The sequence below is a fragment of the Zingiber officinale genome, chromosome 2B (assembly GCF_018446385.1).
Source record: "Zingiber officinale cultivar Zhangliang chromosome 2B, Zo_v1.1, whole genome shotgun sequence".
NCBI classification, from domain to species: Eukaryota; Viridiplantae; Streptophyta; class Magnoliopsida; order Zingiberales; family Zingiberaceae; genus Zingiber; species Zingiber officinale.
The window spans coordinates 99,868,186-100,012,364 of record NC_055989.1 but is presented as its reverse complement, the minus strand read 5'-3'; the positions used below and the strand labels follow the sequence as shown (position 1 = coordinate 100,012,364).

The window sequence follows — 144,179 nt, the reverse complement described above, 5'->3', positions numbered from 1 at the left end:
CAATATTTCAGTTTTTTACTATTTTTTCATTTTTGTTTGTCTTTACTGCTTTTTGTTTTGCTTTGAAATGAACATTTCTATTTTTTTCATTTTTGTTTGTCTTTACTGCTTTTTGTCTTTACTGTTGTGAGTTGTCCAATATTGGTACTGGCGTGCTGGTAGGTTTTTGTTTTTTCAAGATGTAGGTACAATGCCTGAATTGGTCAAGTTTTACTTTTAAATTGTTGGTACAGATTGTACAGTGCTTTTTTATTGCTTAATTTTTATTTTTAATTTTTTAGACTATTTTCTTGTTCAATTATCATGGAATGTAGTAGTAATACTCCAACATATATATCAAAAGATCCGGGATGGAATTATTTTCAAAGAGTTAATCCGGATAATAAAAATGATTTAATTTGTAACTTTTGTCAAAAAGTTACAAAAGGGGATATCTATCGTGCAAAACAACATCTTGTTGGGGGGTTTCGAAATACTACGACTTGCAAAAAATATCCACCTCATGTATGTGAAGAAATTAAAAATTTCATGGAGAAAAAGACAAAGAAAAGTAATCTTTCTAAACTTGTGACATTGGACTTTGAGGATGTAGACCCTCTTGGTGATGATATTGATATGGATGGTATTGGAGCTAAAGTTGTGCCGCCGCCTACAAGTACAAGTTCTAGATCAGTGAATATACAAAAAAAGGCCCAGACAAATAGGTCCAATGGATACATATTTTGCTCCTAATGTACAAAAAAATGTTGAAAGTGGAAAGGGTAAAGAAAGATAAACTACGATAAATGAGGCATATAAGAAAGAATTGAGGGAAAAAGCTTGTATGGCCATAACTGAGTGGATGTATGATGCGGCAATTCATTTTAATGTCGTTAACTATTCAAGCTTCAAAAGAATGTTGGACTTGGTTGGCCAATATGGTATAGGTCTAAAAGGACCTAGTTATCATGAGGTGTGGGTTCCTTTTCTAAAAAAGGTTGTTGATAGTGTGACAAATGATTACATTAAGTCATGTGAAACAGAATGAGCCAAGTATGGTTGTAGTTTGATGGCAGATGGGTGGACAGACAAAAGGTAGAGAACATTGATTAATTTTTTAGTGAATTCTCCTAAAGGTTCGGTTTTCATCGAATCAATTGATGCTTCTGATTATGCAAAGACTGGAGAGAAAATATTTCAATTGCTTGATCGATTTATGGAGCCTGTAGGAGAAGTAAATATTGTTCAAGTTGTTACGGATAGTGCAAGTAACAATGTGCTTGCTGGTAAAAATCTATTTAATTCTTTCTTATCAATATGTTTTTTCTTATATATGTTAAACTTATCTACTTTTCTAACTTCTTTTGTAGGAAAATTATTAGAAGCAAAAAGGTCACACTTGTATTAGACTCCTTGTACTGCTCACTGCGTCGACTTGATCTTAGAAGATATTGGGAAATTGCCTGATTTAAAGCAACATTGAAGAAGACAATGAGTGTGAATGCTTACATTTATGTTCGCCCCGACATGGTAAATATGTTGAGGCAATTCACAAGACAAAAAGAGCTTTGTTAGGCGGGTGTCACAAGATTTGATACTGCTTTTCTCACTCTTGAAAGGATGCGCCTACAGAAGCAAAATTTTAAAAAAAAATGTTCATTTCAAAGGATTGGACAGAGAGTAAATGGGCAAAAGAAGCGGCGGGGAAGAAGGTAGCTAAAATCATCATGACACTTAGATTTTGGAGCAGTATTGTGCATATTTTAAAGATATATGGCCCTTTAGTCCGTGTTTTGAGACTGGTTGATGGCGAAAGAAAACCTGCAATGGGCTATATTTATGAGGCTATGGATAGGGCAAAAGAAACAATTATGAAGGCCTTTAAGGAGAAAGAAGAGAAATACAAAGAAGTGTTTGAGATCATTGATGCGAGATGGGAATGTCAACTTCATCGGCCTCTGCATGCTGCAGGACATTATTTGAATCCAGAATATTTTTATTCATACACAGATTCAAATATCTGTGGAGAAGTGGTGAATGGTTTGTTTGAAACTATGGAGAGATTGGTTTCAAGCGCTGCCGAGCAAGATAAAATCACTACCCAGCTCTCTATATATCGAAAGGCAGAAGGGCTATTTGGGAGGAATGTGACAATTAGACATAGAAGAATATTATCTCCAGCAGAATGGTGGGAATGCTATGGAGCAAATACCTCAGAATTGTAAAAGTTTGCTATTAAAGTGCTTAGCCTCACTTGTAGTGCTTCTGGTTGTGAGCGCAATTGGAGTGTATTTGAGCATGTATGTAATAAATATAAATGTTTAATACTATTAGTATGTTACTTTTATAAGTAGAAAATATTCTTTGCTATTTTATTATACTTATTATGATTTTTAACATTTTGTAGATTCATAGCAAAAAAAAGGAATAGGCTAGCTCAGCAGCGCTTAAATGATTTGGTATTTGTGAAATATAATCGTGCCTTAAAACTTCGGTATGATGCACGTGATAAGATTGATCCCATCTCTCTGACAGATATTGATGATAGTAATAAATGGTTGATGGGTAGAATAGATGGAGAAAGTGATAATGAAGAAGATGAGTTGGTTTTTGAAGGTGATGACTTAACATGAGATGTCGTTGCTAGGGCTAGTGGAGCTGAAGAGCCTGAATATTGTACTAGAGGAAAAAATATTGCATCCATGACCTCCAGTTCACAAGCTAAGCCTAAACAAGTTGAGAAGGGAAATACATCTTCCTCTATGAGACACTCATCTCTAAGACTTAGAGATGAAGAAGAAGAAGAAGAAGAAGAAGAAATTGAATTTGAAGAAGATAAAGAAGAAGAAGAATACAATGAGGATGATCTTGAGCTTGATGATTAATTTGACTTATTACGCTTGTTTTAATGAACTTTGTTAGTTTAAAGTAGAAAGTTGAAACTTGAAAGTTTGAAACTTTTATTAATTTTATTATGGTGTTGCTTTGCTTGTTATATTTGATATTGATGTGTATGGAATATTAATAGTTATCATATTTGACATATTATATGAGTGTGCCAATAGTTTAGTAGTCATCAACCTCATGTTCAAGAGGCGCGCACCTCGGGCGCGCCTCACGCCTCGGGCTCTAGTAGCCCCTTTGCGCCTCGATGCACCTCACGCCTCTAACAACACTGGTTAGAGAGGATTCGATCGGACCTGAGTCCTTTAAAAGTCAAGTTGATCCCCTTTAGGTCACATATGGCATGCCTTAGCTTTGACTGATAGCTCAGCATGACTCTTGACCTCATATGACATGTGGAAGCTGCAGACTTCTAGCGTATGACAAGTCTCCCTACTTAGTCTAATCAAAAGAGACATAGTCCAACTGACTACACTGTGCTCAGTTATCATCTACCTACCAAGCTTACTATATAGAATGATGAGCTGAGGTGTCAGCATCTTGTTGGGATAACTGATCGAATCATTGTCATAGGGTAAATTAAATAAAGCATCACATTTAATGAACGTGATTCGTGAGATCATGTATCACTATTATGATTGGTGCACCATACCGTCGCATTAATAATCGACATGCGATATCCACCTCGAGCCACGAGAACACCTTACCACATTTATTGTGAAGGTGGGCAGTAATGTCACTGTTGACACGATCCTAGATCCAGCGGTGGTACCACATTGCCATTATTTGACCTTTACATCCGATGGATGTGTTTAAATGATCATGAAGACCAATGCATTGCCTCATAATTCACCACTGTTGTGCTTTAATAGGGGAGATTGTGTCGTAATTACCACAGTTTGGTTGAGCAATCTGACGGTTGTGATGAGATCTCATCGATCTTTTTTTTGTTATCCAATAGCTCGACAAACCAATGCAACAACCCTACTATGTGACTGCCAACATATATTAGGTTATTGAAAAGTGACGTTTCCTCCATTCACTTCTACCTACACCATTATCTTCAGCTCTGTCTTCTTTCTACTTCCAATGAGACAGTAAGTTTGTCGTCATTTCCCCTTCTATGTCTTGTCCTTTTGTTCTCTCTTTTCTTTTCTTTCCTTTCCACACTTATGGTCGCCGATGACCCATCGAACATTTGGTAAGAGGCTCAACAGACCATATATATAAGAGAGGCAAAAGCATCTCTCCAAATAGAGTTTGGCATCCCGTATGACACAAAATCATGAGTTTGGCACTGGAGCATCAGCCACACCAGCCGTCGCTAGGTTACATCACTTGCTTTTTTGGCCAGCTAGCAGGTAGACTTAGGTTTTCCATTCCCTCCTTTCTTCAAGACCTCGTCACCTATTTCTAGATTTCATTGACCCAAATTGCCCCCAATTCATATCTCATGATCTGTGGTGCAGTTATTATTTTTTTATTGTACCAAGTTTCACTTGACCCTATCATCTTCCACTATTTCTTTTATCTTAAATGAGGAGAGCCCAGGGTCATCTACTTTGTGGCAATGCTGGGGTGTAATTGTTGGTACAGGAAGTACCAGAATCAAATCTATATTTTGATATTGTCAAAGGTTTAAGTTAAGTCTTATTGTTATCTAATAGATTGATCAAGTATGCAGGATGCTCAACTTAGAAAGTCCTAGTAGGTCAGCTGGACCAAATACTAGGAAATAAAAGTCTCGATGGATTATGGAAATCAAGCAGGAAGCTCAAATGGGTCAAGTGGACCAAACATTTGGCAAGATGGATTCAATATGTCAGAGAGGACCAAATATCGAATCAGGAGAAAGCCTTGGCAACTTGATCAAATGTTGAGCAAAGAAAGTCTAAATATGTCTGGAGAACCAAATGTTTAATTAGCAGGTGGTAAGATTGTGTCCCAGTCAGGACAAACCTTAGGTGATGATACAACTGAAGAAACCAACAAAGATTTTTAAGTCGAGATCAAACAATTCTTACTATCTAACTCCATCATGCATAAATATCATCTATTATATAACTCTATCTAACTTTGTTTTACAAAAAAACAAAGGTCTGAGATGACTGAGAGTTCGGTCGACTGAACATGGAGGTTCAATCAACCGATCCACATAGTTGGGTAGGATAAGATCAAGGTCTAACAAATATGAAGAACAAGGTTCTGTCAACTGATTAAGAGGATTAATCGATCAATCAAATATGGAAAGGACAGATGATCAGATCAAATTGTGAAGGAAACGTTGAGGTTTCGTCTATTGATAGTGAGGATCAGTCAACAGATTAAAGATGGAAAGTGAATATTAGATCAAACCACGTAGGGAAGGAAAGTCTCTAGGTTCCATCAATGGATAAGGATTTTCAATTGACCGAACAAAGTGATTTATGAGATTGACTAGATCAAATTAGAGCAAACAAGGAAGGCACGAAGTTTAACCGATGGATAGGTTACGTCTACCGAATGTTTTTCAGTCAACCGAACGATTTTTTCTAAACCTATAAAGAAGCCTCAAGGTTCGAGGTTCAATATTCCATTCCTTCATCACTCCATCTCGCTACTACTATTGTTTGTACAAGTCTTGCTCCTGCTACGCCAAGAAGCTCTCCAACAACCTGCACTTACCTTCAATCTTAAGTTGTTGGTATATTTTCTTTACTTGCATTTACATTTAAGAAAATTCTAATATTGTTACTATCTTCTTATTTCATTGTATGAGTTTACTTCTTCTCTGAAAAGTTTCCGAGAGAAGAACGGTTCTTGTTGATTGCCCACTCGGAAGTGACCAAAGATCGCGAACCTTGGAGTATTAGTCACTAGACTATGAACCAAGTAAAATTGATTGTGACTTTATGATTATTTTTATTCTGCTACTATTCTACTTTGATTCGGTTTTATGAAACAAAAAGAATAGATAAGTTTATAAATGAACAAGATTCACCCTCCCCCCTTCTCTAGACTCTTTCGATCCTACAATTAGTATCAAAGCAAGGCTGCTATGAAAATACTTAACAGTCTTTCTAGTTTTTCTTTTAAATATTTTGTTTATTTTTCCTTTTCATTTTTCTTTATCTCGCACTATGTTACAAAGTCGCAAGTGCACGGTCACGTTGTTAGTAATAAAAAGATATTGAACCACAAGAACTGTTGATTAAGCACTAGTTGATTTCGCATGGTGAATTATCTAGAAAATCTTAAGGTGGTTTGGTCACGAAGACTTGAGAATAGAGAAGAAAAGAGAGAGTAAGAGTGTGAGCACAAGTGAATACAGAGGGAGGTGAAGTTGGATTAGCGGATGATAGATTTTAGGATTTCAATTTCACTATGATGCTAGTTAATGTCCCTATAAATTGTTCATCTCCTAAACTCCTTACTTACACTCTTGTAGGGATTCTAACCAAAGTCTGGTATAATCCCATGAAGATCACACTAGAGAGTTTATCTAAGTTCTAACGTCATTAAGTAAAAAAGTAACTCTAGAAAGTCTGGTTAAAGAGATACCCTGTGTCATAGGGCCGTCGATCATACAATCGATAGAGTTATCCGATTTACTTCCTAACAGTATATTAATGCAATTAAGTAAAAGAGGTAACCTAGAAAGTTCGGTTAAAGAGACACTCTCTTTCACAAGATCATATAATCGCTAGATTACGCAAATCACTTCCTAACATTAATTTGGGGAAAACTCCTCAAACTCTAATTAGTTTTCCTTGTAGAGAATTGATTCCCATTTTGAGAAAATGTCTTAGAAAGTAGAGATACCCTCTGTCACAGGGCTCCCAGTCATAGAATCCAAAGTACCTCCTCTACTCGGTGACCAAAGTTCTACATGTTGGTGCAACATCCCTCAGGTCAAGGTTGACCTGGTTGACCAAGCTGAGTCTTGGTTTGAGTTTAGATGTTTGACAATAAGATATTGATTGAAGAAGAGTCAAGTAGGTCAAGGGAGTGACCGGATACTTGACTGGGAAGTCCTAGTGAGTGAAGCTAGGCAGATGGAAAGTCCTAGTGAGTGAAGCTAGGCAGATGGGAAGTCCTAGTGAGTGAAGCTAGGCAGATGGGAAGTCCTAGTGAGTGAAGCTAGGCAGATGGAAAGTCCTAGTGAGTGAAGCTAGGTGAAAGTCCTGGTGAGTGAAGCCAGGCAAGGGAAAATTCAGATGGATCAAGGATGATCGGACATCTGGAGTTGGGAAGTCCAAGTAGGTCAAAGGATTGACTGGATACTTGGCATGAGGAAATCCAGATGGGTCAAGGTTGACCAGACATCTGGTGGAAGTCCAAGTAGGTCAAGGGAGTGACCAGATACTTGGCACGACTAGAAAAGTCCAAGTGGGTCAAAGGGATTGACCAGACACTTGGTGGGAAGTCCTAGCAGGTCAAAGGAGTGACCAGATGCTAGGCATGATGTACCAATGGGTCAAGGTTGACCGGGTGTTGGTTTGGTAGGCTTGGGACTTGGTTTTGGGCAAAAACCAAGTACTGGATCGATCAGTGGATCGATCCAAGCCTTTCCTAGCGAACAGAGAGTCTCTGGATCGATCCGTGGATCGATCCAGATGTCCCAATCGATCAGTGGATCGATTGGGACGCGGCTGCTTCGCGCGATAAGCGCTGGATCGATCCGTGGATCGATCCAGGCGTTTTTCCAGAGCACAGAGGCGCTCTGGATCGATCCAAAGCCTCCCCGATCGATTGGGAACATTCGGATCGATCGGGATCCGACCGTTGCGTCGGGTTTATAGCCGTAGGCGGACGTTGTCTTCGGCATCTCTTCTCCGATTCACTCCAGATCTTTCGCCAACTTCTCCACAGTGCTCTCAAAGATCAGATCGCCAGTTCTTGAAGGATCTTGGAAGCTTTCCAAGTCAAGAGGCGGATCAAAGGCAAGAAGAGAAGCTAGGGTTAGGGTTTTCTGTACTCATTGTAAGCTTTGCGCTTGTATTTTGTTTCCCTTTCCTTTCTTCTTGTACTGAGAGTCTTGTAGGGCTTCTCCGCCCTCGGTAGTTACCGAAAAGGAGTGTTTTCATAGTGGAGGGTGCGTGCGTGGTGTGGATCCTTGGATTAGTCACCTCTTGTGAGGTGGATACCAAGTAAACCAACCTTGTTAGCGTTGTGTGTTTGTTTCTGTTATTTTCCGCTGCATATCCTTGAAGAAACAAGCCACGCCGAGCGACGAGCACGCGACGAGCTATTCACCCCCCCTCTAGCTACTTTTGGTCATAACAAGTGGTATCAGAGCGAGGCCGCTCTTCACCGGAATCATCGCCGGAAGGGTCAAGCATATCAAGAAAAGCTAGAGGGTGAAGAAGTTGAAGCAAATTCTTCAAGTTCAAGACTTCATCAAGCTCAACTTCAAGATGCAATTCCAAGATGGACTTGGATTTGACACAAGGGTGGCTCCACCATACACTTCTACGAGTTTCGATTCTTGGAAATCAAGAATCGAAAATTTTCTTATGATGGAGATAGAGCAATGGTTTGCTCTAATGGAAGGCTTCAAGGCTCCAAGAAATTCAAAGGGCAAAGTTCTAAAGAAAAGCAAATGGAGCCCGGAGCAAGTCCAAAGGTGCGAGGCTAATGACAAAGTGACCAAGCTTTTGGTTAATTTATTGCCAAGCACCATCCTTTGCAAAATTGGAGAATTTGAAGATGCAAAGGAATTATGGAGCAAATTGGACAAGCTTCATGAAGAGATCCCCTCCACTGTACAAGATCATGAAGAATCCAGAGAGGGTGACTCTTTGGAGCAAGACCAAGAGGAGGACTCCGAGGTTGAGAGATGCTCAACCTCCGAAGAAGAGGAAATCCAAGAAGCTTCATCCTCAAGGGAATGCAACGAAGGGAACAAGGAGGGAGCATACTCCTTGTTTCATATTCAAGATGATGAAGCCTCCACCTCTAGGATTGAGGGGGAGCAATCCTCGGTGACACCGGATCAAGAAGAAGGAGAAGCTTCTACATCCGGGTCAAGAGAAGAAGAGGAGGAAGAAGTTTCTACCTCCACAAGTCAAGAAAAATCGAATGGAGGAGGATCAAGGGTTGATCAAGAGGAAGCTTCTACCTCCGGATCCAAAGAAAAAGATGCCACCCCTACAAGCAAAGGTATAAATATTTCAATTAATAATAAAAATCATATCATATGCTTTGAATGTAGGGAACATGGGCACTACAAGAGCAAGTGCCCTAAATTGGCCAAGAAGAAGGGCCAAGTGGCACAAAAGGACAAGGTGAAGCCCAAGGAGACCATCCCCAATACAAAGAAGAGCAAGGAGCATATTATATGCTTCTCTTGCAATCAAAAGGGGCATTACCGGAGTCAATGCCCCAAGGGGAAGAAGGTGGTCAAGGCTCAAGGAGGCACTAGTCAAGGGGGAGCCTCCAAGGTAAAAAGGAAGGTAACATTTATTGAGCCTACCCCTTTACATTATGGTAAAAAGCATGATAGTTCTAACTTTTATCATTTTAATGCAATTTACCATAAGAATAGGAAGCATGAGGGCTTTAAGGAAAAGCATGTGGCCCTACATGCCAAAACTACTACACCTAAGGCTAAGAATGTAGGTAAAAGTCTAGGCAAGAACTCTAAAGATTGTAGCTACAAGCCTAGAAACAAAAATGCTCATGAACTTAACGGAAAAACAAAAACTAAGGACTTAGTGATGGAAAATCAAGTCTTGAGGTCAAGACTTGATAAAATGGAAAAGACCCTAAAAAGTATGGAAAATATCCTATTAGGGCAAAAAGAGCATAACCTAGGTTTAGGGGTACAAAAGCCATACAATGGCCATAGAGGGTTGGGATACAAACCGAAGGCTAAGAAGGATGTGCCCTCTTACCATAGAGTTCCATATACTTATGGAACAAACCCTAGGTCTAGTGGTCAAGCCAAAAATACTAGGGAAGTCATCCCTAAGAGTATTTTTGCAATAAATGTGACTAAGGCTTCTAAGAAGTCTAAGAAAGTCACAAACAAGGTCACAAGGGAAGCTATCCCTAGAGTTGACCTAGAAAGTGTGACCAAGGCTTCCAAGAAGCCAAACAAGGTCACTAGGAAGGTATCTAGGGAAGTTATCCCTAGTGAATACCTAGAGCATCCAAGGAGCACCAATAGGTGTTGGGTTCCTAGGAGCATCTTCTCTACCCCATAGATGGGTTAGAGAGTGTCAACTCCGATTAGAAGGGTAGTTAACCCAACTTTGAGGAAATTGACACTCAAGGAGCATTTTCAAGGTTTTTGTTAACCTTTGAAAATGAAATGAAATTATTATTTACTCCTTGAAAGAGTAAAATGTGCCTAGTGGTGAAAAATTGATTTTATCTTAAAATGGCACATATTGGGAAATTCATAAGAACTACCAAGTTGGGAGTTTGGTATGTTCTTAGGAAATTTAAGGCAATCCGGGCCTTAATTTAAAAGTGCTACTCTTGTGAAAAATGAAATATGCCAACATTTGAGGATATGCTTAATTTCGACTGGCATAAATTAATCAAGGGAAGTAGAAATGCCAATTTAGGCTTTGGAATTTTCATGAAGCACTTTAGGGCAATCTAGGTTTAAGTTGTAAGTTCAGCTAAGATTTTAAGGATACTTAGATAGTAATCTAGGTATATTTTATTTATGCTAAACCTTGCCATGATTGTTTGCTCATAATATGCCATGACATCATATTTTATCTTATTTGTATTTTGCATTCATGACTTATCATGAAAAATATAAAAATACCATGTCATGCCATACATACATCATGTAGTTATAAGAATCCTTCTTTTGAAAGCTATTTTATTTTGATGTATGTCATGACATTATCATGCATTATGTTTATTTCCTTAAAAACTAAGGACATATGGCATTAGTTAAACAAGTGGCATTTGTTTACAACAAGTGGAATAAATAAGTGACATTTGTTTAACAAGTAAATCAACAAGTAACATCCTTTGTGGATGTCTACCTCTCAAAATGCCTAGATAGATATGCATGATCCCTAGAATAGGGCAAAACCAAAATCTTACATCTCACAAAGACCTATAAGATGACTTGTATGTGTTTCAGTGCACATTAGATACAAGTGAGATGTTAGGATGATGAACAAAACTCAAGATGTTGATTTAGTGCATTCTTTTGAGTTTTCAGTTCATCAAAACACATAGTTATGTGTTTTCCCATCATTGGGAAAGCTAATGTACAAGTCATGTGCATTAAGCCCAAGGAACATGATGGGATATTGGTTTTGAAAATGTTTTTAAAATGTTTTTGGAAAACTTTGGTGAAGGCTATCTTTTGATAGTAATCACCATTGAATAGTTAGACATAAACTTGAAGAAAACGCTAAAGTTTTTGCAAGTTTTCAAGTTTGTGTCAATCTTTGAAAATATGATGTATTTTCATAGAAAATTATTTTTCCTTGATTGTATATACCCTAAATAATGTCTACACGAAATTTCATAATTTTTGGATTTTTGTAGAATTTTCTAGGGGTTTCTGAAGTTGACTGAAATGGAATTTCAGCAACTATCAGAGCTCTGATCGATCCATGGATCGATTGGAGTTCCTGAATCGATCCGTGGATCGATTCAGAAGGCATTTCCCGCGAGCAGAAGCTCGCTGGATCGATCAGCCGATCGATCCAGGGTGTCTGAATCGATCAGTGGATCGATTCAGAGAGGTTAAATCGATTGGAACCCAACTCCAATCGATCCAAGTTGCTGATTTTGGCTGGGAAGGCCTGACTTCAGCATCTTTGAACCATGGTTAGTCTATGTAACCATTCCAAACCCTTAAAATACATTTGTATACATAAAAAGGGTGTTTTCATGTGAAAACAAGGATGGATTGGTTAAGGAAGGCTAAGTTGAAGTTTAGATTGAGGTTTGTTTCAAATTTTGAATATTTGAACCTCAAAACTTCTAAAATTGGTTTTCCTAATGGTTTAGGGATTCCAAGTCATTGTTGGTGCAATGACAGAAGTTACCACCATGTCTTTAGGGGGAGGGACTCTTTAAAGGCATGAAAATTATTTTTCATGAACCTTGGAAGGTGGTTAACCTTCTTTAAAGAAAATGCTCATGGACGAGCTTTTGAACTTGAAATGGGGGGTGGATATCCTCATTATTTCAAGTGAAAACTCAAGTGATTAGAAAATGCTCAAGGTTGGGTATTTGTCTACATTGAGGGAGAAGTTAAGGATAAATGAAGGGTATGGGACCTTCATTGTCGTGTTGATCACAACGAGTGATGTTGTGAACAACGATGAGCAACTCTTCAGGGGGAGAGTTGTCAACAAATGGATTTGTTGATGTATACCCAAAATTGGGGCATGGGTTGATGTGTGCCCAAAGATGGGTTGATGTGTTTTATCAATAGGGGGTTTGATGTGTGCCAATAGGGGGAGAATGAAAGGACTTGTGAATAGGAGTAAGTTAGGCTTTCATTACCTAGAGGGAGTTTGCCCTCTTAGGGGGAGAATGAAGAGTCTAACTTATGTGTTCATTACCTAGTGGCATGAAGAATGAGGCTATGGGATTAGCTTAACTTACATGTGGTATTGTAAGTGTTATTGTGGTATTGTCAAACATCAAAAAGGGGGAGATTGTTGGTGCAACATCCCTCAGGTCAAGGTTGACCTGGTTGACCAAGCTGAGTCTTGGTTTGAGTTTAGATGTTTGACAATAAGATATTGATTGAAGAAGAGTCAAGTAGGTCAAGGGAGTGACCGGATACTTGACTGGGAAGTCCTAGTGAGTGAAGCTAGGCAGATGGAAAGTCCTAGTGAGTGAAGCTAGGCAGATGGAAAACCCTAGTGAGTGAAACTAGGTGAAAGTCCTGGTGAGTGAAGCCAGGCAAGGGAAAATTCAGATGGATCAAGGATGATCGGACATCTGGTGTTGGGAAGTCCAAGTAGGTCAAAGGATTGACTGGATACTTGGCATGAGGAAATCCAGATGGGTCAAGGTTGACCAGACATCTGGTGGAAGTCCAAGTAGGTCAAGGGAGTGACCGGATACTTGGCACGACTAGAAAAGTCCAAGTGGGTCAAAGGGATTGACCAGACACTTGGTGGGAAGTCCTAGCAGGTCAAAGGAGTGACCAGATGCTAGGCATGATGTACCAACGGGTCAAGGTTGACCGGGTGTTGGTTTGGTAGGCTTGGGACTTGGTTTTGGGCAAAAACCAAGTACTGGATCGATCAGTGGATCGATCCAAGCCTTTCCTAGCGAACAGAGAGTCTCTGGATCGATCCGTGGATCGATCCAGATGTCCCAATCGATCAGTGGATCGATTGGGACGCGGCTGCTTCGCGCGATAAGCGCTGGATCGATCCGTGGATCGATCCAGGTGTTTTTCCAGAGCACAGAGGCGCTCTGGATCGATCCATGGATCGATCCAAAGCCTCCCCGATCGATTGGGAACATTCGGATCGATCGGGATCCGACCGTTGCGTCGGGTTTATAGCCGCAGGCGGACGTTGTCTTCGGCATCTCTTCTCCGATTTACTCCAGATCTTTCGCCAACTTCTCCACAGCGCTCTCAAAGATCAGATCGCCAGTTCTTGAAGGATCTTGGAAGCTTTCCAAGTCAAGAGGCGGATCAAAGGCAAGAAGAGAAGCTAGGGTTAGGGTTTTCTGTACTCATTGTAAGCTTTGCGCTTGTATTTTGTTTCCCTTTCCTTTCTTCTTGTACTGAGAGTCTTGTAGGGCTTCTCCGCCCTCGGTAGTTACCGAAAAGGAGTGTTTTCATAGTGGAGGGTGCGTGCGTGGTGTGGATCCTTGGATTAGTCACCTCTTGTGAGGTGGATACCAAGTAAACCAACCTTGTTAGCGTTGTGTGTTTGTTTCTGTTATTTTCCGCTGCATATCCTTGAAGAAACAAGCCACGCCGAGCGACGAGCACGCGACGAGCTATTCACCCCCCCCCCCCCTCTAGCTACTTTTGGTCATAACACTACATCTAAATGCATTGACCTCACACACATTTTGTCAAACACATACAAGGCACAACATATAAGAACAAAGTTATAAAGCATATCATTGAACAAAGAAATAACCAAATATATATTTCATATATCCACACCACTTCATAACTACTTCCTACTCTTAGAATCCAGAGAATCTACTTAATTGCATAGAAAATACAACCAGAAAGAAGAAATAAAGCATCCTACAATCAAAATGCAAGATAAAGAAGGAAGGAATGTTTATCAATGTGTTGTCGATCTCCTCAGATGAAGTCCTAGCTCTGGAGGTGGATGGATCATGTGGATCGATGAAGATTGAAACCCTAGGGTTCCTCCAAGGGGGAGAACTCTTCCCCAAGGAGATGGATAAAATCCCAAACTCTAGATGAGTGAAAAGGAGAGAAAATCTCCTTTTATAGCAAGGGGAACGACCCCCTCATTTTCTCCACCACATGGTCGTGTCTCAAGGCATGCCCATGGCATATGTGTCGCGGCCTAGGCCAGGTTGTGGCTTGTTTTGATAAAATGGGGTACGATCATGCCTCTGGGCACAGCCGTGCAATGTGTCTGGCTGGAAAGAGAGGCATGGTCGGGCAGTGGGTCTTGACTGGAGCGAGGCTCGCTCATTCCTTAAGGCATGGCCTGCCCGTGTGGACCTCTAGGGGTGGCTCTAGAGGAGGCACATGGTCGTGCCTCTAGGGCATGGTCAGGTTGCTGATTTTCTCTATGTTTTTCTCCAATGTGCGTCTTTACTCTATTTTCACTCCAATTTACGTCCTGTTAATAAAAATAAGTAAAGAGTAGATCTCCGAGTAAATATAATGGAAGTATGGCATAACAATAGAATAGAATGTGATAAACATAGATTATACTTATAAAATGTAAGAAGATATACGTAAAACAATGGCTAAAAATATATATAATATACACACATCACACTCTCAAACTTAAACTTTTACTTGTCATCAAGCAAAAACCTACAATCTAAACTCCTGTGGCTAAATAATGCATCATAATCCCTAGTGAATCAGTCTAGTTCTATCAAATGATTTCATTGGTGAGCAAGATATAAAAATTATTTGAGTTTGGCCTAAGAAATAGTTTTCTGTGCTCAGTGCAATAGTAGTCTATGTTTGTCAAGTTTTAATCCCTAAGCTTAGTCAAGTCGTCATAAGATCATGTTCATTATGCTCCTAGCGATAGGCACTTACCTGCCACACACATGGTTCATCCCTCTCATCTATACAAGGTCTCAAACAACTAATCAGAATCAAAAGAAACATAACATTTATTTCTCTAGTGACCTAACTCGATCTGAAAAGGGTAAATTGTTAGTTTTCACTCATGACAATTATTTTATATCCCTTATTCTAGTTTTTTTTAAAGAATATTGCTTGTATGATGTAGCACTAAAACAAAATCAACTATAGGGATTTTGATTTTTCTAAATGAGTTGCCATGATCCGAGATTCTCCAATAACCACAATGTATTTGAGAGGTCACCTTAGAAATACGAGTACTAGACCAGTTCTATGAATCATGACTATTTTTAGAGTTATCTACCATTAAAATTAGCCAAAGTGTATAGAGATCTTAAAGCAAGGTTAATACTTAAACTCTTATAGTAAAAATATTGCTCACTTCATGCTATCATGGATAGAAAAAGATAGATCATTAAACATATTAACACCATAAGTCATAAAAAGGACTACACGAGATCTAGAATAAGCATACTAGTATTTTTATATTAAGGAACAAACAATCATGATGTGATGTCTGATACAACCAAAAAAATTTTATTATGCAAAAAGAAATATGGAAATATGGAAAAAACTAATCCAAACCCAACACATCCCCAGACATAAATCTTTAATTATCCCAATGAAAGCTAGAAATATACTATGGAGGGGGTTTAATTATCCCAATGAAAGCTAGAAATATACTATGGAGGAGGTTTTAAAATTAGAGAAGTTACCAAGTGATGAGCTTCAAATGGTTGATACATATCTGTGCTGAAAATACTTCTTTATCTGACATTCTCATTCCTCCACAACTTTAAATCCTACAAAAAAAAAGATAGATAAGCAACATTAAGTAGAGGATTTGGGTTATTATGAAGAAAGAAAAGAAATTAGAAAGAAACTAAAAATTTAAATGAAAATAAGAAAAAAAAAACTTAGGTTGCCTCCCAAAAAATGCTTATTTAAGGTTATTAGCTCGACCTCTTATTATGTGCACTTAAATCATGATCTTGTCGGCATAAGATACCTCTGAACTTTCATACAGATGGCCCAAAATACGAATGGATCTTTCATCATGGAAATAATATCATAAAGAACTACTCCCTCCTTCTTCTCATTAAAGTTCTTCCTAGAGATTGGGGAAGGTTCACTTGAAGTATGTAGGCCAAGAGCATGATTAATATTGTGGATGTTGAGGCCTTGTTCAGAAGAAATTGGTGCATCGACAAAAGTTGGAATGCTCAACTTGGGGATCTCTAGCTATCCACCACTTCCTACTCAGAGGTTGCACACTAATATCATCATCTATCCTATCTATAATTCCATCATCAATCAAGCATGTATTATTTGGATTTGCAATAGGAACGACAACAAGGTTAGTTGAATAAGAATCAAAAGTCCTATCATTGTATAGAGTGTCGCCAAATATATTATCGCCATATAAAACAACAGAAGAGTCCTGTAGAGCTACAGAATCATAAGCAAAATCGCCATCAACTTTACACTCTATCCCTCCAAAAGACCAAAACATCCTTTAACTGAAACCCCAAATTTAGATTTGACACATCAACTTACTATAGGGATTGGAGGAACAAGATCCCTTGTTTTACCATGAGCTCTTCTAATTCTTGAAATGTAGCCTTTGTCTGACTAGGATCTAGAGTTTCCATATCATGGGAGTCCTCCCTGTAAGTCAGCTCATCAAGTTGCAATTGATGTGGCTTGTCTAACAATGAATCATCTTGAAATTCTAATTGGCTTTGAGTTGCTTGAGAAAATAACTCAACACTTTATATACCGTTATAATTAAAATTTTGATAATCTATCCAATCTTGATTATAGTGTTGAGGTGGGTCAGGGATCTACTGTTGTGGTTGTAACTACTCATTATGCTCAAAAGTGTGTTGGGGTTGAAAGTTTAAATTTGATGATCTCCCGAGTCATAGCTATGAGTACTAGAAACTAAATTGTATATGTCTTGATATTGAGGTTGAAATAAGTACTAAAGTTCTGTTGTAGAGGTAGAAACTTTTTGAAAAAAGTGGCATATAGCAGCCGGATGGGATGAGCTAGCACATACTCTACCGATGTTCTCAATTAATTCAGTGTTTGAATTATAGGTTGAGTTAAAGCCTTAAAATTTCTGGTCTCAGCTGAAACAATAAAACAAAATCACCAGACACAAAGAGTAATCATGACATAACACATGGATATAGAAGATATAAAGTAACCCATATGATAATCATGACATAACACATGGATATAGAAGATACAAAGAGTAATCATGACATAACACATGGTACCCAATAAATTTTGTATTAATTAAAAAAATAAATGAAGAATTTAAAAAAAAATATCTAGAGTAACTCATATGATAATCAACTAATATTAATTGAAAATAGTCTCCGATAACGGTGTCAAAAACTTATTACGAAGTCGCAAGTGTACGACTTTGTTGTCAGTAATTAAAGATATCGAACCACAGGAACTGTTAATTAAACACTAGTTAATTTCGTATAGTGAATTATCTAGACAATCGAAAGGTGGTTTGGTCATGAACACTTGAGGAGAGAGAAGAAAAGAGAAAGAAGAGAGAGTGAAAGATTGTGAACGCAAGTGAACACAAAGGGAGGTGAAGTTGAATTGACGGATGATAAATTCTAGGATTTTGATTTCACTATGATACTAGTTAATGTCCCTATGAATTGTTTATCTCCTAAACTCTTTGCTTACACTCTTGTAGGGATTCTAACCAAAGTATAGCACAACCCCGCGAAGATCGCATCGAAGAGTTTACCTAAGTTCTAAAGTCATCAATTAAAGAAATAATGTTAAAAAGTCTAGTTAAAGGGATACCCTATGCCACAAAGCCCCCTGTCATACAATTGCTAGAGTTATCCAATTTACTTCTTAATAGTAGATTAATACAATTAAGTATAAGAGGTATTCTAAAAAGTCTGATTAAAGGAATACTTTCTGTCATAGAATCCTCAGTTATATAATCGCTAGATTACGTAAGTCACTTCCTAACATTAATTTGAAGAAAATTCCTCAAACTCTAATTACCTTCCCTTGTTGAGAATTGATTCCTGTTTCAAGAAAATATCATAGAAAGTAGGGATATCCTCTGTTACAAGGCTCCTAGTTATACAATGCAAAGCACCTCCTATACACGATGACCAAAGCTGTACATCTAAATATATTGACCTCACACATATTTCATCAAACATATACAAAATATAGCACATAAGAACAAGGCTACAAAATATATCATTGAACAAAGAAATGATCAAATACATAGTTTATACATCAACACCACATCATAACTATTCCCTACTCCTAGAATCCGGAGAATATACTACATTTCTTAGGAAATACAACCAAGAGATGAGAAATAAAGCATACTACAATCAAAATATAAGATAAAGGAAGGAATGTTTATCAATACATTGTCGATCTCCTTGGATGAAGTCCTAGCTCCGGAGGTGGACGGATCATACAGATTGGCGAAGATGGAAACCATAGGATTCCCCAAGGGGGAGAACCCTTCCCAAGGAGAGGGGTGAAATCTCCAAACCCCAAATGAGTGAAAAGGGAAGAAAATCCCCGTTTATAGAAAGGGGCACAACTCCCTCATTTTCTTTGCCACACGGTCGTGCCTCAAGGCATGACCGTAGCATGTGTGTCGTGGCCCAGGGCAGGAACGATCGTGCCTCAGGACATGGCTAGGTCATGACTTGTTTGATAAAATGGGGCAAGGTCATGCCATGTGTCTGGTTGAGAAAAGAGGCACGACAGTGCCTCTGGGCGCAGCCGAGCCGTGGGTCTTGATTGGAGTAAGGCACAGTCGTGCCTCAAGGCATGGCCTACCCTTGTGGACCTTTGAGGTTTGCTCTGGGGGAGGCACACGGTCATGCCTTTAAGGCACGACCAGGTTGTTGATTTTCTCTATGTTTTGCTCCAATGTGCGTCTTTGCTCTATTTTCACTCCAATTTGCATTCTATTAATAAAAATAAGAAAATAGTAGATCTCCAAGTAAATGTAATGGAAGTATGATATAATAATATAATAGAGTGTAATTAACATAGATTATACTCATGAAATGGAAGTAGATGTGCATAAAATAATACCTAAAATATATATAATCTACGCACATCACACTACTAATCTCAAGACAAAGTATTAGAAATTACTTTTAGTCAATATTATTTTGCAAGTATGACAAGTTCTCATCAAGAATGATATAACACCATCTGGCCACTGCTATTCAATGGAGAAGACTTTAGCTATTGGAAATAGAGGATGGAGTGATTTCTTAAATTAGACATTGACATATGGTTCAGTATCAAGAAAGGGTACACATCACCAAGTGAATATGGAGAACCACTAGATCCAAAAAAAAAAAATGAAATTTAGAAATAAAGAAGAAGGCCTAAATTGACTACAAAGCCATGAACACACTTCAATGTTGACTTACAAAGGAAGAATTCAACCGGGTTGGTCCCTTTGAAAACTCCAAAGAACTATGAGATAAATTAGTCAAGCTTCACGAAGGAAAGGACGACTTTAAGATAACAAAGCACAATTTACTTTTGAATCAATTGTAAAATGTTAGATGGAGAGACCGCTAATCTACTACTCCCAAGGATAAAAGGCATCCTAAATGAGCTCCTCATGATTGGTACAAACTTGAAAACCGCAACCTTGTAAGGTATGCTCTAAAAGCTTTTCCTCGAAGCTATCCCTGGGCATCTATGGCAGATGTATACAAAGTTTTAAAGGATCTTTATTTAATTAAATTAGATGAAATATTTTGTGAACTAGAATTACACGAGCAGGCTGACTCGAGTCAATCGAAGAAAGGTATTTTACCTTATTTATTGGTCAAAATAGAAGCAAAGATTCCAAGCCTAAGTCTTGACCAAAATAAGAGTCTGAAAGTGGGTCAAATTTAGACTCCAACAACAAAGAAGAAATAATAAACATTGTCCGAAAAATATTTACAAAGAAGAAGTCTTCCAAAAGAGATTTGAAAAGGTGGTACAAAATAATTTGGGCAAACCTAAATAGGAGGTAACGTGCTACAGGTACAACACTAAAGAATACTACAAGTATGAATGACCTAACCTAAAGGTGGAAAAATCCAATAAATCAAGAAGGAGGAAAGCACTCAAGGCTACTTGGGACGAGTTATCTTTAGAGGAATCGAATGCAGAAGAACCGAAGTAATCAAGCTTCATGGCACTTATGGCAAGAAATAACTCATCCGAGTTTGAGTTCAAGTCAAGCCACAAATCTGTATCTAGTTCAGAAGAACTAGATGAGGTAACCTCACTTTTAGAAAATAAAATGCTTAAAATAATTCTATAATTATCTAGAAAATTAGCTAAATCTAAGTATCAAATTAACCTTCTCATTAAGGAAGTCAAACACCTTAAGGAATAAGTCAACTTGAACCCCTCAACTAACCATGTTCAAGATGGAAACTCAACTCAAGTTGCAAGACTTGAGAAAGAAAATTCTATCTTGAAAGGTCATGTTGAGGGACTCAAAGAAACATTGGAAATGTTCAATTTAGGCTCTAAGTATTTGAATATGATCCTTGGGTCCCAATGACCAGTGTATAATAAATCTGGACTCGGACATAAAGCTAACACAACGAACAAGTCTTGCTTGTCTTTACTAAGTCAAAATGTTAGAAACCAAGTCCACGTAAGAGTCCCTAAAACATGTTTAATTAATCAATTTGGACCAAATCAATATTGGATCTCCAAGAATTAAATCCATTACCTAGATTCAAGGGGAGCTAATAGAAAAATCATTCTTTCTTATTTTAAATATGCATACTTAGTTTCAATTGATAATTTAGAAGGATTAGAAATGAAAAAGGTTTAGCCAACCTTGACAACATGGTATCTAAATGGATTAGGATGATAATAGGCTAAGGAAACTTTGTCGTAGGTATATCTGGGTTAAATCATATGTGTTTTACCTGATGCACTGTTGGGGACCGTTGGTGGGCAGCTGTCAAAGGGGTTGGATAGCCCTACACAAATATAAAAACAATACCCTTCTCGGAATTTTAAAATAACACTTGCATAAATAACTAAAGACTGAACTTAAAAGTAAAGAAACACAGAGTTCACTTGGTTATAACCGGGGAGGTTATTAATTCAAGGAAGATGATCGCACTAAATTCTCCTTTAGGCGGAGAAGCCTCTTTTACAGCAGTGTAAGCACAGAAAGAAGGAAGCTAAACAAAACAATAGAAGCGCGCAAGTATTGTTACAATTTCTTGTTGAATTGAAAAGCTTTTGGACCAAGGTTGTATTTATAGCCTTGATCAGGGCGTCTGAAAGGGTTCCAGGCGCTTGGAGCGAGATAAAAAATTATCCCCGACGCAACGGTCAAAATCCACATCATTGTGGATAAAAATAGGGTTCCGAGCGCCCGGAATTGCTCCAGGCGCCCCGAATGAAAAAGTCAATATTTTGTTGACTTTTTCTTCGGGCCTTTATCTTCAGCTCCGCTCGCTTCGGTCCGAGTCTTTCTCTCCGGCTCTGCTCGCTTGGGTGATCTAGGCCATCCGGAATAAGGCTCACTCGAACCCAACTTTCGACCTTCTCGAGCAACCTTCCGCTCCGGCTTCTCGTCCCTCGGAAATGCTGCGCGCTTCGTTCTCGTCCACCCGCGTACTCTTCCATGGCACCTCGTCCCTCGGATGCACCGAGCCCGTCGACTATCTCCCGTGATGTCCTTTTCGCTAGTTGTGTCTTTTGCTCAACTTCTTGTGTTCCTAAGCTCCTGCACACTTAGACACAAAGTTAAAACACCACAGGACCTAACTTAACTTGGTTAATCAAGTCAAAATAACCTTGGAGTTCCAACAATCTCCCCCTTTTTGATGTGAGCAACCCAAGTTAAGATAGGGTAAAGAGACATAAAATTAAAATAATTAATAAATTCTGCAATAAAGTCTAAAAATAAAAAATTGTAATCTACCTCCCCCTAGACTTAATCTTTTCTTTCTCCCCCTTTGATCATATAAAAATGGGGTGCCAAGAAAAATCTAAGGGTAAAAAATTTGAAATACCTTTATCAAATTTTGAAAACTTTGAAAATTTTTTATAATACTAAAAAAAACTCTAAGGAAAAAATTTGAAAATTATTTTGTTATCACAAAAAATTTGCAATAATTCTAGGAACCTTTAAAAAAAATTTAAGTAAAAGAAATTTCAATCAAAGAAAAAGACTTTCTAAGTTAAACAAAAATTTCTAAGTTAGACAACTTTGCATAAAAGAATTTGAGAAATTTTTCTAAGTTTTCACAAAGAATATTTTTGGTAAATTAAAAGGATAGAGTAACCCTTTTAAAGTATTATTTAATTTCAATTTAATGTTTTATCAGTTAGTCAATTAAACACTTTATTTCAATATTTGGCTTCCAGGCTGTGGCGAGGCACTAGGCCTTCTTGGTTATTGGATCATCAACCACTTCTAGACAAAGCCTCATAAGGAAATTAAGTTTTAATTTTCTCGCTGAAAGTGCTAAGTCTAAGTTAAGGTTCAAGTAAGACAGGACTTAGGAATCCAATATAGGTTCCAGCCAACTGGATTAATTAGATATTTCTTAGGGACATATTTCTTTGAAATATTTCTAATTTGTCCAATATGGTATCTAAAGTACCAGTTTAGATTATTGAATTTTCTAAAACTTGTATTAGATGAGCATGCAAGATTTTTTAAGTTATTTATTTCTTTTTGCAAATTATCATTTTCTAATTTTACTTTGTCAAACTCTTCTAACGGCAAGATTTAGCTAGAATTAATTTTAAATTTTTAATCTCTTTTTCTAATTTGCAGCAATCTTTAGTTAATATTTTAACAAACTTAAATAATTTTTCAGGAGGAAGAGATCGTACCCGACTTACCTTGTCGATCTCGTTATCCGAGGCTCCCCCTGAACTGTTGCTTTCTTCCGACATAGCTCCCCCTTCATCGATGCTCTCAATGTTCATGTCGGATGATCTTGAATCGTAGTCCTCGTCTTGATGACTTCCCATTAATCCAAGTCCGGAGAAGGCCTCGACTTCCAATTCGGACGACGTATTGTCCCACGACGCTTTTAGTGTCTTAAACTTCTTTATTTGGACAGACTTCTTTCCTTTGTCCTTGTCCTTGTCCTTGTTCCTTAACTTGGGGTAGTTATCTTTGACATGCCCTTTTTCATTACAGTGGTAGCATTTGATCGTCCTTTTCTTTCTACCCTATGGATGGTTAGTTTTACTTGAATTAAACAACTTTTTAAAGTGCCTTACCATCATTACCATTTCCTCGCCGTTGAGAGAAGATTCCGACTCATGTTCGTCTCTTGCTGCCTTGAGGGCAATGTTGTGCTTCGGCTCCTTCGTACTTGCGCATCTCGGTTCATGCACTTCAAACATAGAAAATAATTCTTCTAAGGTAATATTTTCTAAGTCCTTAGAGACATAAAAAGCATCTACTAGTGAAGTCCATTTCGTATTCCTAGGGAATGCATTTAACGCGTACCTTAACGAATCTCGAGTACTTACCTTTTCTCCGAGATTCGATAGTCCGGTGATCAACTCCTTAATTCTCGAGTGAAGATGTGCAATTTTCTCATCCTCTTCAAGTCGTAGGTTAGTCAGCTGGTTGCGAAGTAAGTCTCATCTCGCGAGCTTGGCTTCGGACGTCCCTTCGTGTAGCTCAAGGAATTTCTCCCAAAGCTCCTTTGCTGATTCGTAGTTACCAATCCGGTTGACTTCTTGCAGCGGAAGGACACTCATTAGATGGAACTTTGCTTTGTCGTTTGACACGTCGTCAGCCTGCTCCTTTTTCATCCACTGTATTTTTCCTTACCTTCCAGTGCTATAAAACCGAATTCCATTATTAGAAGTAAATCGAAATCAGTTTTAAAAAATACCAGCATTCGCTTTTTCAAACTAGCGAACTCCCCCTCGAACTTCGGCGGGTATATGCTTGGTTCGACCATCGTCTTTGCTTTGATCGGCGATTAGTCCTCCTGAAGCGTCCTGGCTCTGATACCACATGTTGGGGGCCATTGGTGCCCGACTGTCGGAGGGGATGGATAGCCCTACACAAATATAAAAACAATACCCTTCTCGGACTTTTAAAATAACACTTGCATAAATAACTAAAGACTGAACTTAAAAGTAAAGAGACACGGAGTTTACTTGGTTACAACCGGGGAGGTTATTAATCCAAGGAAGATGATTGCACTAAATTCTCCTTCAGGCGGATAAACCTCTTTTACAGCAGTATAAGCACAAAAAGAAGGAAGATAAACAAAATAATAGAAGCGCACAAGTATTGTTACAATTTCTTGTTGAATTGAAAAGTGTCTGGACCAAGGCTGTATTTATAGCCTTGGTCGGGGCACCTGGAAGGGTTCCAAGTACCTGGAGTAGGATAAAAAATTATCCCCGACACAACGATCAAAATCCACGTCATTGTTGATAAAAATAGGGTTCCGGGCGCCCCGAACTATTCCGGGTGCCCCGGACTGGTCCGGGCGCCCCGAATGAAAAAGTCAACATTTTGTTAACTTTTTCTCTAGGCCTTTATCTTCGGCTCCGCTCGCTTAGGTCCGAATCTTTCGCTCAGGCTCTGCTCGCTTGGGTGATCTTGGCCATCTGGAATAGGGCTCACTCGAACCCAACTTCCGACCTTCTCGAGCAACCTTCCGCTCCGGCTTCTCGTCCCTCGGAAACGTCGTGCACTTCCTTCTTGTCCGCCCGCGTACTCTTCTGCAGCATCTCATCCCTTGGACACATCGACCCCATCGGCTCTCTCCCATGTCGTCCTTCTTGCTAGTTGCGTCTTTTGCTCGACTTCTTGTGTTCCTAAGCTCTTGCACACTTAGACACAAAGTTAAAACACCACAGGACCTAACCTAACTTAGTTGATCACATCAAAACAACCTTGGGGTTCCAACATGCACTAGACCTAGTGGATCTAGCTGAAGCTATCCTAGTGAAACATTAGCTAGTTAAGCCAAAACCTAATATTAAGTTCTATGGGTTGATTGCTTTTGGGAAGCTTTGTCTTAGGTACATGTCTACTTTAATGATATCCTTTGTTACTCACCATAGTCTGAAAACTTACCCTATAAACTCCTTCTTAAGCTAAGTTTGAATCTAACAACGATCAAAAATCTTAATTATTCAAATCAATTTAATTAATTAATTTTAATCAAAGTAATAATTATTTCAATTAATTCAAAAATAATCAATAATTAATGTGAAATTAATTTTCACTTAATAAATTTAATGCAAAATTAATTAAACATGAAATAATTAGATTTAACTTAATCCCAACTTAATAAATTTTAATCCGAACGTATTCAAATACAAAATTAATTAAATAAAAAATTATAATTCAAAAATAATTAACTAAATGAAAAATTATTTTTAACTAAAATTTAAAATTAATTTCAACTTTAAAAAAATCAACATTAAATTTATATTTAATTAATTAAATAATCTGAAAATTTTAATCAATAAATCAAATCAAATTAATCAATCTTAATGACTTAATTAATTAATAATTATTACAAACAGTTTTATTCAACTAATTTAATTAATAAATTTCAAGTAATATTTAATTTGAAAGCAATCATTAATTAATTATAACTTAATTAATTTTTAACTGAAATATATTTTAAATCAACTAATCAAGCTAATCATTAATTATTTTAAAATTAGTTAATAACTTAATCAAACTTTTTAATTCGAAATTAATTATCAACCTTAACTTAATTAATCATAAATTAATAAAAAAAATTCTAATCAACAAATCTAATAAATCTAAAAATTCCATTTAATCCAAATTTAACTTAATCAACTTAATTCAAAAATTAATTAAATTAATTCAAAACTAATCAATCAATCAATCCAAATTTAATTAACTTAATTAGAATAAATAATTAATTCAACTAATTATTTCAAAATTATTAATTAACATGAGTTCATAAATCTAATTAAGAATCCAGTACATCACTCTAGGACAAAACATAAAGAAGTTGAACATCATTTTGTTAGAGATCATGTTACAAAAGGAAATATTGAACTCAACTATATTAAATCTAAATTAAACATAGCTGATATATTTACTAAACCTTGATCTGAATCTAAATTTAGTAATTTAAGACGGAAATTAGGAATGCGTTTTGTAAAATAGGTTTTATTAGAATGCAACAATTACTTATATTTTTTTTAAAACTTATGTTTTTCCAAAACTTATATTTTTTTTTAAAAAAATAACTTATGTTTTATCAAAAATTAGCATTTATTTGAATGGAATTATCCTAGATCATACAGCATGAACCTATAGTTATAGGCAGCCAATATCTCATAACTACATTAGGGTTCCTTGCTTGTATATTATGATACTTAGAATGGAGTGAGATGCTTAAGTTCAAGCCTGAATTTCAATTACTTCTATCAGTGCATCGATATAAATCTAGGCTAAAAATAAAATATTGATCAACTTGAGTGGCCCTTCTTAGTTAAAAACTAGCTGGAACCTAATGCTCAACTTGATTAACTTAGTCAAAAGTCGTTATCTTATGATAATCGGCTAAAAACTAAAGTTAAACATTTCAAAATAAGGACAATTTCCTAGATGTTTTTATGTTTTAAATATTTTAAAAATCTATGCATATCATAGATACATGCTTGGACCTTAGGATTCTATCTATTTTTCTAAGAAGAAAATGCTAAGTTAAGGGAAGCAATTTCTTCTTTTAAAAAATTTATTTTTGAAAATATTTTCATTTTAAAAAATATATTTCTTTAAAATTTCTTTTTCAAAAGTTTTTTTTTAATTTGTTTTTGAAAAATATTTCCTCCTTGAAAAATTATTTTCCTAAAAATTTCATTTCTTTTACATTTTCACTTTGAAAATTCTTTCTTTTTGAAAATATTTTGACCATTTTGAAAAATGTATTACTTAGAAAATAATTTTGAAAATTATCTATACCTTAGAAAATGAAAAAATAGTCTTACCTTAAAAAATATTTTGAAAATTACTTTAAAAAATATTTTTGAATATTGTTCTTCAATTTTGAAAAATATGTTTTTCAAAATGCATTTGTATCTTAAGAATTCTTTTTTTTTTGGAAATACATTTGTATCTTAAAATTATTCTTGAAAATGCATTATTACCTTAGAAAATATTTTTCAAAAATGCATTATGATCTGTAAAATATTCTTGAAAAAAATGCATTTTTGTCTTAAAAATATTTTTAATGCATTAATGACTTGAAAATTTATAATGACCCTTTTTTATGTAAGGGAGAGAAGTGGGGTTAAAAGTTAAGTGTTAAAAAAAATTATGATACCCTTAAAAAACCTCAGAATTGTTAAACTCAAAGGGAGTTGTTTCAAATATATTATTTTAATTTAACTTTGAACTAGATTATTAAATATAAAAAAAGTAGAGATTGTTGGTACATGGAACGAACCTATATTTTAATATTGTCAAAAGTTCAAGTTAAATCTTATTGTAATTTAATAGATTGATCAAGTTTGCAGGATGCTCAGCTTAAAAAGTCTTAATCGGTCAACTAAACGAGATACTAAGCAATAGAAGTCTCGGTAGATAATGGAAACTAGACAAGAACCTCAGATGGGTTAAGTAGACCAGACATCTAGCAAGATGGATTCGATAGGTCAGAGAGGACCATATACCAAATCAAAAGGAAGCCATGACAGTCCCATCAAATGTTGAGCAAATGAAGTCCAAATAAGTCTAAAGAACCAGATATTTGGTGGGTGAGTTGAGGTAAACTCTTAGAGTGGAGTGGTAGGATCAAGTTCCAGTCAGAACTAACCTTAGGTGATGATCCGACTGAAGAAACCAATGGAGATTTCTAGGTCAAGATTAGATAGTTCTTACGGTCTAACTCATTCATGCATAATATCATCTATTATATAACTCTATTTTGCAAGATAATTTTTAATACTCTATGCTAACTTTGTTTTACAAAAAAATAAAGGTTTGGGATGACTGAGGGTTCGGTTGACTGAACACAAAGGTTCAGTAGACGGATCCACATAGTTTGGCAAGATAAGATCGAGGTCCAACAAATATGAAAAAAAGGTTCTATCAATTGATCAAATATGGAAAGGGTAGATGATCAAATCGAATCGCAAAGGAAATACTAAGGTTCTGTCGACCGATAGGAAGGATCAATCGATGAATCAAAGATGGAAAGTGAAGATCAGATTGAATCACATAGGGAAGGAAAATCTCTAGGTTCCGTCAATGGGTAAGTCTTTTCAATTGATCGAACAACGTGATTTATGAATTCGACTAGATCAAATTAGAGCAAATAAAGAAGGCTCGGAGTTCAATTGACAGATAGGTTACATCGACCGAATGATTTCGTCTAAACCTATAAAAGAAGCCTCAGGGTCCGAGGCTCAGCATTCCATTCCTTTATCACTCCATCTTGCTACTACTATTGTCATGCAAGTCTTGTTCTTACTAAGCCAAGAGGCTCTCCAACAACCTGCACTTACATTCAATCTTAAGTTGTTGGTATATTTTCTTTACTTGCATTTACATTTAAGAAGATTGTAGTATTGTTACTATCTTCTTATTTCATTATATGAGTTTTCTTCTTCTATGAAAGGTTTCTGAGAGAAGAACTATAATTGATTGCCCACTCGATTGGCTTTGTTATTGTTTTTCAAAATCATGGGCCTTGGAATAGTAGTTGCTGGACTACGAACCAAGTAAAATTGATTGCCTTTGTTATTGTTTTTATTTTGATGCTATTCTACTTTGATTCGGTTTTACAAAATGAAAAGAAAAGATAAGTTTTTAAATGAACAAAATTCACCCCCCCCCCTCTCTACTCTTTCAATCCTACAGTAACTTCATCGATGAGTACCTGACCTCACACAAGGGGTGGAAGGATCACTTTTTCTTTGTTAAGCCACCCCAGTCATAAAACTAGCCAATCTCCTAGCAAGTCAACCTACCGACTCAACTTCTGCTTGGACATTATAGAATGGAGCAAGAGCACTTGGGGGTAACCAAGATCTTGGACGGCCTGAAGTTTGATGTTAACATGCTAGTGGAGAATGGGGCATTACTCTACTAGGCTAGGCTAAGCCTGTATGAAGTCACACTATACGACCGACTGAGTAAGGTATTGCTTTTATTAGATTTTCTCTAACACTGACTAACTTTTCTTGTCCTTGTAGATCAAATAATGTTAAATACCTTAGTTAACAAGAACTTGAAGTGTGTCCTGACAATGGTAGAAGGCCTATGGGCCTTATAAGATGCGGTTGAGGGATCATTAGAAATGTTGCTATCTTGCCCCTCTATGGTGGCTAAGTCCTCTACGACTATAAGCCCTCTAAAGTCCCCGTTATCAATGTGGGGGAGTCTCCCGAGATGGCAGAGCTCAAGGTGGTTGAGCCCGAGGCCGAGGGTAGAGTTGAGAACCAACCTCAGAAAAGGGATTGAACATTCAGTGAGTAGCCTTCTTCCTATCCAATCTAACCAACCTCGAGTCTGAGTCATAAATCAACGACTAAGGCTGGGCTTTTGAAGCGGCAAAAGTTGATCCGACCTCCAATGGAGGGCATTTTGGTGCCACAACCAATAAGGAGTTGCCCTCTTGAGGCAAGCGTTAGGGAAGGAGCCAAGGCGTCCAGGGCCTTGGCGATTGCTACTATTCCCGTCCAAGCTGCTACCCCCGACACCCAGGTAGGCGCAGTTGAATTCTAGTAGTGTGACTCAACACCATGCCTCTTCATCTTCTAAGTCATCGCGAACGTGCTCCAACTTTGCCTCGCCGCCCAAGGCTCCTTGGGGCGAGGAATGATTGAGGATGCCTAGCCCTTCCTGACTCCGAGCTTATAAGGCGGACATCATGCCATGCTTGGCCACCTCGGAGTTGAGCAAGAATCTATTCATATCACTTTTGAAGGTATGACTCGTTGTTCATACTAAACTCGTAGGGTGACTGCTAGTGGTGGTGTTGGCTATGCAGTTCAAGGTTGAGCAGAAATGATTGCACAATCACCTTCTCCATTTGGTTAAATAACACCACTGGATGGAACATAGATAGCCAATCTAGAAGGCCATCAAATGCAATCAGCCCCATCAGGGCGTGAGGTTGAAGAGACTAAGCAAGTGATCAATAAAGCTAAGGTTGAGAAGGCAGTTGCTCAAATGGCGAAGGAGAAAGTTGAAGTTGGAATGGAGAAGTATCATAAAAGAGCTAAGCCACACTCTAAGAGGGCCCATGAGATGGTGCATGAGCTAACACAGGCCCAAGTCACAGCACAAGATTCAAATAAGTCAGCCAAATAGGCCTGAGAGGAGCTAATTCAAGCCTAGTATGAACTAGCTGTGTAGATATCATAGAGAAGAACAATGTCTGGTCTAATTCTTGATGGCTCTTAGTGATGGCTTTGAAGGATTGCGTGGAACAATTTTACATCGTAGCCCTATCCCTTCCGCTGATTCAATAGTACATGAATTGCTAACTAAGGAGATTCGTCTTAAGTCTCAGGTTAATAAGAGGACTATTGCACCATCTACGCCATCTATTTTTGCAACACCACAGCGGTCTATGCCGCATAATCAAAGTAGTTCGACTTCGAAGGTTTCTAGTGATGAGCGTGCTTATTTTAAAGAAAAAGGACATTGAAAGTCTCAGTATCCATTATTATTGAATAAAGGTAAACTATTGTAGCGGCAAAAACGATCATCACAACAGCAATATCAGCAGCAACGACCTCAACAACCACCATTACTACATCAGAATGCTTCATGAAAATTTGATAATCAACTACAACAGTTGTCAAATAGACTATCTCAGTCTAGTAATGCAATGACCACCCCCTCTTTAGATCCGCATATGCTTGAGTTATTTCAACAGGTCATTGCCTCATAGCCCTCTATCATGTCGGCTACTTCTTATATAAGTTTGTCATCCTCTAATACTTTAGGTATATTTTCCTCTTTATGGATTTTAAATTCTGGAGCCTCTCATCGTGTCACCTAGCTTGTCATCTTTTATCTCCTTATCTTCCAATTCATCTTTATCAGTTATGACTACTAATGGTACTCCGATGTCGTTATTAGGTGTTGGTTTTATTATTACAACTTACTTGTCTCTTCCTGATGTTTATTATGTACCTAATCTTACACTTAATATTATGTCTATTAGTTAATTGTTTGAGTCTAAATATTCAATCTCTTTTTCTTCATCCAATTATTATGTGCAGGACCCGCGATCTCAGAAGGTGATTGGGATAAGCTATAGGCAAGGGGACTCTATGTCTTGAATAAGCTTCAAGTACCATATGTTGCAGCTTCTAGTGTCGATTTGTCATCTTTTTGATTGAGTTGTTCTTCTTCTGATTTTTATTTGTGGCATACTCATCTAGGTCATGTTTCAGCATCTTATTTATAATTCTTAGTTTCGTCTGGAGTATTAGGAACTTTAAAATGTCATGATATTTCTGATTGTAGTGGTTATAAATTGATAAAATTTTCTACTTTACCTTTCAATAAAAGCCTATCTTTTTCTCCTCATCCTTTTGATCTTATTTATTCTGCTGTGTGGGAGACTTCTCCTATTACTACAAAAGGGGATCAAGATATTATGCTTATTTTATTGATGATTGAACTCATTATACTTGGGTTTATCTTATAAAATATAAATCTGATTATCTTACCATCTTTAATAACTTTAAATTTCTTATCAAAACTCAACATTCAACGGTTATCAAGTGTTTTTATTATGATTTGGAGGTGAGTACACTTTTAATATTTTTTCTCATTTACTTGCATCAAAAGGTACTATACATCAAATCGCAGGTCGAGAAACACCTGAATAAAATGGGGTTGCAGAAAGAAAGGATAGACATCTTGTTAAGACAACCCGTTCATTCTTATTATCTACAGATGTTCCTAGTATTTTTTGGGAGAAGCAATTCTTACTGCTACTCATATGATTAATAAGATTCCAACTTCTCACAATTCAGGTTTGTCTCCTTTCCAAAAACTGTATGGTCGTGTTCTAGATTATTCCTCTTTACGTATTTTTGGTTGTACATATTTTGTTCTCTGACCACACGTTGAATGTGATAAGTTGTTTTCTAAGTCTGCTATGTGTATCTTCCTTGGTCATGGTGTTGGTCAAAAGGGATATCATTATTTTAATCCAATTAGTAAAAAAAAATATATGTCTCTCGTCATGTTGTGTTTCTTGAGCATATTCCTTTCCTCTCCATACCTCTTCTACCACAAGACATGACTCATACAGATCTTATTCGCATTGATCCCTTTAGTACCGACACTGATGAAACCTCCCCTATGGCTACTCTTCCATGTGACAACTTCACTGAATCTGATATTCTCGAGACATCTCCTCCACCTCCCCCTCCTGCGATTGTTCCATCGCCTCGTGAGATTGCAGACAATCCTATTCATCGATCTACACATCCTCGTAAATCTGCTAAACTATCTAATTTTTCTTATTCTTGTTATTCTACTTCCTTTGCTTCTTTTGTTGGCTCTGTTCATCATCTTTTTGAGTCTTTGTCCTATAGAGAAGCTGCTGGTAACCCTCTTTGGCAGAATGCTATGGACGAAGAATTAACTACTCTGCACCACAATCATATTTGGGATTTGGTACCTCTGCCACCAGGGAAATACGCCATTGGTTCTCATTGGATCTATAAGATCAAAACTAAATTTGATGGTTCTGTCAAATGGTACAAAGTTTATCTTGTTACTAAAAATTACTCTCAGGAGTATGGCATGGATTATGAGAAAACTTTTGCCCCTGTTGCTAAAATGACCACTGTTTGTATGTTATTTGTTGTTGCCTCTGTTCGTCAATGAAAAATATCTCATATGGATGTCAAGAATGCTTTATTGAATGGTGATCTTCAAGAAGAAGTGTATATGATGCCTCCTCCTAGAGTTGCTCACTAATTTGGTGAAGTTTGCAGGCTTCGCAAAGCTCTTTATGGACTCAAACAAGCACCATGTGCTTGGTTTGGAAAGTTCTCCATGGTGATTACCTCACTTAATTTTCATCCCAGTAATCATGATTCAGCTTTATTTATCAAGTGTGCGTATACAGGTCATATACTTTTATCTTTATATGTGGATGACATGATAATTACTGGTGATGATTTTGATGGAATTGAGTCTTTAAAGTTTGAATTAGCTCATTGTTTCACTATAAAAGACTTGGGTTTACTACTCTATTTTCTGGGAATCGAGATCGTCTCTTCACCTAAAGACTATCTCTTGTCTCTATCAAAGTACATAGCTAATCTATTTGAACATACACGTCTCAACAACAGGATAGTTGATATTTCCCTTGAGACTAATGCTTGGTATTCTCCATCAAATGGTTCTCCTTTGCCAAATCCTAACCTCTACCGTACAATTGTGGGAATCTTGGTTTATCTCACTGTGACTCGTCTTGATACTGCATATATTGTACATGTGGTTAGTCAGTTTGTCACTACACCGACTATAGTTTATTGGGTTGTTGTTCTTAGCATTCTTCGGTATCTTTGGGGAACTCAGTTTCAAAGTCTCTTATTCCCTTCTACTTTCTCGTTAGAGCTCTGTACATACGGCGGGCGACCTTACGGATCGTAAGTCGACCATCAACTTCTGTATTTTTCTTGGAGATTCTCTTATCTCTTGGAAGAGTAAAAAGTAAGATGTTATTTCTAGATTCTCCACAGAAGATGAGTATCGTGTCATCGCTATCACCACTTGTGAGATTGTTTGGCTATATTGGTTTCTTACATATATGGGAATTTTTCTTCAAAAATCTAGTACTCTTCATTGTGATAATAAGAGTGGCATTCAAATTATGCGTAATATAATTTTTCATGAGAGAATGAAATATATTGAGATAGATTGTCATTTCACTTGTCATCATCTACAGCTTGGCATTATCACACTACCTTTTGTTCCTTCCTCACTGTAGATAGCTGATATGTTTACCAAGGCTCATTTCGCTTCGCGCTCCAGCTTTTGTTTGACAAACTCTCAATACTTCTGGCTGTAGTATAGTGAGTTTAAGCGAGATGTTAGATTATATAAATTTATTAGAATTATTTGTTTATAGCCTTTAAGATAATTTAGTCTTTTACCTTTTTAATTTAGGATTTAGGTTTTTTTTTGTAACTAACTATATAAGATTTTACACTCTTTATTTCTAAATTACTTTTTGGATTCATCAAATCAAGATAGCTACTTTTTCCTTGGCGTCAATTTCTACACCAAAGACTATAAAAAACCCAAAAAGACCCCTAAACAAGGGAGGTGACAGGGAACCCTAGGAGCCCCGTCCAAGGAGCCGTTGAAGTCATCCATCCACCTTGGGAGCATGGAGACCCTTTCGAAGACATTGGCAACCTTCCCTTCCCTTCCTAGAGATCTTTTTCTTTTCTCTTCCCCTTCCTTTGCCTTTCCCCCGGGATTTTTTTCCCTTTAAATTCTTTTCCCTCTCCTTTCGATCGTTGAGAGTAAACAGAACTTAATCTTAGTATCATCAATAAAGTCTTATCAAATAAATAAAAAACAGAAAAATTAATTTTAGGAACAAATTTCTTAATCTTGTTTAGTAAAGAGGGTTAGATATACAACAAAAAATCATAATAATTTTAAGGTCAAACAATATTAATATTTTATAAAATTCGATGTAATCCCTTTTTTTTATCACATTTAATATAATATTCATAAATCATGTTAAAATTTAAGGGGCAAAAGTTAAAAGAGAACCTCATTACTGAATTCTCAAAGGAATGACTTATTTTTTATCAAAAGAGTATTATATTCCCTTGTAAAATGATACACTGTCCTCTTCTCATTATTATCAAGTCACTCTTTTTCTTTCTCTTATCCTTTTTTCGATGTAAATCCTAAAATGGCCAGGTGTGTTATAATAGTTATGAAACTATAACTGCTACAAATATGTAACAATTACGATTTCATAGTTGTTTCAACATAAGAAAAAAAACATAAAATTATTTGAAGCCTCTAAAAAAACTCTAAACAATATTTTTTTTTGCCTGAAACTGAGTTATTATGGGTTTTACCCCATAATTAGTTGTAAAACTCTGAATAAATTTCGATTTGATATATTGTGCATCTTATGATTCAATCCAAGTCAAAAGTTATGTTTTCTCAAAGTTTTAGATTTAATATTCACGTTGTAGTAGTTACGGTTTCGTAGCCGCTACAACTGTATAGCAGCTCCGAAATCATAACTGATACAACTGCATGGCAACTCATTTATAATAGTTACGAAACCATAGCTGCTAAAATTGTGTAGCGGCTATGATTTTATATCTGCTAAATATGAATATTAAACTCTAAACTTTGAGAAATCATAACTTTTGACTCGGGTTGAATCACGGGACGTAAGATATATCAAATCAAAGATCGTTCAAAGATCTGCAATTAGTTATGACATGAAATCCAAAATGGCTCAATTTCAAACTTAAAAATATCGTTTAAAATCTTTTGGAGACTCTGAATAATTTTAATCTTAAAAAAAAATCATTTTGTAGTTGTAATAACTGTGAAACAACTATGATTTCGTAATTGCTATAAATATATAGCAAGTACAATTTCATAACTGCTATAATACGCTCAACTAATTTAAAATTTAGATGAAAAAAAAAAGAAGAGATAAAAGATATGACATGATAATAATGAGAATAATACTGGAGGATAAAAGGATAATTATATAATTTTACAAGTGAGCGTGTCGTTAGAGAGCTACCTGCATTTGCATAAAACTACCAATTCAGCATAATACATACCGGGATGCCAATTGTTAGATTTTATAGAGTTGATGAGTTTGAGTATGAAAAACTTCTAATCCACATAAACATCAAAATATACACTACTAATATGGCATAATATCATTATTTTTTTAACAGCTGTTGATACAAACTATAGATATTAAATTTTGATATAATTTATAAATATTAAAATAAATTAAAAATAAAAATATGTTAGATATTAAAAAATATCTAAATTTATTTTAAACCAATAAAACCTTTTGCAAAATATGTAAATGTTTTATGATTTCCAATTAGCGTATCAGAGTTAAATAATAAAATAAAATAATAAAAAAAAACTCCTATTTGCTACTCGTCGATGTTTTTATTGGATATTAGAAGACATTATGCAACTAAAATAAACTCCATGAACATTTACTTTAGAAGTCAATTTTATAATAGAACTATGAAATCCTAAATTCATGCCAATTATAAATTAGAGTTAGAGTAACAACTCTAAGGAACATTTTGCACATCAAAATGAATTTCTAGTTTTGCAATAGTTTCGTTTAAAGCTTATTTTGCAAATAGAATAAACTATGAATAAACAATATATGAAACTTTCAAGTAAAAAAAAAACAGAAATCCATTGAACTTGAATGTAATTCATCAGAAATACAAGAAGCATGAGTTCACAACGTCAAATGTGAAGACGACATAGTGATGCCTTTCCGACCATGCAAATCTGGACTAAGAACTAGTGTAAGTCGGCGTGGAAATCTACAAATTACAGGGAACAAGATTGGCAACGAGCTGTTTCTATTATAGATCTTTACCAAATTAAAGAAAGGAAAAGACACTCTTAAATCCAAGGAAAGATTCATCGCTCTGGTTACCGAGCACACTAGATAAGGAATGTTGTGAAAATTCTGTCCTATCTGAAGCTGAGTTCAATTCATCGAAGAGTGATATTTTGCAGCCAATACTCTGGACTTGTTTCAGGGAATCACTCCAGGAAGGCTTCTTGCGGCCAGATTGAAGATAATTCGTAGGAAATTCCTCATATACCTCTGACTTTAGTACACTGCTGGAAATACGAGTGCTCTTGATTGGAATTTTTTCCCTCTCTGTTAGGAAACTGCTTGGGCTGCTCATTTTCTTGAAGTCTTCAATAGGCTCAGAATCTATGAGGATTACATCTGAATGGGTTTCAATCTCAAAACCTCCCATTTCAGATGAGTTTCCTCTTTTCAGAAGTGAGGGATAGCAAGCTATACTTGCCTTCATTGGCTCTGTTGGCTCTGTTGAAGAGCTTACTTTCAGGAAGGCGTCTGTAGGTTCAGAATCTATGACGATTATGTTGCCTAAATAATCTCCATCCCTCTGATAAGCTAGGTTCTTGGGTGTTTCTGCTATTCTCAGAAGCAAAGGTTGATGAGAATAGTCCATCATAGTCGATGTCAAGCTAGTTGGAAAGGTTTTCGATTTCTTGCGGATGTGATCAAATATCATTTTTTCTGAGTTTGTTTTGCACTCAGTTTGTTGAGGTTCAGGAGTTGAGATATCTAAAAATGCAATTGTTCAGTTAAATGTCAACAAAAGAAATTATGCAGTTGACCAATTCCTGGAAGCTAAAAAGGAAAAGACAGCAGATAAGTTTTGGAAGCCATGTTGCTGCCACCATATGCATACCTGTAACAGTTTCATCCTCCAAAAGATCAAAGCTGGGCCTGCAGAGTTAGACAAGCGGAAGACCTGTGCTCAGTTAAAAACAATGGTAGCAAAAGGGAAAAACAATGATCTATAGATGGCTACATATTATATTTATAAATACTACTAACTGACGTTGAATGATTCTAAAATGTAAGATGGAAAAGCCACGTACATAGATGATTGAATCTTATTTGCATTGTCAGTTTCTTTACAGATGATTCTTGATCTTCTTTCTGGATCAGGATTTACAACATAAATTTCCTTTGGGAGTGAGGAAGAAGATGTAGCATCTTCACTATCTTTAGACTTAGTATTATCAACTCCATTGGTAACTATCAGCTTCTTGTGAACATCGAGACCAACTACAATGCAGTGTATAGGACTTAACAGAAAGTAGACAGTCTTGTATCACAGACTAATGAACTTAATGGCAGTGATGGACATTACCATAGTCTTCAAAAATAAGATCAGCTTTAATAGTCGCACTTGCATACTTGGGGCATGAGAAAATAATTGTGATAACATGAGGGCTGCACAAAAGCATCTCATCAGCCTAAAAATTGAAATACAGTAAAGAAGGGTGATTGTATTTAAGAATGTCTAACAAAGGATACACCTAATTTGGGAAGAAAAAAAAGAAATACAGGTAAACATTGTACTAAACCTAATCAAATATTTAAAGGATTGTCTGTATCTACTCGAGACATTTAATATTCCAAATTCAATTATTCGATACATTATATGCATATAAAGAACTTGCATCAAGAAATGGGGAAGTAATTACACTTAAACAAACTATCGGCACATACTACAATAGTTATAGTAGTGTCTAATCGTTGAATTTATTTTTCTTAATAACCTAATTTTTCAGCTTAAATAAACAAATAACTAGAATATTTATTATATCTTATCTTTTCATATTTAAATACTATTATGTGGAAAATTTGTTGTCTACATTATACATCAATATTAAATTATATTTTATTCCATGGTTTAAAACTATGTGTGGTGCCAAGCGGCAGAGTAAAGCATATCAATTTTGGTAGATTACCCAAAATTAAGTCATTTATATCTAGAATCGTTGTCTGAATCTTGCCAATGAGTATTAAATCATGCTAATAGTCGACACTTCAATATGCACAAGTTGAATTAAGATATTCTTTGTTATTTCTTAGTTTTTTTTTAAATTCTAATTCAATTTAATATCTAATTGCCCATCTTATTTTTTAAAAATAAACTAGTAGCATGGAAGAAGATTATAGAAACAAACTTAAATAAATTTTTTTCCATCAAAGGACCAAGTTATGATAACTCAGAATAGCTCTCTACACAACTCGTGAATAAGTGAAGGAGCTTATTTAAACTCCACATGACTTGGTCAGGGAATGTTTTCTTCAAACTTGTGAATATCTTCAAAAGCTAAACTCTTGAACATGTTTCATCAAGGAAGAAGCCACCAAATAACTCCTCCAAGTGTATAACTACCTCGTCCTATTTTTCTTCAACGAGGGTTTTCTTCAACTCATAAACAACTCTGTTAGGACTAGATGACTTCAATGAACGTTTTCTTCAACTTGTGAATAGTTTTAGAAGCTAAACTCTTGAACATATTTTGTCAACCAAGGAAGAGGCCACCAAATAACTCCTCAAAGTGTATAGCCACTGCATCCTATTCTTCTTCATCTCCTTTCTTCGCCCCATTCACTATCGAAACCATTGATCGGTACTTCCACAACATCAACACTATCTCATTCCAGCCAACTACTAAAACTCAAGCTCAAAACAATATTTTAATCCTTTTTTTAAACTTGTATTACATGATATTTACAATTTGATTCTTTACACTTTCCTTCAAACTATCTCAGAAAACCAAACATGTTATAGACATATTCAATGTTACGACCCAATTAACAAATCCACTATGTTTTAAGAGCTGACAAACAATGTTACAATTTTCTTTGATTGTACCTTTTCTCTAGTAAACTACTAATCATATTTTATATTTTGTCCTTGTTATCTATATATATTAGTTATCATATTATCCTATAAATTAGTTACCATATTATCCTATATATTAGTTACCATGTATATATTAGTTAATATATATGTCAATTAGGCTAATTAACAATTAGTCTAATTATAGTTTCATAAGATAAATTCCTAGTTTATATATAAATATGTCTCACTTTTCAATAAAGAGTATGAATTATTTTTTTCTCAAATAACATGGTATCAGAGCAACTTTGAAATTAAGGATTCAAAATTAGGGTTCCATCTCCGCCTCTTCTACCACTCACGTACTTTCATCTCCGCAGCGCGTCACTGCCTCACCATCATCCACGCACCTCCACTAGCTAGCCACGACCTCCTCGCCGGCACTTTCCTTCGTCGTTGCACCAATCGTTGTTGCTCTCCCAATACGAGTCATCAGAAGCATCGTTGGCACCGCCCAATCTAGGTCGCCAACGATCCTTACCACTAGCCCCTACTTTCCTCAACGCGAGTAGCACCTAAGTGCGTGTGGGTTTGTCTGTACTTGTTGGTTTGGAGCTTCCTTCGGATTCTTCTCTTATTTGACTTTCTTTAGGATAAAGTCTTATGGCTGAAAATAAGTCTTCTATTGTGACGGATTCAGTGTCTGTGATGTCTAAAATCACAGACTATAAGCTAAATGATTTGAACTGTTTGGATTGGAGTAAGACTATTCGTCTTTATGTACGAAGTATTGACAAAGATAGTCATTTGACTAATAACCCTCCTCAAGATGATTTGAAGTAGACATGACTTAGAGAGGATTCTCAATTGTTCTTTCATATTCGAAACTGTATTGATAGTGAGGTAATTGGTTTGATCAATCACTATGAATTTGTTAAAGAACTAACGATTACTTGGAATTTCTGTACTCTGGAAAAGAGAATATCTCCCGCATGTATGAGGTTTGCAAAGTATTTTAACATGTGGAAAAATAAGATCAACCTCTGATTAATTATTTTATAGCATTCAAGAACACATATAAGGAGCTTAATATGTTGTTGCCCTTTAGTCCTGATGTGAAGGTTCAACAACGCCAACAAGAGCAAATGGCTATCATGAGCTTCCTTGCTGGCCTATCTCCTAACTTTAAGTCTACTAAGTCACAAGTTCTCTCTAGCTCTGCAGTCTCCTCTTTACAAGATGTATTTAGTTATGTTCTCTGTACTGCATGCATCCATTCTGCTTAGTGGTGCTTTGGTGAGTCACAATACTAATTATATGTCTGGAAGATCAACTAGTCACAATGGAAACAAAGGAGGTGGCTCATAGGACTTTGAAACTCAAACGCCAAATTCGGATGGTATTATGACCATCATAAGCTAGGTCATACAAAATTTGAGTATAGAAAGCTTCAATATAAAAATCAGCAAAAACATTTGGCCCATATTGCACCCATTAATGATGCCTCTGATAAATCGGTCCTTATCTCTGCAAATGAATTTGTTAAGTTCTCAAAATATCAGGAATCACTCAAGTCTTCATCTCCCTACTATTGATGACTTAGGTAAATAAAACGCATGTCTTCTTTCCTCGTCCTCCAAATGGGTTATGGTGTCACGGATCATATGACAAGTAATTCTAGTCTCTTTTTTACTTTTCAGTCCAAAGCTAACACTCTTATCGTTACTTTAGCTTATGGGTCTCTATCTTATGTTCGTGGGTCTGACACTATCAATCCTACCCCTTTGTTTCCTTTGTCCTCTATTATACATTTACCTAATTTATCCTTTAATTTATTCTCTGTTAGTCAACTAATTTATAATCTTAATGGTTACTTCTCATTTTTTTCTAATCATTGCTTATTTTGAGATCTTTTGACGAAAAAGATTATTGGTAAAGGACATAAGTCTGGAGGTCTCTACATTCTTGGCACACCACTCCCAAATTCTTTTGCTTGCTCGATTGTCACTTCTCCTTTAGAGGCTCATTGTAGGTTGGAACATCCGCCTCTCCCTTTGCTAAAAAGCTTTGTCTATAATATGGTAAGATGTCTTTCTTAAATTGTGAGTCGTGTCAGCAAAACATCATTGTCTTAGTTTGTGTCCTAGAGTAAATAAACGTGCTATTATTCCTTTTAAATTAGTTCATCCTTATATTTGGGTCCATGTCCCATTTTGTCTAAACTTGATTTTAGGTATTTTATTACTTTTGTAGATGATTATTTTCGTGTAACTTGATTATATCTAATGAAAAATTGTTCTAAATTATTTTCTCTATTTTTGTGTCTTTTGTGTTGAGATTCAAACTCAATTCAATGCATCCATCCGTACTTTGCGAAGTGGTAATGCCAAGGAATAGACGTCTGATTTATTCCAATCATATATGGGTCAGAATGGCATGCTTCATGAAGTAATATTGTTATTCTGTATGTGGATGATATTGTTATCACTGAAGTATTACTATAGTAATCTCATCTCTTAAATCTTTCATTCATACTCAATTTCACATGAAAGACTTGGGGTGCGTATTTCTTGGGTGTTGAAGTTTCGAGTAAAAAAAGATATATTTCAATCTTAGAAAAAAAGATATCCTCGACCTATGAATTGAGTCAGGAAAATTGGGAGCAAAGCCTTGTAGTGTGCTCCAATGACTCAAAACATACACCTCACAAGAGATGAGAACATCTTGAGAGATATCAAAAGTTGGTTGGGAAGTTTTTTTTTTTTATAAAAGAGTAAATATATATCATCAAACTGTGCACAACTATACAGAAATAACAATGAAGCCCCTTATGTCATGTCTGACGGACTATTAGATCTGGAAGGGAAACCATGGTAGTGTACATGTACTCACTCGAATACCATCTCTCTTTGCGTATCGCGTGTCGGTTGTCTACTTACCCTCCATATGAGACATTAAAGATAAGGTGTCCATCATCATGTGACACAAACCATCCGTCATGTAGCCCATCTCTATCCATACCACGTATAGCTCAGCATCATCAATGTCCATCTCCACCCGTGTCCATGAGACACCTATGGCTCTGCATCATCTCTGTCGAACCTCCTCCTGTGTCTGTGAGCCTAGGATCTTCCGATGCCTCATCCCTAAGCCTCCCGGAGTCACTTTTAGCAAGTGACCAACTATCAACGGGTTTGGCATGTCTTTACCGCGAGGCATTTGTTGCGGACTAGATAGACCTGTCTGGTGGGTCTACCCACCCTCTTGGGCTTTTCAGCAAAGCCCCATCTATAAATGAATTTAGAGTGTCTTTAATGTGAGCCGTTTGCTACGAACTAGATAGGCCTTTCTAGTGAATCTATTCATCCTCATAGGCTTTTTGGCAAAGCCCCAGGCATAAACAGATTTACAATGTTTTTGTTGCGAGCCATTTGCTGCGAACCAGATACATCATTCCAAGGTGGATCTATTCACCTATACATCACTATCATCTCACACAGTCTCTCCCACATACAATCCTCACCCCTCCACATCATACCTCCCTCTGTTGTATCCTCCCCTCTTAGCTCTCCTCCTCACTCACACTACACTCTCCCTACATGTGGTAGTCTCTAGTAAAGCTCCATCCACGTCATCTTGATGCTCCTTGAGGTGTCCTACATCCCATCCACGTCCTGCTCTAGTAGTCCATCTGCCTATCCACTCTAGCTGGCTCTGAAGAGGTGTCACTGTATCCAAAGCATCTGCATCCAGGTGTATCGAACCACCGTGGTAGTGTAGTCGCATCCTGGCCCCTCCATATGTCATCTTATGCCGCTACCAACTTTGAATCAAATACTAGTAAAGGTTTTTTTTACCGAGACCATACTTTAGCTTGATGAGGTGCCAACTAAAGTAGTGCTCCAGTTCAGTATACTCTGTAACAGAAAGAATGTGTATGACAGCTAGACCCTATGTGGCGTACCAAAATGTCTGGTGTGGATAGTGGGTAGAGACCTCATAAAACTCCATGCAAATGTTGGATGTCATCTCTCTAATCCTCAGTGGGCTTGTCAGCACCCTATCTACATGTATGATGACTATGAGCTCAAAATGCATATTCTCACTAAGTGTGATCCCTACACTCTCACTAAGTATTCAACAGATCTCTACACTCAAGCTATAACAAAATGCATGCCCTCATTGTACTACCTTACCCTGCATATTCGATTTAGTCAGTTTATATCATCTCCAACCGTTCATCATTGGACAACGTTAGAGCAAATTTTGTTTACTTGAAGAGAGCACCCGAACGGGGTATCGTATATGCATATCATGGGCACACTCATATTAAATATTTTTCATATGCAGATTGGGCAAGTTCCAATTGTATCTTTGTTGGAGGAAGTTTAGTCTCATAGAAGAGTAAGAACCAGAACGTTGTGTCACAATCCAGTGCAAAGTCAAAAAATAGGGCTATGGCATAGTATGTGTGAGATAATGTGGATATATCAACTCTTAACTGAAGGATTTAAAATTTCAATATAACCAAGCTGCTCTTCATATAGCATCGAATCCTGTGTTTCATAAGCGAACTAAACACATTAAAATTGATTGACATTTTATTCGTGAGAAAATTCAACAAAGCTTGATTTCTACGAGATATGTGAAGACTGGAGAATGTTACGCTCCGCAAGTGTACGGAAATGTCGCAAGTAATATAAAAGATTATCGTATCCACAGGGACTGGAATAAGCACTAGAAATGTCTCAATGCGAATTAGCTAAACAACTATCCAATTGTTTCAAATGCAAAGTGAAGGTAAACAAATCTAATATTAAAGATCAACAAACAAGAGTTTAGTGTTTTGGGTTATGATAAGGGGAGATTCTAGGAGTTTCAGTTTCTTTGTAAGATTTCTTGAATGTAAATGGTTCACCAATTCTTATCCCTCAATTGCCAAACACTTGTAGAAAGTTGTCGGTTCTCTCTTGCAATAGATAACCGGCTAAGGACTGAGAAATGTGTCTAAATATGATCAATTAGACGTGAACCTACGTTGTCCTTACACAGAAGCGCACCTATTACTATGCCTTCCTCGGATATCAACATAGAATCCCACAACTTATTAATCTATCAAGATACAAGAAACTAATCACAAGATCCATCCTACTCTCTTGAATATTCCTATTTCCTCTTCAAGATTATCTCTCAAACGTCCTTACACGGGCTTGCACCTGTCACGTGGATCCCTCGGATGATCGAGTGAGAGTTTATCTTTACTAAGTCCACAAGAAATCCAAACAATCAATCAAGAATGAGAATTAAGCACAAATCACCATTAATCATTCAAGATCTAATTGATACAAGCAAGACAATGTCATTGAAACAAGAAATTGGCAAATCCATAAGAGATTACATCAATCCATCATACAAATACTCCCTTAATCCTAGAATACAAGATCTACTCCATGAATCGAGGAAGAATACCAAGAAATAAAGATTACAAGCATTTCTTAAATCCCCAATCCAAGAAACCAGGAAAAAGGGGGAAAGAGAAAACTTATCTACGAAGAAGCCTCGTCTTCGGATCCAATCCTCGCTCCCGAGTCGAAATCGTCAAGAACTCCCCTCGAATCGCCCATAAATTCTCCCAAGAATGGGAGGATACCACCAAATCTTGCCTTTCTCCCAAAGGGGAAGAGATCCTTCAATTCACGAAGGAGGGTTTAAATAGAGGAGGAAATCGGGCGCCACACGCCTCACGACACGGCCTGCAGTGAGATTCACACGCCACGCCCAGCTCCTTCTCCGCCAAAGTCGCACTGGCCAGCGACTCACACGGCCAGACCCTTCGCTCGAAATGCTACACGGCCGGTGCACACGACCACCACCGCTTAGCTCGAAATTCACACACTGCAGATCTACACGGCCACGTAAGGCATCCGCCTAATTCAAATCAGACACACGCAGGAGATTCACACGCCATGTCCCTCTTCCCTTCCTCGTTAGAACTACACACCGTGCTGTACACTACCGATGCTCTCTCCTTCAATTCCTTCCAAGCTTGTCCGAGGACGCATAATCTTCACCAATTTCACTCTGTACAGAAAATGCACAAAAGCGGATCTCCGAACCAAAAGAGTAAATACGCTAAAAGGAAAGTTAAGTATAAAATGCATAGATCAAGCATGCTCAAAGTATGTAAATGTCGTAAAAACATGCATAAAAGAGTATATAATCTACGCACATCACACCCTGACTTAAACCTCATTGTCTCAAGCAAAATGTCATAACTTTAAATTCATACGTTCTATAACACATTCATAAAACCTAGTGCACTTTCCTAACTCTATCAAAAGTTTCATTAACAAGCGTGATCATGGAAACAAGTAAAGTATGGTTTAAGCATAAGAATCTTGTGCACAGTGTAAAAGTAACTCAACACCCTTCAAGTTTCAATCCATGTCCTAGTCAAGTCGTCATCAAATTTGAATTCCTAATGTTTCCAGTGAAAGACAAGTAACCAGTGATAGGCACTTACTCACCATTCACTTGGTTCATATTTCTCAACTAACCCAAGGTCTCAAAGGTGTGCTCAATCTCAAGGGAAGCTAGGCAGTCATTTCCCAGAACCTAACTCGGTCTCAAAGGGGTGACTTGCTAGATTCCACTCACGATAACTGTTTTTTATATCCCTTATTTTTTTTTTTTATAAGTATTTGCATTGTGCAAAACTTATTCACAAATGTACTTTTAGCACACATGTTGGGATATTTTGATTTTTCCAAATGAGCTTTAATGATTTGAGCCTCATCCAGTAACCAAAATGAAAGTTGAGAAATCACCATGGAAACCAAGTACTAAGCAAACAAGATGAATCATGACTATTTCAATGACATCAACTATTCAAGCATCAAGCACAAGTGTAGTGAAGATAAAATCCTTAAGGTTGAACCAAAACTAAAACTCATCACCATAAGATTCTTAGCTTATTAATGCTTCCCAAGATAGAAAAAAGAACTACACAAAGTTTACTACTAGCATCATTCGAACATCATGAATCAAGACAATAATCGTGCTAACATTTCACTTGAATCCAAGAAAGCATATAAGTGAAGATTTGATGTTCTCAAAATTTTTTTTTTTTTGCCATGATTATTTCAAAAACAAGCAAAATAAAGCAACAAGCAATGAAAATAAGAACCAACATGAAAAACTAACAAAAACTAAAAACTGAAAACCAAACTAAACCGTATATGACACCCCCCCAGACTTAAACTTTTCATCGTCCCGATGAAATCAATATGGTGGAGGAGGTGGACGAGGGAAAGGAGGTCTACGACGTGGTTGGCCAATAGGAAAACTAGGAAAACCCGAAATCTCACCCAAGGATCTATGATACTCATATAAAGAATCTACTTGTTGGCTAGTAAGCATCACGCTCTGCATAAAATCTCTCATCCTAGCCTGACCAAGATCATAATCCCGCACAAACTCACCACTGACCTTGAAAATTCCTCAGAATCGAAAATGATTTTCAGACTCCCTAAACCGATCATCGATAAAGAGAAGCGCCTCCAACATTTTTCGTGGCCATCTTGCTTCTCATGAAGTGATTCTAGACACGCAAATCTGAAAAATCAAACCTAGAAGATCCCGTGCCATATGCAAAAGAATGCCTAGCAGACTCCATAAAGTTGAGGGTGTCCGGATGACGAGGGCTCATGATGTGGCTCCAGTATATAAGGGTTATCCTCAAAATCTAACTCGGAAATTACCCAATTAGCCGGGTTACGAATAGTAGTTCGTTCAGGAAAAGGAAGGGTAAAGGAGAACCACTCCTAGGAAACGCGAAACCATTCTTATCCCGAACGATCATTTTCATAGCAAGACATGCATCAATGTCAATCATGTCATTACCATGAATTATTTCCAACCCATCAACATCAAGATTTAAATTATAAGCAAACCACCAAAACAATCGATCCCGATGATGCCCTAGCAGATCTTAATAAGGTTTGAACAAAATGAAAACCAGAATCAAATTCAACCTTATAAAGCATAGCCCATAAAGCATAAAGCTCATCTTTTAACCACCCCATCACTCTCTCCCTACCAAAAATAGTTTTACCCATGACTCTATGTAGATACCTAAAGATGTTTTGCATATGGGAGGCCTTAGCTCTTAAGGCTCATAAGGTTGATCTAACCCAGTTATCGCATTCCAAAAATAATTCCAATTAAACTGGATCAAACCTACGAGGGCTACCGTGGTTAATCCAAAACAAGAATTAAAATCACTAAATGCCCATAAAAATTTTTGATTCATTAGTCTAAATGAGATTTTTCCAAAATAATCATCTTCATTAGTAAAATGGACATCCAATGAACTTAAAATTCCAAAACAAGACGAGGATATGTAGGCAAATGTGTGTACATAATATCACTCCAATCCAAAAACCCAATCATCAAATCTACATCTTCCCTAATTCCAAGCATATCAAGAACAGTTTGGTCCATATATCTAGTACACACTATCTTTCTATTGACAAGAATTGCAAATCTAGTTACTTGATCATCATTTCTAAACACAATATTGAATTCATTGTCATTACCTTCGTTGCGGGAAGTCCTTTGCCCTTCACTGGTTGTTTTCTTTGTCCCTTGATGGCTCCTTCTCTTTGTCTCCACTGGATCCACCACCTCCTTTGCGAAGTTTCTTCAAAATGTTGGACATCTTGATGAGTTTAGATAGGGGAAGAATTATCTAGGGTTGGAAAAATGGAACTCAAAGAACAAAACTACAAAGAGCAAAGATCTTAGGTTAGGAGAATAAAAAGTCCAAGTCTTAGAGAGGAGGAGAATCGGATCTAAGAGATCTTGAGAGATTAGAGAGGAGTTTTTAAGAGATTGGGAGAGAAAGAGATGTTTTGGAGAGTTGGGGTGTGCGGAACACGGCCAAGATCCGGCCGTGTAAGGTAGAAAGAAGACTTAAATAACTCTCCTACACGGGCCGTGCAGATCCACACGGCCTCCCCTCTTCCTTCTCTGGATTCTTCGCACGGCCGTGTCTGGGACACGGCCTCTCCATCTTTCTTCTCGGATTCTTTGCACGGCCGTGTTTGGAACACGACCTAGTCCTTTCTCCTCGGGAGATCCTACACGGCCATGTCTGGATGACTATAGCACACGACCGGGCTCTGTTTTGCACCTAACCCGAAAACAAAATCAAAAGAATGCATCAAACTAAAAGAAATTAAAATACAAATCAAAACTAACTAAAAGAACCTCCCAAGAAGCGCTTGTTTAAGGTCTTTAGCTCGACCAAACCTGATCATTCACTTCTTTTCCTCGCCCTTGGAGGACAGATATACTTTTCGTTTTTGTTGGGAGATCTTCTCCCAACATCTTCCACCACATTGTCTCCTTCATTTGGTGGCCTTCCATGAGGATGGAAATTCCATTCCTCAAGTTTATAAATGCTTGTCCTGCTACAAGCATTTAAAAGAGACGAGACATGGTTAGAGATATTAGATAAATCATATTCCAACCTTTCCTTACCAATTACCAAAGAAAGCTTATGATTTTTGACATCAATTATAGCTCCAGCTGTAGCAAGGAAAGGTCTTCCTAATATGATAGGAATCCTAGGGTCCTCTTCCATGTCCAACACGACAAAATCTGTGGGAATAACATTCTCATCCACCTCTACTGGCACATCTTCTATAATACCCAAAGGGTACCTGCAGGAATGATCGGCAAGTTGAAGTGCCATAGTAGTAAGTTTAATATTTTTGAGACCTATTACAAATTGAATAGGGAATGAGGCTAACACTTGCCTCCAAATCACAAAAAGCTTTTTCAAAAAAATCTTTTCCTATGTTGCAAGGAATATAAAAGCTCCCTGGGTCCTTTAGTTTTGGGGAAGTGTTCTTCTCCAAAATAGCACTACATTCCTCACTAAGCGCAATTGTCTCAACCTCTCCTCTTCTTCTCTTGTTCGACATGAATTTGGCAAATCTAGGCATTTAAGAATAGCATCAATAAGAGGTACCTCTACACAAATTTTCTTAACTTTTTCTAAAAACTTGCCAAATTCTTCATCTTTCTTGAGCATTGTAAGTCTCTGAGGAAAAGGGACAGCTTTGCTCTGACGGTTCAGTGGAAGAGTCTCTTCAACCTCAATGGTACTCTCCTCATTAGCTTGAATATGATTTGGTATAAGAGGAGAGAGCTCTTCTTCATTTTGTATTAGCAGCCACTGGGAGTCTCCCAAGGTCCGTCCGCTCCTAAGCTCAATTCTATTGCAATGCTCCATAGGATTCACATCAGGTTTTTCGAAGTCATTCCCGGTGCTCGGATGACGAGGAAGCTAGTCGCGCATTGACTATCCCGATCTTTCGATGCTTTTCGAATTATCCATTCTCCGAACGAGCCTAAATCTTGCTTCATTTCATTCGACTGAGATAATTTCTTCAAGCATCTTTTCAATATTCGACTTTGGTAAGCCTTGAGAAGATGTTGAAAATTTTGTTGCCCACTTGAAAATTTGGTCTTGCCCCCAGATGGTCCTCGATCTTGATTATTTCAGAAGAAAAATTGGGATGGCTCTTCCATCCAGGTTATAAGTATTCGAGTATGGGTTGTTCGCTTGATCAGAACTCATGATCGATCACATTGTTCCAGTTGATTGATTTGTTGATAGCTCCCAATGGACACGAGTCATTTGAGCTCTCAACTCCCACATACTTCACAAGACGTACTAATAGCATTGACCATATTAGCACTAGTCCCCATATTCTCAAATTTCTTTGTAAGAGCGTCCAATTTTGCAGACAAAAGAGTGACTGCATCTACATCAAACTTCCCCGATGCTTTAATTGTTGGGTTTATAGAAGAATAGCCACCACTTCTTTCATTTGCCCATCGATGATGATTTTGTGCTACACTGTCAATAATTTCTTCACTTCATCTAAACTTTTATTCATAAGTGCCCTCCAGAGATGAATCAAGAGACACTTTGGTACGATAGTTGATACCATTATAAAAGTGTACAACACTAACCATCTTTCCAACCCACGATGTGGGCATTTTTGAGCATACTATTATATCTATCCCATGCTCAAAAAGAGTCAGTTTGCTTGAAGCTTGCAATTAAATTCCTCATACGAGCTGTTTTGCTTGGTGGATAGAATTTATCAAGAAACTGTTGCTCACACCGCTCCCAAGTGGTGATGCTATTAGGGCCAAAGAATTCAGCCATTGCTTTCTATCTCTTAAAGAAAACCCAAATAATAATAATCTAACTGCTCAAGGAACTCCATTCATTTTCATGGTACCACATATTTCATAAAAGACCTCTGTTGATTGGGTCTTCATGAGGTCCTCCACCAAATTGGTTCTCTTGCATAAGATATAATTGCGGGTTCGATCTCAAAGTTATTAGCTTCCACCAAGGTCTTGAAATACTAGATCGAAAACCTCTTGCATAAGGTGCTGCATAATCCTTGAGTGGTCTATTCACATGTTCAAATGTTCCTGTTCTTCATTAGAATTCTTCTTTTATGAAAAGTTCTGTCAATCTCGTGGTCAAAAGGAAAGAATTCCCCCAAAGTTAGATCTTCGCATACACAAGAACAAGATAGCAAATGACAATTCAACGAAAAAGAAAAAATAAAAGAATCAAAAATGCAGAATTGAATTTGTACAAAAAGAATTAACAAGAAGTAAAAGTTATACAAGAAAGTAAAAACAGAAATCTAATGATTAGTTACAACTATGCAATATGAAAGGAAAACAAATGTTATGTTTAGTCTAACTCAATTGATAATTCCTAATGTTACAGCGCATTCCCCGACAACGCGCCAAAAACTTGTTACGCTCCGCAAGTAATATAAAAGATTATCGTATCCACAGGGACTGGAATAAGCACTAGAAATGCCTCAATGCGAATTAGCTAAACAACTATCCAATTGTTTCAAATGCAAAGTGAAGGTAAACAAATCTAATATTAAAGATCAACAAACAAGAGTTTAGTGTTTTGGGTTATGATAAGGGAGATTCTAGGAGTTTCGGTTTCTTTGTAAGATTTCGTTCACCAATTCTTATCCCTCAATTGCCAAACACTTGTAGAAAGTTGTCGGTTCTCTCTTGCAATAGATAACCGGCTAAGGACTGAGAAATGTATCTAAATATGATCAATTAGACGTGAACCTACGTTGTCCATACACAGAAGCGCACCTATTACTATGCCTTCCTCGGATATCAACATAGAAGCCCACAACTTATTAATCTATCAAGATACAAGAAACTAATCACAAGATCCATCCTACTCTCTTGAATATTCCTATTTCCTCTTCAAGATTATCTCTCAAACGTCCTTACACGGGCTTGCACCTGTCACGTGGATCCCTCGGATGATCGAGTGAGAGTTTATCTTTACTAAGTCCATAAGAAATTCAAACAATCAATTAAGAATGAGAATTAAGCACAAATCACCATTAATCATTCAAGATCTAATTGATACAAGCAAGACAATGTCATTGAAACAAGAAATTGGAAAATCCATAAGAGATTACATCAATCCATCATACAAATACTCCCTTAATCCTAGAATACAAGATCTACTCCATGAATCGAGGAAGAATACCCGAAGAAATAAAGATTACAAGCATTTCTTAAATCCCCAATCCAAGAAACCAAGAAAAGGGGGAAAGAGAAAACTTATCTACGAAGAAGCCTCGTCTTCGGATCCAATCCTCGCTCCGGAGTCGAAATCGTCAAGAACTCCCCTCGAATAGCCCATAAATCCTCCCAAGAATGGGAGGATACAACCAAATCTTGCCTTCTCCCAAAGGGGAAGAGATCCCCTTTCAATTCATGAAGGAGGGTTTAAATAGAGGAGGAAATCGGGCGCCACACGGCCCACGACACGTGTGAGATTCACACGCCAGCCCTTCTCTCGCCAGCAGACCGCCGCGACTCACACGGCCGGACCCTTCGCTCTCTCGAATGCTACACGGCCGCAGTGCACACCGCCACCACCGCTGCTCGAAATTCACACTACTGCAGATCTACACGCCACGTAAGGCATCCGCCTAATTTTCAAATCAAGACACGCTGCAGTGAGATTCACACGCCACGTCCTCTTCCCTTCCTCAAGAACTACACTACCGTGTGGTACACGGCCTGATGCTCTCTCCCTTCAATTCCTTCCAAGCTTGTCCGAGGACGCATAATCTTCACCAATTTCGACTCCTGTGTACAGAAAATGCACAAAAAGCAGATCTCCGAACCAAAAGAGTAAATATGCCAAAAGGAAAACTGGAAGTATAAAAATGCATAGATCAAGCATGCTCAAAGTATGTAAATGTGCGTAAAAACATGCATAAAAGAGTATATAATCTACGCACATCAGAGAACAACTAGGGGACATTTTGACAAAAGCTTTAAATGAGGTTAGGGTTGATTATCTTTGTAACAAGTTAAGTATGAGTAATATCTATGCTCCAACTTGAGGGAGAGTATTATTTGTATATATTAGTTATCATATTATCCTATATATTAGTTATTATATTATCCTATATATTAGTTAATATATTTGTCAATTAAACTAATTGTCAATTAGCCTAATTATAGTTTCCTAAGATAGATTTCTAGTTTGTATATAAATTTGTTTCACTCTTCAATAAAGAGTATGAATTCTTTTTATCTCAAATAACAATCCTCTAATATAACACTAGATTGTTATGTGCATGTATCTTGGTTATCATAATACAAGATCAACAAAGTTTAGGAGCACATTCCAACTAGGCCATTAGTTCTTTAACCTATATAAGTTCATATATAGATAGGGCAAGGTACAAAATCTTAAACTGTGCTGAATTTGACTGGAACAATATCATGTCAATGTTTTAACATATGGTGTTAGGAGAATTGGAGGGGAAGTTGAAAGGAGATGAAAAAGAATATGAAAAGAACATATCTATGTACTAATCATTCTTTTATCTAGTGAATTACAATCAATCTTTTTATTTTTTCTCCTAGTAGAACACTAGATTAGAGTTTACGCATGTAGCTCGGTTATCATAATACAATGGCAACAAAGTTAGGAGCATATTCCAACTAGGCCATCAGTTGTTTAACATATAAGTTCACATATAGCTAGGGCAAGGTTCAAAATCTTGAAATGTGCCAGCCTTTGACTGAAACAATAATCTTACTATATCGTGCCAACATTTTGACATATGGTCTCGGGAGAATTGGAGGGGAAGGATACAAAGATGAAAAAGCATAAGCAAAGAACACATCTATATACCTAACTAGGGGCTTTATGTCTCAGCTCAAATGATATACTCTTAAAATTGTATTGTATGAACATAAGGTATAAAAAACAACAAAAATTATTTTGGTTCATCTCGATACATTTTATAGTGTATCAAGGAGTGTCAAATGTTAATATGACATGATATTGATTGACACAACAACACATGATAGATTAGTTGTATTGTGTTGAATAGTATCAAGTTTTGATAATTTATTTAGAATGATACATTTTAATTGTGCTGTCGGACACACTGAGATTTTAAATCATGAGTTGGGGGTTATAATCATATACTACATCTTTGCATTTGATCTTATCATAATCGACTAGTTTCTCTTCTAGAAATTCAAATTGCTACCTAAAAGGATGCAATATTAGTGTACCCAACAATTTAAAAGGTAAAAATTAACCATTCGACAATTGATAGCATTAGTTAAATTAATGTCAAAATAACACCAGGGAAATAAATAATCATCATTTTCTTAAATTCTCTTAGGGAAATTCAATTTACTGAACACCCGGATATGCATACTTTCCCCAGGGCATTTTCCCTAAGAGAAATAGTGTATAGTGAAAGTCCTTTCCCTAAAGCAATCTTTGGTACCCTAAAATTGTCAATATACCTCTAAATGATCATGACGCTACCTTAAGAAACTGATTGATTATGCTTATTGTGAACAACTTATCTTGTAACTATGAAGTAATTTAGTTCCTCTCCTAATCTTCTGTACCATTCTAGATTAGTTAAAGGTTCTCCTGATATTAAATTGGAACCAGGGGAGTATTGATTGTCTTAACTCTAGACATACAAGTCTACTCTAGTATATCAACCGTATATTTCTATTGGGAGATATAAAACTCTCCTTGTAAGAGGGTTACATCTATAACAAGAAAATATCTTAGTCCCTAAAATAAGTAAATCTGACAATGTTATAAAGATAAGCTTTGAGCCTTATGATCCTTCAAAGTTATCTCATGTTCTGATGTTGACCACATATGTTAAGGAGCTGTCGGCCACTGCTAGGCCCTGGGCAGTGTCGCCGCTGCTGATTTGAGCTGCTTGTTGGAAGGCCGGAGCTCCGTTGGATCACCAGAGATCTGATGTACATACACGGACAGTGAGGTAGGCTGGGGATGAGGGCTCTATTGGAGGGAAATTTGAATCTCATTCGGATTTCTCCCTCCAAAATCAGGCTGCACACGGAGGCATATTCATCCGGCTTTCACGAAATGGAGTAGGCTGCTTGTTCCGGGTATGAGTACTCTGTTCTACCCGGATCTTGGGCTGATGCTAGACTCCCAGTCATCTTCATTGCTGGATTTGCTTGGGCCGGGCTGTGGACATAGCCCAGAGAAGCTGGGCTACCAAGGAGCGGGCTGTTCCCCCCTTGCGGGGCTGTTGACGGTCTTGCTTTACAAGCTGGGTTAATTGACCTTGGAGGCTTTTGGGCCTTCTCTGACAAATCACATACTGGTTGAGGGGAGGGTCCACTAGTTACGTGGGATGGTTGATGTTGTTGCATGATGGCTTGCCATCAATTATGTGGGATGGTGGATGTTGGTGTATGAACTTGATTGGGATTGCTCAACCTGGTTGTACCTTTTTCTTGGATATAATACATTTTTACTTATCAAAAAAAAAAATGTAATACACTTCCCAAATAAAAAAAAGAGATCAAATACTAATTTATCTAAAACACTTCTTATCATCTTGAACTATAGGAGAGTAAAACTAAATTTACTAAATCATGCCCTAGGGAATTACTTTAGAGCATATATGAATTTTTTTAATTTACATAAAAGGTCACACTTCCTTTGAGGGATAAAACCTGAAGGGGATGGGAAGTAGCATAATGGAATCTCATGCCATGTTGTACCAAGAAACATAGTCAAAATGGGATACTAATTGCATGAGTAATCTCTCATATGTTGATGGTATCAATGAGTATTATATTGTGCGAACAAATTAGCACATTTTGGCACATGTTAAAATGGAGTTTATCAATTTAAATTAGCATAATCTATATAAAAAGTTGATTTAAGTTAGTCATTCAAACTAAATGATAATATATAAATCTAAAGTAGAATAATTATAGCATAAAGATTTAAAATAAAATAATAATGATTTCAAATAAAGAAAGAAAAATTAAGAAGGGAAAACTATAAGCATTGTTTTATACCAGAATAGCTAAGTGCTAACCACTCACATGAGCTTGGTAACTTGTGCTTGCCTACAGCTATGATTTATTAGCGTGCGAAAGATATAATATTATATGACATCGGTGAGGGCTTTGGCCTGTAGCATAAAAGGGCAGTCCGATGCGCTCCCGCCATGCGGGGTCCCGGGGAAGGATCCATTGTACGCAGTCTTACCCTGTTTTTTGCAAGAGGTTGTTTCCAGGATTCGAACCCGTGACCTTTTGATCACATGGCAACAACTTTACCGTTGCGCCAAGGCTCCCCTTGGCCTGTAGCATACAAAAAAAATAAAAATAATAATAATAATAAAATACATAAATAAATAAAATGCGGGTCGTGTAATTTATATAATTAATGTTTTAACTAATGCATTAACGGGTTGGTCCCAATTTGCATCAAATAGATAATTACTTAGCATGTATTTAAGGAGGGCGAGAGAAGGAATTCTAGGGTTTTTTTTTTCAACCTTTGTGTCACCACCTTTATCCGTAGGAAACCCCCGAGAAAACATCCCAAAAGTTTGAGAAATTGAAGGAGAACGATGTTGTATCGTCTCCTGTCGCTCCCTACGCCTCGCTCAATTTTTCACAAGTTAAAATGCTAAGGAAAGATTTCTAACATTTATTTCTGCACTATATGGATCATAATATGGATGTTTTAATGTTTGATGCATGATTTATTGATAACGAGTACGTTTTTCAATCGTTGCAACATTTTGGTGAAGTTCTACACCTTTTTATTTGGAAATTTTGATACTGGAATTTCGTGAACTTGCTGCTTCCTTAGGGTTGTTGGAACGATAATTTGAATTGAAAATTTGATGCTGGAAATAATCGGGAGTTGTTGCTGCCCTAGGGACATTGTAGGGGTGTTTAAGTGGCTGAGGAAGTGTGGTTGTGGCGAGGAATAAGGGCTGGAGTAGGGGAGGAGGGCTGCATCGGATGGAGGGCCAGGCGAGACGATTGGGTCGTTGTTGGGGCTATGCAGGCGGTTCATTGGAGGGGGAGGTTCGGTCCAGTGTTGTGACCGCCAGTTGATGGTCGAGTCGATGATTGAGCGGATGGTTGAGTCGAGGGCTGGGAAGAGATTCGGGTGAAGAAGTTGCAGTTGGAGATGGGAGGAGTTGGATCAATTCGGAGTCAACAGCTTGAGGCGCCAGTAAGTGGGTCTCGAGTCAAGGTTTAAGTCCTAGATTGAGGGGGAGAAGGTTCGGACTTATATGGGTACGTCTAGAGGTGGATGGAAGAGAGTTGTGTTTTATTTTAAACAATTGAGGAAGGCGAGCAGCATCTCTGAATTTTTTCTATGTCTAAGCACCTTTAATTCATTTAATACGAGTTGCTAGTATTTCGTTTTAAAACATTGAGAAAAGGAAGGAAATTATAATTTTTCTTGTCGTAATGATTTCAATACATGAAAAGTAAAACTATTTTTTAAGTAATGTGAATTGTTTGTGGCTACTTGACGGGTAAGGAGTCTAACTTAGAGGATACCAGAATTCTTACCAAATCAGAAGAAAAAGGGGTTGTGGAATCCAGCTTAAAGGATACCTGCGAACGCTACCAAACTTAGTACTAAGGTAAACGTTTGGCCAAACGAACAGAGTTTAAGGTAAATGGGTAATATTCAATGATATGAACTCACTTAAATATTTTGATATTTAAAGTTGATGTTGAATGTTAATGTTTGATGTTATTTTATTAAAGTTTGAAGGTCAATGGGACTAAGTGTTGGCAAGGTTAAATATAAATATTCAAGGTATTTTTCTTAAAAATATATATTGAAAAGCAAGTGAATGTATGTTATTTCTTGCTATAAAATGTTTGAACTTGTTGAGTCCTTAGACTTACTAGATTCATATGGTGTTGGTAATGAGGAGATGGAGGGTCTTAATGGATGAGTTCGCTCGTACCAAGCAGTGCACACCCGATGGCCTTGTTCTTTCTTTTACCGTTTATGTTATTCTCCGTGTTAGAATGTGCAGTTTTCTTTTTAGAGTCGATGATGTAATTGTTGGTTAGATGTCTTAGATTCCTAAATTTGGTTTGTTGCACATTCGAATCTTTAGATATTTATTTACACTATTGATTCTAATGTTCAGGCAGGATTTTGTTTTACTGATTTCTAGTTGAACAAGTTTTGAGATGCATGACATTGGAGTTAAGTTATTTAACTTTTTTTTTCTTGTTATTTTGGAAGGGAGGATTTGTACGACTTGTTTTGAAAATTATAACGGGATAAAGTTTTAGGTCGTTTCATGGCCCATACATCAAATGACTTATTATACTCAAGGATATTGGCGATTTACTTTTTAGTGAATTTATTAAAGATACATTATTGATGGAGACTTAAAAGTAAATGATAACTAAAAATTATCTTAATTTGTGATAAAAGATGATAATAATAATTATGATTCTAAATGCTAACAAATAATTAGAAAGAAAATAAAAGATGACTTATATATATATATATATATATATATATATATATATATATATATATATATATATTAAAAAACTCAAATGATAATTTAAAATTATAATATAAAATGAAATTTAACCGAGTTTTTTTTATCTCCTAATCAAGATTATATTCGTGCACATCTTTCTTACTAATCTACTTAGCAAATTTGTGCTCATTTTCTGTTTGTAGCTCTAGTGATTCACTTTTTAATAAATTTATTATTGATGAATTCATTAAAGATATATTATTGGTAATAGATTTATTGATGGTGACTTAAAAAAAACAGTAATTAAAAATTATTTTAATTTATGATACTAAATAGTGATAATAGTTGTGAGTCTAAATATTGACAAATAATTAGAAAGAAAATAATAGTTAACTATAGTATATATAACTTAATGTTGAAATACAAATTTAGTTGATATGTGTCTCTTAATTAAGATAAATTCATGTGCATCTTTCTTATTAGCCTACTTAATAAATTTGTTTTAATTTTTGTTGGAAATTAAAAATTATATTATTTAAAAAATTTATCAAATATATCAAACTCTACCTCTTTGTAGACTTTTATGCAATTACTCCCCTCGAGATGGTGAATAGATGTTTATGATCCTCAACTTGATACAATACTAAACACTAAAATATTTAACACTTTAGTATGTATGTTTGCAAGTTGTCCATATATTTACCTAAGGGATGCAAATCCACCCACTCTCTAGTTTTTCCATGATGAAGTATGTGTCAATTTTAATATGTATCTTTTGACCATACTATACTTGACTATGAATTAAGCTAATTATAAATTTATTATCACAATGAAGTCTTATTGGACCGTCCCATTTGATCTGGAAGTTAACCAAAGTAGTTCACACACACTTTGAACCATTACTTGGATTCTATCTCTATACTAAATTGTGCCCCCATATCATGTTTCTTGCGCTTCCATGCCATAAGGTTATGATTAAAAAAATGCAATACCTGATAAAGCTCAACCATTGACCCAACATAATCAACATTTGTATATGCCTCTACCACCTAACCTCCATTTCTTTTAAAGAGAATGCAGTTCTCATTTCTTAGTGTTCCTTTAAGATATTATAATACTCAATAAGCTATTTGCAGATGAGCTTCTTTGGGGTTATGCACTTATTAAGTATTCACACTTACTGCATATACTATGTTTGGCCGTGTATAAGATAAATAATAAGTTTTTCTACCATATATTGATACATTCCTTTATCTACTGCAGCATCTTCCTTTATTATTCCAAGTTTAAATTTTAGATCTATTTGAGTACTTGCAAGATTACATGTTGTCTTGCCTTTTCTTTATGGAGATTGCGATATTTTTCTGTTAAAAGATGAAAATGTCTTGTTTAGACTGAGCTACTTCAACCCAAAGAAAGAATTTCAACCTTCCTAGTGCATTGATCTCAAACTTTTACCAAGCACTAACTGGGAAGTTGTCTTTCGCTATTGTCATCGTAACTATTATATCATCAATATACACTAAGAGCATGCGACTTCCACTAAAAAAGTGTTTAATAAAAAAAATATGATCGCCTTGGTTTTGTTGGTACCTGATAGCAATCATAACTCTGACAAATCTATCAAATCATGCTCGCGAAGATTGCTTAAGTCCATATTGTTGGTCCCGGTAGCGGTCGGCTAGAGGGGGGAGAATAGCCCTACAATCAAAAACGAACCTTCCTCGAACTTTTATAGCGTAATTAAATCTAACACTTGCAGAAATAGAATTAAGAAATTAAATAAAGAAAAAAAGGCACAATCGATTTACTTGATTACAACCAGGGAGGTTGTTAATTCAAGGAAATTAAAAGCGTACTAAAATTCTCCTTCAGACGAAGAAGTCTCTTTATAGCGATTTGCACACTCAATTATAGAACAGAACTCAAGAAGATTCAATTACAAGTGTTGTGTTCTATTTCCTAAGTCCAAGGGTCATTTTATAACCCTGGAAAATCTTATCCTGGGCTGGAAGGCGCCTTCCATAGGGCTGGAAGACGCCTCCAGCATGGCGCCAGTGGATAAAAGTTTATCCACTGCCAACGACAAAATCTGTCTGGTTGAAGGCGCATTCCATAGGCTGGAAGCCGCTTACGTACTGTTCATAGAAGGCGCCTTCCATCGCCTTCCATCAATGGAAGGCGCCTTCCACAGAAAACGCGGAGGCGCCTTCAACTTCATTTGAAGGCGCTGCCAGTAGCACTTACAATCACGTTATGCTCTTTTGCCGCTCCGATCGCCTTGGTGATTTCGGCCAACTGGAATAGGACTCATCCGAACCCTTTTTTCGGCCTTCTCCTCGAGCAAGCTTCCGCTCTGGCTCCTCGTCCCTCGGACCGCCGCGCGCGTCCTTCTTGTCCGCCGATGTACTCTTCCGCAGCACCTCGCCCCTCAGATGCACCGAGCCCATCGGTTCTCTCTCGTGTCGTCCTTCTCGCTAGCCGCGTCTTCCGCTCGACTTCTTGTGCTCCTAAGCTCCTACACACTTAGACATAGGGTTAAACACCAACAGAACCTAACCTGACTTGGTTGATCACATCAAAACTACCACGGGGTACCAACAATCTCTCCATTTTTAATGTGATCAAACCCAAGTTAAGTTAGGGTAATTAACAAAATTTCTAATTTTTGCAAGTAAAAAAAATTGCAAGTAAGAAAAATTTTCTAAGTAAAATTTGCTAGAAAAAAAATTGTACTAAAAAATTTTTAACCAGAAAAAAATTTGCAAGTACCCTCTAGACTTGGTCTTCCCTACTCCCCCTTTTGATCACTTTAAAAATGAGATTCATTTAAAAGTCTAAGAGGAAAAATAATAAAACCAGTGAAAAAAAATTCTAACTGTTTTAAAAAGATAAGAATTAATTAAAAAATATATTTAATTAATTTTTAACAGAAAATCAAGGTATTTTTATAACTTCTAAATGTTGAACAGTAGGTCAATTAAATATTTATTTCAATAATTGACTTTCAGACTGTGGCGAGGCACTAGACCTTCTTGGATATTAGAATAACAACCACTTTATAGAGAAAGCCTCTTAAAGAAATTTAATATTTAATTTGCTCTGAAAGCCATAATTTAAAAACATTCAATCCAAATATGATTTTGGAATCCAATATAGGTTCCTTCCTATTAGGTTAATTAAAAATTTCTTAGATATGTTTTCTGTGAAAATTTCCTAATCTGACCCTTATGGTATTTAAGGTACCACTATATTTTCTAATATATTGAATATTTAAGCATGCACGATTTTTCAAATTTTCCATTTCATTTTTCAAGCTTTCATTTTTATTTTTTATTTTATCAAATTCTTCTAATCGACAAGATTTAGCTAGAATTGATTTCAATTCTTTAATTTCTTTTTCTAATTTACAACAATTTTTTGTAAATAGTTTTATAAACTGAAATAACTTGTCAGGAGGAAGAGACCGCCTGACTTACCTTGTCGATCCTGTGATCCGAAGCTCCCCTGAAGTACTGCTTTCTTCCGATGTCGCTCCCCTTCATTGATACTTTCAAAGCTCATTTCGGACGAGCTTGCTTCGTCTCCTTCTTCTTGGTAACTTGCCACTAGCGTAAGTCCGGCAATGGCTTCAATTTCCGATTCGGACGACGTTTCGTCCCAGGTCGCCTTTATATTTTTGTACTTGTTTGCTTGGGTCAGCTTCTTGTCTTACTCTTGTCCTTGTCTTTCAATTCATTGCAATGGTAGCATCTTATCCTTCTTTTTCTACCCTGTACTTGATTAAATCTTTTAGTTTTAAATAACTTTTTAAATTTACGTACCATCAATGCTGTTTCATTATCATCGAGACAAGATTTTGAATCTTGTTTGTCCGCCTTTGCCTTTAAGGCAATGTTATGCTCCTTCGGACCTGCACATCTCGTTTCATGGACTTCAAAAGTTAAAAATAATTCTACTAAAGTAGTTGAATCTAGATCCTTAGATATATAATAAGCATCTACTAATGATGCTCATTCAGTATTTCTAGGGAATGCGTTAAGAGCGTACCTTAGCGAATCTCGATTACTTACCTTTTCTCTGAGATTCGTGAGTCCAGTGATGAACTCCTTGATCCTTGAGTGAAAGTGTACAACGATTTTGTCTTCTTCCAGTTTGATGTTGCTGATCTGGTTTCTGAGCAAATCTCGTCTCGTGAGTTTTACCTCCAATTTTCCTTCGTGTAGTTCCAGGAATTTCTCCCAGAGCTCCTTCGTAAACTCGTAGGCTCCGATCCAATTGACTTCTTGTGGCGGTAAGACGCTTAGCAAATGGAACTCTGCTTTGTCGTTTGCCACGAAATCGGCCTGCTCCTTTTTGATCCAGTGGTATTTTTCTTTGCCTTCGAGTGCTACAAAACCAAATTCTATTATTAAAAGCAAATCGAAATCAGTTTTGAAAAATACCTCCATCTTCTTCTTCGAGTTGGCGAAATCCCCCCTCAAACTTCGGTGGGTGGATGCTTGATCCGGTCATCTCGTGTGCTTCGTTCAATGGTTAATCCTCCTGAAGCGAACTTTTCTCTGCAACCACTTATTGGTCCAGGTAGCGACCAGCTAGAGGGGGGAGAATAGCCCTACAATCAAAAACGAACCTTCCTCGAACTTTTATAGCGTAATTAAATCTAACACTTGCATAAACGGAATTAAGAAATTAAATAAAGAAAAAAAGGCACAATCGATTTACTTGGTTACAACCAGGGAGGATGTTAATCCAAGGAAGTTAAAAGCATACTAAAACTCTCCTTCTGGCGGAGAAGCCTCTTTATAGCAATTTGCACACTCAATTATAGAACAAAACTCAAGAAGATTCAATTACAAGTGTTGTGTTCTATTTCCTAAGTCTAGGGGTCATTTTATAACCCCTGGAAAATCTTATCCTGGGCTGGAAGGCGCCTCCAGCATGGCGCCAATGGATAAAAGTTTATCTACTGCCAACGATAAAATCTGCCTGGTTGAAGGCGCCTTCCATAGAGCTAGAAGGTGTCTTCGTACTGTTCATAGAAGGCGCCTTCCATCAATGGAAGGTGTCTTCCACAGAAGGCGCGGAGGCGCCTTCGACAAAAGGCACGGAGGCGCCTTCGACAAAAGGCACGGAAGCGCCTTCAACTTCCTTTGAAGGCGCCTCCAGCAGTGCTTACAGTCACGTTATGCTCTTTTGCCGCTCCGATCACCTGGATAATTTCGGCCAACCGGAATAGGGCTCACCTGAACACTTTTTTTGGCCTTCTCCTCGAGCAAGCTTCCACTCCGGCTTCTCGTCCCACAGACCGCCGCATGCATCCTTCTCGTCCGCCGGTGTACTCTTCCGCAGCACCTCGTCCCTCAGACGCACCAAACCCGTCGACTCTCTCCCCTGCCGTCCTTCTCGCTAGCCACGTCTTTCGCTTGACTTCCTGTGCTCCTAAGCTCCTGCACACTTAGACACAGGGTTAAACACCAACAGGACCTTACCTAGTTTGGTTGATCACATCAAAACTACCACGGGGTACCAACACATATGAGCCTTTTAAAGTATGGCCATTCAAATTATTTTTATATCCTAGTAGGACCTACATGTAAATTTCTTCCTTTTGTACACTGAGCAAAAATGCATTCCTAATATCAAATTGAATGGTTTAATCCCACAGGTTTAAATATATCACTTAGCTACCAACCTTCCTTTATATCTCTCTATTAATCCATCTGCTCTATATTTTACTATATAAACCCATTTACACCCCATAACTTTATTTCCTTCTGCAACTTCACCAATCTCCATTTTTTTATTCTCTAATGCCTTCATTTCTTCATTCATGACTTGTTGCCATTTCTCATTAGATAATGCCTCGGATAAGGTAGTAGGAATGGCAATAGTATTAATCAAGAAAGTTTTATGTGATGGTGAAAGTAGATAGAAAGCGTGCAACAAGATACAAAAAGCCATTTTGTGCACTCTCTAGTTTTGTTTAAGAGCAATGGAAGATTTAGGTCCTCCTCACCTACATGAAATTTAGTTTCCACTTACTAAAAAATTAAAAATTGTTACCTCATTCTCAAGTTTTGGGTTGAATTCCTAGATATGCATTACTTCGGGGGTAAATTCAAGATCTTCTGCCTTGAGTACGCCTTGTCAAGTCTCACATTCTTAATGATAGAGTTGGAATTTTCATACACAAAATGGCATGGGATTTGACACTGTTTCAAACATATGATTTGACATAGATAAGGCACAGGTTTAGAAATAGGATTTAATATGGGTTTAGATATAGGCTGTGGCATAGATTTTAATACATAATTTTACAAGGACTCAGATACTAAGACATTGGAGATAATGATAGGTCGAATAAGAAATTCTCATCCTTATCTTCTAGTATATAGAATTCTCCTCATGAAGATGAGGTAGGGTGAAGTGAGACATTTATTCATTGAAAGTAACATCCATTGCAAGATTTAAAATTTTGAGATGTGTAAGAGCTTCAATTTATAATCTGAACAATACGATTTTGGTATCGTATTATGCTGTGCCAATATGATTATGATACTTTTTTAAATATAAAATATACTAATTAAAAAATAATTTTATTTATATTTGATTGTTATAAATGCTTATTATCAAACTATATTTGAAATGTTGAATGAAGACCTCAAGTTTTGATATTATCTCATCAAATATTTGATGCTTACTAATCTTTTGCAACAACTGTTAAATATATAAATTTAAAATATATATTTTTATTACTCATTTAAAATAGTTATAAATATTGATCTTAAATTTCACAATTTATTACAACCTTACATTTATAATGGTCATGATCTTCGGTTTCAACATCTTTAAATTTATTTTGATGATTTTATAGATTGATTATGTTACATTTATTTGAAAATTTCAAAATCTTTTAAAAATATTTTTTTTAGAATATGTAAAAGTATTATATTAATTTTCTATTGTATAGTAAAAGGATAAAGGGATGATAATTGATAATACATTGTGTGTGTGTGTTTGTGTGTGTATTATAATTCTTAAATTATAATTTTATTTCTTAATCTATATTGACATCACAAAAGTTTAACATACAAAATCATCTTTTAAAATACCAAATTTTATCTTATTTAAAAAAATTATATTTTAAATCATTTTTAAACTAATATTTTAAAAATTAAGATTGAGTAAAAGTCAATTTAGGGTTAACTATGGTCCACCAAGTAGACATGATAATTAGGATCAAATAAGTTTTAGATTAGATTTAATTTAATTTATTTTGATCTATTCAAAATTAAACTAACTTTACATATAGAATAATTTAGTTTAATCATAGTAGTATTTAGGAATTATATTATATTTAGGGGGCGTTTGGTTTAGGGGAATAGGAGTGGAGAATGGGAATGGGAATGGAAATCATTGATTGCCATTGTTAATGTTTGGATTATAGGAATAGGAATACAAATAAGGGAATGAATCCTTGAAATTGGGTAATGACTCATTCCCATGTACCTCCCCTTCAATGAGTCATTACCCTATTTTTATCAATCAAAATATTTCCTTATTCCAAAAATACCCTTGACCTAAAACTAAAATTCTTTTCCTTAATATCAAATATCAAAATATATTTATTTATTTTTTCTTTCATATCACTTCTCTCTCCTTGTTCTCTCTCATCATATTTTCTCTCTCATCATTTTATCACACTTTCCCTCTCCTTAATCTCTCCTATCACACTCTCCTTCCTCTTTTTTTCTCATTACACTTTCTCTCTCATCATACTTTCTCTCTCATTATACTTTCTCTCTCCTCAATCTCTCCCATCACACTCTCTTTTTTCTTTCGCTCTCATCACACTTTCGCTCTCATCACACTTTCTCTCTCCTCAATCTCTCTTGTCACACTCCCTCTTTTTTTTCCTCAACACACTTTCTCTTTCATCATACTTTCTCTCTCCTCAATCTCTCTTGTCACACTCCCTCTTTTTTTTCCTCAACACACTTTCGCTCTCATCACACTCTCTTGTCACACTCCCTCTTTTTTTTCCTCAACACACTTTCGCTTTCATCATACTTTCTCTCTCCTCAATCTCTCCCATCACACTCACTGTCCTCTTTTTTTCTTATCACACTTTCTCTCTCATCATACTTTCTCTCTCACCATACTTTCTCTCTCCTCAATCTCTCTCATCACACACTCTCTCCTCTTTTTTTCTCATTATATTTTCTTTCTCTCCATCCTCTCCTATCATACTTTCTCTCACATCGTATTTTCTCTCTCATCTTCTCTCATCATACTCTCTCCTATCACACTCTTTTCTCATTTTCTCTCATCACACTTTCTCTCTCTTCATTCTTTCTCATCACACTTTCTCTCTCATCATACTTTCTCTCTCATCATTCTCTTTCATCGTATTTTTCTCTCACATTTATCTTTCTCTCACATCTAATTTTTTCTCTTATTTTCCTTTAAGGGTAAAAAAGGAAATTTTGATTTATTCCGATAGAAAATATGCAACTAACCAAACATTGCTTTTAAGAGTGATATCCATACTCATACTCATTCTCATTCCACAATACAATGATTCTCATTCCGATTCTTATTCCTAGGAAAGAACCAAACGCCCCCTTAATTTTCTTTTCTATCTTTATTACTCCTCTATTTTTAAAGAGGGATTTTTTTTCTCCCTTAGTTTTATATTTATCCATGTGTATGGGTGGAGAATAAGAAATTAACAAAGAAAAATGTACTCCATGCTTAAAAAGATTTTTCTAGTCTTTGGATCTAAAAAGGAAACAAAATTATGATGAAAAAAATTAAATAAAAAGGAATTAATAATTTTAAAAAATAGATAAAAAATTAAGAAAAAATTAAAATTAAAAAGTGTTGCGGCTTTCCACCATGAGGTCGAGGCAATGAGGCCTCGCATCCAAGCAAGGCCACCGCAACGTTGCAAAGGCCTCACATGGCCACGAAGCCTTTCACGACCACTTCCGTGAGGCCACCGGGAGGAGCCGTGACGCAAGTAGCTTCACTCAGTGTCTATCGGCAAGTAGAACGCTAAATTTCACCCATGTCATTCGGCACGGATCGAAATTTTGCGTCGTTGTCTGTTGTCATATATTCACATTTTTAATTGAGGATGATAACATTTGTACTTTTCCTGAGTTAAGAATATCCTATAAATATACATTTTAATGTCGCGTCTACTTTCTCTCTATTTTGACTATGCACATGAACAAATGAGATGCCCAAATATCTTAAGACAATTATTTATAGTATGTACATTTGGATAGAATGTAGGCAATATTTCTAATGGACTTTTTTTATAAGGCAAGCAATTTATAAGATAAACGGTTGTAAGAGTTGCTTCCCCAAAAAAGATCTAGGCATACTTTTCTAGAATAAAAGGGCTCTGGTAGACCATAGGAGAGGACTATTTTTTTCTTTCTACAACTCTTTTTTTTTTTGAGTAAATTGACACAAAGTGACCCATGTAATATCCCCTCTTTTAAAAAATAAAGAGTTAGGACTTGATTAAAATAATTCTTATCCATCTAAACCTTTTAATATTGACCCTAAATTGGTTTTTAATCATGGAAACAAAAATTGGGAGGCATTACTAATATCATAAAGTAAAAAAATCCAAGTAACACGAATACAATCATCAATGAATAGCACAAATCATTTGGCCCTACAAACATCAATAGTAGTATAAGGACTTAAAGATTGAATGAGATAGAAGGAAAAAAGAGTTGCTTGTATTATTTAATTGAAACATACATGTGTCTTTAACAAGTCCACACACTTCACAATGGAAACTCTCAGCATCTATACTTAGGAAAAAATAGAAACAAAATTTTAATATTCTAAATGGTGGATGTTAAAGTCAATGATGATGAAGCCAAATCTTAACATTATTAGACAATAAAGTTATCCTTAGCAATGTTTGACTGACCCAAGGTTTTAAGATAGTAGAGCTCATTCTCGGTTTAGCATGTTCAATTATCTTTTCCAAATCTTTGTCCTAAAATACATAATATTTGTGATAAAAAAATATTTGCAACATAAATCTCAAGTAAGTTTTTTCATAGAGATAGTGTTTGAAAATTATATGAGACTTGACAAACATTTCCTTAAGGTTAATATTGGACTTACTTTAACATCTCCTACGCCTATTATAGTAGTTAAAGAACCATCAACTATGAATATTTTTTTATTGCAGAGAGAGTACATGGAAAAGGCACTTGGTTAGTTGGTCATATGATAGGTAGCTCTTCAATTCATGATCCAAGAAGCAAATTATATCTAAGAAATTTAATCCGATAAAGGATGGAAATATTCCTCAGTACACCAATGAATAAGTACCCAAAGAGTTGTCAAGATTGCAGAAAAGTTCGGTGAGAGACAGGAAAGATCGACAATGAAGGTCGGGTGATAGGAAAAAATCCAACTATGAAGGTTAATAATAAGGAAAATTCAACACAATAGCTAAAAATTTGGATATGATGGGTAGAAAACAGAAAGAATTCGATCTAGCTGTGAAAGCTAATATGAAAAATATTCTATTTTGTCTTTAGAAAACAAAAAAAATGGAGAAAAAGAGAGAACAGAGGGTTCAGATGCTTGCTCACACTGAGATAGCAAGGTTGATCAATAAGAAAAGTGAAGGAGGCTAGGGTTAGTAGTTCTTCAATGGTCATGACAGGAGAGACAAGTAGAATTTAGGGTGACAGCTAGCATTTGAAGAGATGCTAGGGTTTGCTCAGGGTACCATGTTGGAAATTAAAACTTGTACTACTTAAAAATATTTGTCAAACACATGGGATCCTAACCTCTTACATATTAAAAACTAATAAAGAAACTCTGACAAACTTTTTAAAACTAATAGACTTTTATGAAATTATATTTTTCCCATAATTTTGTTTTTTCTTCCTTCAATTTTGCTGGCAAATGTGACCTTTTAAAGTTATAGTTAGCTTTGACTAATACATATAGTTGCTCAAAGATCCTTACTCCAGGCTTGGTTTTATTTTGTTGTATTATTTTGTCTTGTTCATATTCCTTTTGGTACTTTTGTATTTTTGTAATAAAAGAATGATAAAAATATATACCTAGTTTTTAAACTTCCTAATTATCTTCGGTTAGTGTAATTGATTACATCACTCTAGGTTTTCTATTATCCCACTGTCACGTGTAATGTGAAAATTATAACCCGGGGCATGACATACAGAGTTTATTTCTTTACTTTCAATGATGAATTAATTAGTGATTTGTTTATATTCATTTTTATACTCTTTTGCTCAACTAGATATGTATATATTTGACAATTCAAATTCATAAACTCTACAATGACGACAACAACAACTAAACCTTATCTCACTGGGTGGGTTTGATAAATCTAGTATTTACTTTGATTAAAATTAATAAATCATATATATTGATCAACTATTCTAATTTTACTTACATGTGATAAGTTTAGACAATAAATTTTATAATTAGAATTATTTTATGATATTGATAATTCGATTAGCAATACAATTTGGTTGATTAGATACCTAAATATTTAGAATTTAAATATTTGTGATATATAATTTAATTTTCTTTAAATTAAATTTTTGGCAAAATTTTAATTGTTTGATATTATAGTTTTTATACATGTTTGATTCAATATATAAATTGTTTAATATTAATTTTATTTAGTGTCAATTAATTCCAAGTGATAGAAAAATAATTTTAATTTATTTATTTATTTATTAACCAATTACGGGTAGACAGATTTGAATTTTAATTATAGCATTTTGTCCAATTAATAACTACTTTACTTTACTCTTTGAATTTTTTATTTATAAAACTAAAGGTTTTGGTTAATTCAACCTTAAGTTTTCTGATTTAAAAAAAAATCTGGTTAAAATCAAAATTCTTGTGTAATGAAATACAGATTCTCTTTATTTAAAACTAACTTTTCTTCTTTAATAAAATCAATTTTTCTAGTTAATTTAAACTTAAATTTCTAGTTTAATCAAATGAATATTTCTGCTTAATTTTTACTGGTTTAATAAAACTAAATTTTCTGATCAATTTAAACATAAGTTTAATGATTTATAAAAAAAGGTTTATAACTAATTCAAATATAAGTTTACTTGTTTAATCAAACTAAGTTTTGGATTAATTTGAATATCAGTTTACTAGTGTAATCAAACTAATATTTTTGAATAAGTCATTAAATTAAACATAAATTTACTGGATTCATCAAACTAGGTTTCTGATTAATTTAAACCTAAGTTTACTGGATTAATAAAATGGAGGTTTTAATTAATTTAAAACCAAGCATGTTTGGTCAACTTAAATCAAAGATTTTTAGTTTAATAATCCTAAAAAAAAATATTTATTTTGGTTAATTAAATAGTAAAAGAATATGCTAGAAATATAAAGTGACAAACACTTAAACTAAAAATTATCAAATTGATCATTTTATTTAAATGATTTTATTAATTTATCTGTCATGATGATTCCTTGCCATCTTTAAATCTATATTATAAGTTGCCCCCGGACTACAATACAACGGTTAGGCCCTTTAAGCAATTAACTAGGCATCTAAGGTTTGAATCTCAGCTACGACACGATTTTCCTCCCGTGTGACGACAAATCTAAAAATGTTGGCCGCTTGGATGGGCCTCCGTCCTATGGCCGGTGTGAAATTTCAATGTAACCGGACCGGTCACTTCTAGAATTAGTCGGTTTGAAGAGCTAAATACCTAGATTATCAAAAAAAAAAAAAATCTATATTAAAAGCTATATTATATTTTCATTTTGCATACCCAGACACTCATTGCCTTTTGATTGCAATGAAACATGACTCTGTTTATAATGTAATGCATAATTATTAATTGATAATTTGTCTTCCATGCAAATTTTTAGTTATCTATAGTTATTTTTAATATCTATATGTATTTATTGACAACTGTTTCACCTTGACTTGGAGAAATTTTACCCAATGTTTACGCTACCAGTGTTTATGTTGACCCTACTACTACAATATTTACTAGATTCTAGAAAACCAGCCTAAAACATGGAACTATGGAATAGCTATAGGTGCAATTATTATTTTTATTCATTTAGTTTTTGTAGTTGTAATAAACGTTTTATTTTTTAAATTGTAAACCATTATTTGATTTTTTCTATGTATGCTCATGTTAATATTTTTAATGTGGATGGCAATTCTTGTAATGTTCTAACGCATGTATTACTGGGTGCGTTGGGGTATGACTGTTATACTCAGCCAATCACTTTCAACTCTTTCCCATGCAGACTTTTACTTATCACATTAGATAGTCTTCCAGAGAGTAATACCTCCAGCACTATGCTATGTTAGAGCAATTAAATGATGAATTAAGTTAAGCAAAGAGACATGAAGATAGGAAGCATAGATGGAAGGTTGCAACCTTCATTACTTCCAGCAAATCATCCTCAACATGCAAAAGTATGTTTTAGTGAACAGCTGTGTTATTTTGTATTAAAAAAAGGCATCAAATCTTTTATGATTTGATATATCATTTGACAGCATAAGATCCACTTGCATTAAATGCATGAAGTATGGTTGCTTTTGTATGACTCCAAATGAATGACAATCATGAATCATGGACCCAGAAATGAAGATTGGCCAAGAATGCAGTAGAAGATGTTGCTTTGTTTGAAAATTTCACAGGTAGTCACACAAAGTTTCACTGCTACAAAACACAATCTACTAATATATCAAAACCTGCTTGTGCAAGTAACTTGTAGAGAGAAATTGAAAAAATTCATACGCCATACCTGGGGAACTCTTCAGCTCTGTGGTAAAAATCCAGAGAAGGTCAAGACATGAAAAAAGGCATAAACAATTTTAAAGCGCTGTGGATGAAAGTCAAAACACTACTGTAGACTAGAAAAAGTATTTATGAGATACAATACCTTAACTTTTCGTGAAAAAGTATCATATTGTCTTCTTCTGAGCCTATTAACTGTACAAAAATAGTCCTTTCACTTGTAGGAAAATACGAACAACATAGAGAACATATAAATATTTGATTGGGAAATGTTTGAATTGCATGCATAGCAATAAAACATAGCATTGGAACATACTATATCTGCATAATGATGTCTGTTAGATGTAGCTGATTGACATGTGCGGTAGAGTGTAATTATCAACTTCAACCTCCCTGCCTTCATGCATTCAGACTCCTCTATCTTTATCTCAACTTTTGGAGGAAGTAATAGTAGAGATTCTTTAATGTGGTTTCCAAATGGATATTTGCGACCTGTAAGTATTTCTATTTTCCTAGGATCAGCTGCAGCCAAGCTTTCAAATGAATTAACTCCTGCTGATTGCAGTGCCTACCAATAGAAAGGAAAGTCCAGTAGTAAAGCAAGATATAGAAACTCCTTGCAAGGTATGGCAACTAAGAAAAGAGGATGTCACTCAACCTTTGCAGTCACCATCCCAATGCCAGGAAGTTGTTTCAACAAGTAAGGGCTATTCTCCCAGAGCTTGTGGTGCAAACATTTTGCTAGAAGTATGGAACTTATGGCTCCCTTGTAACTTTTTCTATAGATGTAACATTCTTTCATGCATTTAGCAATCCTAGATCCTCTCGTGCATATAGAGGTCACATCCTGCGGGAACACAGAGCTTTCACATTATAAATATTTAAAAAAATAGGGTTAAATATATCATCAGCTACAATAAAAATAAAAATAAATTTAAAAGACCTGGTTAAAAGACAAATCATGAACCAAAGGATCACCAGTCAAGCAGTCATTTGCGAGTACAAATATCTTCTCCTCTCTTGTCTGGATACGCTTTTTTCTCTTTCCATTTTCAGTTAGTACATGAAATCGAAGTCGACCTTCTTTGTCAGAGTTTATGTCATTCAAGAGTTTCTTCTCATTGCGCCTCAGTTGGATCCCTTGTGAGAGTTGTTAGGAGAATTGAATGTCAGCAAAATATCAAATGTGCAATTCAAACACAAAATGATCTAGCATATATTTTAATCCACATACAAGATAACTCTTCAGAACGAGAGATTATATGAAGCACGTCTTCTACACTGGAACTTCCAGGAGCATTCACAATAAGCTTCATAGTATTGAATTTCAAGTAAAATTTTGTCATCAGTCTTCCTGGTTCTGCAAGCTCAACGGTGAATCTCAGTTCATAAGACTTAACAATCTCAAAGTTAAATAGGTAGCATAATCTTATGTAGAGCTTATTCTGCATTATTACCCCTGATTAACAATACTATAGAGAATACTGCTCTCTCTAGATTACTCTAGAGGTTCAGATACTCAAACAGAGTCAAAATCTAATCTCAACTTAGAAAGAGTGTTTCCAGTGACTTAGGTTACTGCAGTGCACATTAGAGGTTAATAAAAAAATTCAGATTTTGAGACAGAGCCTAGCCTAACTCAAGGTATTCCCAAACATCATATAAGGTGAATTCTCAAGGGAGGAGAATAATAGAATTTCCATCATCATTCCTTTTTGAATTGTTTGGGAAAAGTGGTTCTGCAAAAGCTATGGGATAAAGCTAAACAGTGAAAGTTATTGTTTTTGTTTTCAAAATGATCTCTAAGTAGTTACAAGCATGGATTAAAATATCGACCTGTGCCGAGATTTTTGGTCCCAAACTGGAACGATACGGTTTCGGTATCATATCGGGCCATGCCGATACGGTTTCAGTATTTTTTTTATTTATATATAGTAATTATTAGATAAATATGTTTATTGTGTATAATTTAAAAAGAAGTTGTATATTGATTTTATATAAGTTATTGAACAACTTAATGTGGTTGGAAAAAATAATTAAATATAGTTTTCTTTAAAGATGTATTAATAACTTGAATTAAAATTGATACATCATAATCATATAAATTAATTGTTTATTCATTTAATTAATTATTAGTTTAAATAATATATATTTAAAATAGTAAAAAATCAAAATATCAATTAAATAATAAAAAAATACAAAATAATAATAAAAAATTATCGGAATATAAATATGATTTTTTAGATTTTTTAAATTTTTTAAATAAAATTTAAAATAGTATAAAAAAGTATTTTTATAATATCAATTAATATTTTTTATTTTAAATATATTTTATAGGGATAATTTAATTAGGGTTTATGAAAATCTATTCGAAATATCACACCTCAGTTGAGAATTGTTTAAATTAATTAAATATTTTTTTCTTTTTCAGTGATAATAGGCATCATCGCGCAACGTTTCCGACACCAACGAAGGCGTCGCGGGACACTTCCAGCGGCACCAGAAGCGTCACGACACTTCCACAAGCCCTTGAAGCATCGCGGGGCGCTTCCGGTAATGTCTCCCGCGGTGCCAGAAGCCTCCTGCAACGCTTCCGGCAGCACGTAGGTGTCCCATGATCATCGATCGCACACGAAATTTATTCGCGTGCAATGCCGGTTTCGCTTCTGCACCAGAACCATAAATTCTGGCGATTTCGGCCGACACGGCTCAGCACTTCAAACACTGATTACAAGAACATTGTCTTTTGCTCTTCTGATATAGGCTTAAACAGAGCTCTTTATGTAGCCAACCCCACCAAGTTAGAACACAGCTTGATTTGTCTTTTTTGCTATAATACATGTGTTTTGTTTATTGCTATAGTCCATGTTAACTCGTGTCCTAAAAATCTAATGTCTCCTTCCCAACACATTTAGTTTAAGAAGAGAAGGGGAAATCCCACCAATGTTATATATAGAGGTAAATTATAATTATATATAAAGGCTTGCTTACTTGGGTGCACAGCTAAGAAGGAAGAGGCAGAGGGAAAGGCTTTACATGTCCCTTACCCACTTCCTTTCATTTCCATCCTATTCATCTGCTAAATCAAACATGCAAGAGTGTGATGGCCACTTATACATAAAGTTAGTATGATTTTTGAATTATTCCAAAATTAACCTTAATATTTGAGAATGACTAAACATTAATTTATATTCCGTACTTAGTTTATCTAAGTGAAACTTAATAGAGAAAAAACTTGCAAATATGATATTGACCTAATAAATTCATAGGTACACTATATAGGTAATAAAATAAGGGCTATAGTTGGTATATATTGTAGGATATAATGCATAGCCAGAGGGTGTGAATAGCTGATAGCCTAAAAATGAAAATTCAACTTCTCTTGCAAGTCAAAGGCTTAGGTAAATGCTAAATTATCAAAAAATATATGTGTTTGTTAGTACTTAGTATGAGAAATAAAATCGTAAAAATGAAAATGTAAATTATCAGATAATCTGAAAGCAATATTAAGAGAGATATTAACGTGGTTTGTACTCTCTTGTCCTTCTCAACCACCTGATTCATTGGGTGAATCTTTCAACGAAAACTACTATCAAGTGTCCTTCGCAAGAGGTGGAGAAACCTCCTATGATCGTACAAGAATTCTTCTCTTACAAAATATATAAACAGTGAGAACAGTTCTCAACAGTTGAAATTCTCATGTGAGCTAAAGCGTTGATGATTTCTAGCTCCAAGAGTCATTGCAGGCACTTAGGAACAAAAGAATGAGAGTATTTTATGTTTTGAGATACCCTTGCACCCCCATTATGTATGTTAATTACCCTTAAATCAGCAGATAAGGCAAGCCAAATAATTTTTTATTACTCAAATCTTCTTCAGTTGATCAAAACGCTGATGTGAAAACCTTAATAGCCTACAACTAGTCGCCAATCAACTCAAATGCTAATTCCATCGACTGTTATAAGTCACCTCAAACCAATTCCAAGACAATCCAACAATAACTAGTTTTTTAGTTGAGTTGTCTGCTCAAACTTTCAATCGACTAATACAACTTCAAGTCAACTCCAATGGATAAGATAATAAACTTATCATGCTAATAGATAATTTTCAAATTGACTGAAACACCTAAACAGTCAGTTCAATCTCAAGCTATTTCGAACAATTGACTACCTAGTCAACTCAATAGCTTCAATCAATTGAATCCTTCTTCTTTCGTTCAAGCTGAAACAAAACCTTTTTGTCATGAGCAGAACGTTTATAATTGATTCCTGAGTCGACTCAAGACTTCAATCAATTGATAATAATGTCTAGTTGACTAAATTTCTATAAGGATTCTGAATTAATTTAAGATGAAGTTGAAACGTTGAGTATGACTAGGAACTCATTGATCCTTGATTGTACAAACCACTAGGTAGACTCTAGTAAAATAAACAACCCAAGATTACATCCCATCATAAACCTTCAACTCACTATCTTCAATGTCGCCAATGCATCTCGCCTCTAAGTCCATCTCATGAGGTCTTGGGTCCCTTTTATGCATTTAGCGCTTCAAGCTTGCTCTATGTCATTGTTTGCCTTGCCTTCGAGTTCACCTTGTTCTAGGCCTCTAAGGCATCAAATTAATAAACTACTTGACCACATGAGTCTTGCATCATGAACACCCCGCTAAGTCCTATCGAAGCTTAAGCTCTTGGTCTTCCAACTAGACCCTATCGAACTATAAGAAATCTGCTAAGCTCTAGGTCAACTTGGACCTTGTAAGCAGCCAGCCAAGCTTATCAACCTTACCTTCCAATCTTCCTATGTGACTATCGAGTCACAAGCTTTGCAAGCTGCCAAACTCCTGATTGAACTCAACTCTCCTTTATGAAATTTTCAGACTTCATATGCAACCTGTCAAGCACCTACACACTCAACACACATTTCATAACACAAAATAAACTTAAAAGCTTTGCCAACCACATCAAAATAAAATAGTCGATCTCGGCCACTTGGAGATTGATGGCATTAAAAATTATCACATAATTGTTGTCCTTTTTGCCAAGTTTGATTGTAAATATCACTAGGCAAGTTGACCTTGTTGATTTTTCCTTAAAAATGGCTTACTAGACAATTGCATGTCATGACAAAAAAAACTTTCCTATACACTTATAGTTACATTACTAAACAGAATAACAGTTTGTTGACAATTGTGCAGTATAGCTTTCTCATTCCTATATTTTCTTGTCTACAAAATCATCACCAATTAAAATAGGAATCAACAAGCATTAGAAGAGCAGTAACAAAAACATGACAAAAGCTATCCACAAAAAGGTTAATATTAATAATTATGCCAAAAATAAACTCATTCTGCTATAACATAGGTTTCTCAAAAATCAGAAACAAATTAAGTAGACAGTTGTCATTTTGAACATTTAAAATAAATTAGCTACACCTGCACCATTATTAAAAAGCTAAGAACTCCACTGTAAAAGGTTTAAATTTTTTTTACTTCAATAGATATATGCATTTCAAGTCATAATTCTAGAAGTGTGAACAATGTCCTAACTCTAAGTGTCAGTTACCTTCAAAAGAAAAAAAAAATGAAGGGATGGAAAAGTTGGAAAACAAGATGTAAATAAAAGGAAGTCTCATTTTTTCAACTTTTCCATCCTTTGCAAGAAACTTAAAGTAGATTGACCAAGATTTAAAATCTCGTTCCGTTTTGCCTAATATAGGCAAAACATTTAGTTCTGCTTGCGGACCGGCACTGGCACAGCCACACCTCCAGTGCCGGCAAGCCTCAAGGCCCCGCGGGCCCGGCAATGGGTCCGGAGGCGTCGCTATAGGCAAGCGACACGTCTAGTGGCATCACGTAGGCCCGGCAACGCTTCTAGACGCGTTGCGCCTGCATGGAGCTGGCTGGCGACATGTCTAGAGGCGTCGCACTAGCCCGGAGGCTGCCAACGACTCATGAGGCATTGCGCTAGCTCAGTGGCTCGTCCGAACATAGCAACGCTTCGCGGCGTGAAATAGGTGGGCAAAATTGGGCAAAACAGTGGGGGCAAATGTTTTAACTTAGATTTAATTAAGTTAATAATTTTAATCAATCCCTTGGGATAATTTAAATAGGTTTAATTAAAGTCTAATAAAATTATCTCTTTAATTTAATATATATATATATTAAAAAAAAAAAAAAAATTAAATTATTTAGATTTTTTTATTTTTAGTTAATATATTTTATATTTAAAATACTAAAACTATGTTGACACGGCACGATATGATACCGAAACTGTATCGTTCCGTTCCGGAATCAAAAGCTCGGCATGAGTCAAGATTTTAAACCTTGAGTATGACTAGAAACGGCGAGAAAACAAGGAACAATTATTAAGCATACCTTTGGATGAGAAGTGAGAATTGAGCATAAGTTGGATCACGACTCCACTAACATTTTAGCAAATGAGCATGCATCCAATGGTGTGAAGAATCCAAAGCAAATAAAAGATCAATTACTCTCATTCCACATTGTGCAGCGTATTGAATGCAAGTCATATAATAAATCAATGAAATCATCAAAAGAAACTGGAGAAACCTTTCAAATGAGGCATAAGTAATAGGAAGCAATAATATGTGGGTCATAACAGCCGCCATGATTTCAAAGCCTAAATTGTAATTCAAGAAACCTTATCATCCAAAAATTGCTGTTTTCCCAAGACAGTTTCTTAGCAGGACAAAAGAAAGTACAAGTGCAAGTGTATTTTATCATACAAAAAGAAACAAATCATGTGTAATGACTATTTACCAGAGATCCAACACATTTAATCAGTATAGTGATCATACCACTAGTATGTGTGTTGTCAGAATCATCATTTGAAGTCCCTGGATTTCTATTATATACAAACTTGAATTCAAATTCCATAAAACATCAAATATAGGTACCTAAAGGCTTTAACAAGAAACCATCTTCATCAGTCCAAACCATTCCATGTTCTGACAGTTCCTTAATCTTTTCCATGCATATTTCTGATTATAAGAAAATATGAATATTGAATGTTCATATGACCATGAACTTAAAGACTTAACCATGAAATCACATGTAAAAATATTACCTAGCATGTGCTTTTCCAGGCATTCAGAAGGAATTCCTCTCTTTAACCCATAGTTTTCTGGATTCTGATTTGAAATGTGAAATTAGATAACTCTCGGAAGATGTTTATCTATAGGCAGGAACTATCTTGAACAATAATGAAAAAGTACCTTCTTTATCCTTACATGCAGGTATGAACATTTCAGCCATTCAATTGCCAAGCTTATATCAGAAACAATCAGCTGAACAATCTCAGCCATCAGATGTTCCGTTGCACAAGAAAGCAACCTAGGAAGACAAACAATTGTTGAAACTAGAAAATAAGAAAATTATTAAACTACAATCAAAGCAAGGATGGTTTATATAAGAAAAATCAGAAGTTTAAATGTTCCAGATAGGAATTCTGTAGCATACTGAGATTCAACCAGTTCACACCCATTCAGGAGGCTTTCATATAGATGTACCTAAATATGTACCATACAGATTTCAGAAAAAAAAAATCAAAGAAAAACAGAAGCAAAAGTTAAAAGAGAACTTCTGTGGGTATAACCGTGTCCCTTCTTGTCATTATTATAACTGTTCCAGTATCATCAAATGGTGGGCGTCCAGCCCTCCCACACATCTACAGAGATCAAGGGATAAGTTTAGCCTTTTAAAAGTGAGAGTTAGATATAATAGACTGGCAATGACAATTTTAAAAGTAATTAAGTGAAGATGCTGATGAAAGAGCTAAGCACATAAAGAAGTTGCATGAAAGTGTTAAGGCAACCATTGAGAAGCAAAATGACAAGTACACACAGAAAGCGCATGGAGTTTAATGAGGGTGATTTGGTCTGGATTCATGTAAGGAATGAGAGGTTTCCTCAAGTTAAATTTAGAAAATTGAAACGAAAGGCAGATGGTCCATTTAAGGTACTTAAGAGAATTGGCAAGAATTCTTATGAAACTGAACTAGCTAAAGATTATGGAGTGTCCTCAACATTCAATGTGAGTGACTTAAGTCCTTATCATGGAACAAATGAGGACAAGACTTTTTCAACCCAGGGAGATTAACACAGGAATGCAAAATGTGCTACTACCCGCTCTTGTATACCTTGTTGAACCTATGGTATCATCTTCAACCCATGAACTAAATAAGTGCAAGGCCAACTTGATTGAGCATCCTAAAGAGTCAAGGAGCATGCATAATGTTTCTTGAAACAAGTTACAGCAAGATTTAAGGGGCACGAAGATTTCAGAAACAAGTCAAAGCATTTTCCAAGGTAAAGTTATGGGTTTGCAAGATTAATAGGGAGAGTAAATTTAGCCATTTTTTAAACAAATCAAAGCAAGGGTTAAGGGCATGCAGATTTTGAAACTAAGTCAAAGCATTTTCCAAGGAAAACTGAGGTAACCAATAGAACCTTGGGGAACGAACTTAGAAGCTATGTTGGCAAAAACATCAAGCACGTGTGAAACAATGATGGTTTTGCTCCATCTCCAACGATACCTCGTTCTCAAAGCTGCCACTATCAATCAAAACCAAGCACACCTTGCCATGAGAAGTACATCAGGTGTGAAATACATTCTTCCTCACCCAACTCTCGTCCTCAGCCGTATACAATACTTTCAAGCTGCGTTGCACCACGATGGACCTACCATGATCAGCATAGTCACCTCTTCTTCATCAACATCATATTTTGGTTCGCTATTGGGTTCATTTTCTTCATCTAAAACAGGCGGGCAAACCAAGCTAACCAGTAGAAACTTGGGGAACGAACTCAAAAACTATGTTGGTAAAAACATCAAGTAGTGGGATCTCATGCTTCCACAAATTGAGTAAACTGTTCCATGCATCATAGCATTGGTAAGAGTCCTTTTGAGGTTGTTTATGGTTCTAATCCTACTGGTCCTAAGGATATAGTTCCTCATTCTACAATTAAGTAATTAAGTGGAGATGCAGATAAAAGAGCTAAGCAAATAAAGAAGTTGCATGAGAGTATTAAGGCAACCAATGAGAAGCAAAATGAAAAGTACATGCAATCTGCAACAAATACAGAAAGTGCATGGAGTTTAATTGGTTGCAAGATGCCAACAAACACAAAAAGCACATGTAGTTTAATGAGGGTGATTAGGTCTGGATTCACGTAAGGAAGGAGAGGTTTCCTCAAGGTAAATTTGTGAAATTGAAACTAAAGGCAGATGGTCCATTTGGCAAGAATGCTTATGAGATTGAAATATCTAAAGATTATGGAGTGTGCTCTACGTCCAATGTGGCTGACTTATCATGAAACAAATGAGGACTAAAGGACAATACTTTTTCAACCCAGGGAGATTGGCACAAGAATGTAGAATATGTTACAACCCACCCTTGTGTACCTTGTTGAACCTGGTATTATCTTTCATTCCATGAACCAAATAAGTGAAACCCAACATGATTGAGCATCCTAAAGAGTTAAGAAGCATGCAAAAAATTTATTAAAACAAGTTAAAGCATGGGTTGAGGGGCATGCAGATTTGGGAAAAAAAGTCAAAGCATTTTCCAAGGTAATTCCTTTGCAAAATTCATAGGGAGAGTAAATTCAGCCACTTTTTTAAACAAGTCAAAGCATTTTCAACAAAAAAGTTATGGTTGTGCAAGATTCAAATGGGGAGCACTTTTAGCTTATCTTTTTAACCAAGAAGAACCTTTAAGAGCTTAGTTATTAGTAGTTAATGAGTAAATTTCGTAGTACCCTATGTATGAAGGGTTACCTGATCTATGAAGGGGTTGTTTTATCCATTAATATTCATTTGGGTGTTTGGGAGTCAAAACAAGAAGCTTGAACTTTGATTGTGTATAAAGAATGTTAATACCCCAAATGGTTGAAGGGAGATTGTTGGAACCCAAGTGATGTTAACCATAATTTTGTTGTTTGGTCAAATCAGTTTAAGTTAGGCCTTACTTTTGTGTTTGATGCGTGTCTAAGTATGCAGGGGCTTAGAAAAACACACAGAACTAGTCGATGACTCAAGGTCTGATGGAGTACGATGAAGGGTGCTATAAGACATCTGAGGTAACTAAACATGGAGTAGAAGACGTAAGCAAGCAAGAAGGATGGATCAGGAAGGGAGCCAATGGATTCAGTACATTTGAGGGATGAGAAGCTTAGCGGAAGAGTACACCGAAGATCAAGAAGGATGCATAGGGAGTGAGCCAGAGGGCTTGGTGAATCCAAGAGACGAGAAGCCAGAAGACTACTTAAGGTAAGCTGTGACGATCCAAGTTGAGTGAAATTATAATTGAGAGGAAGAGTAGACTCAACTTAGGCGGACATGATTGCAGTTAACCTAAGTCAAAAGTTTCGGGCAATCAGAAACATGATTTTGATTGATTGAAACTATCGACTGAAAAACATGTCTTGATGCACGGTATTCTATCCTCTTATCTTTTTAAACAAATATTCGCAAAGATCATGTGACCGAAAAAAGAGGTGTGGTCCAACATGAAGATGATGTGGCGAGTGACTCACTCAGAGATCCGAATTGACCGAGAATCATGTGACCAAAAAAGATTTGGTCGATCAAAAAGTTGCCTTGTCAGCAAAGGCGAAAAGAGATGACCTATTCATGGATGATCAGCAGTTTTCTATCAACTGAAGATGCCATGTTAGCAAAGTGATCAGATCGAGGCGAAGGCTATAAAATAAGAACCAGAGGCTCGAGATTACAACACAATACACATATACAAGCTATGAAATTGTTGTCTCATTCTTTTTATTGTTTCTATATTTCATTGTAATACTCAATTGTACTAAGAGGTTTCTACACCTCCGGCTCTTTATCGAAGAGGAGAGAAGTAGTGAACAACGCTGTGCATAGGCCTTGGACTAGCAACCTAAGGGTTGTGAGCCAAGTAAATCTCAATGTTCATTTCTAGTATGCTTGTGATTGTTTTATTTATGTTTCTATTTTAATGTGTGTCTTTGATAAGAAATTAGCAAGAGAAAGAAAACTGGTTTTATTTCAAGTTCACTATTCACCCGTCTCCCTTAGTGATCTCAACGCTAGCTTTCGCATTATGATCACTCTAACAAAGAACTCTGAGTTTTCTCTTCTAGTCTGTATTTCTTAGAAATGTCCTTTAGTGGTGAGCCATGTCTTGGTCTGAATCCGAATGTGCAACCTGAGGGTGGTGGATTTCTGTATCATTTAATGAAGCTACAGTTGGTGGCGACCTTTATCTTGTTTGTTTCTTAATCAAAACTTCTATCAATTTTGTTTCAGCTTTTTCAATTTATGGTTTCCTCATTATATATGAGCTTGTGTTAGTTTTTATCTGATATTAGTTGATACTGATCACGAAATCAAGTACGTAAGATGGTTTATTTAGGAAAACAAATTATCTGGTGTTGGATCCCAATGTGTACCATCATTTCTAATTTCTTGGTATTGCATGTACATACTGGTTTGATAAAGGACCAGAACCAATTAAACAATCTCTTCATAAAATATCATTCATTTTTGTCCCACCGTAAATAATGAATTGTTCACTGATCTTACCTCTCGCTTTACTGTGGCTGAAGTCCTGGATGCAATAAGGAACAGGGAAGAATGAAAGCTTGAGGCTGGATAAATTTAATTTGGAATTTTTGCTGTTCATGTTGGAGAGCATTAGAGCAGACGTGATTGCACTTTTCATGGAATTTTAAAAACATTCCTCACTGGTGAGAAGCTTGAATCCCTTTTACATAGCACTTACACGAAGCTGGAAGACCCATGCAAAGCATGAGATTTTAGGCCTATTGCTCGAGTCCCTTATCGTGAAAGTGATTTAAAAATTTCTATCCCATAGGCTGCAAAAGATCATGGGGTAGCTAGTGGGAGAACATAGATTTGCATTCATCAAGGGCCACAACTCAGTTGACTGCTATATATGTGCCTTAGAAGTCTTAAACTCGTGCAAGAAGCATAAGGTGGAGGCGATCTTGATCAAACTTGACTATGCCAAGGCATTTGGCGATATCAGTTGAACAGAATTTGAGGATGTTCTGAGGTTGCAAGTGTTCCCAACAACATGGATACTTGCATAATGGAAATTGTATCTACTAATAGGGGAATCATCTTTGATAACAACCAAGAAGGGTGATAGTTTGATTGTAAGAGAGGCTTGCAGCTACTTAAGCCCTTGTCTCGATTCCTCTTCGACAACAACAACCAAACTTTTATCCTACTAAATAAGATCAACTATATGGATCTTCCTACGCCATAGAACTCGATCCCCTACTATATCATCATCTATATTTAAATAAATTTTATCATGTTTTATAGTTGCTAACCAAGTTTTTTTCAATCTCCCTCTTTCTCGATTAATGTGTGTATTTGTCATGCCTAATTAGGATTTTTATTGGTCACCTATATACATGCGCATACCATCTTAAAAGTGTCTCTCGTAATTTCCCTTAATAGTGCAACCTCGACACTCTCTAATTCTTCATTTCTTATTTGTATGTTGGCACATCCACTTTAATATCCTTACCTCTACATTTCTCATCTCCTGCTCATCTACCAATTACATAGCCTAACATTCAACTTCATATAACATAGCAGATCTAACCACCGTTTTGTAAAACTTTCCTATAATATTTAGAAGTACCTTATAATCACAAACAACACTTGACGTCATCCTCCATTTCAACCATCCTACATATATTCTATGTAAAACATTTATCAACTCTTCCATCCAAGTAACCTGTTTCTCTTTTCTTCTTTTTTAGATTTTTTTTATTTCTTTTTTCCTTTAGTGTCGGTTCGTTTGGTGGCAGTGTCATTTCATGTGTAGGTCGACGGACGGAATGATAAATTTCACTCGGGTAGGCACTCCCTAGCAATTTCATGAGACTAATAAAGCATATCTTGCATGTCTTTATTGGAAAGTTTGTGGTAGTATAATTTGAGGATATCCTCATTTACAATAAAAACTTAGATGAACATTGTAATCATTTACAGAAATTTCTACTTGTTCTAAGATTTAAATATGTACTTTTTGCACTAGTCAAAATAGTTATATTGTTAGTGTTAAGGGAATAACGGTTGATGAAGTTTAAGACTATTTGTATATGGTCAACACCAAAATCCATAACTACGGTACATAGCCTTCATGAGTTGGATAGTTTTTATATAAGGTTTGTTAAGAACTTATTACTTCAGTAGCACCCTTGATAGAAGTTGTTGAAAAGAATGTTGGGTTTCATTAGGATATTAAGCAAGATTCAACTTTCAAGTTGCTTAAGAAGAGGCTAAGTTTTGTACTATACTTAAGTATACTTGTATTTGTATTACCTAATTTTACTAAAATGTTTAAAATTGAGTGTGATGTTTCAGGAATAGATATTGGAATTGTGCTAATGCAAGAAGACCAATAATTTGCTTATTTCTGTGAGAAACTTAGTGGAGAAACTTTTTTAAAGTATCCAATTTATGACAAGAACATCTATGCTTTAGTGAGGACCTTGGACACTTGGCAACATTATTTGAGACCCAAAGAGTTTGTCATAGTAATCTTTGAACCTGAGATTGGGTTTGGGTTCATATGAGGAAGGAGAGGTCCCTAGATAAACAATACACTAAGTTGCATGCATGAGGATATGGATCAGTTCAAATCATTGCTCGAATCAATGAATGACTTAACTAGGTGATTATAACATGAGTGTTATATTTAATGTTTTTGATCTTTCTCTCCTCTCTCTAATGTCGGTGATGAAGGTTCAAGGACAAATCCATTTGAGAAGAGGGGAATGATGGAATCCAAATGGAGATGGAGTTGCCGCTAAGTAAGCTAAGGATGGGAATCAAACTAAGACCATGGAAAGAAAGGAGCATCCCATTATAGAACTTTTGGATTACCCATTACACATCAATGGAGGCTCGATTACAAGGGGCTAGAGCTAAAAAGATGAACAAAACATTTAATGGGTTGATTAAAAATGTTAAAGTCAAAGTTGCAGTTGAAGCATAATTAGACAAGAGCAAGTATGCAGCCTAGTCAATCTAATTCAAGTCTTAAATAGGCTTAATTAATCATTTAAATTTCATTTGCATGTAGTGAGGACAATTTTAATATGTAGGCCTAAAGTTTACCTTTATTTGTGTTGTAATGATAACTTAAGCTCAAACTAAGTACTCTATCTAGGCATTTTCTAAATGGGCTTACTTTTAACCTTTTAGATTTTAGGTTACCCTCTAGCTATAAATTAAGGGGTGGTCACACATGAATCTAATCTTTGTTTTCAATCAAAAACTATGATGAGGCTATTACTTGTTGGTTCTTCATTGAACTAGAACTTATTAAAGTAATCCCTTATGGCATTCATCGGCTTATCAACCTAAATCCCATAGGTTGTCACGTCTTCTATCTCATAGACCTCGGATTGATGCTTTGTTAAGCATTGGCTCTAGGTTATATCATCCATCTTATCTGTTTTTATGATTTTTTTCCTTCAATTTGTCTTGGGTTCATGAGATTCTATTCTCATCGAGTTCATGTCATGCGCAATGATAAAGCCATCATTTGGCCCCACATGCCAATAATTAGGGATGATTTTGAGCTGAGTTAAAGTTTGTCCACAAGAATGTCAAGTATTAAGTGGGAGAGATTGTAACTCAATAATTTATTTTGGCATGGTGAGTTATGGGCTAATAGAGGAACTTTAAAAGCTTAATGAGTTATCTACTATTAGTTTGACTGTAAGCATGAAAGAAGGCCAAACTCCCTAATTATAACAAAGTTGTCTGAACATATGTATTGGAGATGACTGATCACCTATTTGACTCTATGATGTTACATGGATAATGGGAAGTTATATTGGGTAAACTTGGACAGAGTAATCTGTTGTCCTCAATCTCAAGTTGACATGAAGTAATCGCTAAAGAGAATAAAAGGGAGGTGAAGAATGTCATCATTCAGAGTTAGCTTTTCAATGTGTAGAGGAACAAATGTGAAGCAGTATTTATAGTGTCTAGTTAAAAAAAAATACCTTTATTCCCTATAAATGCTCATAGAATATATACTCCTATGTTTGGTTGCACAAAAAAAAAAGCTCAATTCTAATAGGTAGTTATTTCAAATAACTTTCTTATGGTTAGGAAGAAGAATAGAAAGATTTGTAAAAATTACAAGGTCATGCATGAAAAAAACTTAATTACTCAATATAAGTTAATAGTGTTAGATATACGCCTCAATCGTAGTATCAATAGAAGAAAAATATGCACGACGCCCCGCTAATTAAACATAGGTTTGTGAACCTGGCATGTAGCTCATTTAGATTCCCCGTTGATCAAGCGTTTACTACACATATGGGATCTCATCCTTGAATCTTCTAGAACTGGTAGGGTGGTTTGCATAGGACAGTGATTTCTTCAAACGTCCCAGTCCAGTCCTAGGGTGACATGTGCCCGGACAGTGTGGCAGTTTTACATTCAGCCGAGTCATGCAGTCACTTTCCAGATGCTGGCAGCCTGGCACAACGAAGGCTCCCCACCGGAGACCGACGGAGTATCAAGAGGATCGATAGTGCACTTTTGGTAGACAGGTGCCGGAGACACAAGAGCATTTGTTCTTCTAATGCCCCCTTATTGCGGACCTGTGATGGAGGATTCATGGCTAGCTTTATATATGTCCAAATATGTCCACCTATTGGAGGATGATTCATGTCTTTAGACGGCACTACGGAGGGAGAAGAGTGGTGACAAAGGTTAGTCATTTAGCTTTGTCATTGCTGATATATTATGTGTGGAGTGCCCAAAATCGTAGTTTTTTTTAGGGTCGGATGTAAAGAGGATATTCAGGAGCGTGAAGATACATGTATGCAGGTCTTTAGGTATCTATTCAAATCTGATACTACATCAGACAAGAATAGACCCTAAAACCTCACTTTTGTATATTTAGATACATGATATACCACTTTTAATTATCCAAAACAAATATGTACGACTCCTAGAATTAAGTGGTAAAAATTAAAGAATCGGAAACAAAATATATTTAAAGAGAGGGTAGGAGTACAAGTATTACGAGAAATATACGATAACTCGAATATGACATGGGATAAGATGATACAAAGTTGACAATAGTAGCCAAGATTTTACTCGTCAAAGGGGCGTGCACCACCAAGTAAAGAATCTTGGTGATGAAATGAGAAAGTACCAGAGAAAGTAAACGAAACAAACCACGTCTATAAGGTATTATATACTTGTAAGAACGAAAAAATTGAAAAAATATACAATAGCCAAGGAAGAGGTCAAGAAAGCAGTGGGAAGCTAAGAATGAAACTTCTGAACATTTATATCAAAAATTGGATATAAAAAAAGAGGACAGAATAGCTAGAGCGAGAGAGAGGAAGATAAGATATCTTATCCAAATAAGATGTATTAAAAGATAAATGCAATAGGGTATTAGTAAATGATGAGAATAAAAGAGCGATAGAAGAGATATTTTCATCAACTTTTTAATAAAGATTTAGATGACCAACTTAAATTAGACAATTTAAGTAAATCAAATGAGTATAAAAATTTAAATTTTTATAGAGTATACCCTTCAAAAAGAAAGGGAGCTTTAACACAACGATGAGGAGTGACCTAGAGGTCACGGATTCGAGTCTCAGAAATAGCATCTTCAAAGTAGAATAAGGTTGTATACAATAGACCCTTCCTAGGATCCCGCATTGGCGGGAGCTTTATGTACCAAGCTGCCCTTTTTGATCCTTCAAAGAACAAATTTAATACGAATGGGGCATTAGAGCCAACCAAACTAGTTGAGCACATTGGGTTTGTTAAGTCGGACAATCCAATTGGACCAAGTAAGAAGCAATATTTATGGTGTGCAATTTATAAAAATACTTATTTTATTCCCTATAAATTCTCATAAAATATATACTCCTATATTTGGTTACAAAAATAAAAAATCTTAATTCCAATTGAATAGTTATTCAAAATCATAAGGAATGGAATAGGCCTAGTTATTGCTTATCTATTTCATCCTTCAAAGAACACATTCAATACAAATGGGACTACCCCAATTAGAGTAATTATGTCAAACGAGATGGTTGAGCCAATCATACTACTTGAGCAGATTGGGTTAGTTGAGTCAGAACTAGGCAAATTAAGTAGTTGAGTTGAGATTTTGGGCAATCTGGTCAAAATACGATGATTGGGCAAACCATGACGATTGGCAAGTTGGTTAGGTCAGACGAACTAATAGGGTAAATTGTGTGAGATAAATTAAACAAACTATTTATGTAGAGGTTTTTTTCATTGTTAATTATTCCTTGTGAGTTCCTTATAATATTCTTGCATATTCCTACCAACCAAACGTAAAGCATAAGAATAGTTATCCTTTATCTATTTGGTTCCAATAAAGAATGCGTCTATTTTCTTGGTAGGAATAACTTTTCTTTATCTATTATATTCCACAAATCAAATGCACCATTAGGAGCTGTAGCATTAGTATTGAAGCTATGTTGCAAGTATATGTTGATTAGCTCAAGCTATGGAGTTGTTGAGCTGGTGCTAAGGTCATATGCTCCATGTATCATGTTTTGGGTGGTAGACTCAAATAACGAATAAAAACTACTTTGCATTAATAGCACTACGGCTGCCTAATGTTAATTCAACGGAAATAGCTCCTCACATATATCTAAGCTACTCTATTGTAGTTGTCTATATATATTATTTTGACCATAGTATGAAATCTCATACCATACTAGGCAAATCAGTCAATACATTACATTCCAATAAATTAGTGAAATTAATACTACTCAATATAATAATGTCTCCTATGTCGTTGTATCAATCATGTTAATGAGTATCAATCATTTCATATCAACACTCAACACCTCTTGGCATGCTAGAAGAATTGACATAATATTGTTACTTTTTTAGTTTGTCCAAAATTATAATAGAAAATAAAATTAGAATTTAACTATTTTTTTTCATTTTCTTCCTCCTTCCACCTCTAATTCGCTATCAGCATCAAAACACCGACATGGCTCAAGATTTTGAACCTTGATTGATGATTGTGTTTGGAATGTGGAATGTGGAATGTAGTAATTTTTTAGTTTGGTGTCAGTAGTTTCCACTTTCTTAGTTAGTTACATTTAGAGCTGTTAGTACTGGACTTGGGCATTGATGCTTTGGAAGTGGTGTTTGGGTTGTAACTAAGTGTTAGCATTATTGAAGAAATTGGAATGAACAATCTTGTTCACTCTTATCGCTTTAAAAAAATCATTAAATTTTTTCTCCAACAGCCCGTATGTCTTCGCATATTGCCCTAGTGTATAACCATTCTGATCCAGTGAGCTAACAGTATCATATCTTCAAACAAACAGTTTAACTTCAGGAGAGAATAGCTTAAGTAATTGTGCAGAAGCAGACAAAAGGTAAGAGAGTAATGTACTTGCAAAATCATAGACCGGTCATATTCGGTGTAGAGGCCTTTCTCTTTGTTGCTATAGATAAATGCAAACTCAACAAAATTTGTTAATTTTGTAAGTAGGTTGAAATATAAGCTGGAGAACAACATATGAACTTACAAATACTGTGTAGATTTGACTACCACAGTGTGCGCAGGTAGATTGATCCCATGTGCAAGAGTGTTTGTGGTGCAGAGAATCTGAATATCGCCTTTTAGGAATAGGCCCTCAACAAGGCTACGGTCCTTCATGCTAAGCCCACCATTATGATAACCAACTGAAAGGGACGAGAAACATTCAATCCAGGAAGGTTTTGAGCCAAAATCGAAATCATAGTCTCTTTTGTCTGAACATCCAGCCTTTCCCAGTCCATAGGTGCATAAAGAAATAACTAAAGAAGTTTAAAAAAACACACACAAATTTGTTCAATTTTATTTTTGAAAGCTTGTAGGTGTTAGAGGTAAAAGTACTTTTACCACCATGAATGATACAGGACTGCATTTGCTTGTCAGTAAAAGATAGAGAAGCTTCCTTCAGTTTCTCCTGCTGTTGAATGGATTTCACGAATGGACTTGAATGGCCAAGTCTCATTGCTATCTGTGAGAGGCATTGTGCTGACTCTACTGCTCCTTTTCTAGTAGAACAAAACACTAGTGCAGATTTTCCTTTGGAATACTGCATTAGAAGATCTGCAGTAGACTCTTAGATGTAATGCCACTACTTAAAATAGCAATAGAATGAATCACTATACTGGAAGAAGAAAAAAAAGATAAACTGCTCAATTGGAATTGGTTTTTCATTTACCAAAAATGAAGTTCTGGAGGCGCTGCAAAGATAATGAAAATACCTCATAAGAACAAACGACAGATAAGACAGTAAAATAAAATTTGTTTTACAGCAGGCTCATCCTAACAGAAGGGAAGTTAGATAGTGTTGTTTTCAAGTGTCGCATAAATAAATAAAATATAACTTAGTCTAGCACATACCTACTTTTATGCCTATGTTTTAGATAGAATTAGTAGGGTTTTAAATTGAGTCTATAAATGCAGATAGTTATCATTAATGAAAAATATTATAATACAATATTCTTCTTTCCTCAAATTCTACATGGTATCCGAGTCATCCTTTTAAGATAAGTTTCCAAAAGAAGAATATTCCCTTGAGGCGGGAGGCACCGATTTCTATCCATTGGCATCTTCTTCCTCCTTTCAATATAAGTTCATACCAATTAAAGAAAAAAATCATTTCCATTAATATTTCAGAGCAATATATTATAAATAATTATGAGAATGTCAATCACCTTGCTTAGAGGTAATACAATCAAGGGTTATATCTTCTATTTTTCATATCATCTTCTGATTTAATAAACAACCTATAAATTTTTAATTTTCCTTTCTCTTTTTTTAAAAAAAAAAAAAATTATTTACATTGTAGGAAGTAGGAACTCACCAGCTAAATGAAAAAAAAATTGTCGCATCTAAATCATGTATTCCACATCTATGTTCATTATAAATTAATGCTTGCATTAACAATCACATTAATTTTGCAGGTTGAGGATTGTCAAAATGAGATCAAAATCTTGTGTTGCAATCTTTTTTCATTCAAAAGAGTCAAAATCTTTCTTTTTTCTTTTTCAAAACTATGTTAAAAATACTTTTCAAGTGCTCTATTGAAGCATTATTGTCTTCTCTTTTAGTTGTTGTTGCCATTTAATAAATATGTACCTTTTTGCATCATTTTCCTTAATCTTCATTAAATGATAATTTAAAGGCTAAATATATAAAAAAAAAGTTGTGTTATTTAATTTAATTAGGAAAAAGACAAATAAAATTTTATAACTCATTTTGGCAGCTTCCTTAATTACTCAATTGTATTTGCTTACTTCTTCCAAAATATAAATCTCTATTGAATCATTAATCGCACTAAATTTTTCCTTAAATATAAGAATTATAACGTGAATGTTGACAAAATTTTAACTTGTGTTTTTTTTAGATTAAATCTATTGTTGTTATTTAATTTTAAATTTTATTGATTATTTAAGTTAAACGATAGACATGATAGAAATGAAAATATTAGAGAGAAAGTCAGAATTGCACTGAAAACTTCAAGAGACACATTTAAGACGATGCAGACATGTATTAGACGACCAATAAATGCTCTAGTCAGGCGATGTGAAACTATGTCAAATATGCACATCAAACAAGGAACACCAAAAAAGAATTGGTTAGCAACAATAAAACAAGATAAAATTTATTTAATATAAATAATGATATAGTAGAGGATAGAATCCAATGGCATAGACAGATTCATATAGTCAACCCCACCTAATGGAATAAGACTTGGTTGTTCTTGTTTAAGCTAAATGAAACTCGTTATTAAGCTTTAAGGAACCCAATTAGAGTTGTAATTTGGGTATGATTGAGTCCTTGGTTAGGTATGTAGTTTGAGTCAAGCGAGTTCAAGTTAGATTCAATTAGGGCTTAATTTGATCAGTTAATGGTCATATCAAACTTATTTTGGTTAGGAGTTTAGTGATGAGAATTTTTTTTTTCTTTTTCTCATCAATGTACTCTCGTCTCTCGTGGTTCCTCTCTCCCACCTAATCTCTCTCATCACACTCCCTCTCACACAGATCTTAATTGGCATTATATTGATCTGATTGTGATGTTGAATCCTAGATTGAGCCTTAGCTTCTTCCTCTCTTCCCCGTTAGGTTAGCCAATCTCTCTCGCTCACTCTCAATCTTGCTCTCTTCCCCCTTCCTTATCTCTCTCCTAACTTGTCATGCCACTCTTAGACCATATCACACCGTTTTTTTCCCTAGTGTCTCACTCTCCCTTTGCTTCTCCCAACCTCACTAGCTCCCACAGCAGTGAGAAGAATTAACGACAATTGATCATGGCAGTAGGAGGAAGAAGAGAAAAAAGGAAAGTAGAACAACTGTCTGTGCTATTATTAATGTCGTTTTAAATCTTGGTGAGGGAGCAAAAAAAACTGATGTTTATCCACCATCTCACATGGGATGTTCTTTTGAATCGTGCTCTCATTGAATCCTTCAATATTAAAGGCAGCATGTGTCTATTCCTCTACACACCCATTTCTCAATTGAGCCATCTTCCTACCTGCTGCTCTCAATCACATCTATTCTTCCTTGTGGGAGATTTACTAGTTTTGTAATAAGTTAGATATAGATAGTCTCTGTGTTCTAGCTTTAGAGGGAGCATTACATAGAAATATATTAGAATCTGGTTTAAGGCATGCCTATTTTTCTTGTTATGTTTTAGATAGAATTAATCATGTTTAGTGTTTTTAGAAAATCATGTCATTATCCTTTATGAATGAAAATTCATTATACAATATTTTCATTTCCTAAACTCTACAAATGGCATTAGAATATAGAAGTAAATGACACTGCAAGTACAAAATCTCATTAAAATGACTAAACAAAGAGTGTAGAAAATGGAATCTAATTACCCTCTCAAACAAAAAATCATTTTTGGCTGGAGCATAGCCTGCAAAACAAGATGGCACATGTAAAGGCAGTTAAGAGAGACCATTATTTAAGAGGACTATGGATAAATATATAGTAGACTGCTCAAAAGGAAGCAAAAGCATCTGCTAGTGCTTCATATAGCACACATATCCATTCATTTGATAAGACTTCAGGTAAATATCATTTCAAATATAAAATATAACAAGGTAAAATGTAGGTGACAGTGTATTCCTAATGAATGACCTCCGTAAAACAAAACACAGAAAATAAAACACATTGGATTCTGGAGAAAAAGGCATAATTATCAACCTCAAGGAATCATTGTACGACATGTGACCTCTAGAGTGTTCTAGCCCATAGAAGGTTTCAAGTCTCTGCTACTGAACCTGGCTCCATTTGACCATTTTTGTGGCCATGTGACCTTAATGGTCTCTTGCTTAGAATGCATCTTATGATGGAAGATGCAATATTAAAAAAACAATATTGCCCAAGTTATATAGAAGCTACAGCTTACATTCATCTAGGATATTGGATAAAATTTCAATTTCGCATTTTCAATAAAATAAAATAAAAAGGACCGTTCGTGATGGAAAAGTGTTTGCACTCACTCCTGGTGAAGTTTTATAATTGGCAACAACCATGGAAGCTAAAAAACATGTCAACCTTATGGTAATTGGTAGCTATTGATAGGTACCACGGGTTAGTCTATGTGCCATGTCAAAATTGCAGTGTCAAGAGCTGCTAAAGGCTTTAGGTAGTTTTTACAATAGAAATGTCACATGAACTAGAGGTCTCATTACTTGGCCCTACATGGTGGGTCATGCTTAGCAAACCCAGGTTAATACCTGTGAGCATGGGTTCAATGGTGCAAGCCCAAGGATCAATTCAGGCACACTATGTCGGGCAAGCATTCCCAGCAGATCGACTAGTGAAGCTCTATACAATTTTTAGAGTTTTAAAATTTTCATGAATTTTCATTTTTAATATTTTATATTATCCTGGACTATTGATAAGTGTAATTCATGGTTTGAAATCGTATTGGGCCGGACAAAATGATCGAAGCATATCATTCTGAAAAACTGATACCATTTGACATGATTCATCTCCTTCCTCCTCCAACATCTAATCGTCTTCGACACCATGCATTGGAACGTCAGCATACTATCAATACAATTTCATTCTGATTAAAGACTTAAACTCCAACACAACTTGAGATTTTGAACTTTAGTTATCTCTAGAAACAATAATAATCTCTTTTCTTAAATGTTAAAATATATTTTAGATTTCACATATGGTTTCTGATGTCAACATGCTTATTGTTTCTATATCCACACATATCAACATTGTCAGTCAAACCTCGTTGGCCTACTGCCCACATATGTTGTCTCGCATATGTTTGCTGCCTAAGCTTTGAAGTGCGTTACATATTGCATATTACCACATATGGTATATATGGTTTGTATGCAAGGTTTGAAATATCAAGTTGTGCCGGCCAAAACGAGTGGTATTTACTATTCAAACGCGGAACTAGCACTGCGATCGCAAGGCCATCACGACCTTGCAATCACCCTCCGTGGGGGTGCGAAGGGCTCCGCGGGATCGCCAAGGACGCCGGAACCCTGTTGTGGCCTCACCAGGATCGCGCCAGTCACAATTTTTTTTTGTTAATTTTTTTTTTCAATAATTATATATTATAATTATCTAAACTGTTAATTATATATTATAATTATAATTATTATTGATAATAGTTATAAAATATTAAAAATATTTTTAAATTTTAAAATAACTTTAAAATTTTATTAAACAATTTAAAAAATAATTTAAAATTTTTAATGTATATTGAAAAATAAATATGAAATTAAAATTATCTAAAACAATTTAAAAATATAATTCTTAAATATTTCAAATATTTTTTTTAAATTGAAAATTTATCAATATATTCAAAAAATAATTTAAGACATTCAAATAATTTTATAATTATCTTTGAGCTTGTTAAAATATGTAAATATATAGGGATATTTCTGTAATTATGTTGTATATCTTCTTTCCTATAAAAAGACTAACTCGTGGTATTCAAGACACGAGATTTTGTTTTCCTTTTAACATGGTATCTGAGCCAAGTTAAAGCAAACCCTAATTTCCTAAGAGACCCTAATTTTTCTGCCGTCATCCCCGTTCCCTTTCTCCTATGCGTCTGCGGTACTGCTCCATCGCGCGGACCGACCGATGCTGCCACAGCGCGAGCTACCGACGCTGTGTCCTCCCTTGTCGCGCCTCCCTCGTCACGACAAGCTCCCATAGGTGCCGTCAAATCTAGCTAGGGTTCGCATGACGCACCCTGCATTCCAGCCTACTCTTCGGCATCATCAACATCTTCTCCGCCATCCATCAGCGCCGTCCACCCGTGCTGGTCCTGCCTATCCATCAACGCCATCCGAAGTCCTCAGCCTTTCTTCGCAGTTCTTTCCAAACTGATCAATGGCTACATCCGGCGTCCCAAAGCAGGATATCTCAATCTTTACCAACCACATCACTGCACCCCTTTCTTCCGAGCAGTTCGATGGTAAGAATTACGTCTCTTGGGCCTCTCACATTGAGCTTTTGGACAAGGTTATGAGACACGTCTCACTCAAATTGAAGATGTTCAAGTTGTCGATCGTGCTCTATAGAAGAAGGTTGACGCTCAGTTGTGTTACATTATCCGAGCCACCATCCATCCATCTCTTAGGAATATCTTCCGTACTCACAAAACCTGCAAAGCTGTTTGGACACAGGCTCTATAACTCTTTACAAACACCTCTCGGCGACTCTATCAAGTTTGTGAAGATCTCATGACTATCCTCAGTGCCCATCAGATTAAGGATTCAATGTCAACTTATCTGGGCTCGATCTCTAGCCTTCTTTGTGACTTCAATGAACTGCTATCGTCTGCGGCCACTCCTGTTGAAGAGCTTGAAAATCGGAAGAAATTTTTTATGTCTCTAGCTTTATATGGTCTACCCACAAATTAGTCTCATGTTCGTGATCAAATCTTGGGCAACCCCATAGAAGCTACCATGGACAATACCTGCGCGACTCTCCTCCGTGTCCCGGCCAAAGTCTTGGCGATGCCTCCTTCAATTCCTGTTGACTCGTCAGCTTTGGTCTCTTGACACAACAACAGACCTCTACCTCACAAGGGTGGCAAAGGACGTCCTTGGTGTGATCATTGCCATCGACCGGGACACACGATTGAAGTGTTGGAGTCTACATGGTCGATCTCCTCGCACTGCTAAGATCTTTCAGAGTTCTGTTGCTTCTTCAGCTTCCACTTCATAGTTAACACCGACGCCGACCCCACTACCTTCCTATAATGACTTTTTGAAATGGTTTGAGGATCGTCAGACTTCTGATTCCACTGCTACTGTTGCACACGCTGGTAATTCCTTTGCTGGCATATCTCGTTCTTCAAGTCCTTAGGTTCTTAATTCTGGGGCCACCGATCATATCACTGGTAATAAATCCCTATTTTCTTCTCTCACTACTTCCGATTATTTACCAATGGTCACCATGGCCAATGGTTCCCAAACTCAGTCCTAGGTATTGGTATTGTTCATCCTTCTCCGTCTCTTTTCATTCATAATATTCTTTATGTTCCCGGCGCTCCCTTTAATTTATTGTCAATAAGTCAACTTACTCGGTCTCTTGATTGTGTCATTTCTTTTACTAAAACGTCTATTTCCTTACAGGACCAGAGTACGGAGAGGATGATTGGCTTCGGATGTGAGTCTCATGGCCTATATCGGCTTCAACAACCCTCTCTTGTTGGTTCGGCGACAGCATCTCCACTTCTTATTCATGCTCAGTTGGGACATCCAGGTCTTGATAAGTTGAAACAATTACATCCTCAGTCTTTCTCACTTAGAGTCTTTGTCTTGTGAGTCGTGTCAGTTAGGTAAGCATGTTCGCAGTTCTTTTTCTCCTTGCATTAAGAGTTGGGCTACGTCTCCGTTTGCTTTGGTTCATTCTGATGTTTGGGGTCTAAGTCGTGTTTCTTCTACGTTGGGGTCAAGGTATTTTGTTACTTTTATAGACGATTTTTCCCGTTGTACATGGTTATATCTGATGAAGGATCGTTCAAAATTATTTTCTATTTTTGAATCTTTTTTCATGAAATAAAAACTCAATTTGGTACTTCCCTTCGAACTTTGCAAAGTGATAATACACGCGAGTATTTATCTACTCAGTTTTGTACCTTCTTGGCATCTCATGGTGTGTTGCATCGCACATCTTACCCACATACCCCTCAACAAAATGGGGTCGCAGAACGCAAGAATCATCATCTCCTCGAGACCACCCGGACTCTTCTTCTCCATTCTCATGTTCCTCATCAGTTTTGGGGTGTCGTCGTACTTACTGCATGTTATATCATCAATCGCATACCTTCCTCCACTCTACAGGGTAAAATACCTCATCATGTACTTTATCCTCATCAGTCTCTTCATCCTTTACCACCTAGGGTCTTTGGTTCTATATGTTTTGCTCATGCTCTTGATCCTGGCATTGACAAACTCTCTCCCCGGTCTCATAAGTGTGTCTTCCTTAGGTATCCACGATCTCAGAAAGGGTACAAGTGTTATTCCCCTACTCTCCGTCGGTACTTTATCTCTGCTGATGTCACGTTCTTTAACTTGGTCCCATTTTTTGGGCCTCACACATCTCCATCTGAATTTTCTCCTTCTCCAACTGCACCAGTAAATATCTCTTGTCCTCCAGAGGAGTCTCTATCAGCCCCAGCCTTGTCTTCTCCTTTACAGGTTTATCAGCATCATCCTCGTCCTATTTTGCCTCCGCCCTGCAATGACACTGTCAAAGACACATATTTGGAGTCAAGTCCTTCGCCTTTTCTTCTGGCCCTGTCTCCTGAGTCTGATATTCCCATTGCATTTCGAAAAGGTATGTGTTCCACTCGTAATCTTTCTCCTCATTATGTTTCTTTGAGCTATTATATTCTTTCTCCTTCCTATTATTCATGTCTTTCTTCCTTGTCGTCTGTTTCTCTTCCAAAGACTGCAGGTGATGCATTTACTCATCCAGGATGGAAACAGGCTATGCTTGATGAAATGAGTGTCTTACAGAGTAGTGAGACTTGGAACCTCGTTCCTCTACCACCTGAGAAGACAGTAATTAGTCGTCGATGGGTGTTTACAGTGAAAATTGGTACAAACGGCACGGTTGATCGGCTTAAAGCTCGTCTCGTCGCTAAAGGCTATACTCAGGTATTTGGATTGGATTATGGGGACATTTTTTCTCATATTGCCAACATGTCTTCTATGCGTATATTCCTGTCCATTGCTACAATTCGCTATTGGCCCCTTTATCAATTGGACATCAAAAATGCATTTTTACATGGTGACTTGCTCGAGGAAGTCTACATGGAGTACCCTCCGTGTTTTGTTGCTCAGGGGGAGTCTTCTGGTCTTGTATATCGCTTGCGGAAATCTTTATATGGCCTCAAGCAGTCACCCAGAGCATGGTTCAGTAGATTTAGTACTGTAATTCAACAGTTTGGCATGACTCGGAGCGAGGCTGATCATTCTATCTTTTATCACCACTCATCTACTGGTTGCATCTACGTAGTGGTTTATGTTGATGATATTGTCATCACATGTAGTGATCATCTCAGGATTTCACAAGTGAAACAACATCTTTTCAAACATTTCCAGACAAAGGATATCGGCAAACTCAAATATTTCCTAAGGATAGAAGTAGCGCAGTCTAAAGATGGGATCATCATATCCCAAAGGAAGTATGAAATAGATATTCTGGAAAAAAACAAGAATGTTAAAGTTAAAGACAGTCGACAATCCCATGGATCCTAATGTCAAGCTCCTACCAAATTAGGGGAGCCTCTTTCAAATCATGAACGGTACAGGCAATTAGTAGGGAAACTAAGCTACCTTACTATCACTCCTCCAGATATCTCATTTGCAGCAAGTGTAGTAAGTCAATTTCTCAACTCTCCGTGCAAAGAACATTGGGATGTTGTGACTCGTATTATTCAATATATCAAGGGTGCACAGGAAAGGGTCTTCTATATGAAAACAAAGGGCATACTCGAGTTGTGGGATATTCTGATGCAGATTGGGCAGGATCTCCCTCTTATAGAAGATTTACCTCTAGGTATTGTATATTTGTCGGAGGTAACCTTGTTTCTTGGAAAAGCAAAAAGCAGAATGTTGTGGCAAGATCTAGTGCAGAGACAGAATATCGAGCTATGGCTATAACCAGCCAAGAACTTATATGGCTAAAACAGTTGCTTCAAGAACTAAGGTTTGGAGAGGTTACACAAATGTCACTCATATGTGACAACCAGGCCGCCATGTATATTGCCTCAAATCCAGTTTCCATTAGAGGACAAAACATATTGAAGTTGACTGTCACTTGTCAGAGAGAGTCATATCTGGAGAAATATCTACTAGTTTTGTCAACTCATATGATCAGCTAACAAATATATTCACTAAGTCACTGAGAGGTCCCGAATTGACTACATATGTAACAAGCTTGGTGCATATAATCTATATTCTCCAGCTTGAAGAGGAATGTTAGAATATGTAAATATATAGGGGTATTTCTATAATTATGTTGTATATCTTCTTTCCTATAAAAAGACTAACTCGTGGTATCCAAAACACGAGATTTTGTTTTCCTTTTAACAGAGCCTTTCAAATGATTTATAATTTAAAATTTAATTTTGAAAATTAGTTATTTTTTAAAATACTTTATAAAAATTTAATATGCATTATCTTTTGAGAAAATATTAAAATATGAATTCAACTAAGAAGGCAAAAGTATTCGAGGGCCTGTGGGACGAGAAGCATGAAAGCATGGCAAGCTAAGACGGCGAACTAGGTAAAGGCATGAAGGATGAATGACGAGGAGCCAGGCTTGATCCATTTGACAAACGAGATTTCATGAGAGATATAAGTGGAGTGACCTATATCTAAGGGACAAGGGTAGATGGCAACTTAGGCGAACTTGATTGTAGATGTGATCAAATCTACAGGGATTGGACTTCTATTGGAATCACTTGAGAAAATCACACCCTAAGTGTGTTTTAAGTGTTTCAGGGTTTTATGGTTTAACTAACAGATTGATGGTTGTGTGTGACTATTAGCCGAGAATGTTAACAACCTAAGTGTTTTAGCGTTTATGATTTGCCCAATTGACTAACTGGCAATTAGGGACTAATTGACTAGTAATATGGGATAGTTCAATACCCTGAGTTGGGTCTGTTTGGGATATTGTGGAATGAATCAATCCACTGATGAGTAGGTTCAAGTTAACTAGTGATTCAAACCATTAAGAAACTAACAGAAGGTTTGCTTGCCAGTCAACTGGCCCACCCAACTGAAGTTCGTTTAGTCAAGAATAAAATTTCTAATCGACTGGAGTAGTTGACTCAACACCTATAGTTGATTGATGTTACAACCAATTGACTAATGCTACAGCGATTGATCCAAACACAGCTGAAGATGAAAGTTTTAATAGCACGATTCGCATAAGATACTGTGAATCACCAGACAAATGGTTAACAAACAATTGACCAACAATCACCATATCAGCAAAACAGTCAAATTCGAGGAAAAGGCTATATAAGCTTAAGAGGCTATGAGAAGAATCATCTACTCAGTGCAAACAATACTTACACTATACTTGATTTCTTGTTGAGCTCTATTATAAAAGCTTTATTTCTTTTTTTTTATGTCCTATATTTGTTGATTATAAGACTCCACCTAGTGGGAAAAGGCTTTGATTGTTGTTGTGTTGTTGTTTGTTGTTGTATATTTGTTAATTATAAGAGGTTTCTCCAGATTTAGTGTTGTTGAGAAGGAAAAGAAATAGATTTTCGCAGGAGTGATCACTTGGCGGACATAATTAATGGAGTAGGAGCTTGCGGTCTACAAAACCATGTTCGGTCGCTACGAACTTTGGTTGCCATTTTGTTTTGTATTCTTGATATTTTCGCTGCATATTTTGTTTTAGAACACTAACATCGCAGAAGTGGTATTCACCCATCTACAACATCAATCGTAACACCCACACAATCCAACATGATGATCACATTTGGTCAACTGCTACGGTTGGTCTAGGAAGTCAACAAAAGGCAAAAAGAACTCGCAAACAAAAGGGTTTTGTTTTGGGTTGAGTCGACTAGATTGCAGTTCAACCACTAGTTTAGTTGGGCAAGAATTATTACAAAGAAAAAAGTTATGTTCAAAGATGAGTCAACTGACTACGACTGTATTCCAAGCAAACAAAAAGTTTATGTTTGTGACGAAGTCAACTAGACAGTCAAATGCCAAGTTAGTTGACTAAATTAATTATTTATTCAAAAAATTAAATCTATCCAAGAGTCAACTTATATAATGTTGAGTCAATTAAGATAACCAGAAACTTAAGCCTGGTATTTGAGGGTCATACTCAATGACTCAATCAACTAAAGGTCACATACTGTTGATTGACTACTTGAATCAACTATGAAGTCAACTCAAGTTAGTTTACTTACACAGAAGGGCTTAGGGTTGAGGTTGAGTCAAGTAAATAATAATTAACAAGAGACATTTCTCATGAACATAAAGATTTTATTCTGACTTAAATCAACTGGATCTTAGAAAAGTTGAACCAGTTTAATTGACTCGACAAAAGACTAAAGCTCTGTTTTATAAAAACAAAATGTTTTTTTTAATTAAGAGTAAAGCAATTTTAGTCGATTGCTTAGTTGACTGATTTAATTCTTTAAATTTAAATATCATACTATTTATGTGAAAAGTCGACTGTGAACAATTTGAGTCGACTTGTGAGGATATTGAGTCGATTGAATCTATAATTGCTTGGGAATCAAGCTTGCATTCTTATGGAGAGCAATCGCCTAATAAGTGTTGAAGTGGATTGAAGCTAAGATCCAAGTTCCAACCAACTAACGGCTTAAAGGAGTCAACTAACATTAAGTCATTAACCAATACAGTTGCTACAATTTATTCATAGTTGGTTGGAGGACTATAAAAGGAGATAAAGAGGAGCCTAAAATAACAATTCTCTAACAAAAAGTTGTTACTCTCTTGCTTGGACACTAGAAATTTGTATTTAATTATTGTCCTTATTTTTATTTGCATTTTTAAGCTTAAGATCTTTTACCTTCAAGTTTCCTATTTTGTTGCAAAACTTTTCTCTTTGCTTATCTTTTATCATATAATTGTTTTTTGTAAAAATATTTCTCCAACAGTCCAACTTTAGAAGCTTTCATAAGAATAAAGGAGAAAGCTTATGAAGAAGTCCATAGAAAAATTATGTAGAGAATTCTATAAAACAAAAATGTTAGCATAACGTATATTCAAACAATTAAGAATACGAAAATGTTTCCTATAAAAATATGGTATATCAAGTATCTGCTCTAAGCACATATCCTTTACACTAGTCATGATAAATTTACTGATACATCCACAACATATTATCATACTGCATGTTGTTTAGATGATATTATGCGTCAATCTTGGCAAGAAATGCTAAAAATAATAAGTTTTAGGCTTAATAGAGAAAAATCAAAAAATATGAAATTTAAGGTTAAATAATAGTAAATATAGTAAGGCAATTTTTAAGATAGGAGATACCGACTTACACATAACTGAGAGTTTTAAGTATATAAGATCGTTTTTGTAAGGAGATAGAGGGTAAATAAATTTGTTTTACATAGGATACAAGCCAGATGATTAAAATAAAGGAGGTTGTTAAGTATTCTTTATGATCGTAAGATACCACTAAAACTTAGAGGAAGTTTTACAAAACGATAATTAGACGTGCTATATATGGAGCTTAATGTTGGATATGAATCAAGCATATAAGCAAAAGTTGAGAGTTTCAAAGATGAAGATGTTAAGGTAAAATGTGTGCATATATAGGATGGACAACCTAAAAAAAGAATACATCAGATAGAAAGTAAGAGAAGTAAGAGTTGTACCTATTGAAGGAAAACTCCGAGATGTATTTAAGATGGTATAGACATGTACTTCAGCAACTAATAAATGCTCCAATTAGGTGATGTGAAACCATAACAAATATGCATATTAATTGAAAAAGAGGGAAACCAAAGAAGTTTTGGTTAGCAACCATAAAATTCATTTAAATATAGATGAAGATATAATAAGGGATTGAGTTAACATGATCCATAAAACCGACCCCATTTAGTGGTATAAAGGTTTGGATGTTGTTTAGAACAAACAACATGCATAATGGTAACATATCTTGAATGTCTCAAGTGAGTTAGTAAAAAGATATGGACTTAGAATTGATCCTTAAGTTTTAATTAATTTACTTTCATTGTTATCAATACATCCTCATATATATTCTTAATTGTTTCAATATACATTTTGCTAACACCATATTTTCTAGAATTCTCAATGTAATTTTCCTCTGATTTTATTCTAAGTTTTTTCTAAATCAATAAATAGTATGTGTGAGATTTTTTTTTCCTAATATTTTTCAAACAATTGTGTAAGAAGATGTATTTCAAACATAAATCCAAATTGATTTTCAATTACCTTGATCACCTTCCATAATTTTTTTTCTATTACTCTTTCTTATAATTTCATGATATGGCTCATTAGCTTAATGCCTCTATAATTCACACAATTTTATATGCCTCATTTGTTTTTATAAAGGAGACTAGAATATTTACCCTCCAATGATCAAGTATTTTCTTCATTTTTAATATCGGAATGAATAACTTCGTAAGGCATTCAATACCCTACTTCCCTAAGTACTTCCGTATCTCTATTGGAATATCATTCGTCCAATCGCTTTTCCATTTTCCATCCAATGTAATGCCTATTCTACTTTTGAACTTTGAATTCTCTAATGAAAATTAAACTACTTAAATTTCCTAAGTAAGTTGGTCACCGAAAAGTTCATAAAAAATTTGATAAAAATAGCCTTCCATAGCTCCTTTATTTTCTCATTCTTCATTATTACCCTATTAGATTAAAAAAGGACAGCCCGGTGCACGAAGCTCCCGCTATGCGGGGTCCCGGGAAGGATCCATTATGCAGTCTTACTATGCTTTTTACAAGAAGTCGTTTCCCGGATTCAAACCTGTAACCTTTTGGTCACAAAGCAGCAACTTTACCGTTGCGTCAAATCTCCCCTTCACTAATACCCTATTAGATTAAAAAAAAATATCTAAGATAACAAAGTGCTTTTCTAGAAGCAAGCAGAGGAAACATACAGAAAGAAGGAAAAGGAAACAAGATGTGAGAAAAGATAACAAGTGGGTTAGAAATCAAAATTAGTACACATTGAATATAGAACAATACCTAATCCATAAGCACGATTATACCTCATTTGACACATGAATGACCCCAACAAAATTAAATGAAATTTCTGATTTAATCAGATCTTCTCTAATGTTTTATATATGACTTATTGTTATTCTAGATTATATACATCAACCGGAAAGCAAATTTGCATTCATGCAGCAAATAATTTATGTTTTATGAACTCTTATTAACAAAAATAAAGGCATCATTAAGAAGGAAAAAGGAAGTAATAGATCTGACCAATCTCAGCTAGTTAAAATGGAAATTGTCCATACCAAAAACTTTGGTCACTAATTTCACTGGTCTCATTTCTTCTCCAAAACTGTAATGCATATAAATGGATAATTTAATACATATATCATGACAGACTCTTTTTTTTTCAAAACTCATACAATACCTTTTAATTCCTTCTGATGGAACCAGGAGCCATTCAGCTGAAAATAACACAGCCAGGAAGACAACAGTTATATGTTGTTGTTGTGTTCATTTCCTTATAAATGTAAGAAATTTGATGACAGTATGTTCATGTTAACCCACCAATATCTTGAATATTTGGAATTGTAGCAGAAACTGCAAGGAAACGAACATTTGCTAGAGGACTAGAGCCCATCTGAGAAGTGTGGGAAAGCATCTTTATTCTGCTAACAATTGCCTCTAATGAAGCTCCACGGGGATCATTAAGCAAGTGAACTTCATCAATCAGTACAAGTGAAATATCACCAAAAAAACTCAAGTCGCCATTCCTTATGCCATGACGGGTAACAGCATCAAACTTCTGTGAAACTAATATTCAGATTACAAAAGCTATGAATAATGCAACCAGAAACATTATTAAACATGTTCAACTCTTCCCGACCTCAGGAGTAGTTAGAATAATATCTGCATCTTGGATGCTTTTTGATTTATAATATTCACTATCACTGGTCATCTCCAAGCAATTAATAGCCAGTGGCCCGAACTTCATGTTCCAATCACGGAGTTTTTCTTGAACCAGTGCCTTTGATGGGGCTATATAAATCTTCACATACCATATAATTAAATAAGTCACAACCCATCTATGATGGAAATTTACTATCTTTTAACTTGCAAAATTTCCAGAAAAATCTTAGGAATATATGTAGCCACAATAAGGAAAATATAACATAGTTCTAGCACTTCGTTAATTAGTAATATATTACCGTTGAAATATGTTTTGGCACAAAGTTATCAAGCACAAAACTTCTCTTAGTTTTCCAATAACCACACTTAAAATTTTCTTTAAAGTTAAATCATACAATTTGCATCAAAAGGGCTATTAATGCAGCAATACAAGAGGAAAAAAAACTCAAGAAGAGATCAAAACTTTATTAAAAACTAAGATGTAAGATCAAAACCCAACAATATCCTTAGTCTCCTCCTCAAAACAGGACATGTATCAGTAGTTCTAAGGATCTTGGTTAACAAGGAACCTTTATTAGTTTTGCTAAGACTAGTGAAAGGATGATGAAAACTATACAAGATTTTTTAAAACAAAAAATTGTAAAATTTAAAAACATAATTTTGTTTCATAGTCTCTCTTTACAAAAGAACTTATCTTATTCAAGTGACACAATAGAAATCTTACCTAGACCTTTTGATACCAAGCAAAGGCAAAGTATAAAATATCGTGTCGTGCGGGCCGAATTTTCTATATTGCACATGAATCGACAATGACAAGGTGCTCCAATAGGTCGTTGAGGAAGCCATGGCCTCACGACATCCTCACAAGATCACAAAGGCAACTGCAACCTCACGGTGTCACAGAGGAAGCCATAAGGTTGCAGCATTACAGAGGGAGACTTATCTGTTGCGAAGTATGTCCAAAAGTTTGACAAGGGATGTCACTTTGTGCCTCTAATTGCCAATGATGCGGAGGAAAAGCTAAGACACTTCTTGGACGATTATTCACCACGAAGTTCTGATGGCGAACCCGATGAAGTACTCTGCTGCTATTACCAGGGCCTTTCGGGCAGAGCGAGCCCTGAAGAATATCAATTTTGAGATGCAGAGAAAGAGGCAGCATCTCCGACAACAACAGCAGCAGAACAAGAAGTTATTTGCAAGACCGCAAAAGCCTCAAGGACGGTAGAAACAACAACCTCCAAAGTCAGATGCCCCGAAATCAAGTGACAAACCCTTATGGAAGGAGTGCAACCGTCATCACTTTGGCAAGTGTTTGTGGGGATCAGGTAAGTGCTTCAAATGTGGGAAAGACGAGCACAAAGCTACTGAGTGCCCGAAGCTGAGGCAACCCGTGACTAGTCGAGCTTTTGCGATGCATACTGGGTAGACAGAGATAGACACTACGCTTATCACATGTATTTCAGTTAAATTCAGCATTCTATACCGTTCAAATGCAAGGACTATCGTTGAGGTAAACTTGAATTGATGGGTAGTTAGGTTGTATATTTCAAAACTTAGAATGTTTAGGGAGTAAGATTTGAAACTTATGATTTCTTAGGATTACATTTTATTAATTTGTTTGTCCCAATTAGGCCCACAATTTGAAGGGGGATTTTCAAGGATTTGATGAAGTAGGTTAGAAACTTTTGTGCGGAATATAATGGTATTGATATCATTGGTAGGATATTTATAACGGGCGTAGCCACTTATGCCTTGCTAGATTCTAGAGCTACACGCTCGTTTATATCTGAATCCCTTGTGAAGCGATTAGGAATCTTATCCGAGAGTACGGAATTGGGATTGAGTTACGGTGCCCTAGGGGGAAGTAATGTTATCTACCGATTTAGTGAAGAATGTGGAGCTCCGATTGCAGAAGAACATTGTACGAGCAGACCTCATTGTGTTGCCAATGCCGGAGTTTTGACATTATTTTGGACATAGATTGGTTAACCCTATATGGAGCTTCAATTGATTTCGACATAGGTTAGTATCTATCCAACCACCCAACGAGGAATCGTTTATCTTTGAGGCAGCCTGGAATAGATGGATGTCGCACATGATCTCTTGTATTTGTGTCAGGGAGCTTTTGCGTAGAGGCTGCTAGGGATTTCTAGCCGGCATCATTTCAGTTCCGATACGGCTAGCCGGTCAATTGAAGAAGTGGAAGTGGTTAGAGACTTTCCTAGTGTATTTTCTAGATTGGCCATTATATAAAAAGGGCAGTCCGGTGCACAAAGCTCCCGTCATGCGGGGTCCCGGGGAAGGATCCAGTATATGCAACCTTTACCCTGATTTTTGCAAGAAGTTGTTTCCAAGATTCGAATCCGTGACCTTTTGGTCACAAAACAACAAATTTACCGTTGCGTCAAGGCTCCCCTTCAACTTGATATAAAAAATATCTTTCTCAATGGAGAGCTTGAAGAGGAGGTTTATATGAATCAACCTCCAAGATTTGAAGAAAATTTGGGTAGTAAAACTGCATGCAAGCTCAACAAATTTATCTATGGGTTAAAACAGTCACCTTGTGCTTGGCTCGACCGATTCTCCGAGGTGATCAAGAACTTTCGATATATTCAAGTGCAAGTACATATACACTATTTGTGAAACACTCTGATAAAGGGAAGATCACCATTCTTATAGTGTATGTTAATGATATCATCTTCACGGGAAATGACAAAAAAGAATTGGAAGAAATCAAGAAAATGATGGCACAAGAATTTGAAGTCAGATCTTGGAACACTGAGATATTTCTAGGAATGGAGATTGCTCGAAACAAAAAGGGTATTTCAGTCTTTCAAAAGAAATACAGTTTAGATCTATTGAAGGAAACTAACATTTTGGGATGTAAGCCGAGCAACACGCCAATTGAACTGGGAATAAGAGAAAAATGTGTAAAGGAAACTCAATTGACAAAGACAGTTATCGGTGTCTTGTTGGAAAACTCATCCATCTCTCACATACATGCCCAGATATTACCTTTATAGTTAGCCTAGTAAGTCAATATATGCACTCACCATGTCAACGTCCTCTGAATGTTGTATACAAAATCTTGGGATACCTAAAACAAACTTCTGGGAAGGGCTTGTTCTTTGCAAAAACTAAGGATAGAAGAGTGTATGCATATACTGATGTGGATTGGGTAGAATCAATTGATGATAGAAAATAAACTTAGGTGTTGCACGATAGAATGGGGGAATTTAGTGACGTGACGTAGCAAAAAACAATATGTGGTCGCTATTAGTTAGAGCCCTAGAGTCAATCATTTGATGATTGTTGTATGGACTCATTGTATCATATTCTTATGTATATAAAGGCATTTGTTTATGGCTATTATACTTGCTTGTATTGGTGTCAAATAACTAAGTATAATAGCGTCCTTGAGTAGAAGGTTCTTACCTATATCAATCGATTGGTTGAATCGATAGTGAGATGATATAGGGAACACTACTCTTAATCATTCCTAGTCAAGTATTAACATTCAAGGACAATGTTAATGCGACGAGACTAGCATGTAGGTCAACTCGATAACTTGATCTCACAAGTCATGGATATAGAGATATCAAGTTGACACATGGGTATGCATTGGAGAATGTATACTGAATGACCTGCCATGAGAAAGTATCATGGATCGTTATATGAGTGTCATATACTTTCTCATGTGGCTATTAGTATGACATTAGACTTGAAATCACCATGGTTCCCTACATAAGGAGTTGCATACTTTGGCTTCGTCAAACGTCACCTGTAACTGGGTGGACTATAAAGGCGATTACTGGGTATGTAACAAATTATGCGGAGGGATGTGAGTGATGTAGATGGGATCTATCCCTCCTATATGACGGGAGTGACATCATTATTCTTGATAGAGTGAGACCACTAAGTGCATGGTCATGCCCAAATGAGTCAATATGAGATATTGAGCTCATTTGATTATAGTGAGTCTACTTGGAGTTCAAGATTTAGATTGATTAGAGGATGACACGGTCTATGCCTCAAGTTAATCAATCTAGATGTCAAGGATAGAAGGACAATGTCACATATTGTGAAAAGTCACAATTAGTAGTCACAAGGTGATGTTGGATCTCAACATTCTTGTAACTTGGGTAGTAATAATGTGTTGCTAGATACCGCTCATTACTTATGCTTCTAAATGGGTTTAGGAGCATTGCCAACGTTACAAGAACCTAAAGGGTCACACACAAAGGGTAATTAGATGGAGATTAGGTTCATATGATGAACAAAGAGGATTAGGTTCATGTGATGAACCAAATTGGATTAAGAGTAATCCAAATTAAACTAATTGAGTTGGACTCGATTTGATTCATGTGTTCAATGGATCTAATTTAGATTACGTTTCATTGAATCAATTTAATCAATGAATAGAGATTCATTATATTAAATTGATTTGAATTAAATGGTTAGATTTGATCAACCAAGGGAGATAAGAGATTCAAGTTTGACTTGAGTTGAGAGGAAAGATGAAGAGTCAAGTTTGACTTGACTACATGCCATGTCATTTGTGACTTGGCATGGGCTAGCCAATGATGATGTTCCACATCATCAAGGCCACATAATTAGTATTCCCAATGTGGCCGGCCATATGAATGGAATAAGATTCATTTGACATGGAATGCATTAAATGCATTCAATGTGGCCGGCCATATGAATGGAATAAGATTCATTTGGCATGGAATGCATTAAATGCATTCAATGTGGCCGGCCATATGTAGGGAATGAGTGATTGTCATTCATTTTGATTATAGAATTGAATTTCTTCCTCTCTTGAATTCCTCTTGCTCTCCCTCTCCTCCTTCTTGGCCGAAACCTTCAAGAGTGCTAGCACACTCTAAAGGTTTTTCTCCACTCTTTTGTCCGTGTGGATACTTGTAGAGGAGTGTTCATTTGACACTCTTCGAGATCCGGCAAGAACTTTGGACGAGCGGGATACGCGAAGGGCATTGCTTCAAGGGTAACTTCTTTATTATTTAGATCTAATGTAGATCTCGAGTAGAAAACATGTACAAGTTTATTTTATTAATTTCGCACAGATCCGGTGGCAAGTTTTTCGGGGTTTCCGCAACGCGAAAAAGCGGTTTTTTGCGGCTCGAAATGCTTACAGTCGCAAGTAGTGCTGAAGCGGAATACAGAGCTATGGCTCATGAAATTTGTGAACTCATCTAGATCAAAAGAGTGATGGAAGACCTGAAAATTTAGTTTAAAGATACTATGCTGCTCCATTGTGATAAGTCATCTATCAATATATCTCACAACCCGGTTCATCACGACCGGATGAAACATGTAGAGGTTGATCGTCATTTCATTAGAGAAAAGGTGGATTAAGGCATTATAAATATTGAGTATATTCCAGCATCTCACTAACTAGTTGATCTTCTTACAAAAGGATTATCTAAACAAGCTCATAAGTTTCTTAAAGGCAAGCTTGGTCTCATCAATATTTATAGCCAAGCTTGAGGGGGATGGTAGGAAATAATCAGATATTTTATCTTTCCTTGTGAAGAGCCAATCAAATCATGGGTGAAAATAGGATATAATCAATTGGATTGATTTGATTAAGAATAATTTATTTTTTGGCAGAATAGTTTTCTTTTTTTAATTATTTATTCTTTCCTTATTTATTAATCTCCATTGTAATCATAAAAGGGTGTATTGGTTCATGAATAAAGTTGTGAGAATTTTTTACATTAGTGATTCTCACCATTTAAAATTCTTCCTGTACGGCTGGATCAGCCTACCTATAACCTCTAATGAGTTATTGATCATCATATTCAACTCTATATGGCTCTGCACTAGGCAGCCTAAGCAAAAAATATCTAGTGACTATGCATGTAACAATGTTGACATATTGTTGGAACATTACATCTTCACATTCTCCCCAGAATCACTTGATAAATCAGTAAGTTTTAAGTAAATCTCTCCAAATCTATGAAGCACTTGTAACTGCAAATCTAATATTAATTAAAAGAAAAAACAAATCTTAATTAGTTCATGAGTAACAACAATGTTAAGAGGTTAGGCAAACACTAACAACCCGAGTTGGCAATATTGAAGTTTAGATTAACAAACATTCATCCATCTTTTGTAGGATAATGCATAAGAATATTAGACAAAAATTAACAGAAACTTACTGTCTTAAGTGTTCCTTTTATAGGAGAAAATCTTCCTTCTGAAAGAAATTTTGACATAAGTCGGAGAATACAGAGCTGGAACAGCACTGTTTTTCCACTTCCAGTTGGTGCTGAGATTACCATGTTCATATCCGAAAAGAAGCAGCCAAAAAAGCATTCACTTTGTAAAGAATTGAAGTACCTGTACTTTACAAACATATTAGATCTAATAAAAAAGGCAAACAAAGAAAGAAGTATGAACTTGTTATCCTGCTTCACTGTATGAGTAGATTATTCGTGTAACATCCACAGGTACCATGACAATAATTCAATTGTATGCGACTTTGATGACTGACACTAATAACAACATTTATTTTAAAATCAGCAGAAAAATAATGAAGTAATTTGCATGACCATAAAAAAATGAACTTATTGTCAAGAAAAAGAAAGATATATACCATGCTAGGAGTGAAAAAAAATTCAAAAGAAATAAAAAAAAAAATACAACAGGAGAGATAATGATAAAGGCTTGTGCTGTCTTAGAGTCTAAAATTTAATCCCATTTCATAGTTTACAAAAGAAATCAAGAATTGTTCGAAACTAATACTTTTAGAATTAACCTGAAACTAAATATGGCTCGGAAGGGGGCTGGCAATTCTGAAACAGGAACCAATGAGTAAGAGTCTCTGAACGACCCCATGTTATATTTATTGCTGAAACTTGTGAGAATTCCACGGAGTCTGACATCATACAAGAATTATTATCCAATAAATTTTGTTTTAAAAAAAAAAAAGTACATAGATACGTGTAACTCAGAATATACAAGTTATCTATCGCCCACTATCGGTTACCCTACGTCAGAATCAGAATGATTCAACGAAGAAAAAACAACGGGAAGAATTTTAAATCACTTCGTAAATTACCTGAAACAACCCAATATCGAATGAGGTTTGACACACACTAGCAATCCAATAAAGTTGGAGCTTAACAAAAGAAAGTCGCATGGACAGTGCGCCAATCTAACTAGGAATTTCGCAAAGATGGTTGCTATGATCGAATAGAAGGTTGTCCTTGGTTTCCCCAGGCATTTCAAAGTTCACGCGAAAGGAAATAAATCCGATGTAAAGAACAACCATAAGAGATTCAAAGCTTACACTGTGATTGACACGAATCGGCCTAGGGATTAAACATCTTGCCGATATCAAGGGAAAAAGAACTAATAAACAAAGAAAAAAGAGGATGACGAAGAGGAGGCAATGGCGAGGAAGCGCGAGGAGTCCAGTAACTTACTTCTCTTTGCGGTGAAGGATGACCGGCAAGAAGGACAAAGTTTCCTTCACATCGCCGCGAAGCGGAAAGAGATCAAGCAGAACCAGTCCGGACTCAGCGTATAGAGCTTCGACCACCCTTTTATACACAAACCTTTTGTCGGTTCCAAAATGTATTTTTTAAAGTCTCTATGTTATTCATCAACTGAAATAAAATTCAAATCGTATGGATAATAGGTTGATTAAAGAAATATAACCTATAAACAAAAAGGTATTATGAAAATTAAATAAATTATTATTTTAAATTAAATATACAGTTTACCAAATTGAAGTTAAATATAAATTTTATTATAATTTGATAAATCCAATGAAACGCAATTGATTTACTAAAAGAAAATTGAACTGACTATTTGAATGGTAAACACTCTTTTAAGAATGTTATAATTTTGCAAATGATAAAATATCCTACTTCTTATTTCTAGTTTTATATTTAAATACATTTTGTTTCTATTTTTTTATAATTTTAAATGAGTAAGAATGATTTTTAAATATGTTTCAAGAAATTATGTATATTGGGGTAACCTATATATGAAAAGAGAATAAAATTAATTTATATTTATTCGATTATAGGTATCAAATAAAATTCATATTAGTATATAAAATGACATCAAATGGAGAGTCATCCTCGATATTATGGAATTGTTATGAGTAATAAGGAAAATAAAAAAATAACAATGGTGTGTAATATAATATAATATAATATAATATAATATAATATAATATAATAGTATTATCGATTTATGTTTCCTAAATATTTATAATCTTTACATCCACAACATCAATTAATATCTAACTTCTCAAATATCTCAAATCTTATAACTAAATATTTCTCCTTCTCATTCGGACAGAACTTAAGATGAGCAGCAATAAATTTTTTAGTAAACATATTTATATTCAAATAACAATAATAATAAATATAAATATAAGTCCCTATTAATTTATCAAAATAAAAATATTTAAATTTAAAGGAATATAAATTTGATTTATATCTTGCAATTTCAATATAATGATACTTCGAAATTTGACCCTTACCTATACAAATATAATAAACATTCTTTTAGACATATTTTTATAAACAAGAGGAAAAAATAACGATGATTTAATCAATATATAATCATTCTATATTAAACAACCTCTCAATACATTTAAAAGTTAAATACATTTTTTAAAAATAATAATAATTATCACTTTTCCCCCTCCCTTTCATAAATCATCATCTTGTTCAATTTTTTTTTGGAGTAATCTTGCATTCTCTATAAAAGGAAATCATATTTACTAAATCTTTGCATTCTTTGATTTCTTTATCCAGCAATAATTATCAACTAACTATAGGCCCTTTGGCGGCTGGCTAGAGGGGATAAATAACCCTGCAAAAATAACACGAACCTTCCTCGAATGTTATAGCTTAATTAAACTAACATTTGTATTTATTAAATAAGAAACTAGAAAGAAGAGGCACAACGAAGTTTACTTGGTTACAATTGGGGAGGTTGTTAATCCAAGGAAGTTGAAGCTCACTATCAAAGTCTCTTTTAGTCGGAGAAGCCTCTTACAGCAGTTAAAGCACTCAAAATGCAAAACTAGACAAAAGAAATTATTTACAAGTGTTCTATCTGAACCATTTGAACCATGGTTGTATTTATAGTCCTAGTCGGGGTGCCTGAAAGGGTTCCATGCGCCTCCAGGGGGATAAAACTTTATCCCTGTCATAACGAATCACATCAAACATGATTTGGATAAAATTCTTGGTTCGGGCGCTTGGACCTAAGTTAATATTATGTTAACTGTTTGGTCTGAGTTCTTACTTCGGCTCCACTCGCTTGGGTCCGAGTCTTTTGCTCCTGCTCCAGCTCCACTTACTTGGATTATTTCGGTCATCTAGAATAGGGCTCACCCGAACCCATTTTGGTCTTCGAGCAATCTTCCGCTTTGACTTCTCGTCCCTCGGAAACATCGCGCACCTCCTTCTCGTCCGCTCACGTACTCTTCCATAGCATCACGTCCCTCGGACTCACCGAGCCCGTTGGCTCTCTCCCGTGTCGTCCTTCTCGCTAGCTGCGTCTTTCGCTCGACTTCCTATGCTCCTAAGTTCCTGTACACTTAGACACAGAGGTTAAAACCAACATGACCTAACCTGACTTAGTTAATCACATCAAAATTACCTTGGGATATTAACAATCTCCCCCTTTTTGATGTAAACAACTAAAGTTAAGTTAGGATAAATAAACATAAAAAAATAATAACAAGATAATAAATTTACAACTCAATAATGTGAAAAAAATTAAATTTACCCTCCCTTAGACATAATATTTCCTTCTCCCCCTTTGATCAAATTAAATAGGGTAATTTTAAAATGACTTTGGAAGATCTAAACTTAAAGTCTAAGGAAAAAATCAGAAAAATTTTCATAAAAAGTTGAATTTTAAATATATTTTTAAAAGTTTTGTCTTTGGATAACTAAGTCATAGAAAATTTTCTAACGGATTGTTTGGATAAAGTCAAAAAATAAATAAATTTGCTAAAATAACTCTAACAAATATAATTTTTGTTAAATAAATTGTAACGATCAGAATTTTTTTAAAAGAATTTTGACAAACTATTTAAAGCATAAGTTAAATTGATTAAATGTGAACAAATTGATTAAATGATTAACAGTTAGTTAATTAAACATTTTATTTCAGTAATTGACTTTCAAGTTGTGGCGAGGCACTAGGCCTTCTTGGATATTGGAACAACAACTACTTTTTAGACAATCTTTTAAAGAAATTAAATATTTAACTTTATTTCTGAAAGTAAAAAAATAATTAATTTAAGCATGTTTTTGGAACCCAATATAGGTTCCTTCCTACTGGGTTAATTAAAATTTTCTTAGAAATACATTTTCTAGATATTTTCCTAATTTTCCCCTTATAATATCTAAATTGCCAATGTAACCCTTTATAGTTCTTCAAATTCGAAACAGATAAATTTAAACATGCAGAATTTTTAAAAAATTTCATTTGATCATTTAAATTTGTATTCTCAATTTTTAATTTTTCAAGATCCTCTATTTCTATTTTCAGTTTTTCATTTACAATTTTAATCTTGTCAAGGTTTTCTAATCGACAAGATATAGTTAAGGTTGATTTTAACTCTTTATTTTCTTTTTCTAATTTATAGTAATTTTTCGATAATAGTTTTATAAACTAAAATGACTTGTCAGGAGGAAAATACCGTACCTGATTTACCTTATTGATCTCGCAATCTGAAGCTTCCCCAGAAGTGCTGCTTTCTTTCGATGTTGCTCCTCCTTCATCGATACTCTCAATGCTCATTTCGGACGAGCTTGCTTCGTCTTCATCTTCTTGGTGACTTGCCACTAGCGCAAGTCCGGCAAGGGCTTCGATTTCTGACTACATTTCATCTCATGTCGCCTTTAGATTATGCTTGGTCTATATTGGCTTCTTATTTTGTTCTTTGTCCTTGCCCTTGTCCTTGCTCTTCGATTTAGGCAGTTGTCTTTCTCGTACCCTTCTTCATTGCAGTGGTAGCACTCTACCTTTCTTTTCCTTTTTGTACCATGCACTTTATTAAATCTTTTAGATTTAAATAATTTTTTTAATCTGCTTATCATGAATGTCATTTCATTGTCCTTGAGAGAAGATTTAGAATCTTGTTCGTCCATCTTTGCCATTAAGGTAATATTGTGCTTTGGCTCCTTCTTCAGATCTGTACATCTCATTTCATGGATTTCAAAAGTTAAAAATATTTCTTCTAGAGTACTTGATTCCGTTGGCGCTGCGGGCTGGCAAGAGAGGAGGGGTGAATTACCTAAAATAGAAAAAGATACCCTCCTTATTCTTTCAACTCTTCTTAAAGTACAACAATAATAATAAAATAAAAATGACAAAACTGAGGAAGAGACTCGGGATTGACTTGGTTACAACCTATGTGGTTGTTAATCTAAGGCGGTTGCAAAGTTCACTAAGAATCTTCTTTTTCTGAAGGCGGAGAAGCCTTTTACACACAATGAAAGCTCGAATAGTTATTAGGAAGTTAATGTTAGAGTGTATACTAAAAGTCTAGTTTTTTATAAACATTTATTTTGAAATAAGAATTACATTAGTCAAATGTCTACATTTATGCTAAGTGTAGTTGTCCATTTAATTTATATTGTAAATAACATGGTGTGAGGAGACACACAGAAGTTCATGCTATCAATTTCTTATAAATTATAAACAGTTGCTCACTACTAAGATAGAATGGGGTAAACCATTGGAGTGGTTGTAATGTAATTAGGTATTAGTTTATCTTGACTAATAAATTACACTAGTACACTATGAGTGTATTGAGTAGGACCATTTGAAGTAGTATTTTTTTATACTGACTATATAAAAGAACAAAATTTCTGTTATTATGGAAGTGTGTACTCTTAATCATGATATAATAACAAGCGCATATACTTAATATTTATTTCTTTAATTTATCAAAGGGTGTGATTTAGCTCGTTAAATCAATAGGCATGATAAGTTGGGAAATAATATTATTTATATGGTGTGTTGTTGATTATAGAATGAAATTGTGTCCTAGTAATCTACATTGATGATGTTCCCTTGAGGAGCTCATAAGGATTGTCATATAAACCCTGCAGGTGGACTTAGTCCGACATGACGATAAGGTTGAGTGGTACTACTCTTGGAGCTAGATATTAATTAAGTGAGTTGTCAGTAACTCATTTAATTAATAGGCATTCAATATCTTAAACACAAGGAGAGTAACACACTCATGATAATAAGGAGCCCATATAGTAATATGGGATTGGTGCGGTAGTGCAATAATAATTCTTTAGTGGAATGAGATATTATTGATGAACTTGAATTGGGTGTTCGGGCCGAACACGAGAAGCCAAGCTCGTCGGGAGACCAAAACCAATTCCTCCTCTCGGTCCCTATTGTAACCTCTTATTTATAAAGTCTTATATCCACAAAAACTCACTTTCTTACCCACCTCTTGGTGGTCGCCAAGCCTAGCTTGGAGCCCAAGCTAGGGTCGGACAAACCAAACCAAGAAGGGAGCCAAGTTGCGGCCGACCCTAGCTTGGAGCTCAAGCAAGGGTAGCCAGCCATATTGAAATCAAAAGGGAGTTTTAAATTTTAAAATCTTTCCTTTTGTGGAAGCCATGATTTTAAAATAGAGTTTTAAAATTTTAAAATCTTTTTACAAAGGATTAAGAGAAAGATTTGATATCTTTCCTTATTTGTAGTTAAGAGAAATATTTTAATTTTTGATAAAACTTTTCTTTTTTGTAACCATCCAGATGTTTTAAAAGAATGATTTTAATTTATAAAATTTTCCTTTTATAATCAACCATGAAGGGATTTAAAGAAAGAAATTTTTTAATTAAAAATTCTTACCGAAAACAAATAAGGAAGTTTTAATTTCATTTTTAAAAATTTCTTTTTTTGGATTTAAAGGGGTGGCCGACCATGACAAGAAAAAAAAGAAAGTTTTAATTTTTTATTTAAAAAACTTTCCTTTTTAGTCATTAGCAAGGAATATAAAGGAAGTTTTAATTATGTTTAAAACTTTCCTTATTTGCCAAGACCAAGGAATATAAAAGAGAGCGTAGAGGTGTCTCACCTCATAATGACATATCTATTATTCTTCCTCTCTTATTCCTTATGGCCGACCCTTCTTATTCTCCTTCTCGTCCTCTTTGGTGGTCGGCGACATCACCTCTTGGAGCTTGGTGGTTGGTCGAATTTTACTTGAAGGAGGAGTAGAGAAAGGAGGCATTGTTTCCTAGCATCCCTTGGAGATTGGTTGGTGGTCGGAACTCATCATCCTTGAAGGTCGTTGGTTGCTGAAACTTGGAAGTGGGAAGAGAAGGCTTGGGTGGATTTCATCTTGGTAGATCGTCGCCCACACAACGCCCAAGAGAATGAGAGGAATACAATAGAAGATCAAGAGGTTTATAAACTATAAAAGGTATAACTAGTTATTAGTTCCCGCATCATAACTAGTTCATCTTTTGTATAAATATTGAAAAATCAAACACAAGAGGTTATCGATTTTTATTTCAATTTCATGTTTCGATATTGTGCTTCTATTGAGATCTCTATAGTTAAACCCAGTTTACTGTAACAAGTTAAATATCCAATTTCTCTGTGAGGCTTTGTCTAGAAAGTGGTGGATGATCCCATACCCAAGAAGGCCTAGTGCCTCGCCATGTTTAACCTGGACGCCGATCTTAGAAATAGATATTTGATAACTTCTGTAATATGGTTTAACTTAGGAATATCACATCGGTTGAACTTAGAGTAAGGATGTTAAGTTTCGTTCCTAATCCAAGTTTAACTTCGAAAGGGAAATTTGGATTAATAATGTTAAAAATCGTTTGCAATCCAAATTTAACTTTAGTAGAGCACATGGGTAGCTAGGAAAGTTCTATGCTTGTACAAATTTTTGTACAGAGGAACTAGGATGATATTCCTAGTAAAAACCAGCAATTGGTATTAGAGCTAGATTTTAACCTCTATGTGTTTAGTTTTAGTTAATTATGCACATGTCATACATATTTTAGACAGGATAATAGTAGAATGTGTAAATAGATTAACTCTGTGATTGTAGGCTCCAACTATTATGACCTATTGTGATTGTGTATGATTGGACCCTCGGATATGTCGAGGTCATTTTATATGTGTACATGATTGAATGTATTAAATACAGCATGAGCTGTATTAGTTTTAGGATTTTACATTATTGTTCGATCTAGACTCTATGTACATTCCTTTGTGGAATATAGGATCGATATATGTAAAATTTTATTTTTGTCGCGGGCCGTATCCTTGCAATGTGTGGTACTATTTGAGGATCAGAGGCATAACGAAAAAAAAAAGTAGGATAGATGTGACAACTAGACCCGATGGCGGTGGCTAAAGAGACAGCAACTAGGGTTGGCAGCACACGGAGGGCAGTGATGGAAAAATACCATAATAGTTGGAAAATTATTTTTCCATATTTATTGCTTTTATTTGCTACGATGTGTATATGCTCATGATAAAATCCTCATCTTAAATAACTAAGTAGAAGAGGAATTTATAAATAAATTCCACGGTCTCCATTATTGGTTTGTAGGTGATGCAACAAACTTGCGCGTTAGCTCTGATTGTCTCCCTCCACATCGGATAAGTTTGTTTGCGGATCATTAGATCAAATTTCCTTTATGGATGGTTATAGGAAATTATTTAGGAGCGTATAATCTTCTCCAACTGAAGAGGCACAATCTCATTTAATGGACTAAGTATCAAGTAATGGTATACACTTAGGCGCATTTAATAGTATCCTCCCCATCATAGTCACTGCTATTATTTGTGTGACCAAAGAAATACCAACTATTAATTTTATTTGTCATAAAGTTAGGATGACAAGAATAAAATTAATGGGTAAAACCTCCTCTTACAAATGTTTAAATTTGTATACGTCCACACTAACGTGGCATACAAAATTCACGGTGTTTTGAGGTGTTGGTGAATTTAAATAATATTGTTTGAGGACTCAATATTATTCTAAATTCTAAAGTCTTGACCAAAACTTATTTTGTGATTCTTAGGATGACTTTCAACCCACTGACTATTATTCTGAAAGAGAACAAATTTACTGATCTCAATTACATAGATTGGAAAAGAAACCTGGACATTGTCCTAACTGCTGAAGGCTATAAGTTTGTACTGTTAGAGGTTTGCCCAAATGTGCCTAATAGTGATTATAGTGAAGAGGAGATTGAGTATCATAAGAAATGGATAAAGGCAGATGAGATGACGTGGTATAACATTTTGACTTCAATGTCAAATGTGCTGCAACATCAGCATCAGGACTTGCCAACTGCCTATGACATGATGAACAATCTCAAGGAACTCTTCGGACACCAGAATCGGGTTGCTATGCAAGAGGCAATGAGAAAATTAATGATAGCCACCATGTCAGAGAAGGCACCCATAAGGGATGCAGGGCTAATTTGGTCAAGTCAAGGGCGCCCTTCATAGGCATGGAGGGCACCTCCCATATGAAGGGCACCCTCCATGCTTATGGAGGGCGCCCTTCGCATAAAGATGGCGGAGGCGGTGGTTCGCTTCGGAGGCGCTTTCAACACCTTGTTGAGGGCGCCTGTAGTAGTGTTCTCCAGCTCCTTTCGCTCTCCTACTACTCCGATCACCTGGCTGATTGCGGTTAACCGAAATAGGGCTCACCCGAACCCAATTTTTGACCTTCTCCTCGAGCAGGGTTTCGCTCTCGCTTCTCGTCCCTCGAACGTCGTGTACGTTCTTCTCGTCCACCGGTGTACTCTTCCGCGGCTCTTTCATCCCTTAGACACACCGAGCCCGTCGGCTCCATTCCCGTGTCGTCCTTCTCACTAGCTACGTCTTCCACTCGACTTCCTATGCTCCTAAACTCATACACACTTAGACACAGGGATCAAAACCAAACAAGGCCTAATCTAACTTGGTTGATCACATCAAAATAACCACGGGGCCAACAGATTCTATATCCTTAAATATATAATATGTTAGCTAGAGCCCTAGAGCCAATCATTTGATTATTGTATTTTGGTCTTATTGTATCATATTCTATATAAATAAAGGCATTTGGATTTTGGTTATTATATTACTTGTATTGGTGCCAAATAAACTAAGTATAATAATGTCCTTGAGTAGACGGTTCTCACCTATATCAATCGGTTAGTTGAACCGATAGTGAGATGATATAGGGAACACTACTCTTAATCATTCCTAGTTGAGTATTAACATTCAGGGACAATGTTAATGTAATAAGACTAGCATGTAGGTCAACTCGATGACTTGATCTCACAAGTCATGGATATAGAGATATCAAGTTGACACATGGATATACATTAGAGAATATATACTGAATGACCCACCATGAGAAAGTATCATGGATCGTTATATGAGTGTCATATACTTTCTCATGTGGCTATTAGTATGACTACTAGTCCTTAGACCTGAAGTCACCATAGATCCCTACATAAGGAGTTATGTACTTTGGTTTCGTCAAAAGTCACCCGTAACTGGGTGGACTATAAAGGCGATTACTGGGTATATAACAAATTATGCAGAGGGATGTGAGTGATGTAGATGGGATCTATCCCTCCTATATGACGGGAGAGACATCAGTATTCTTGATAGAGTGAGACCACGAAGTGCATGGCCATGCCCAAATGAGTCAATATAGGATATTGAGCTCATTTGATTTAGTGAGTCTACTTGGAGTTCAAGATTTAGATTGGTCAGAGGATGACACGGTCTATGCCTCACATTGATCAATCTAGATGTCTAGGATAGAAGGACACTTGTCATATTTTGTAAGGAGTCACAATTAGTAGTCACAAGGTGATGTCGGATCTCGACATTCTTGTAACTTGGGTAGTAATGATGTGTTGCTAGATACCGCTCATTACTTATGCTCCTAAATGGGTTTAGGGCATTGCCAATGTTACAAGAACCTATAGGGTCACACACTAAGGATAATTAGATGGAGATTAGGTTCATATGATGAACCAAGAGGATTAGATTCATTTGATGAATCAAATTGGATTAAGAGTAATCCTAATTGGGCTAACTTGAGTTGGACTCAAGTTGATTCATGTGTTCAATGAATCTAATTTATTATGACTCATTGAATTAATTTAATTTAATGAATTAGATTCATTATATATTAAATTGGCTTGAATCAAATGGTTAGATTAGATCAACCATGGAAGAGATTTGGTCAAGTTTGACTTGACTTGAGAGGAAGATTAAAAGTCTAGTTTGACTTGACTTTATGTCACCTCATTGGTAAGTTGGCATTGATGTGGACTAATGATGTTACTCCACATCATCATGGTTGCCACCTCATGGGAGTTACTAGTGAGTGCCACCTCATGGAGGTTACATTCTCTCAATGATGACAACTTAATGCATTAATGAGGGGAGTTACACATGAGAAAGGTGGCCGGCCACATTTTGAATGGGGTGTGAATTGATTTTGATTATTCATTCAAGTGTGGAATTTTACATCTTCTTCCTCTCAAGCTCTCCCTCTCCTCCTTCCTTGGCCGAACCACATAGGTGCTAGCACACCTTGGTTTTTGGTCACCTCCACTTAGTGTGTTCGTGTGGATACGTGTAGAGAGTTGTCTACATTGACAACTTCGAGATCCGGCGTGCCGAGGACGAGCGAGATACGTAAAAGGGCACGCAACAAGGATAAAGATCTTCATCATGTAGATCTAGAAGTTTTGTAACTCGTACTCGTATGTTTTCAAATTTTTCTTCGCACGAGATCCGTTGGCTAGGGTGATTCGGGGTTTCCGCGACGCGAAAAAGCGGTTTTCACGGTCCGAAAAACCCAACAGTAAGCATCTACTAATGATACCATTCAGTAGTTCTAAGAAATGTGTTAAGCATGTTCCTTAGCGAATCTTGGTTACTTACCTTTTCTCTAAGATTTGTGAGTCTGTGATAAGTTCCTTGATTCTTGAGTGGAGGTATGCGATGGCTTCGCCTTCTTCTAATCGGAGGTTGCTGATCTAGTTCCGGAGCAGGTCTCGTCTCACTAGTTTTGCCTCCGAGGCCCCTTCATGTAGTTCTAGAAATTTCTCTCAGAGCTCCTTGGCTGACTCGTAGGCTATGATACGGTTAACTTCTTGAGGTGGTAAAACACTAAGCAGATAAAACTCTGTTTTGTCGTTTGTCACGAAGTCGACTTGCTCCTTCTTCGTCCTCTAATATTGTTCTTTGTCTTTCGGGATGACAAAATCATATTTCATAATTATTAATAATTCAAAATCTATTTTAAAAAATACCTCCATCTTTTACTTTCAGCTCGCGAATTTCCCTTCGAAGTTCGGTGGGTTGATACTTGGTTCGGCCATCGCGTGTGCTTCGTTCGACGGTTAGTCCTTCTGAAGCGAACCCACTCTGATACCAATTATAAGCCCCTTGGCGGTCGGCTAGAGGGAGGTGAATAGTCTTGTAAAAATAGCACGAACCTTCCTCACATGTTATAACTTTATTAAACTAACACTTGCATAAATTAAATAAAAAATTAGAAAGAAGAGGCACAACAAGGTTTACTTGTTATAACTGGGGAGGTTATTAATCCAAGGAAGTTGAAGCTCACTATCAAAGTCTTCTTTAGCCGGAGAAGCCTCTTACAACAATTAAAGCACTCAAAATGGAAAGCTAGACAAAGGAAATTATTTACAAGTATTCTATCTGAACCATTTGGACCAGGGTTGTATTTATACCCCTGGTCGGGGCGCCTAAAAGGGTTCCAAGCACCTCTAGGGGGATAAAACTTTATCCTCATCACAACGGATCACGCCTAACGCGATCCAAATAAAATTCTTTGTCTGGGTGCCTGGACCATTTGGGCGACTAGACCAAGTCCAAGCATCCTGACCTAAGTTAACATTATGTTAACTGTTTGGTCCGGGTTCTTGTTCCGGCTCCACTTGTTTGGGTCTGGGTCTTCCACTCCAGCTCTGGCTTCGCTTACTTAGGTGATTTCGGTCATCCGAAATAGGGCTCACCCAAACTCATTTTTCGGTCTTCGAGTAATCTTCCGCTTCAGCTTCTCATCCCTCTGAAATGTCGTACATCTGCTTCTCGTCCTCCCGCGTACTCTTCCATAGCATCTCATCCCTCGAACACACCGAGCCCTTCGGCTCTCTCCCGTGTCGTTCATCTCACTAGTTGTGTCTTTCACTCAACTTCATGTGCTCCTAAGTTCCTGCGCACTTAGACACAGGGGTTAAAAACCAACAGAATCTAACATGACTTGGTTGATCATATCAGAACTATCTTGGGGTACTAACACTAACTCCCTTCTAGCAAAAAAAGCGCAATGTGTTGATTGAGTCATCAATTTGATAAAAAAATTCTCATTACAGAATATCAAATTTAATCATACACTAGAAAAATACTTTAAGGTAATGAAATAAAACAACATTTTTTTCTAAAAAAAAATCAAAATAAGATATTTTTAACCAAAAAATAATTACCATGCACCACAGTTTTACCCCTTTGTCACTTTTTCAAATTGGCTTCAAGTTGGAAAAGAGCCAAAAGGGAAGAGAGGAAAGTAACAAGAGAAATCCAATGGAAAGGTAGAGTTTCTATAGATAAAAGGGATAAAAAGAAAGATAGGATTTTGATAAATCCATTAGAACTTAACAAAATCTATAGGAAATCTAATAAGATCATGCATGTAGCATGCAAATTCAAAGATATCTTTGTGAAATCCAATGAGATTATGTTACAAATCTTTTAATACCTTCTCTCTCTCTCTCTCTTTATACATATATATATATATATATATATATATATATATATAGTAGCCTATGCCTAAAGTCGGCCCTGCTTTTACTTCAAGTACATCTACTTCAGTAATTACCTATCTATGACTTTAGTTAATGTCTAAAGTATATTAAGTGATGGAGTCAAAGAAAGAGAGCAACAAGCTAACGATATGGATCATGGTTAACCCACTCTAGAAGTTAATGATCTATTATGCATCAATGGAGGCTCAATTACAAGGGCTAAGACTAGAAATATGAAGGAAGCACTTAATGTACTAATTGAAGATGTGAAGGCCAAAGCTACCATTGAAGAAGGTTTGACCAAGAGCAAGTCATTCGGCATAGTCAACCTAATTCAAGTCTTAGATGAGCTTAATTAGCACTTAAGTCTCATGTTTATGTAATAGGGATATGTAGGTTTAATTTAGACTCAATTTCTACTTTTATTTGGGTAGTAATAAAGTCATAAGCTTAAAATAACTAAGTAGTCTACATAAACCTTTACTAAATGGACTTTCTTTTGTCCTTTTAGGGGTTTTTTGTCACCGTATAGCTATAAATAAAGGGGGTGACGACCACACATGTATTTTTGACATATTTTTCAATCTAAAGTATGGTGAGGCTCTCGCTTGTTGGTTCTTCATTGAACTTGAACTTATCAAGACAACTCCTTGTGACGTTCAAAGACTTATCAACCTCAATCCCAAGGTTGTGGCGTCTTCCATCTCGTATACCAAGGTTCATGCTTTTCTAAGCATTGGGTCGAGGTTTCTTTCATCCATCTTATCGTCTTTAGACCTTCCTTCTTTCTGTTTTCAATTCGTTGTGGGTTCTTGAGATATCTTTCTCGTTGGGTTCACATCTTATCGGCCCTGCTTTTACTTCAAGTACATCTACTTCAGTAATTACCTATCTACGACTTTAGTTAATGTCTAAAGTATATTAAGGATATTCACATAATGTATGTTCCTCAAATATGATGAATATAGATTCAACCAGATGCACTCTCAACTTGTTTCATGAATCGCTAATAATTCAACATGATTAGAAGAAGAAGCATCTATGGTTTGTTTCGTAGAATGCTAAGAAATAGTTATACCACCATATGTGAATGCATACCCTATTTGTGATCGAGCATTATGAGGATAGGATAAATATTCAACATTTACATAACCTATATAAGACCAAACTTATATGTTTTAGAGTAATAAATACATATATCTATCGTACCTCGAAGGTAGCAAAAATATGTTTAACATCATTCTAATGTCTTTATGTTAGTAAAGAACTATATCTTGCAAGCAAAATCATGGTAAATGATAAATCAAGCTATGTATGACTTGCAAGATACATTAATGCTCCAATAACATTAAGATATAGCACTTTCGGACCAAGTAATTCTTCATCACTTTCACAGGGCCGAAAAGAATTTTTCTGCACATCAAGTGATCTTACCATCATAAGTGTGCTCAACGGGTGTGTTTTATCCATATAGAATTGTTTTAAGTACTTTGGTTGTGTAAATTAATTGATGTAAAAAGATATCATTTTTTAAGTGTTCCATTTGCAAACCAAGGCAAAATTTGTCTTTCCAAGGTCACTCATTTCAAATTCTTGCTTCAAATAAGTAACAACTCTTTAAATCTCCTCAAGAATTCTAATGGTATTTAAATAATCAACGTAAACAGCAATGATAGTAAATTCAAATTCAAATCTTTTAATAAAAAGACATAGACAAATGAGTTCATACATATAGCTTTGTTTTATCAAATATTCACCAAGTCGATTATACCACATGCATCCAACTTGCTTCAAACCATCACTAGCTCTTCACTTCATATAAGGTATTGGTGTCGACAACGAGAGATACAATGTGCAATATTAAACATCGCTATTTCTTAATTTGTTATCTTCGCCGTTTAACTTTCCTCCAATATGTAGTATCTAATTTGATAGTTAGAGGGGTCTCACCAAGGTACACCTTATTGGTGCAATCAACCTATAAGATTTTGATATTTGTTTAAACATTATGTTTAATGGTATGTGGTCAAAGTTGGTCAAATAACTTAGTCAAGAATAACCAGATAGGTGAGAAAATTCAAGTATTATGGCTTTATTTAAAATCCCTCTCCCACTTAGTTATTTAAAAATGAGGAATTTTGACTATGCTAGTCTACTTAACATGCATACTAATAAGCACACACAACACAGCATAAAAGCAATAAATAGAAAAATTAATTTTCAACTATTATGGCTTTTATCTATTGTTGTCCTCCGTGTGTTGCCATCCCCAGCTGCTGCCATTTTTGGCCAACCGCCACCGGGTTTAGTTGTCGCATTTTTCTTGCTCCTTGTTCCGCTGCGCCTCTGGTCCTCAAAAGGTTCCACGCCTTGCAAGATTCGATCCGCGACATAAATATAATTTTACATTTTTCGATCCTATATTCCTCGAAAGAATGTACATGTATCTAGATCAAAAAATAAAAACTTAATAAAAATAAATACAGCTCCTGCTGTATTTTATAATACAATCATGCACACACAATTAAATGCCTTTGACATGTCCAAGGGTCCAATCACACACACAATAACTATAAGTCATAATAGTTGGATCCTGCATCCACAAAGTTAGCACATCCTACTATTATCCTGCCTAAATTATGTATGACATATACATAATTAAACTAATACCAAATACACAGAAGCAAAATCCTAGCTCTGATACCAATTGTTGGTTGCTACTCGGAAAACCTAACGGTTCCACTGTACAAAAATTTTGTACAAAGGTCTGAACCTTTTCCTAGTTACCATGTGTTCTTTTAAATTAAACTTGGATCGCCTGCGGAACTTAACACGTTTGATCCTAAGTTTAATTTATTTGTTCTTTTAGGTTTAGACTTGGATCTCCTGCGGAACTTAACACGTTCGATCCAAATCACCTAGGTCACGAAGACAATTAAATATCTATTTCCAAAATCGGCTTCTAGTACTGCATGGCGAGGCACATGACCTTCTTGGATATGAGAGCAACCACCACCGACTAGACAAAGCGTTTTAAGGAAATTAAATATTTAACCTTCCCATAGTAACCCTAGGTTAACCTCTAAGAACAATCAAATCATAAGGAAAATAAAAAAAAACAAAAGAACACAATTTCGAAAACTAATTCGAAAAATTAGAATCACATGTCTCTTGTATTTGATATTTTTACATGGAGATAAAACTAACATGATGCGGAAAACAATATTAGTTATACCTTTCTTAATAGAAAATGACCTCTTGATCTTCTACCGTATTCCTCTTCTAATCTCGGACGTTGTGTGGGCAACAATCTTCCGAGATAAGAACCACTTAGCACCTTCTTCTTCTTCCTTCAAGTTTCGGCCAAGCAAGACTTCCAAAGGATGAAGATCTTTTTCCACCAACCAAACTCCAAGGGATGCAAGCTTTCTCTCCTTCTTCTCCAAGCTAAGATCCGGCCACCAAATAAGACTCCAAGAGCATGAAGAGGTTCGGCCACAAAGATGGAGAGAAGAGAAAGGGAAGAGGCCGGCCACACCAAGGAAGAAAAGAGGGAGAAAAATAATAGAGGTTGTTCACCTTGAAAGCACCCAAAAACCTCCTTTTTTATAATCCTTTAGCCTTGGCAAATAAGGAAAATTTAATAAAAACTTCCTTAACTCTATTGCCATTGAAAAGGAAAATTTTAATTAATTAAAATTAAAATCCTTTTCTTAGTGTATATGGTTAGCCACATCAAATAAGCAAACAAGGAAATTTTTCGCTAGAAAAATTAAAGCTTCTAATTTACTTCCGAAGAAATTTTAAAATAAAATTTCTCTTTAATAATCCCTTCATGATTGATGCTATAAAAGGAAATTTTTATAATTTTAAAGTTTAACTTTTCAACATGTGGATGATAAATAAGTGAAATTTTACCAAAATTAAAATCAACCTTTTAATCTACAAATAAGGAAAGAGATTTAACTCTTCTCTTAATCTTTTGTAGAATCTTATAAAAGGAAATATTTTAATTTTTAAACTCTCTTTTAAATCATGTATTCCACATAAGAAAAAATTTAAAATTAAAATTCCTTTTGTATTTTTAATGGCCGGCCACCTAGACTTGGGTTCAAGCTAGGGCCGGCCACCCATGGACCAAGGCTTGGCCGACCCTAGCTTGGTTCTCAAGCTAGCTTGGTCGACCCCTACAACATGGGTATAAAGGTGGGAATAGTACTCTATAATTAAAAGGCTACGATAGGGACCGAGAGGAGAAATTGGTTTTGGTCTCCCGATAAAATTAAGATCCCGTGTTCGCCCCGAACACACAACTTAATTTTATCAATAATAATTCATTCCACTAGAGAACTATTATTGAACTACCGCACCAATCCCAAATTACATTTTTGGGTTCCTTCTTATTATGAGTATGTTAGTCTCCCTGTGTTTAAGATGTCGAATGTCCACTAATTAAGTGAGTTACTGACAACTCATTTAATTAATATCTTAGTCCAAGAGTAGTACCACTCAACCTTATCGTCATGTCGGACTAAGTCCACCTGCAGGGTTTAACATGACAATCCTTATGAGCTCCTCTTGGGGGCATTATCAACCTAGATCACTAGGACACAGTTTCCTTCTATAATCAACAACACACACTATAAGTTATATCATTTTCTAACTTATCGGGCTTATTGATTTATCGAACTAAATCTCACCCATTGATAAATTAAAGAAATAAATATCAAATATATGTGCTTGTTATTATATTAGGATTAAGAGCACACACTTCCATAATAACTGAGGTATTTGTTCCTTTAAAAAGTCAGTATAAAAGAAACGACCTCTAATGGTCCTACTCAATACACTCTAAGTGTACTAGTGTAATTATATAGTTAAGATAAACTAATTCCTAATTACACTACGACCTTCCAATGGTTTGTTCTTTTCCATCTTGGTCGTGAGCTACTGTTTATAATTTATAAGGTACTGATAACATTATCTTCTGTATGTGACACCACATACTATGTTATCTACAATATAAATTAATTGAACAACTACAAACAAATGTAGATAATTTGACCAAATGTGATTCTTTATTCAAAATAAATGTCTACAAAAGCTTAGGCTTTCAGTATACACTCTAACAATCTCTCACTTATACTAATGACTAAGCTGACATATCTGCTGCCATACATCTGATTCTCATCCCCTCCACATGCCGATCGAAAGCTTTTGTTGGAAGGGCCTTAGTGAAAGGATCTGCCAGGTTATCTGCTGATGCAATCTTGGCGATGACAACTTCTCCTCGCTTCACGATATCTCGTATCAGGTGGTACTTGCGCTCTATATGTTTACTTGCCTTATGGGCTCGTGATTCCTTCGAGTTTGCAACTGCACCGCTATTATCACAATAAATTGTGATGATTTTGGGCAAACCAGGAATCACATCTAAGTCCATTAGAAAGTTCATGAGCCATACTGCTTCTTTAGCTGCCTCAGAGGCTGCCACATACTCAGCTTCCATGGTTGAGTCCGAAACGTATTTATGCTTAACACTCCTCCATGCAATGGCTCCACCTCCTAAAGTAAATACATAGCCTGATGTAGACTTACTGTTGTCCCTATCCGATTGGAAATCAGAATCCGTGTAACCCACAGGGAGCAAATCGTCTGCTTGGTAAACTAGCATATAATCTCTAGTCCTTCTCAGGTACTTTAATATATGCTTTACCGCAGTCCAATGTCCTTGTCCAGGGTTACTCTGATATCTGCTAACCATGCCCATGATAAAACAGATATCAGGTCTCGTACACAACATTGCATACATAAGGCTTCCTACAGCCGAAGCATAAGGAATTCCTTTCATGTCCTCTATCTCCTTTGATGTCTTCGGAGACATCTCTTTAGATAGAGCTACTCCATGCCTAAAAGGTAAGAAACCTTTCTTGGAATTCTGCATGCTAAAACGAGCAAGCATTGTATCGATATATGAAGCTTGGGACAGACACAACATTCTTTTCTTGCGATCCCTTATAACTTTGATCCCAAGAATGTGTGCACAATCTCCTAAGTCCTTCATATCAAATTGTTTGGACAACCATACCCTTACATCCGATAATACCTTGACATTGTTGTCAATTAACAAAATATCATCTATATATAGTACAAGAAATACCACCACATTTCCGTTACACTTCTTGTATGCACAAGACTCATCCGGACACTGAATAAATCCATATGACTGGATTACTTCATTAAACCAAATGTTCCAAGACCTTGAAGCTTGCTTCAGTCCATAAATGGACCGATTGAGCTTGCACACTAGATGCTCTTTGCCTTTTTCAATGAACCCTTCTGGTTGCTTCATATGGATGTTTTCTTCAAGATTTCCATTAAGGAAAGCTGTCTTGACATCCATTTTCCAAATCTCATAATCCATATGAGCAACAATGGATAAGAGTATCCGGATAGACTTAAGCATGGCTACCGGTGAAAAGGTCTCCTCATAATCGATTCCCTCTTTCTGAGTGTACCCTTTCGCAACAAGCCTAGCTTTGAAGGTTTCTACCTTCCCGTCTGTCCCTCTTTTCCTTTTGTAGATCCACTTGCATCCAACAACTTTTACACCATCAAGTGGTTCTACAAGCTCCCGGACCTTATTAGAGTACATAGACTCTATTTCAGAATTCATTGCCTTTTGCCAAGATACTGCATCTATATCTTGGAGTGCTTCGTCATATGTTCGGGGATCAGGTTCATGTTTACCCGGGATTAAGTCCGAAGACTCTCCCAAAAACATGAATCTCTCAGGTTCCCTTACAACTCTCCCACTACGACGAGGCACCGTCTGTGGTTGTGTATCATGTGTGACATGTGTTGCAGTCTCTTGTGGTACTTCATCTTGTACTGTTGGTACTAGAGTAGACGTATCCTCTCTAAGTTATTCTAAAACAATTTTGCTACTGGGCTTGTGATCCATTATATAGTCTTCTTCTAAAAATCGGGCATTGGTGCTAACAATGACCTTTTGGTCTTTAGGACTATAAAATAAACCACCTTTCGTTCCTCTGAGATAACCCACAAACTTGCGAACTTCTGTACGAGATTCTAACTTATCAGCATCTGGTTTCAGGACATGTGCTGGACTATCCCAAATCTGAATATGTCTTAGACTGGGTTTTCGCCCATTCCACAATTCTGTGGGAGTAGAAGATACTGATTTAGAATGTACTAAGTTCAGAATGTGCGCTGCCGTTTCCAGAGCGTATCCCCAAAACGAATTTGGTAATTCTGAATAACTCATCATCGATCTAACCATCTCCATAAGAGTCCTATTCCTTCGTTCTGCCACACCATTCTGTTGGGGTGTACCAGGTGCAGACAACTGGGATTGAATCTCGGCCTCTGATAAGTAATTCCTAAACTCTCCTAAGAGGTATTCGCCACCACGATCAGACCGTAGTGTCTTGGTAGTTTTACCTAGTCGTTTCTCCACATCAGCCTTGTACTCTTTGAACTTATCAAAGTACTCAGACTTGCGTCACATTAGGTAAATGTATCCATAACTTGAATAATCGTCTATAAAAGAGATAAAATATTCAAAACCACCTCTCGCCTGGATAGACATAGGACCACACAAATCAGAATGAACCAATTCTAACGCTTCTTTGGCTCTATACCCCTTGGCCTTAAAAGGCCTCTTGGTCATTTTACCTTCCAAGCAAGATTCACAAGTTGAAAAAATTTTCAATTCTAATGAACCCAAGAGTCCATCAGCTATAAGCATTTGAATCCTACTTAAGTTAATATGTCCAAGCCTTAGATGCCAAAGATACGCTTTGTTCATTTCCGAAGGTTGTTTTCTCTTATTAGTGTTAGAAGATGTGTTATAAATTTCCATATTTTACTTTGTGGGAGAAATTGGATTTAAAGTATATAAATTGCCAACTAATGCACCAGAACAGATAATCACTTTATTTCTCTTTATAACTACATTGTTATTAAAGGAAACAGAATATCCATCCAAATACAGTTTAGAAACTGAAATTAAATTATTTCTAAAACTGAGTACATAAAGATAATTTCTTAAAACCAATTTTCTATTCCTATCAAAAGATACGTAGACGTCTCCCACTGCAACAGCCGCCACCTTAGTAGCATTGCCCATGTAGACGGTTATTTCTCCTTCATATAGTCGTCGGGTTTCCTGGAACCCCTGCAAAGAATTGCAGACATGATCAGTGGCTCCTGTAACTACACACCAGGTGCTGGTAGATAACACCGCTAAACATGTTTCAACAACTAGAGCATGAGATATACCTTTGTTGTTTTGATTCCTACGAGGATAGTCCGCCTTCCAATGCCCTGACTGCTTGCAGATGAAGCACTTGCCCTTCGGCTTCTTCACTGATTTGGGTGCTACGAGATTTATTCCCTTCTTTCTTTGAGCTAACTTGTTTCTTCTTCTTCTTTCCTTTCGGTTTAGTAGTATCATTTTCAGCATAGTGAATATAAGAATTGTGACGAAACAAACCTTCTGCAGTTCCATCAATAGTTACGCCAATAAATATACCCTTTTATTCATATTGTAATTGAGGCGAAAACTTCTAGGTAGCATTTGGAGGATCATATCGATCTAGGTTTCCCCATCAATTTCTCCTCCAAGGATTTGTATTTCATTCAGATAAGCCATCATCTTTAGGATATGATCCCTCACAGGATTACCCTCTTGCATGGTGGCCGTCATTATCTTTCTCATGGCTTCTTGCCTAGAGGCCCGATCCTGGTGACCAAAGAGCTCCTTGAGATTGTTCATAATATCATAGGTTGTTGGTAAATCTTGATGCTGATGTTGCAATACATTTGACATTGAAGCCAAAATGTAACACCACGCCATCTCATCTGCTTTTATCCATTTCCTATGATACTCAATCTCCTCTTGGGTAGATTCACCATTGGGTGTATCAGGGTAAGGCTCAGTCAGTACAAACTTATAGCTTTCAGCAGTAAGAACAATGTCCAGATTCCTTTTCTAATCTATGTAGTTAGGACCAGTAAGTCTATTATCTTTTAGTTTGATGGCCAGTGGGTTGAAAGTCATCTAAGAATCACAAATAACTTTTGGTCAGAACTCTAAATTTAGAATAATATTGATTCTTCAAACAATACTATTTTAAATTAACCAACACTTCAAAATACCGTGAATTTTGTATGTCACGATAGTGTGGACTTATACAAATTCAACATTTGTAAAAGGAGGGTATAACCCATTAATTTTATTATCTTGTCAACCTAACTTTTTGACAAATAAAATTAATAGTTGGTTTCCTTTGGTCACACGAATAATAGCAATGACTCCGATGGGGTGGATACTATCAGACGTGTCTAAGTGTCTACCATTACTTGACACTAAGTCTTTTAATAAGATTTGTGCCCCTTTCGATGGGAAAGATCACACGCTCTTAATTAATTTCTTATAGTCATCCAAAATAGAAGTTTGATCTAGTGATCCACAAACAAACTCATCGGATATGGAGAAAGACACTCAGAGCCAACGCGCAAGCTTGTTTGCATCACTTACAAACCAGTAATGGTGACCGTGGAATTTATTTAAAATCTCTCTCCCACTTAGTTATTTAAAAATGAGGAATTTTGACTATGCTAGTCTACTTAACATGCATACTAATAAGCACACACAGCACAGCATAAAAGCAATAAATAGAAAAACTAATTTTCAACTATTATGACTTTTATCTATTGTTGTCCTCCGTGTGTTGTCATCCCCAGCTGCTGTCATTTTTGGCCACCGCCACCGGGTCTAGTTGTCGCATTCATCTTGCTCCTTGTTCTGCTGTGCCTCTGGTCCTCAAAAGGTTCCATGCCTTGCAAGATTCGATCCGCGACATAAATATAATTTTACATTTTTCGATCCTATATTCCTCAAAGGAATGCACATGTATCTAGATCAAAAAATAAAAACCTAATAAAACTAAATACAGCTCCTGCTGTATTTTATAATACAATCATGCACACACAATTAAATGCCCTTGACATGTCCAAGGGTCCAATCACACACACAATAACTATAAGCCATAATAGTTGAATCCTGCATCCACAAAGTTAGCACATTCTACTATTATCCTGCCTAAATTATGTATGACATGTGCATAATTAAACTAATACCAAATACACAGAGGCAAAACCCTAGCTCTGATACCAATTGTTGGTTGCTACTCGGAAAACCTAACGGTTCCACTGTACAAAAATTTTGTACAAAGGTCTGAACGTTTTCCTAGTTACCATGTGTTCTTTTAAATTAAACTTGGATCGCCTGCGGAACTTAACACGTTTGATCCTAAGTTTAATTTATTTGTTCTTTTAGGTTTAGACTTGGATCTCCTGCGGAACTTAACACGTTCGATCCAAATCACCTAGGTCACGAAGACAATTAAATATCTATTTCCAAAATCGGCTTTCAGTACTGCATGGCGAGGCACATGACCTTCTTGGATATGGGAGCAACCACTACCGACTAGACAAAGCCTTTTAAGGAAATTAAATATTTAATCTTCCCATAGTAACCCTAGGTTAACCTCTAAGAACAATCAAATCACAAGGAAAATAAAAAAAATAAAAGAACACAATTTCGAAAACTAATTCGAAAAACTAGAATCGCATGACTCTTGTATTTGATATTTTTACATGGAGATAAAACTAACATAATGTGTGAAACAATATTAGTTATACCTTTCTTAATAGAAAATAACCTCTTGATCTTCTACCGTATTACTCTTCTAATCTCGGGCGTTGTGTGGGCAACGATCTTCCGAGATGAGAACCACCTAACACCTTCTTCTTCTTCCTTCAAGTTTCGGCTAAGCAAGACTTCCAAAGGATGAAGATCTTTTTCCACCAACCAAACTCCAAGGGATGCAAGCTTTCTCTCCTTCTTCTCCAAGCTAAGATCCGGCCACCAAATAAGACTCCAAGAGCATGAAGAGGTTCGGCCACAAAGATGGAGAGAAGAGAAAGGGAAGAGGCCGGCCACACCAAGGAAGAAAAGAGGAAGAAAAATAATAGAGGTTGTTTACCTTGAAGGCACCCAAAACCCCCTCTTTTATAATCCTTTAGCCTTGGCAAATAAGGAAAATTTAATAAAAACTTCCTTAACTCTATTGCCATTGAAAAGAAAAATTTTAATTAATTAAAATTAAAATTTTTTTCTTAGTGTATATGGCCGGCCACGTCAAATAAGCAAACAAGGAAATTTTTCGCTAGAAAAATTAAAGCTTCATAATTTGCTTCCGAAGAAATTTTAAAATAAAATTTATCTTTAATAATCCCTTCATGATTGATGCTATAAAAGGAAATTTCTATAATTTTAAAATTTAACTTTTCAACATGTGGATGATAAATAAGTAAAGTTTTTACCAAAATTAAAATCAACCTTTTAATCTACAAATAAGGAAAGAGATTTAACTCTTCTCTTAATCTTTTGTAGAATCTTATAAAAGGAAATATTTTAATTTTTAAACTCTCTTTTAAATCATGTATTCCACATAAGAAAAAATTTAAAATTAAAATTCCTTTTGTATTTTTAATGGCCGGCCACCTAGACTTGGGTTCAAGCTAGGGCCGGCCACCCATGGACCCAGGTTTGGCCGGCCCTAGCTTGGTTCTCAAACTAGCTTGGTCGGCCATACAACATGGGTATGAAGGTGGGTATAGGTGGGTATAGTACTCTATAATTAAGAGGCTACGATATGGACCGAGAGGAGAAATTGGTTTTGGTCTCCCGATAAAATTAAGCATCCCGTGTTCGATCCGAACACACAACTTAATTTTATCAATAATAATTCATTCCACTAGAGAACTATTATTGAACTACCGCACCAATCCCAAATTACATTTTTGGGCTCCTTCTTATTATGAGTGTGTTAGTCTCCCTGTGTTTAAGATGTCGAATGTCCACTAATTAAGTGAGTTACTGACAACTCATTTAATTAATATCTTAGTCCAAGAGTAGTACCACTCAACCTTATCGTCATGTCGGACTAAGTCCACCTGCAGGGTTTAACATGATAATCCTTATGAGCTCCTCTTGGGGGCATTATCAACCTAGATCACTAGGACACAATTTCCTTCTATAATCAACAACACACACTATAAATGATATCATTTCTTAACTTATCGGGCTTATTGATTTATCGAACTAAATCTCACCCATTGATAAATTAAAGAAATAAATATCAAATATATGTGCTTGTTATTATATTAGGATTAAGAGCACACACTTCCATAATAACTGAGGTATTTGTTCCTTTAAAAAGTCAGTATAAAAGAAACGACCTCTAATGGTCCTACTCAATACACTCTAAGTGTACTAGTGTAATTATATAGTTAAGATAAACTAATTCCTAATTACACTACGACCTTCCAATGATTTGTTCTTTTCCATCTTGGTCGTGAGCTACTGTTTATAATTTATAAGGTACTGATAACATTATCTTCTGTATGTGACACCACATACTATGTTATCTACAATATAAATTAATTGAACAACTACAAATAAATGTAGATAATTTGACCAAATGTGATTCTTTATTCAAAATAAATGTCTACAAAAGCTTAGGCTTTCAGTATACACTCTAACACAATCCACTCTATAACGATAACAGAATAAGTATTTATCCACTCCCAAGCGCCTAAACTACTATTGATGTGGACCCAAAATTGATCCACTGTGACAAGGCACCCTTTCAAGACCAAAGTGATCTGGGTGCTAGGATTAGTCAGCTTTGTGCTAACCATTCAATGCCTTCCCAAGTCATTGGCTTCTTCTCTGGTCGCTTGGGTGATCCTCCAACCATCCAGAGTTGAGCTCACCTAAACCCAACTCCGACCTTCTCCTTTCGAGTAGTCTTCTGCTATGACTTCTCCTCCCTTGGAAGCGTTGAGCGCATCCTTCTCGCTTCACCGGTGTACTCTTCCACAGCTTCTTGTCCCTCGGATGCATTGAGCCCGTCAACTTAATTTTCATGTTATCATTCTCGTCTGTTGCATCTTCCGCTTGACTTCTTGTGTTTCTAAGTTCTTGCATACTTAGACACAAGAATCAAAACACCACAAGACTTAACTTAACCCAGTTAATGACATTAAAACTTGCCCGGGGTACTTACAACGTCTCTTTAGGCCAACTCTTGAGATTTGGGGAGATAAGTGTTGTTGCATTTTCCACCTTCAAGAGGCAGATTTGAGCAACGAGAAGAGATCAAACTAAAATTTCATTGTTGTAATCTCGTGTAAAATTATTTCATTTATTTATTCTTGCTCTTCTTAGTGTATTTCATGTTGTGAGCTTGTACGAGACTTCTTTGCGTTCGGATTATTTTCGAAAATGAGTGTTTCCATAGTGTAGATGTGTGCCCTGTGTGGATCTTTAGATTAATCACCTCAAGGAGATGGATATCAAGTAAATCCTTGTGTTAACATTTGAAAATTCTTCGCTTTAAGTATTCCGCTGCAAATCATCTACATCATAAACAAAGCTATTCAACCCCCTTCCCCTCCTCTAGTTACCCTTGGTCCTAACAGAGACTAAAGGTATCTTTATTTTTATTATTCCTTGTAGTTTATATAAAAGTGTAGAAAATGGAGCGTAGAGAGAATCTTAACCGAAATATCAATGATTCTCCACTGTCTGAATAAGAGGGATTCAATCTTTGAAGGTAGGAATGGAAAGCTTTGTGTTAATAAAAGACTTCAACAGATGAGTCGTATTGAAGAAAGTTTCTCAAAATTCAGAGGCAAACACGAAAATAATAGATTTAATTTTTAAAGTTTTGTGTAATTGTGTTATGTGCAGATTAGTAAAATTCTAAGAATTATAGACCTGATTGATTGAACTTTACCAGGATCTATTGAAACTAGAAGATCAAGTCAAACTCAAATCCAAGTTCTCAATAGTTAAGGGGGAGAGTCCTAATCAAGGATCAAAAGTATGAAATTATATTCAAATTTTAAATTTCATATAATTTAGATTAAATGTAGGGAAAGAGCACTATAAAAATAGATGCCTTACTTATAAGACTCGATCTACACAACTAGCAGTAAAGGCATGAACCATGCCAAGAGTCCAAAAAGGGAAGGAGCACATTATATGTTTCAAGTGCAAGCAAATTGGTCACTACAAAAATCGATGCTTGCAAAGGAGATCTAAGGATCCAGGTAGAGTGCTAACGGTTCTCTGATCTCTTTTCTTTTTATTCTCTTCCACTTACTCCACCTCCATTGTCTCACGCGTAAGTATTCACTCGTAACCACGACCACTCCCTTTATGGTCAGGCCTTCGCCTTCTGAGGTGTAGTAGTCGACATGGTCGCCCTTGGCCACGACTACCACAATCGGGTTGACATGTCCTCCATGCTGGCGTACCCTTACGAGTTACATCAATATTGGAGGTGAGCAACTATGGATTGAGGTCTTGGACGAGACACTCGAGCATGGCATCACGCGCGCACTCATGGACCGTCTACCTCTATCTCACCATTAATAACACACTCTCTAACACCGCGTTAGTAGCCAGACCTTCCGCTATGATCCTCAAATTTCCAATGTCTACAAATTAGATATCATTATCCATAAATTAATTTAACAAATTCATAAATAATGGAAAAAATCATTCAATAAAAAATTAAAATTCGGTGAAATATAAAAAAAAACATGAGATGGTAAAGTACTTACATGAAGTGAACTCAAACCTTTTCTATGGCGGACTTGGCCAACTCGAAATTAGCCCAGCTCACATCTAATTTCTAAATCCATCCATGATTTGTACAATTTTATACATCTCCTTATTCGTATATAAGAGGACTAGAGTACTTATCCCTATAGAATATTATTATATCAAAAATATTATTTACAAACTTGATAAAAATGATTTTAACTTGATTAAAATCACTTTAACATTGTTGCAATAGCTAAAAATTACTTTAACATTATTGTAATAGCTATAACTATATCTATTAATTATGGACATAACTGTTATAACATGAAATATGTTGTGGAAACCATAGTTTGTAGGAACATGATTATCCCTGTTAGTCTCATTGAGTATCTCTGGGGTGACCGACCCGATCCCACGGAAGTTTTCCACCGGTCACTAGGGTAAATCGGGAAGTGCACGCAACGGCCAACCCAGAAACTCAGCATCCTTTGGTTACATCCCCCATTTATAGGAAAAAATTCTATAAATACGCTGTAGTTGGGGTTCGAACCGCGGGTGCCTGGGTGACAACCTGGATATCCTACCGCGGTACCATGACCCCGGGGACATAGTTTGTAGGAACATGGTGGCAAAAGACGAATACGCTCGCCGCCAGCGCCTCTGCCAATCCATCCTAGGGTCAACACGGAGGAGGTAAATCACGGGGGGCTACTAGCTTTTGGAATAGTGACTAGCAACATAAGGGAGACATTTACCTTGACTTTGCCGCGATTCGAACCCGAGCTCTCATAGTGGTAACACCTCATGCGCTAGCCACTAAATCCATCCGAGAGGACCATAGTTTGTAGGAACATGATCCTATGTCAGATCGATTTAAAGTCAGAAGAAGATCAATCGAGATTGTTCCTACCAAAATTTTTTAAAATTTAATTTAATATTTGATAGGATGATCAAATTATTCAATAAAAACTAACACTACAACAAATTTGTCTTTTCACGACGCACAATTATGCTATCCGCAGCGCGCATCACATGCTGCATAACTGCAAGTTATTGAAAGTCATAAGGCATCGACAGCGCGCATTGCATGATGTAGTTAAAAGCATTCGCAGCGCACGATGCACACTGCGGTTAAGAGCATTCATAGCACGCATTGCACGTTGTAATTAAGGGCATTTACAACGCGCGCTACATGTTGCAGTTAAGAGCATTCACAGCGCGCACCGCAACTGCGGTTAAGAGCATTCGTAGCACACAAAGTGCGCAGCAGTTACATATAATTATCAACATTGTACAATTATTATTTTTAAATATACAATCAAAATTTAAAATTTATAGATCATCACAATTCATTCATCACTTAAAATGCAAATACATAATTTTTATTCATCTAATGAATATTTGAGTCAATTTTACAAATGAAACACTAATGATATGTCTTTTACATTCAAAGCTAATGCATCATTAAAAATAACTGAAAAGGAACCTACTCTCGCACATGATTTTCTACCCTCCCTATGCTTAGATTCATCATACGTCGAGGAACGTCTGTGCTATCTCGCTTTGTCCTGATAGCTTTTGATATTAGGTCCTATGAATACATGAAGGTCAGTAGGTCACTTTGATAGACAAGGTTGAATTCAAGCTTATTTGGAGAATGGTTGTGAGTTTTCACCCTTACGAATGCAAATTGAAAGAAAAATTAAGTGAACTTCCACAAGCAGCTTCTCCATGAAGATCAATAGCTAGATCATTCACTTGGTTAATTTCTTTTTCTTGGAATAGCTGAAACGTTAGAGAGTAAAATTGAAACCTTCTTCGACATGCTCTGGCTCAACAATTCTCCAAATCTAATATACAATGCAGAACACAAGAAAGTACCTACCAATTTACTCTCCTTGAGCAAGACAAACAAAAACATAATATACCTTCCTATGCATTGGCCAGCAAATTTAAGGTCTTCCTTCATCTTGCAAGATATTGCATCGGCTTACAATGGTTCAAAAATCATCCAAACTTAGCTGTAAGAAAACCAAATCAAACTAAATTGGATAGCTTGCATATGTTGCATAATAAAGTCAAATGCTTGTGAATAGATTAAGCGAATACATTCCAATAAAAGATGGGCAGGAAGTTTGTTAAAGTCTACAACCTAAATGATCTACTAAAATGATCATCTAAAACATAATTAGCAACTAAAACAAATTGCACAAGTAATCGTTATTACTTCTTTCAAAAATTATTTTGGATAGAAACTTTCATTTAATGACACATCCGTCAATATCATCCATAGAATATAGAAGTAACTATAACCACCTCAATCAAGCAAGCATACTAGGGGGAATGATTTGATTCTATTAAATTCATGAGCTTCAAAACTAAATCATCATTACTTTTAGACACTAAAAATGTTAACTGAAGTCCTTTCTACAATCTATTAGCAAGCATACAAAAAATTTGAAGATAATAGTTTCATGTATGATATTTATACCAAACACAGGAATTGTTATTCCATGCTAGCATTACTATATCCAATAGGAAATCACTCGAGGAATCCCTTTTAGAAAAGTATTGGTCAAATATACTGTGATTTTTTGCAAATAAGAAAATCAAATTCCCAATTCACATTGGCTATCTTATCTGAGTTTGTTACTTTTCATTACATGTATATATAACATTGGTCTGTGCAATATTATTTATCCTCAAAAAATTCAAATGGCTTAAGCAACTTATTCATTCCCTGTATAAGAAATCTAGGTAGCTCTGATGGCATGACCTGCTATGATTGCTGGAATTGTAGCTGCTAGTAATGACCACCATGTATCCACCATTTTACTCTGAATTGTTTAATCTGTTGCTATGATTGCTCTTCTTCCCTCTACTTAGATGAAGCGAAAATGTGGTAAAAAGTTTTATCATCTTGCACATTTCTCAATAAGTTTAAAAAGCAAGACAGATAATAATTGAGCAAGAATGCATCAAAATTATGCTCACATTAACTGATCAGAATAATAGATAAAAAGGAATAGAATTATAAATTAC

At 35.9% G+C, this 144,179-nt stretch overlaps 1 protein-coding gene across 4 annotated transcripts; it reads right to left on the bottom strand.

Annotated features, from left to right (window-relative positions):
- Window positions 1-36,579: 36,579 nt before the first annotated feature.
- LOC122046501 (ATP-dependent DNA helicase MER3 homolog) lies at window positions 36,580-114,160 on the bottom strand. Of its 4 annotated transcripts, none has more exons than XM_042607222.1 (27): window positions 114,029-114,160; window positions 113,359-113,478; window positions 112,760-112,940; window positions 106,549-106,710; window positions 106,230-106,467; window positions 106,090-106,126; window positions 105,968-106,014; window positions 94,323-94,360; window positions 91,653-91,674; window positions 91,319-91,537; window positions 90,969-91,125; window positions 90,833-90,884; window positions 79,976-80,047; window positions 79,840-79,889; window positions 79,596-79,713; window positions 79,448-79,511; window positions 79,278-79,361; window positions 73,594-73,719; window positions 73,303-73,499; window positions 73,018-73,206; window positions 72,676-72,927; window positions 72,505-72,554; window positions 72,367-72,384; window positions 38,111-38,193; window positions 37,836-38,025; window positions 37,643-37,680; window positions 36,580-37,515 (listed from the first exon to the last, which is right to left on the bottom strand). In XM_042607222.1, the coding sequence occupies exons 2-27, from the start codon at window positions 113,436-113,438 to the stop codon at window positions 36,791-36,793; spliced, it is 3,489 nt and encodes a 1,162-aa protein (XP_042463156.1). In that variant the 5' UTR covers window positions 113,439-113,478; window positions 114,029-114,160; the 3' UTR covers window positions 36,580-36,790. The 4 variants fall into 4 exon arrangements, with proteins under 4 accessions (XP_042463156.1, XP_042463157.1, XP_042463159.1 ...); XM_042607223.1 differs by having other exon boundaries at window positions 91,325-91,537; XM_042607225.1 differs by having other exon boundaries at window positions 91,328-91,537.
- Window positions 114,161-144,179: the final 30,019 nt, after the last annotated feature.

Bases quoted from the DNA above. Each gene is read 5' to 3' on its own strand.
- LOC122046501 (XM_042607222.1), bottom strand. From the start codon at position 113,438: ATGGGGTCGTTCAGAGACTCTTACTCATTGGTTCCTGTTTCAGAATTG. The intron at 91,675-94,322 runs GTAATTAGATTC...TTATCTTTGCAG, and splicing joins ATGATTTTTTGTTTGAGAGG to CGCCTCCAGAACTTCATTTT. The intron at 73,720-79,277 runs GTACCTATATTT...TTGAGCTTGCAG, and splicing joins TTTCTTGTTAAAGCCTTTAG to AACCAGGAAGACTGATGACA.